We start from the raw sequence: 144,179 nt of genomic DNA, 5'->3' as shown, positions 1-144,179 counted from the left end.
GGTTTGCACAGATGTACGTAATTAAGAACAAAACCACGTAAAGGAGGCAGGGTGGACAGAATGAGTCAGCAATGATACTAAGAATCAAGGCGAGATTTGGGCTAGAGGAAACTGACATTGCTGGAGAGTCACACAAACTGGTGGCCCTATGGGCTGAATTCAGTTTGTAGAGATATAGTTTCTTGGGCTTTCATAGCATTTAAATCTTCATTTAATTAGTTGCTCACATTCACACATCAGGAGATGTCATCAAAAATCTGGAAAATACCTGAATTTCCAGGTACGTTTTTCTTAAAGTCAGAAGAACTGGGCCCAGATTCCCACCCAGCACCAACCCACAGACTGAATAACAGCTGCTCCTTTAGATTTGATTCATTCATTCATTCAGTCCTTCAAATTCCAAATACGATTTTATATGTAAGTCAGTCCACTGAAAAGCCTCATAAACAGCCTCTTAGACACTACACTCCTATTGCACTGGATTGCCTATCGCCTGCACACTTCACTCAGTAGCATTACCTGCCTGGCCCCTTCAGGCACCTGAGTTTGTCTCCCCTGCTCTAGGTGCTGGTCTGACAGGGTCGCTCTGGAGGGCTCTGGTCCCAGTGAATTTTGACCCTACCTGGTAGGAACCCCAGTGGGCTCAGAAGTCACCCCTGGTCTAATGACCTGGGGCTGAGGAGTGCTGGCCAGCATTCTTCTGGTGGCAGCCAGAGACTGGATGACCTTCCCCAGCTTGTAGGCTGGGCCCTGCAAGCCTCCTGCCGGGGGAACCCAGCCGAGACTCGCCCTTTATGAACCCTGCAGGGTCCTCACCTGCAGGTTGTCCAGGTAAGCAGCCACGTTGTTCTTCAGCTCAGTCACACACAGCGACACCCACTGGAACCTCTCTTCTAAATCATCAAATTCCTTGTCTTCTGTCTGAAAGTAATGTGTGTGAGGGCTGAGAATATCCACAAGGGGGCAGTGTACACCGGCTCCAGTGTCCCAAGTCCTCCCTGGAACAACCTTTCCACAGGCTCTCCCACCAGCGCAGGTTCTCACAGCCCCGAAGCTCAGTGGATAGTGTAGCTCAGGGGTTTTGCATTCAGAGCATGGAATCGGATACAGAAGCATGAGCTCCAGTTCATTGGCTTCCTAGTTGTGTGACCCCAGACACGTGTTTCACCCTGTCTGAGCTTCTGTTTTCTCATCTTCAAAATGGGGATAATGGGAACACCTATTTCACTGAGTGAGCGTGCTTGGTTCAGAGCAGGCACTCCGCCAACCTGAGCTGCTGGAAGTAGCTCTTTGGGGCTGGTTCTTTGCCCAGACTCAGAGACCAGCTCTCCTATCTGTGTAAAGAGGCCCCAGAGAGAGTGGCCCAAAACACTGGAGAAAGCCCTCCACTGGCTCTTCAGAATCAAGTGGGGTGTCACCTCTGCCTCTTCCCAGCACCTCACTCTCTCGGCCTCTGTTGCCTCAGTTCTGAAAGGAGCCTAAGCCCCCTGTCTACCCCGTGCACAGGGCCTGGCCTCAGGGGTGGCTGGATGGGACTCTTCCTCCCAGGCCCATGCTCACCCTGGGGATCAGCCCTGCCTCCTGCTTCAGCAGTTGGCTCAGCCGGGTGGTCTTCTTGGAGAGGGTGTGTGTGTTGATGCGGGCCAGCCGCTCCCGGAGGGTCAGCTGCTCTACCTTGGTGTACTTGGAGGCTGCACCGACAGAGAAGAGGGGAAGCACAGTGATCAAAGCCGACCCAGGAAAGCAAGCGTCACGGACATGCCTAGCTGGGCACCTGCTTGGGCCCTCTGCTCCAACAGGGTCACATTCATCAGGTTGGTGAGTCACACGGGAAAAGCACAGGGTCCTCTGTCCAAGGTGTGCACCCTGGCTGAAGAGCTTCCTGCCTGCTTGACTTTGGCAAGTCACCACTCCTTGGGGCCTCAGTTTCCTCATCTGTAAAATGGGAACAGCCACATCGCAGGATTGCCGGGAGAGTCACCTAAGACAGAGGGTCTGAATGGACTTCCTAAAGAACCCAGGGAGAAGAGATTTGCCTGGGGTCCTTCAGCCAGTTTGAGCCAGGCCAGCTGGGAGCCACACTTCCCGCTCCTGACTCAGTGCTTCCTACTGACCTGTCATCTCTTGGCCTGGATGGAGAAGCAGGTGGGAAGGAAATCCAAAGCTGTTAAATATAGGATAGCATGGTGATGAAAACTCCAGGCCTGAGTTTGAAACCTGGTTCTCAGCCAGGTGCGGTGGCTCACGCTTATAATCCCAGCACTTTGGGAGGCCGAGGCAGGTGGATCACGAGGTCAGGAGTTCGAGACCAACCTGGCCAATATGGTGAAACCTTGTCTCTACTAAAAAAAATACAAAAATTAGCTGGATATGGTGGCATGCGCCTGTAGTCCCAGCTACTTGGGAAGCTGAGGCAGGAGAACTGCTGGAACCTGGGAGGTGAAGGCTGCAGCGAGCTGAGATAGGGCCACTGTACTCCAGCCTGGGCAACTGTGTGTATCTCTGTCAGACAGACAGAGAGACAGAGAGAGGGAAGGAAGGAAGGAAGGAAGGAAGAAAGGAAGGAAGGAAGGAAGGAGAAAGAAAAGAAGGAAAGAAAGAAAGAAAGAAACCTGGCTCTGTCCCTTATCAGTTCTGTGAGAGGAAGCAAGTGATGTATTCTCTCATTTCACTCGACTGTGAAATGGGGCTAACGGGGCCAACCTCAGAGGGTTAGTGCAAAGATCAAATATGACGATAAAGGAAAAAGCACGGCACAGTTAGTTCTTACTAACATTAGCTGAATTGCCATTTTTGTATTGTCTCGGCCATGTAATTGAGTTTCTCTTAACTTAGGACACTGCTTCACTTTCCAAACCTATCTGTTTTAACAACCCCAGTATTGGTTTCTCCTCCACAGTGTGGCAGTCATGTGGTTTGGATGAGATTGATCTCACTTTAGCTCAAAGGGTGGGTTGCTGACTGATACAAGCCAATCCATAGAATTCCAACCCCCTGGCAACAGTGATTGATTCAAAGAAGGGCGCATAACCCAGGCCTAAGGCAATCAGTTAATGGCACCCTAATTATGGTGATTAGTTCAGGGTAAGCACATGACCCAGGAGGGTCCTATCAAAGAGAAGATTCAATTTAATTTTTGTGGCTAAGGGGGAAAAAACCTTGCCTTACCCTTGGAAGTGTAGTGTGCAGCTGTGAGTCTTAGAACAGTCATAACTTGCTATTATGAGGCAAGCCAGCCTGAAGATGAAGCTGATACAGAGTAAAGAGCAGAGACATGGGAGTTACAGGGAAATGGAGCCAGCACCCTGATCAAACCCTGCCTAAAACTTTCTCATTACCTCTGGATTTATAGTTACATAAGCTACTACATTCTCTTTACTGGTGAAACTGATTTTAAATAAATTTTCTGTAACTGGAAGCATTCCCACAAATGTATCCTCTTAAATGCCCAAGTCCTTACCCACTTCCTTGCGCATCTTGTACTCATTGATATTGGTGTTCACGTCCTGGAGGGCAGAGACAGCCCTCTGAAGGACCGGGTAGGCACTGGCATCAGGGAGTGTGTTCTCCAGGATTTTCTGCAGCAGCAATGGGTACCTGGTGATCCTCTGCAGAGGAATTACCAGCAAGAAACTGAGGCCTGAAGATCCAGCTTGCGGCCTGAGGGAGAAGGTTGGTGTTAGGCAGGTAAAGTCTGCCCTTTGGAGGACCAGGGGCCTGGGCTGTAGCCCTCACTCTACCATTTAGCTCGTTGTATGATCGCAGGCAAGTCGCCCTCCCTTGATGGTCCTCCGATTCCTCCTCATCTGTAGCTTGTGAGTACTAAATGTTAGAACTAACAGTTCTGGGTCTTGACTTCTCATCTGTCCTAAATCCAACGTTCAGCTCTCTGCCCTCAGCTTGCTCGGCCTCTCCACAGCAAACACAACTGACTACACCCTTGCCCGTGAAACACTTTCTTCTTTTGGCCCCAGAGACACCCTCTGTCCTGCTTCTCCTCACACTCTGCAGGCAGCTCTCTCAGCCTCCTCTGCTGGTGTCTCTCCAAGGCTAGAGTGTCCTGGGGTGTCCTCTCCTCCCTCTCTCTCTGCGTTCCCTTAGTGACCTCATTTGAGCCTATGGCTTTAAACACATCCCAAGCCCAGATCTCCACCTCCAACTTCTGCTCGAGAGCTCCAGACTGGCACGTTCAACTGTATCCTTGACATCTCTGCTCAGATCTGTCCCGAGCACAACTCAACTCTCTGTGTTGGGTATCCACATGATACCTCATTTAATAGAATGGTCTGCTGCCTTTTAAAAAGTTCTTAAAACCACAGGAACTCAGTGGGGCGCCATGGCTCACGCTTATAATCCCAGAACTTTGGGAGCCGAGATGGGCAGATCACAAGGTTAAGAGATCGAGACCATCCTGGCCAAGTTGGCAAAATCCCGTCTCTACTAAAAATACAAAAATTAGCCAGGTGTGGTGGCGGGCGCCTGTAATCCCAGCTACTCAGGAGGTTGAGGCAGGAGAATCACCTGAACTAAGGAGGCAAAGGTTGCAGTGAGCCATGATTGTACCACTGCACTCCAGTCTGGGCAACAGAGTGGGACTCAGTCTCAAAATAAATAAATAAATAAAAGAATACTAAAAAAAAAAAAAAAAAAAAAAAAAAAAAACCACAAGAACTTAATTTGTAGAGATGTATTTAAAGTATTTAGGGGTAAAAAGTCATAATATCTACACTTTCCTTCAAATCGTTTAGAATAAAAATAGATGAAGCAAACAGCAAGATGTTAACATTTGTTAATTTTAGGTGGTGGGTATGTGAGTATCTATTACATTTTACTATTTTTCTATAGGTTCAAAATTTTTTATGAAAAAAGGTCTTTTAAAAAAATGATTGCTTGAGGCCAGGAGTTCAAGACCAGCCTGGGCAACATAACATGACTTCTGTCTCAATAAAAAAAGTAAATTAACCAGGCATGGTGGCTACTCAGGAGGCTAAGGCAGGAGGACTGCTTGAGCCCAGGAGTCCGAGGATACACAGAACTATGATCATGCCACTGTACTCCAGCCTAGGCAACAAAGCAAGACCTCATCCTTAAAAAAAAAAATAGTGAAAACAAAACTCAGGAGCTGACGGTGCCAAGGTCCTGTCCAGATGCACCATTGATGCATGGATGACTAGTTACAGTCTCCTTCTAAGGATATCTGGAATTTCCTCAAGAGTCCCCAAGTCAATGGCATCTGGGAAGGGGCTCCACAGTCTTTTCTTGATTATGACCAGTACCCCCTAGACACAGCTTGGAGAAACCCATGAAGGTCAAATCTCAGCCATCTAAATGTGCCTTCTCCTTGAAGACTTAACCAGTGCTACTCAGAACCTTTCTCTGGGCCCTCCCTGAGGATGCTCTTGCCTCTGGCTCTCCTTCCTTGGAAAAATCTCCAGACCAAATGTCCAGGAAAGATCAGCCATGAAGCTAAGAATAGGCAGAACAGGTGGGAGCCCCTCAGAAGCTACAGGGGGCGGGATTACCCACCAGGAGATGCCTACACTGGCCATCTGCTCTCACCAAGGGTGTCATGGGGCTTGGCTGACTGTGGGCAGGGGAGGTGGAAACCATTGCCAGGTATTTGCAAAACTCCATCCTCTGGGCTTACTTTCCATGGGAAAGAGCCAACTGTCTCACAGGGACAACTGTCACCTCACAAATTAGAGAGCAAGGGGTCCTGAAAGAGATGATCGCTTGCTTTCCTCACAATCATAAAGAGGTTACCAAAGAATAGGGGCATCCACTCACATTTACAGCCTTTCTAAGGTAATTTGGACAATACTTTTTATGCAACTTTTCAGATAGGTAACAGAAATTGAAAGATGATACACAGAGCTTCGCACATTCTGTTGGTGGGAGTATCAACTGGCAAGATCTTGGGAGAGACAGAGCAGTTTGGCAATTTGTAAAGGGTACAAACCCTTTCCTCCATCAATCCCACCCTAGAAATCTACCCACAGAAATCCAGACTCAAGTGAACAAACATAAAGGTACAAGTTGTTCAGCGACTCTAAGTCAGTAAATGATTGGAAACAACCCAAATATCCTTCAGCAGAGGAATGGTCAAATAAACCATAGTCTAAGAGCAGTCCAGGAAAGAAATTCTGCAGCCATTAAAAAAACACTATGCTGTGTGCAGTGGCTCATGCCTGTAATCCTTGCACTTTGGGAAGCCAAGGTGGGCGGATCACTTGAGTCCGGGAGTTCGAGACCAACCTGGGCAACATAGTGAAACTCTGTCTCTACAAAAATATAAAAAATGAGCCAGGCGTGGTGGCACATACCCGTAGTACCAACTACTCAGGAGGCTGAGGTAGGAGGATCACCTGAGCCTGGGAGGTTGAGGCTGTAGTGAGCTGAGATCATGCCACTGCACTCCAGCCTGGGTGACAGAGTGAGACCCTGTCTCAACAAAAAAATAAAATAAAACAAAACACTGTAGAAATATTCATACTGTCCTGAAAAGATATTCATGGCTATGGTTAAGCATAAATGCAAGTTCGAGAACAGCATGTATAGACAAAGCCCCATAAAAATTCTATCTATCAGCTGGGTGCAGTGGCTCACACTTGTAATCCCAGCACTTTGGGTGGCTGAGGCAGGTGGATCATGAGGTCAAGAGATTGAGACTACCCTGGCCAACATGGTGAAACACCATTTCTACTAAAAATACAAAAATTCTCCGGGCGTGGTGGCGCACGCCTGTAGTCCCAGCTACTCAGGAGGCTGAAGCAGGAGAATCTCTTGAACCCAGGAGGCGGAGGTTGCAGTGAGCCAAGATTGCACCACTGCACTCCAACCTGGTGACAGAGCGAGATGCCGTCTCAAAAAATAAATAAATAAATAAATAAATAAAAATAAAAAATAAAAAATTCGAGTTGTCTATATAATAATCCTCTGCCTGTCTGTTTATCTTTCTGTCTCTCTATCTATAAATATACAGAAGAAAATTTGGATGGAAAACATTACTAGGGGAATGGACTTTTCCTTTTTACTTTACACACTTGTGTGTTGTTGGAACATTCCTTTTTTTCAATAAGCATATGTTTGTTACTTTTATATTTAAAACAAACACACTTAGCTGATAAATGAAAACAAGGAAGGTTATTGCCTTCTCCAAACTCTGCTGCCTCAGCCATTGTTCTGGAATTGCGGTGCATTGTGCTGGACAGACCCACCTCTGCAAGGCCGCCTTCTCCACCCTGATGGCTTCTCCACCATTAGGACAGTCCTACCCAGGGCACAGCTGCCTGCCCACTGCAAAGGCGAGATTTTTATTCCCTTGACTCTCAGATGGGAAGAGCTGCCTTAAAAGACAGAATGAAGAGCCAGGTGTGGTGACTCACACCTGTAATCACAGCACTTTGGGAGACCGAGGTGGGCAGATCATCTGAGGTCGGGAGTTCGAGACCAGCCTGACCAACAGGAGAAACCCTGTCTCTACTAAAAATGCAAAAGTAGCCAGTCATGGTGGTGCATGACTGTAATCCCAGCTACTCAGGTGGCTGAGACAGGAGAATTGCTTGAACCTGGGAGGCAGAGGTTGCAGTGAGCCAATATCAGACCATTGAATTCCAGCCTGGGCAACAAGAGCAAAAACTCTTCCTCAAAAAAAAAAGAATGAACATCCCACCCAAATAAAGGGTGGAGCAGCATGCATTTTGGAATCCCAAGGAATCTAATAAGCTGGTGCCATCTATCCTAGCAGACTGAGAAAGAACTAGTTATGGTTGCTGTGATTCTTCTTGGCCAGGCTCTGGAAAGTAATGCCACAGGCATTTAATGGGCACGGACCAGGTACACTGGATGCCTTGCAAGGACAGTCCTGAAATACAGAGAATTGTTCCATGTCTCATATGCTCCCCTGAACATTCAGAGACTGAATAAAGGCCATGAAATGTGCTGTACTTCTAAGAACCTAAATATGTTTGTCACACTTGGACTCTATGGGAATTACCATGACACTACCTTTTATAAATCCCCTTTTCAATGGTGTTGTCTCCTTCTTTCTCTTATCATAAACAAAGAAGTCAGGTTTATTTTCTAGGGTACACATACTCTCTGCTCTTTCATTCTTTCATTTTTCTGTACTTTTTGTACAGAACAGCTTCAGATATCTCTTTTCTTAAATCCAAACATTTATTATAAATAGATGCAAGCATCTGATGGATTTCATTATATCTTTTAGTGGTGGTGTCCAAGCATATGCACATTGAAATATATAGCATTTTATTAGAAATGGTTTTCCTGGCCAGGCGCAGTGGCTCATGCTTGTAATCCAGCATTTTGGGAGGCTGAGGCGGGTGGATCACCTGAGGTCAGGAGTTTGAGACCAGCCTGACCAACATAGTGAAACCCCGTCTCTACTAAAAATACAAATATTAGCCAAGAGTGGTGGCACACGCCTGTAGTTCCAGCTACTCAGGAGGCTGAGGCAGGAAAATCACTTGAACCCGGGAGACAGAGGCTGCAGTGAGCTGAGATTGCGCCATTACACTCCAGCCTGGGTGACAGAGCGAGACTCCACTCCTCCACGCAAAAAAAAGAAAAAAAGAAAAAAAAATTGCAAATCAACAGAAAGTTAAAAAAGAAATGACTTTCCTTTTATTTCTCCTTTATAGTTAAGCTATTATATAGATTTTTTTCAGTTACAAATATAGGTAGGAGACAATATATTTATTTACGCATATATTTCAGGATGTCTCAGGATAATAAATTCATGTAATATTTGATATAACAAGGGAGCATGGCACTGATAAGATTGAGCACTACAATGTGGTCTCAGAGAAAATAGAATCCCTGCCTAGCCGAGATAACTATAATACCTGGATTCACTGACTGTCACTTGTGTGCAATGAATCAATGCCCCACATGGGGCTGTTATTCCTCCCACAGTACACATGAGGAAACTAGGTCCTGAGACATAAAATGGCTCTCTCATGGCCAGGGGCCAAGCCACACCCACCAACATGTAGCCTGGCTCCAGAGCCCCTGAGCAAAGTCCAGCTGGCCTGGCTAGGAAAGACCAAAGTGCAGAGGATGTAATAAACAGCAGCCTCTGAGCCAACTAGGACTCCCACACACAGTGTTTATTAAATGTCTGAGCTAGATGCCAGCACTGAACTCTTGGGAGATGTTACATCTAAGTTTCTGGCTTCTCTTAAAAAATCAGAGGCTCTAGCCACAGTGGATCTTCATTCTTACATGGCAGCTGAGGTAGAAGTTTTGCAAAAAAAATCACTGCAATTATTCCTCACCTAACCTCTACAAGCCTTTGTTACTTTTAAGCTCCTGCCACCAAGAAATGGAGTTTATTTCCCCATCCCTTGAGCATGGTCTGGTCTTAGGACTTAATTTGAATGACAATGTGCCAGTTCCCAGCTAAGACCTCTAGAAGCCCAGCCCTCCCCACTGTCCTTAGAACCTTGAGACCACGATGTGAATAAGCTAGATTGCAGGAATGAGAGAGACCATGGGGCCACGGGTGAGTCAGCTCATGTGTCCTAGATAATATGAAAAAACCCAGCCAGGATCAGCAAAGCTGACCTGTGGGTGACTGGAGATATTTGAGGGTGCTAAAGATTCCAGGAGAATCATTTACTGAGTACAGCTAAATTGCTAATATGCAGAAGTTTGAGCTAAATAAATATTTGTTTTAAGCCACTACATTTTGGGGACGTTTGTCATCTAGCAAAGGCCACTTGATGTAGCAACAGTCAGCTAAGGTCGTGCTGCAGCTGCACGCCACACAGGGCCTGTTGTCTCCAGTTTGCGCAGCCTCCACTTCCTTTTGTCTCGTGTCTGGCACCTTGCTTCCCTTATATCTGTAAACTATAGAAACATATCTAGTGATCCTTGCAGAAGCCTGTTGGTAAGACCCATGAAGGGATGAATAAAGGGGGAAAATGAGTGAAAGGGGCTAGGACATGGGTTCTTGAAAGGAGACTTAGGGGAAAGAGGGGATTAAAGAGTGAGAAAAACCTGAGGAAGAGGAGGAGGGGAGGTAGCAGGGGACTCCACATGGGATATCTCGCCTTCACAGACCTCAGTCCACACTGTCTCTTGGATATAAAAGGGATGTCTGAGTAGATAAATTAATCATGATGATAAGAATGATGACTTCTGCTCTTCCCATACTATTCAGATTTCCAGAAAATGACCTTCATCTATCTTCCTTTGGTGAGCTTGTCCTGGGGAAGATATAACCTTTTTTTAAAACAAAAGGGCTGGGCAAGATGGCTCACACCTGTCACGCTTGTAAGCCCAGCACTTTGGAAGGCTGAGGCGGGCAGATCATGAGTTCAGGAGTTCAAGACCAGCCTGGCCAATATGGTGAAACCCTGTCTCTATTAAAAAATACAAAAATTAGACAGGCGTGGTGGCATGCGCCTATAGTCCCAGCTACTTGGGAGGCTGAGACAGGAGAATCACGGAGGTTGCAGTGAGCCAAGATCGTGCCACTGCACTCCAGCCTGGGCAATAGAGCGATACTTTGTCTCAAAGAAAAGAAGCAAAACAATTCACAGGAAAGGATATCCAAATGACTCTTAAATAAATAAAAAGATATCTTTAATCATTTATCTGATGATGATTGGGTATCTTTAATAATAAGATAAATGCAAAATGAAACCATATAGAGACAACACTTTTAATCCACAGCAGGAGCAAATATTCTGAAGTCTGATAACACTCTGTAGTGAGGCTGTGGGGAAACACACGGGCTCACATATTGTTGATGGAAATGTGAACTGACGTAGCCTTTATGGAGGGAAATCTGATGAAGTTTACCCAAATTATCAATACATATTTCCTTTGACCCAGCGATTCCGCTTCCGGAAATCTACCTTACAGATATACGTCACTCAACACATGGTCATGAATAAACACTGCAGCACTGTCTGTAATATGAAAAGAATAAAAACAAACCAAATTCCCATCGATACAGACCAGCTAAATAAACTGTGGAACGGCCACCTAGTGGAAGAGTATGTGGCCTGCCATTCAAATAATTACAAATGCTAGTGTTGAAATGCAAAGACCTCCAAGATGTGTGTCTGTGTGTGTATATATATGTGTATATATATATATACATAAATAAAATTAAAAAGATACTACTTTCAGCCTGGGCGCAGTGGCTCATGCCTATAATCTCAACACTTTGGGAGGCTGAGGCAGGCAGATCACTTGAGCCCAGAAGTTCAAGACCAGCCTGGGCAATATGGTAAAAAAAAAAACCCATCTCTACCAAAAATACAAAAAAAAAAAAAAAGAAAAAGAAAAATTAGCCGGGCGCGGTGACTCAAGCCTGTAATCCCAGCACTTTGGGAGTCCGAGGCGGGTGGATCACGAGGTCAAGAGATTGAGACCATCCTGGTCAACATGGTGAAACCACGTCTCTACTAATACAAAAAATTAGCTGGGCATGGTGGCGCGTGCCTGTAATCCCAGCTACTCAGGAGGCTGAGGCAGGAGAATTGCCTGAACCCAGGAGGCGGAGGTTGCGGTGAGCCGAGATCGCGCCATTGCACTCCAGCCTGGGTAACAAGAGCGAAACTCCGTCTCAAAAAAAAAAAAAAGAAAGAAAAGAAAAATTAGCCAGGCGTGGTGACGCAAGCCTATAGTCCCAGCTACTAGGGAGGCTGAGGTGGGAAAATCACTTGAACCCAGGAGGTGGAGGTTGCAGTGAGCCGATATCATACCACTGTACTCCAGCCTGGGTGACAGAGTAAGGCCCTGTCTCAAAAAAAAAATAAAAAAATAAAAATTAATTCTTTCATTTAAAAGGCATTAAAACAAGAGTGTATATATATGAAGCTTTTGGGTTTTTTTTTAAACAAGGTCTGGCTGTCACCCAGGCTGGAGTACAGTGGCACAATCTCGGCTCACTGCATTCTCTGCCTTCTGGGCTTAAGCCAAATTCCCACCTCAGCCTCCCAAGTAGCTGGGACTAAAGGTGCATGCCACCACACCAGGCTAATTTTTTTATTTTTTGTAGAGTTGGGTTTTCACCATTTTGCCCAGACTGGTCTCAAATTCCTGAGCTGAAGCAATCTGCCTGCCTTGGCCCCCTCAAAGTGCTGAGATTACAGGTGTGAGCCACTGCACCTGGCCAAGAATATATATTTATCATTGCTTGCATATGCAAAAAGAAACTCTGCAAAGATATACATAAGAAATTTAGAAGCGGTTACCTTAACTTTGGAAGCAGTAATTGGGTGGATGAAGGGACAGCACTGGGAAGATTGTTTTTATTGTAAAAATTTGATGTTTTAAAGTTTTTGAATCATATAATCTATTGATAACCTATTCAAAAATCTAAATTTAAAGACATATTCTTTACATTTTTCTATCTGGGGCTTCTACCCATTGGTGCTACTTCTAGGCTATGAGTCCACCAGGGACTGGTGATACTGTCCCTTTTCCATGTGGCAGGACTTCAGCCACCAGTAGAGAGGGATCCTCAGGTGATACACACCTGCTTCCCATCACTATGGGAACACACGGGTCCCCTCATCTCACTGCCCCTTCCTGTGCTAGTCATGAGCACTGTTCCCAAATGTTTCTGCTTCTCCAACCCTGGACATGTGGCATGCCCTGCCTCCTAGTTGTTGAAGGAAGTTATGAGTAGTTTTGGTCAATGAATTATGAGAAGTGATGAATATTATTTCTAAACCAGAGCCTTCAATTGCCAGCGTTAGATTCTCCAGAGCTCTTTTTTCTTAAGCCGCAGTGACTGGCAATATTCCAGACAGTGACTGCTGTGAGTTTGGGTCCCAGAGTGAGGATGACACGGAGCAGAGCCCCAGGTCAGACTGCAGTGGAGCCTAAGGAAGACATAAGCCTTTGTTGTCTGAAACCACTGAGATGTGGGAGCTGTTTGTCTCTGCAGCACAGCCTGCCCTATCCTGACTGACACAGGCGCTGATCGAGGTACACTCCTGAAGCAGCATGAACGGCATGAAGTCAGGGGGAGACTGTAGCTGCCCCTGACCCGGGTCAGTGGGGCAGGAGCGAGCGCTTACTGGCTGTTCTACTCACACCACTGCTTTAATGATGCCCTGGATGTGCTGCTGCAGCTCCGGCTCCTTCCGGTACGTCTCCACCAATAGCAAGGCCTGGTCGTAGCTGGCACAGTAGATCTTATAGACTTGCTCCAACTCCTCTTGGAATTCCAGAAATAAGTTACCTGTGGGTGAACATGCAACAGGGAGTCATCAAGGGCATGTCTGTGCATCCCCTAGCTTGGAACAGGGAGGCAGTAAGTAAACCCCTCCAGCTCTCCAGTGAGACTGCTGGGCTTACCAGCATGTCACCATGGGCAAATGACCTCATCTTCCTGACTTTCTGTTTTTTTCCATCTTTCCACAAGGTTGTTCTGAGGATTAAGTGACAGAATGATATATAGCTTAGGCTGGGACACTGTGAGCACTTACTAAATGGTAGCTATAGTCATACCAGGAATATTAATAATGCTCACATTTGGACAGTGCTTCATAGTACACAAAACACACTCATGACCTTTAGCTCATTTTATCTTTACAATTAAAGACAAAATGTGTGGCAAGCACAACGACAAATCCCCAATTGACAAAGACATGCTGCGGCATAGCACAGGTGGTTACGGTGTGGGCTCGCATTCGAGGGAACTAGGGCCAGATCTCCAGCGACCCTTCCTCAGTTGTGTAACCTGGGCCAAGTGTTTCTATTTTCTCATCTATAGAATGCAAATAAAAACAGTACTTACCTCCAAGGGTTTTTGGTAATGATTAAATAAAATAATGCATGTAAAGCACCTGACATAGGCACTGATAGAGATACACTCCTGAAGCAGCAAATATTCACCAGATATTCATCAACTGCTTATTTATTGTCTATGTACCAGGCACTCTGCTAAGCTCTGTCAACAAAAGAAAGCTCCTGCCCATAAGGTTTATATTCTGGGGTGAGGAAGACAGATAATAAATAAATATATTACATATGTCAGGAATAATAAGTGCCATGAATTAAAATGAAGCCAAATAAAGAGTTAGAGAATGGTAGGGGATCTACTTGGAGAAGATCTCTCAGAAGATGTGAATGTCTACCAGAGACCAGAGGTAACCAGCCTTGGGAACAAGTAGGGGAAGAGCAGCACCCAGTATTAAGGAAGGACACCTGCAGAGGCCCTGAGGCAGGAAAGTGCTGGCTACAAGGGCATCAGCAAGAAGGTAAATGTGGCTGGTTGCAGTGGTTCAAGACTTAATCCCAGCACTTTGTAAGGCCAAGGCAGATGAATCACTTGAGGTCAGGAGTTTGAGACCAGCCTGGCCAACATGGTGAAACTCCATCTCTACTAAAAATACAAAAATTAGCTGGGCATGGCAGTGCATGCCTATAGTCCCAGCTGCTTGGGAGGCTGAGACAGGAGAATGACTTGACTCTGGGAGGTAGAGGTTGCAGTGAGCCAAGATTGCGCCATTGCACTCCAGCCTGGGCAACAGAATGAGACTCCATCTCAAAAAAAAAAAAAAACAAGAAGGCAAGTGCAGCTGGAGCAGGTGAACAAGGGCATAAAGTAGAGGAAATAAATCTCCAGATGGATAGCGTCAAAAAATAAAATAGGTTGGGTGCTGTGGCTCATACCTGGAATCCCAGCATTCTGAAAGGCCAAGGCGGGTGGATCATCACTTGAGGCCAGGAGTTTGAGACCAGCCTGGCCAACATAGCAAAACCTCATCTCTACTAAAGCAATACAAAAATTAGCCGGGCGTGGTAGCATGCACCTGTAATCCCAGCTACTCAGGAGGCTGAGGCAGGAGAATCGCTTGAACCCGGGAGGCAGAGGTTGTAGTGAGCTGAGACCCTGTACACCAGCCTGGTCAACAGAGCGAGACTCTGTCTCAAAAAACAAATTAATTAATTACATAAAAATAAAGTAGAGGAAATAAGCAGGAAACAGAAGCCAGATCATGTAGGGTCTCAAAATAAGTTAAGTGAAGTAAAGGATTCAGGTTTTATTCTAACAGTGGCAGGAAGCAACTGGAAGGTTTTGAGGAACGGTGACATGACCTGATTTCTGCTTAAAAGGATCATGCTGGTGCTCAATTTCAGCATCACATATACCAAGGTTGAAACAACATAGAGATTAGCATGGCACCTCTGCAAAAATGACATGCAAATTTGCAAAGTGTTTCATATTTTCAAATCAGAAACTAATGAGATTAGTTACCTATAGAGGGTGGACGGACTTGAGAGGAAGTGGTGAAGATGAAGAAAAACAAATGAACCACAAGAGGGCGGGTGGGGAACCAGGGACCACAGGAAGCCCAGCTGACCCTACTGCCTGCCAAAGCCATGTGCTGGACCTGTCATCTAGATCAGGTCCGTGTTGGGACACATCAGTTGGTGGCCAGAGGTGCATGGTCCAGCTCTCAGCAAAGATCCCCAGGGCCTACCCTTTCCCAGTGTCGGTTCAGCTGATGCCTAGCAAGGACTCCCAGGTGAAGCCCCTGGAGCCAGGCCGAACATGACCACCCCAAAACTGCAGCCAGGAAGAAGCTGTGTGAGAGGGAGATTAGCCAACTGCAGAGATGGCCACGCTAGGAGATAGTGTGGCATGACCGTGAGACCTAGGGCGGTTCCCACACTCTCCTCAACATGGGCAAGTCCTCAGGAATGAGTCAGACATGCCAAGGAAACTGTGTCATACCAGTGTGGCCAGAGGCAAGGGTGTTTCAGTAACTAAAGGATGGAGGAAAGTGAACTCCCAGAGAGCAGAGGGGTCCAAAGAGGCAAGAATGCCCATCACACCAAAGGAAATGTTTCCTCCCTGCTTGTCCTTCAACAGTCACAGATTAGCAAACAATTGATTCCTAGCATCAAAGGGACAGTTTAGCTGAGATTAGTCAGAAAGGAAGAAGGGGAGGCAGGATGGTCAAGACCTAGCTCTAGAATAGCTGGGTTCAAATACTAACTCTGCCTGGTCAAGCTGTGTGACCTCGGGAAAGTTACTTAGCCTCTCTGAGCCTCAGAGATGTCTTAGGTAAAATGGAGGTTATTAATAATAATCAACAAGTAATGATGTTATGAGAATTCAAAGAGCTACTTAATATTAAGTATGCTGCATCATTGTTGGCACAGAGATGGATACTATTTTCACACTCATTTTAAGGTGGCAGTAACTGGGACTCAGAAAGGAAAGAGGTTGTGGGTGGCAGGGCCTTGTTAGATTCCAAAACTCCTGCTGTAGCCACTAGCACTGCAGTGCTCAAACACAGTAGTCACCAGCCACATGTGGCTACTGGGCACTTGAAATACGGTAAACCCCAAATAAGACGTGCTGTCAGTATAAAAGATACTGTATTGCAAAAAGACTTCATACGAAACAAAAGTAACAAATGGCGAATGTTTATACTGATTACATGTTGCAATATTATTTTGGACATATTGAGTTAAATAAAAGAGATCATTGAAATTAATTTCAGTTGCTTCTTTTTCTTAATGTAGCTACTTGAAAATTTTAAATATTTGTAGCTCATGTCATATTTCCTTTTTTTTTTTTTTTTTTTTTGAGACAGAGTCTCACTCTGTTGCCCAGATTGGAGTGCAGTGGCATAGTCTCAGCTCTCTTCAACCTCCACCTCCTGGGTTCAAGCAATTTTCCTGCCACAGCCTCCCAAGTAGCTAGGACTAGAGATGTCCAATGCCATGCCCGACTAATTTGTGTAGTTTTAGTAGAGACGGGTTTCACTGTGTTGGCCAGTCTGGTCTCAAATTCCTGACCTCGTGATCCACCCGCCTTGGCCTCCCAAAGTGTTGGGATTACAGGCATGAGCCACCGTGCCCAGCCTCCCAAAAGTCTTTCAAAATGCTATTGCTAAGTCAAGAATTTGCAATCAGCCTGGCCAACATGGTGAAACCCAGTTGTGAATTGAAATACACAATTAGCCGGGTGTGCTAGCATACACCTGTAATCCCAGCTACCTGGGAGGCTGAGATATGAGAATCTCTTGAACCCATGAGGCGGAGGTTGCAGTAAGCCGAGATCACACCACTGTACTCCAGTCTGGGTGACAGAGGAAGACTGTCTCAAAACAAACAAAAAATTCTGTTGCTGTCCTACTGGGAAAAGGGCTCTCCTTGCATAGTAAGGCCTAGGGCCTAGAAGGGGAACAGAGAGTGAGCGAGCAGGGGCCAGAGCAGCCTAACCTAGCACACAGTTGCACTGAGGAGAAGGAAAGCCATGTGGATTATTTGGGCCTCTTTTTGGTAACCACAAGAGACAAAGGATGAGGAGGGGATTTTCTGAAGACTCTGTAAAGGCCAGGGAACAGGACTGCCAAATTTGCAGGGGAGAGAGGAGTACAGGATGCTCTGTTAAATTTGAATTTTAGATAAACAATGAATAATTTTTTAACATAAGCATTATCCCATGCAACATTTGGGACATACTTATACTAAAATTTAACTGAGCATCCTATATTTTATCTGGAAACTTTACAGAGAAGCAGTGAGGGCAGTCCCTGGAGACATCACCAGGTGTGATCAGGAGACAAAGTAGCATTTTGGCTCTGTGGGTCCAGCAGGAAGGCAGACTGAGAAGTGAGGACCTTTACAAGAAACCACATCGAATCCCAAACACGCAGCTGTGGAAGAGCCTGAGCTCCAAGTCCTCAGACCCTTAGAATGTTTTCAGCCTGAGGCTATATCAGTTTCCACTCAAGTAAGTGTTAATTATTAACAGAAATAATGATCAAATGATAAAAGAGAAACTACTTGTGAGAACATTTACAGACATTTTTTTTATTTTTGAGGCAGAGTCACTCTGTCACCCAGGCTGGAGTGCAGTGGCATGATCTCAGCTCACTGCAACCTCTGCCTCCTGGGTTCAAGAGATTCTCATGCCTCAGCCTCCCAAGTAGTTGGGATTACAAGTGTGTGCCACCATGCCTGGCTAATTTTTGTATTTTTAGTAGAGACGGACAGGGTTTCACCATGTTACCCAGGGTGTCTTGAACTCCTGACCTCAAGTGATCTGCCCACCTCAGATCCCTCCCAAAGTGCAGGGATTACAGGCGTGAGCCACCGTGCCTGACCTACAGGTACTTTTAAAAATCTTATTCTTTAATTTTTCATTCCTTTATCATTTACAGGGAATAGTAACTCACTCACATTGCTATTTTAATAAAGAACTATATTTTCAAAGGAATGATAAACACACAATACACACAGGCTTTATTCTCACCTTCTACCATGCAGAAGCAATTCAGTGTAGCAGTTGAGAGCCTTGACTCTCAAGGCCAACCACCTGCACTCAAATCCTGGCTCTGCCCCTAGCTGCGTGATTTGAAGCAGGTTCTTGCCTCTCTGTGCCAGATTCCTCAACTGTAAAATGAGATAATGGTATCTACCTTTCAGAGTTATTTTGAGATGAAGTAAATTAATATATGTGCATAAGAACAGTGGTTAGCATTTTGTAAACACTCAGAAAGTAGGTTTTTAAGATTTGTTTGTATATTTAGGCCAGGCATAGTGGCTCACACTTGTAATCCCAGCATTTTGGGAGGCCGAGGCAGGAGGATCACCTGAGGTCAGGAGTTCAAGACTAGCATGGCCAACATGGTGAAACCCTATCTCTACTAAAAATACAAAAATTAACCGGGCATGGTGGCAGGCACCTGTAATCCCAGCTACTCAGGAGGCAGGAGAATCGCTTGAACCCAGGAGGCAGAGGTTGCAGTGAGCTGAGATAGTGCCATTGCATTCTAGCCTGGGTGACAGAGTGAGACTCCATCTCAAAAAAATATGTATATATATTTGTTTGCATAATTGTTATTTTTAATCCCCATCCTCATTATTCATGTCCAGGATAGGGTAGAAGAGTGGTGGTGTAAAAGCCTGGGGGACTTGGGTGGCCACAGCAGTGGGTACCTTCTTCTCCTCCTCCCTGCCACTGTAGTGAATCTGGTACCCACCCATTCACCTTTATCTCCTGACTCCACTAGGAAACCCCACACCATGAGAATCCTGGCAGCAGATGGGATGAGACAGAAGGAGACAGGCATGAGGTTTGCACCCACTCCTCCCTTCTTTCTGCTCTGGTCATCCTCACCATTTCAGAATGAGGAGACTATCCTTCTTGGGAGGCTGAGGCAGGAGGATCCTTGAGGCTGGAAGGTAGAGGCTGCAGTGAGCCATGATTTTTCCATTGTACTCTAGCCTGGGCAACAGATTGAGATCCCATCTCAAAAAAAAAAAAATTGAAAGGAGACTCTCCTCGTTTCTCATCTGGGCCACAGTAAAGCCCCCAGCTAGTGTCGCTGCTTCCATTCTTACCACCCCCTCAAAGTCCGCTGTCCACAATAGCCAAAGAGATCTTTGAAAAACATAAATCAAACCATGTCACTTCCTCACTCAAAACTGTCCAAGGCTCCTTATCACAGTTAGAATAACTCCAAACTCCTTGCCATGACCTATAAAGCTGTGCATGATCTGGTCTTTGTGTGCCTCTTCTGTCTTATCCCCTAACAGTCTCCCCTCACTAATTTCCCTGGAGCCACATCAACCTTCTGTCTGTCCTTTAAACATTCTCAACTCATTCTTGCCTCAGGGCCTTTGCACAACTATGCTCTCTAGTCTCCCTCCGGATATTCTCAAGGCTAACTCCTTCCTGACACTCAGATCTCAGCTCATATGCTCCCTCCTCCAGAGGCCCTCCCTCACACCCAGAAGTTACCACAGCTATTTATTTCCTTCAAATTACAAATTATTACCTACAATTCTGTTGTCTATCTTCTGTCTCTCTCACTAACTTGTCAATCCCATGAGAATAGAAGCTCAGGCTCTCTTGTTGACCCTGTGACTGCACACTGCAATTGCTCAGTAAATAACTACTGGATGAATGAATGTGAAAGAGACACAGACTAAAGATTTAGCCGCATCATTAGCAATTATGTGACTGTGAGGATGTTCCTCTCTGTCTCTGGGGCTCAGTCTCTGTCTGTAAAGCAATAGGACTGGACTAGATGTTATTTGAGGGCCCTGCTGGCTCTGTTATGTTGTGTTTTGGAGATCCCCAAAACAGACTGCCATCGAGCTGCATTTCCCTGAAACTCTGGAGACAGTTAAACAGGGACCAATCACTGAGAACAATTCTAAGGCTGACAATTCTTCAAGTTTTTTTGCTTACCAACTAGCTGCACTTGTTCCTCTTTCTTGGAGGCTATCTCCTGCAGATCATGAAGGAATCTGCTGTTCACCTTGATGATATCATCAATGTTTGAGAACAGGACATCCAGATCTCCCTGCGGCAACTGGAAGGAACAAAGAAGCCATGGGTGGTCGTTGGGAGTTCCATAGAGTATATTTGCAGGCTTTCAAGAGTAGAACAGAACACTCACACCATTCCCATCACTCTGGAGAAGACTGGCTGCCCCAGTGGAATTTTGCCAGGATTTTGAAATGTTACAAATTAGATATTTTCATTACTCTACAAGAAGAGAGGAAGAGATGGAGTACTCAGTGCGAAAGGAAGCTGAACCGGAGTTTTAGCCTAGGTCTGCTGCCAGCTATCTTCTCTCAGTTTCCCCATCTGTCATCTGAGGGTGAGAAGTTAGACTTCTTTCCAGCGCTGACATACTTGGCACCAACCACCATGACCTCAAGATGCACTCTCCGGCTCCTATTAACCAGACTATATACCTGGTATATACCACTGTTTAAAAAGATGCAGGACATCTATATAAATGCACAAGCATGGAAGGATGGGCTGGACACACAAGTGGGAAAGCTAACTGCAGAACAATATCTAGAGTATGCTCTTGTTTTTGTTAAAATAAATAACAACATATACAGTCATGTACTGCATAATAACATTTTGATCAATGATGGACTGCATATACCAGGGTGATCTCATAGGATTATATCATATTTTCACTCTACCTTTTCTGTGTTTAGATACACAAATACTACTGTGTTGCAGTTGCCTTAGCATTCAGGGCAGTGACATGCTGTACAGATTTATAGCCTAGGAGCAATGGGCCATGCCATCCAGCCTGGGAGTGTCGTTGGCTATACCATCTAGGTTTGTGTAAGTGACCTTTGCACGTGATGAAATTGCCTAACTACGCATTTCTCAAAACATATCCCTGGTGTTATGTGACATATGACTGTATTTGTTTGTTTAATGCCTATGGAGAAAAATTCTAATTTCTGGAGGGTAAAATAAAACAAATACTTCACTTTCTGCATTAACTACTTTGGTATTTCATTCATTGAAGAAAGACTAATTTTAAGTCCATTATTTATTTGTCATGACTGGGATATACTGAACTAAACAGAATCTTTGCCCTAATGGAGCTCAAATGCGAGGAGATGCTTGAAACGTAGCAAGCAAGAGCCTGCATGATTTCTGAAACCAGAAGAAGGAAATGTACAAAGTGACCACTATAATAGAAACCCTCATAGTGATAATTTCTTCATGTCATCACCCTGCAAATAAGACAATTAGAATGCAGGTCATGGCTGGGTGTGGTGGCACGTGCTTGTAATCCTAGCTAATCAGGAGTCTGCCTTGGGAGGCTGAGATGGGAGGATCACTTGAGCCTGGTAGTTTGAGACCAGACTGGGCAATGCAGTGAGACCTTGTCTCTTAAAAAAAAAAAAAAAAAAAAAAAAAGTCTGCCTCCAGCTTTCCTGGGTAATTAGAGCCTCTCCCTGGCCTTTTGGGCTCCCCTGCCTGAATGCAGGGGCTGTGGTTGGAGACCCGAAGAGGGGACAGAGCCCAGCCCCTCTCCTGTGGCTGAACAGGCCTCTGTGTCCATGACACCTATCTTCTGGGCCTGGGGGCTGTAGGCATATGTCCTCCCTGCTGGCTCCTCCAGCCACTGCTTCTTGACACTCTTGAAACTCTTCCCTAAGGAGTCAGTCCCCCAGAGGCCTAGCAGGGAATCCTGTTGTATCTGCACTTTGGGTTTTAGTTTCAAGGCTCCATTAGGTACAGCTTGCATTTCAGGATGTGTGGAAAGCTTGAGTGAGGGCTGCCCTGGTTTGTCATAGCTCCACCTTCTTTAGAGGGTGAGGGCTGTTGGAGACTCCCCCATCCACATCAGCTGCCTACATCAGCTCAGCACTACACATCTCTAGATGATCCCCAAGACAGCTAGTGCCTCCTGGCCTTCCTGCACCAGGCCAAAGGGCACCCCAGAGGACGCTGGATCCCTTTCCTCTTCTGGGTTGAAGGATCTCTCTATATATGTATGTCTATAAATATTGTTTATATATATATATATGTGTGTGTGTGTGTGTGTGTATATATATATAATAGAGATTTTTGTTTTTGAAATTCTGGTAGAAAAGTTAAAAAAAAAAAAAAAGCAAATGCTATTGATTTATTTCAGGGTGCCCAAAGAGGCTGGAGTCAATTTTTGGTACTAGGAGAGTCACCAAATGCATTTCCTGACTTTTAAGCATTTCCTTGTTGGAAGCCACAGAGAGCCAGGCCAAGTTGCTGACAGTGACTTTGCAGATTGAATAAAGAGACCCTTGAAGGGGAAGCAGGAAAAAGAAGGAGGAGGAGGAGAATAATAATATAGGTCAGTTTAAGCAATCTATTCCAAACTTGAAACAGGCTTGTTCATTAGCTCACATAGTTCTCCCAGGTGATTATTCCTCTCCCCAGTTAGCCGAGGAATATACTAAGACTCTAAGCCATGGAAGGCCTTGCTGGAGGTTGCATGGCCAATGAATGGAAGCACTGGAGTTTTACATCCAGGTCTGTCAGACTTCACAAACACCATGCTTCCTTTCTATCAAGCTTGCCCCAGGAATGGATGGGAAGTCTCAGAAGCTGAGACCCACATTTGCCCCTATAAAGACAGGCTGTGTGTGACCCCACCCAAGTACCTGCTGGAGGCGGCTCCTGATGTCAGAGGCACAGAGATGGAGCAAGTGCAAGTAGGAGACCTCGGTGTTGATGAGCTCCTGGACAGCCAGCCTCTGATGAAGCAGCAATCTGTCCTCAGAGGCCCTGTCTTCCCCGTCCGGACTCCCTGACCTGGAGGATGGCTCGTCGGCTCCATGCTTGGCCATGTCAGCAGGTTCTAGGAAAAGCAAAACCATCCTACTCACTGAATATTTGTTGGGACATGCTGTCTCTAATTCAATGACAATTACTCATCAAGAGACCTAAAAATATCGTGATCTGCAAACAGAGTCAAATGAACTGTTTATTAGCATTTGTAGGCAAGAGCTGAACAATATTAAAAGGTAGGTAACAGCTCTGATAATTCTTGACATTTTAGGTGGTGGCTCACACCTGTAATCCCAGCACTTTGAGAGGTCAAGGTGGGTGGATCACCTGAGGTCCAGAGTTCAAGACCAGCCTGGCCAACATGATGAAATCCCATCTCTACTAAAAATACAAAAATGGCTGGGCGCGGTGGCTCACACCTATAATCCCAGCACTTTGGGAGGCCGAGGTGGGCGGATCACGAGGTCAAGAGATCAAGACCATCCTGGCCAACATGGTGAAATCCCGTCTCTACTGAAAAATACAAAAATTAGCTGGGAGTGGTAGCATGAGAGGCTGAGGCAGGAGAATTGCTTGAACCTTGGAGCCAGAGGTTGCAGTGAGCCAAGATTATGCCACTGCACTCCAGCCTCCGCAACAGAGCGAGACTGTGTTTAAAAAAAAAAAAGAAAAAAATTAAAAGAATAAATAATTCTTAATCCAAGCACTTTGGAGGCCAAGGCAGGCAGATCACCTGAGGTCAGGAGTTCAAGACCAGCCTGACCAACATGGTGAAACCCCATCTTAAAAAAAAAAAAAAAAAAGAAAGAAAGAAAAAAATAATAATGCTTGACATTTTAAATTCATTTCCCAGGACTCAGACAATGTGCTTGCCTGGCTTTTCTTCTATTTCCAATTCAGCTCTTGACCTAGATTTCTTTATCTGGTGCAGCTGAATCTCTTTCACCCTCTCCCAGTGGTCCCCCTACACCCCACCCCACCAGCTACCCCTTTCAGGCCTTACTACCCATCACCTGGACTATTTCCACAGCCTCCAGAGCCATCCTTCCAAATCCACACTCCTCTCCCGCCACCCCCACACCCGTTCTTCCTGGACACGCTTCCAGTTTAAACTCCCTGAAACAAAGCTTGTGATCATGGAATGCGTTGTAAGACTTTAGTAGCTTCCTGCTGCTCAATGATCTGATTCCAACCTCATTTCCCCTTCACAGACTGTACTCCAGGCTCCAACTTCATTTCCCCTTCACAGGTTGTACTGCAGCGGAGAGTTGAGGGCTCTTGTCCATACCTGCATTGGCATTTCCTGCTTTTGTACCTGCTGTGCCCCTTCCTGTGTTCCTATCCCCTAACAGTCACTTTTTTTTTTAACAGTCACTTTTTTTTTTTAAACAGTCACTTATTTAAGGCCGCTCTTGATCCTCCCCTCATTTCCTCACTCCCACCAGCTCCACTCTTCTTCTCTGAAACTCCTACAATCCTTTATCTCTAACTTTTAAAGTATCAACAGGCCGGGAGTGGTGGCTCATGCCTGTAATATCATCATTTTGGGAGGCCAAGGTGGGTGGATCACCTGAGGTCAGGAGTTCAAGACCAGCGTGGCACCACATCTCTACTAAAAATACAAAAATTAGCTGATCGTGGTGGCACACACCTGTAATCCCAGCTACTTGGGAGGCTGAGGCAGGAGAATCACTTGAACCCAGGAGATGGAGGTTGCAATGAGCTGAGATCATGCCACTGCACTCCATCCTGGGGGACAGAGCAAGACTTCATCTCAAAAAAGTAGTAATAATAATAAAGTATCAAGGGCAATACCATGGACAAGATTATCTGAAAAACTTTCCTACCACAAAACACAGGAATGCTAGATCAGCTATAATAAACTCCTTTTAATTGCATGTCAGAGCTTGTAAGAAAGGAAAAGAAATTACTAGGGCCCTCAAACAGGGATTTGAAAACTAGGGTGGGGAGCAGCTGAGCTGATGCAGCGGTGGCCCAAAGTAGAGGCGTGTGCAGGGAAGAGAGCATTTGAAGCTCAGTGAACCAGAGACTTGGGCATTAGTGCCCAGGTAGGAACAGGAGACAAGCTCCTTCACAGAACTGTCCCCTCCCCCAACAAGGACTTCAGTGAAATGGTGGATCAGGAAAAAAAACATGCAGCCATCCACACAGAAGATGACAAAGACAATTCATCCTGTCTTGGGTTCTGGGTGAGAAAAAAAGATCTCCTTCATAACACAAATTCATAACAACAGACCTGCCTTCACTGGGTTTAGGTTCAAATCGACGCTACGCATGTGGTCCAAGTGGCCCAAAGCTGAGAAATTTACACAAAAAGAAATCTTGGATTCTAAGTGACCATAACAAAATGAAATGTTTCCAGAAAGACATGTCTTTAACCTAGGCAACAGAGAACCATGTCCTGAAGATAAGTTTGGAACCAAAAATTATAAGAATGCCCCTGTGAGGCCAGGCACGGTGGCTCACGCCTGTAATCCCAGCACTTTGGGAGGCCGAGGCGGGTGGATCACGAGGTCAAGAGATCGAGACCATCCTGGTCAACATGGTGAAACCCCGTCTCTACTAAAAACACAAAAAATTAGCTGGGTATGGTGGTGCGTGCCTGTAATCCCAGCTACTCAGGAGGCTGAGGCAGGAGAATTGCTTGAACCTAGGAGGCGGAGGTTGCAGTGAGCCGAGATCGCGCCATTGCACTCCAGCCTGGCTAACAAGAGCGAAACTCCATCTCAAAAAAAAAAAAAAAGAATGCCCCTGTGAGTACCAGCAGAAATAACAAGAGCAGGAGTAAACCCCAAGAGTGTCAGATAACCAATCAGTCAGATACAGGCCAAAACAGAAATGCGGAAGGAGGAAAGACATAGAACAAAAAATAGAGACCTGTATAATGTTTTACAAGTATCAGATAGGGCTGGGCATAGTGGCGCATGTCTGTAATCGCAAAATTTTGGGAGGCCAAGGCAGGAGGCTTGCTTGAGTCCAGGAGTTCAAGACCAGCCTAGGCAACATAGTGAGACTTCATCTCTACAAAAAAAATTTTTGTTTGTTTTTTGAAATGGAGTTTCACTTTTGTTGCCCAGGTTGGAGTGCAATGGCACGATCTCGGCTCACCGCAACCTTCGCTTCCTAGGTTCAAGCAATTCTTCTGCCTCAGCCTCCGGAGTAGCTGGGATTACAGGGGTGAGCCACCATGCCTGGCTAATTTTGTATTTTTAGTAGAGACAGGGTTTTTCCATGTTGGTCAGGCTGATCTCGAACTCCCGACCTCAGGTGATCCACCCACCTCGGCCTCTCAAAGTGCTGGGATTACAGTCGAGAGCCACGGCGCCCGGCCAGAAAAAAAACTTTTTTTTAATTAGTCAGGCATGGCGGCACACGCCTATGGTCCCAGCTACTCAGGAGGCTGAAGTGGGTGGATCACTTGAGCCCAGGAGGTGGAAGTTGCAGTTAGCCAAGGTTGCACCACTGCACTTGGGTGACAGAGTGAGACCCTGTCTCAAAAAAAAAAAAAAGTACCAAAATAGAATTCACAGAAATTAAAAATTTGGTCTTTGAAATTAAAAACTGAATAGATTAAACAAATGTTTAGGAAAGAGAACTAGTAAAGGGGCAGATAGAGCTGAAGAAATTATTCAGACTCCTAAACATAGAAAAGCATGGAAAATATGAGAGAGAATTTAAGGGATACGAATATTGAAAGAAAAAGGTCCATGTAACAAACAAGAGTTCTGATGGCAAGAATGGAAAGAGTGAGGAGAGGCAATATTTGAAGAGATGAAATTAAGAATTATTCAGAATTTAAATATATGTGTATACACACACACACACACACATATATATAAAAGACATGAATACTTAGATCCAGGAAGTGAAAGTCTCAATAGGATAACTTTTTTAAAAATTCCACATCTGGCCGGGCGCGGTGGCTCACGTCTATAATCCCAGCACTTTGGGAGGCCGAGGCGGGTGGATCACGAGGTCAAGAGATTGAGACCATCCTGGTCAACAAGGTGAAACTCTGTCTCTACTAAAAATACAAAAATTAGCTGGGCATGGTGGCGCACGCCTGTAGTCCCAGCTACTCGGGAGGCTGAGGCAGGAGAATTGCCTGAACCCAGGAGGCGGAGGTTGCGGTGAGCCGAGATCGCGCCATTGCACTCCAGCCTGGGTAACAAGAGCGAAACTCCGTCTCAAAAAAAAAAAAAAAAAAAATTCCACATCTAAATAAGTTGAGGAAAAACTGTAGAACCTTGAAGGCCTCGAGAATTTACATCTTATGGTCCCATTCTCAGAAAACTACTTGAGAATGTGCTTCACTAAAAAAAGAAATAAATCAAGAAAGAGAAAGACATAGGATCACTTCAGACATTCTGCTTCTAAAAAAAAAAAAAAAGACATGGAAAACTGTCAATCCCACACTGGAGAAAGGCAAGGAAATCCCCAGGATAGGTGAAAAGAAATCCTAGGGTTGACTGCTGACTCCAGGCAGAGGGTAAACAGTCTGAACTAGAGCACTCGAGAAGATTCTAGAATATCTTGAGAGCAGATTTATTGAATTGGTATAGAATTCAGTGTTTAATTAGGTATAACTATACAGGTAATATGTAGAAAATGAAGAAACAAACCAACAAACAGAACAATTATTATAATAACTTTTAAATTTAAAACATTGTGCAAAAAAACAAAGTGTTTCTATTTTGCTAACTGGTAAAAGGATGGTCCATGGGATAATGGAAAATTGGTTTCCCATATAGAAAAATAAGTAAGTACAATCCCACATCATGCCCAAAATAATTTCCAGATGGTTTAAATACCTAAATGTTAAATGTGAAACTCTTATTTTTAGAAGAAAGCATAGGAAAATATGTTTATGTTCTTCAGATGGGAAGGATTTTTTAAACAAAACACAGAGTGTACAAACCCCAACAGAAAAGATTGTAGCCAGGTGCGGTGGCTCATGCCTGTAATCCCAGCACTTTGGGAGGCCGAGGCGGGTGGATCACCTGATGTCAGGAATTTGAGACCAGCCTGGCCAACATGGTGAAACCCCGTATCTAGTAAAAATAAAAAAAATTAACTAGGCATGGTAGTGGGCACCTGTAATCCCAGCTACTTGGGAGACTGAGGCAAGAGAATCGCTTGAACCCAGGATACAGTGGTTATGGTGACCTGAGATCTCGCCACTGCTCTCCAGCCTGAGTGACAGAGCAAGACTCTGAAGCAAGAAATAAAAAAAAAATTGGATAGAGTAAGATACACAGTTGTACCACAACATCCCTCATGTTGCCTTTTCACCTCATTCGCTCCAGTCCCCCATCCCAGCCTAACCCTTGGCAACCACAAATCTGTTCTCCATTTCTATGATGATGTCTTTTCCAGAAATTCATGTAAATGGAATCTTTTAGGATTGGCTTCGTTCAATCAGCATTAATTCCCTGGAGATTCATGTAAATTGTGGGTATCAATAGTTGTAGTTCCTTCCCTTTCATTGCTGAGTAACTGAGATGCTTTGTTTAAAAAAGTACAAAGGAAACATGGCAAAAATGTTAAAGCTAGGAGGTAAGTACGTGGGTATTTGTTGTTTTATGCTTTGTTATTTTTTGGATGGCTAAAATACTTCATAATATTTAAAATGGCATGGATTCTATGTAACCTTGTGCTCAGGGTACTCATTTTCCTGGCTAGACACTAAGCTCTTGGAGGCAAGATTCATCTTGTATCATCTTGTATCCTCTTCTGTACCTCACAATGCCGATGATTATACTATTTGTTACATAAATGGTTCTTGTGGATGTATCAGTAGCTGTTGAATTTTCTGTCTTAGGCTGAAAGCACTGATCTGAGAGCACATAAATGGGTGTTTGGGGAGGGCAGGGCTGAACAGAGGGCAAAGGGCCCAGAAAGATCCTGGAACAAATCTGTCTGAGGCACAGCTCTGTTCTAGCTCCTGAACACACCCCGTGGTCTGCTGATTTGTCCCTGGCCTGAATTGCAACATTCACTACCTGTGCACAGCTTCTCTAGAAAGATCCCCAGAGAATTTCAGGAAAGCTATTCAGGTTCCACAACTCAAAGCTATTGCTAAACACATAAAATCATGAGAATTGCTGGGTGGGGTAAAAAAGAAAAAAAGAGAGAGAGAAATACTTTACAGAGAACTACTAAAGACTTAAAATAGCATTAATTTTCACTTGGGTTAATTGCAATCTAGAAAGCAGGCCTGGCAAAACCTCTCTGTAGCAGCATATGTTATCCCTTAAATTATAGCCTGTGTAATGGAAAAAAATCACATTGTTATTTGTTTAAAAACATCATACCCGGCCAGTGCAGTGGCTCACGCCTGTAATCCCAGCACTTTGGGAGGCCGAGGTAGGTGGATCACCTGAGGTCAGGAGTTCAAGACCAGCCTGGGCAACATGGTGAGACCCCATCTCTATAAAACAAAACAAAACAAAACAAAACAAATTTTAAAAAATCAATCAATCAAACAAACAAACAAAAAAAAAAACAAAAGAAAAAAATCATACCCTTACTTGATCATTACACATTGTATTATAGGTATCAAAATATCACATATACTCCCCCAAAATGTACAACTATTATATATCCATCTAAAATGGCATGAAAAATAAACTAATAATTGTTTAAAGGAAAAATATGTTAATCAGTAATAAAAAGAAATGATGTATAATTGACCTTTGAACAACATGGATTTGAACTGCATGGTTCCACTTATACACAGGATTTCTTCTGTCTCTGCCACCCCTGAGACAGCAAGACCAACCCCTCCTCTTCCTCAGCCTACTCAATATAAAGACCACAGGGTGAAGACCTTTACAATGTTCCACTTCCACTTAATGAATAGTAAACACATTTTCTCTTCTCCATGATTTTTAAAATAATGTTATTTTCTCTAGCTTACTTAAAGAATATAGTATATAATACATATAACATACTGTGTTAATCAACTGTTTATGTTATCAGTAAGGCTTCCAGTGAACAGTGGGCTATTAGCAGTTAAGTTTTTGGTGAGTCAGAAGTTATAAGTGGATTTTCCACTATACAGGTTGATGCCCCCAAACCCATGTTCAAGGACCAACTGTATTGGTATGTCCTACAACATAAACGAATTTTTTGGTTGTTTGTTTTTTGAGATGGAGTCTCTCGCTCTGTCGCCCAGGCTGGAGTGTAGTGGTGTGATCTCTTCTCTCTGCGACCTCCACCTCCCAGGTTCAGGCAATTCTCCTACCTCAGTCTCCTGAGTAGCTCGGATTACAGGCATGCACCACCACACCCAGCTAATTTTTGTATTTTCAGTAGAGACAGGTTTTCACCATGTTAGGCTGGTCTCAAAATCCTAACCTCGTGATCTGCCTGCCTCATCCTCCCAAAGTGCTGGGATTACAGGCATGAGCCACCCCGCCTGGCCACATAAGTGAATCTTAAAAACATGCTTAGTGAAAAAAGGCAATCACAAAAGACCACATATTTTATTATTGCATTTATATGAAATGACCAGAATAGGCAAATGTATAGAAACAGAAAGACTGGCAATTGCCTTAGGCTGAGGGAATGGAAAATTAGAGATTGGAGCTAAAGGGTGAAAGGTTTTCTGGGAGGATGATGAAAATGTTCTAAACTCATTGTGGTGATAGATGCACACAAGTCTGTGAATATACTAGAAACCATTGATTTGTACACTTTAAATGGGCAAACCATATGATATGAATTATATCTCAATAAAGCTGTTACCAGACAGATCCAAGATGGCCAAATAGGAGCAGCTCAGGATTGCAGCTCCCAGCAAAACAGCAGAAGGACTGCAGGGAAGTTCACACGGGAGCTGGGTGGAGGCTACAGCAGCTCAGCAAAGCCTTTGCAGGCAGACTGTGACTAGACTGCCTCCTTGTTGGGCAGGGCAGCCCTAAAAAAAGGCAGCAGCATGACAGAAACTTATAAATAAAGCCCTAACTCTCTGGGACAGAGCACCTGGGAAAAAAGGCAGTTATGAGTTCCACTATAGCAGACTTAAACTTACATGCCCAGCAGCTCTGAATGAACAATGGAGCTCACAGCTCAGCACTTGAGCTCCTATAAAGGACAGACTGTCTCCTCAAGCAGCTCCCTGATCCCCATATATCCAGAGAGTCACCTCATAAAGGAGAGCTCAGACTGACATCTAGAGGGTATCCTTCTGGGACAAAGATAGCAGAAGAAGAAACTGGCAGCAACCCTTACTGTCCTGCAGCTGCTGCAGGTGACCCCAGGCAAGCAGGGCCTGGAGTGGACCTCAGCAGTCCTACAGCAGAGGGGCCTGACTGTTAGAAGAAAAAGTAAGAAACTGAAAGATACAACTTCATCATCAACAAACTGGACGTCCACTCAGAGACCCCATCTGAAAGTCAACAACTACAAAGACGACAGGTAGATAAATCCACAAAGATGGGAAGAAACCAGCGCAAAAAGGATGAAAACACCCGAAACCAGAACACCTCTCCTCCTACAAGGGATCACAACTCCTCACCAGCTAGGGAACAAGGCTGGATGAAGAATGAGTGTGATGAATTGACAGAAACAGGCTTCAGAAGGTGAGTAATAAGAAACTTCTATGAACTAAAAGAACACGTTCTAACCCAATGCAAAGAAACTAAGAACTTTGAAAAAAGATTTGACGAAATGCCAACAAGAATAAACAGCACAGAGAGGAATATAAGTGAATTGATGGAGCTGAAAAACACAACACAAGAACTTCGCGAAGCATACACAAGTTTCAACAGCCAAATTGACCAAGCAGAAGAAAGGATATCAGAGGTCGAAGATCAACTCAATGAAATAAAATGAGAAGGTAAGATTAGAGAAAAAAGGGTAAAAAGGAATGAACAAAGTCTCCAAGAACTATGGGACTATGTGAAAAGACCTAATCTACGTTTGATAGGTGTACCTGAATGTGACGGAGAGAATGAATCCAAACTGGAAAATACTCTTCAGGATATTATCCAGGAAAACTTCCCTAACTTAACAAGGCAGGCCAATATTCAAGTCCAGGAAATACAGAGAACACCACAAAGATATTCCTCAAGAAGAGCAACCCCAAGGCACATAATCATCAGATTCACCAGGGTTGAAATGAAGAAGAAAATGCTAAGGGCTGCCAGAGAGAAAGGTCGGGTTACCCACAAAGGGAAGCCCATCAGACTCAAAGCAGATCTCTCAGCAGAAACTCTACAAGCCAGAAGAGAGTGGGGGCCAATATTCAACATCCTTAAAGAAAAGAACTTTCAACCCAGAATTTCATATCCAGTCAAACTAAGCTTCATAAGCGAAGGAGAAATAAAATCCTTTGCGAACAGGCAAGTACTCAGAGATTTCATCACCACCAGGCCTGCTTTACAAGAGCTCCTGAAAGAAGCACTAAACATAGAAAAGAACAACCAGACCAGCCACTCCAAAAACATACCAAATGGTAAAGAGCATTGACACAATGAAGAAACTGCATCAACTAATGGGCAAAACAGCCAGCTAGCATCAAAATGGCAGGATCAAATTCACACATAACAATATTAACCCTAAATGTAAATGGGCTAAATGCCCCAATCAAAAGACACAGACTGGCAAATTGGATAAAAAGTCAAAACCCATCAGTGTGCTGTATCCAGGAAACCCATCTCACATGCAAGGATACGCAAAGTCTCAAAATAAAGGGATGGAGGGAGACTTACCAAGCAAATGGAGAGCAAAAAAAAAGCAGGAGTTGCAATTCTTGTCTCTGATAAAATAGACTTTAAAGCAACAAAGATCAAAAGAGACAAAGAAGGACATTACATAATGGTAAAAGGATCAATACAACAAGAAGAGCTAACGATCCTAAATATATACGCACCCAATACAGGAGCACCCAGATACATAAAGCAAGTTCTTAATGACTTACAAAGAGACTTAGACTCCCACACAGTAATAGTGGGAGGCTTTAACACCCTATTGTCAATATTAGACAGATCAACGAGACAGAAAATTAACAAGGATATCCAGGACTTGAACTCAGACCTAGACCAAGCAAACCTAATAGACATTTACAGAACTCTCCACCCCAAATCCACGGAATATATATTCTTCTCAGCACCCATCACATCTACTCTAAAATTGACCACATAATTGGAAGTAAATCACTCCTCAGCAAATGCAAAAGAACGGAAATCATAACAAACAGTCTCTCAGACCACAGTGCAATCAGGTTAGAACTCAGAATTCAGAAACTAACTCAGAACCGCACAGCTTCATGGAAACTGAACAACTGGCTCTTGAAGGTTGACTGGATAAACAATGAAATGAAGACAGAAATAAAGATGTTCTTTGAAACCAACGAGAACAAAGACACAACATACCAGAATTTCTGGGACACATTTAAAGCAGTGTCTAGAGGAAAATATATAGCAATAAATGCCCACATGAGAAGCAAGGAAAGATCTAAAATTGACACCCTATCATCAAAATTGAAAGAGCTAGAGGAGCAAGATCAAAAAAACTCAAAACCTACCAGAAGACAAGAAATAACTAAGATTAGAGCAGAACTGAAGGAGATAGAGACACAAAAAAATCCCTTCAAAAAATCAATAAATCCAGGAGCTGGTTTTTTGAAAGATAAACAAAATAGACAGACCACTAGACAGATTAACAAAAAAGAAAAGAGAGAATAATCAAATAGATGCAATAAAAAATGAAAAAGCGGATATCACCACAGATTCCACAGAAATACAAACCATCATCAGAGATTATTACAAACAACTCTATGCACATAAACTAGTAAACCTGGAAGAAATGGATAAATTCCTGGACACTTGCATCCTCCCAAGCCTAAACCAGGAAGAAGTCAAAACCCTGAATAGACCAATAACAAGGGCAGAAGTTGAAGTGGCAATTAAGAGCCTACCACCCAAAAAAGCCCAGGTCCAGATGAGTTCACAGCCGAATTTTACCAGACATACAAGTAGGAGCTGGTACCATTCCTTCTGAAATGATCCCAAACAATCCAAAAAGAGGGAATCCTTCCCAAATCATTTTATGAGACCAACATCATCCCGATGCCAAAACCCGGCAGAGACTCAGCAAGAAAAGAAAACTTCAGGCCAATATCCATGATGAACATAGATGCAAAAATCTTCAATAAAATACTGGCAAACCGATTGCAACAGCACATCAAAAAGCTTATCCACCATGATCAAGTAGGATTCATCCCGGGGATGCAAGGCTGGTTCAACATACACGAGTCTATAAATGTAATTCACCACATAAACAGAACCAAAGACAAAAACCACATGATTATCTCAATTGATGCAGAGAAGGCCTTTGACAAAATTCAATAGCCCTTTATGCTAAAAACCCTCAATAAACTAGGTATTGATGGAACGTATCTCAAAATAATAAAAGCTATTTACAACGAACCAACAACCAGTATCATACTGAATGGGCAAAAACTGGAAGCATTCCCTTTGAAATGTGGCACTAGACAAGGATGCCCTCTCTCACCACTCCTATTCAATATAGTACTGGAAGTTCTAGCAAGAGCAATCAGGCAAGAAAAAGAAATAAAGGGTATTCAAATAGGAAAGGAGGAAGTCAAATTGTCTCTATTTGCAGATGACATGATTGTATATTTAGAAGACCCCATCGTCTCAGCCCAAAATCTCCTAAAACTGATAAGCAACTTCAGCAAAGTCTCAGGATACGAAATCAATGTGCAAAAATCACAAGCATTCCTATATACCAATAACAGACTTAAAGAGAGCCAAATCAAGAACAAACTGCCATTCACAATTGCTACAAAGAGAATAAAATACCTAGGAATACAACTAACAAGGAACATAAAGGACCTCTTCAAGGAGTACTACAAACCACTGCTCAACAAAATAAGAGAGGACACAAACAGATGGAGAAACATTCCATGCTCATGGTTAGGAAGAATCAATATCGTGAAAATGGCCATACTGCCCAAAGTAATGTACAGATTCAACACTATCCCCATCAAGCTACCAATAACCTTCTTCACAGAACTGGAAAAAAAAACACCTTAAACTTCATATGGAACCAAAAGAGAGCCTGCATAGCCAAGTCAATTCTAAGCAGAAAGAACAAATCTGGAGGCATTACACTACCAGACTTCAAACTATACTACAAGGCTACAGTAATCAAAACAGCATGGTACTGGTACCAAAACAGAGATATAGACCAATGGAACAGAACAGAGGCCTTGGAGGCAACACCACACATCTACAACCATCTGATCTTTGACAAACCTGACAAAAACAAGCAATGGGGAAAGCATTCCCTGTTTAATAAATAGTGTTGGGAAAACTGGCTAGCCATGTGCAGAAAGCAGAAACTGGACCTTTTCCTGACACCTTACACTAAAATTAACTCCAGCTGGATTAAAGACTTAAACATAAGACCTAACACCATAAAGACCCTAGAAGAAAATATAGGCGAAACCATTCAGGACATAGGCATAGGCAAGCACTTCATGACCAAAACACCAAAAGCATTGGCAACAAAAGCCAAAACAGACAAATGGGACCTAATCAAACTCCACAGCTTCTGCACAGCAAAAGAAACAGTCATTAGAGTGAATCAGCAACCAACAGAATGGGAAAAAAATTTTTGCAATCTACCCATCTGACAAAGGGCTGATATCCAGAATCTACAAAGAACTAAAACAGATTTACAAGAAAAAAACAAACAAACCCATTCAAAAGTGGGCGAAGGATATGAACAGACACTCTACAAAAGAAGACATACATGAAGCCAACAAACATATGAAAAAATGCTCATCATCACTGATCATTAGAGAAATGCAAGTCAAAACTACATTGAGATAGCATCTCACGCCAGTTAGAATGGCGATCATTAAAAAATCTGGAGACAACAGATGCTGGAGAGGATGTGGAGAAATAGGAACACTTTTACATTGTTGGTGAGAGTGTAAATTTGTTCAATCATTTTGGAAGACAGTGTGGCGATTTCTCAAGGACCTAGAAATAGAAATTCCATTTGACCCAGCAATCCCATTACTGGGTATATATCCAAAGGATTATAAATCGTTCTACTAGAAGGACACATGCACATGAATGTTCACTGCAGCACTGTTTACAATAGCAAAGACCTGGAACCAACCCAAATGCCCATCAATGACAGATTGGACAGGGAAAATGTGGCACATATACACCATGGAATACTATGCAGCCATAAAAAATGATGAGTTCATGTCCTTTGTAGGGACATGGATGAACCTGGAAACCATCATTCTCAGCAAACTGACACAAGAACAGAAAATCAAACACCACATGTTCTCACTCATAGGCAGGTGTTGAACAATGAGAACACATGGACACAGGGAGGGGAGCATCACACACTGGGGTCTATCAGGGGGAAATAGGGGAGGGACAGTGGGGGATGGGGAGTTGGGGAGAGATAGCATGGGGAGAAATGCCAGATATAGGTGATGGGGAGGAAGGCAGCAAATCACAATGCCATATGTGTACTTATGCAATAATCTTGCATGTTCTTCACATGTACCCCAAAACCTAAAATGCAATAAAAAAATTTTAAAAAATCAAAAAATCAAAAAAAAAAAGCTGTTACCAAAACAATATCATAGAATATCAAATGCTGGTAAGAATGTGGAGAAACTGGATCTCTCATACACTGCTGGTGAAAATGTAAAATGCCTGAGTGCAGTGGCTCATGCCTGTAAACCCAGCACTTTGGGAGGCTGGGGAGGGCAGATCACCTGAGGTCAAGAGTTCAAGACCAGCCTGACCAACATGGCAAAACCCCATCTCTACTAAAAATATAAAAATTAGCCCGGCATAGTGGTGGGTGCTGGTAATCCCAGCTACTCAGGAGGCTGAGGCAGGAGAATCACTTGAACCTTAGAGGAGGAGGTTCCGGTGAGATTGTGCCATTACACTCCTGCCTGGGTGACAGAGGGAGATGCCACCTCAAAAAAAAAAAAAAAATGTAAAATGGTACAACCACCCTGGAAAATAGTTTGTCAGTTTCTTCAAAAATAAAACATACACTTTCTGTACAACTCACCAATTGCACATCTGAACATTTAACTCACAGTAAAAGAACTTATGTATAAAACCTGTACATAAGTGTTCATAGAAGCTTTACTTGTAATATTCAAAAACTGGAAACAGGTCAGGCGCTGTGGCTCATGCCTGTAACCCCCGCACTTTGGGAGGCCGAGGCAGGCAGATCACAAGGTCAAGAGATCGAGACCATCCTGGCCAACATCACGAAACTCCATCTCTACTAAAAGTACAAAAAATTAGCTGGGCGTGGTAGTGCGCACCTGTAGTCCCGGCTACTTGGGAGGCTGAGGCAGGAGAATTGCTTGAACCTGGGAGGGAGAGGTTGCATGAGCCGAGATCGTGCCACTGAACTCCAGCCTGACAACAGAGCAGTACTCCATCTCAAAAAGAAAAAGAAAACTGGAAACAACCAAAATTTCCTTTAATAGATGAATGCTTAAACACACAGTGGTACATCCATACCACTGAATACTCAGAAATAAAAAGGTATGAACTACTGATACAGCAAACAACTTGGATGGTTCCCCAGGACATGATGCTGTGTGAAAAAAAGCCAATCTTTTAAGTTCACATACTGTGTGATTCCATTTAATAACAAAGAAAACTGTAGAAAGAGAGACCAGATTAGTGGCTATGTGGTTAGAGATGGGGATGGACAGCAGGTGGGTGTGACTTATAAAAGAATAACAACAAAGAGAACTTTGTGGTGACAGAAAATTCTATAATTTAATTGAGGTGGTGGCTACACAAATCTGCACGTGATAAAATGGAACAGAACAATCAAACACAAACACACATATTATACCAATGCCCATTTCCTGGTTTGATGTTGTGCTATATTTAAGAAAGATGCAACGACAGGCAAAACATGGGTGAACAGTACAGAGGACCTCCCTGTGCTATTGATGCAACCTCACCTTGATCTATAATTATTTCAAAATAAAAACTTCAAAATATTATACAGATGCTCTTTGACTTACAATGAGGTTATGTCCTGATAAACCCATTATAAGTTGAAAACTGTATAAGTAAAAAATGCATGTTATATACCTGACGCCTAGTGAACATCACAGCTTAGATAACTTTAAACGTGCTTAGAACACTTACATTAGCCTACAGTTGCCCAAAATCATCTAATACAAAATCTGTTTTATAACAAAGTGTGGAATCTCTCAACTAATTTATTGTAAGTGAAAAATAGAATGGTTATATGGGAACTCAAAGTACAGTGTCTACTGAATGTGTATCACTTTTGCACCATCATACAGTCAAAAATTAAGTTGAACCATCGTAAGTTGGGGACTGTCTGTATAGCTTAAGTTATCGACTATCTTTGCAATAATCTCAGGACAAACGCAGCTTAAAAGCCTGGGAGAAGTCAGGCAAATGGTCTCACACCTATTGTCCCAGCTACTCAGGAAGCTGAAGAGCGGGGATCACTTGAGTCCAGGAGTTCAAGGCTGCAGTGAGCTATAAGGGCACTACTGTACTCCAGCCTGGGCAATAGACAGAGATCCTATCTCTTAAAAAAAGACAAAAGCCACAGCTGGGCACGGTGGCTCATGCCTGTAATCCCAGCACTTTGGGAGGCTGAGGTGGATCGATCACCTAAAGTCAGGAGTTTGAAACCAGCCCGACCAACATAGTGAAACCCCATCTCTACTAAAAATACAAAAAAATTAGCCAGCTGTGGTAGCATGCACCTGTAATCCCAGCTACTCAGGAGGCTGTGGTAGGAGAATTGCTTGAACCCAGGAGGCGAAGGTTGTGGTGAGCCGAGATCGCACCATTGTACTCCAGCCTGGGCAACAAGAGCTAAACTCTGTCTCAAAAAAAAAAAAAAAGACAAAAGCCTAGCAGAGCAAGCTAGGTACCTTCTTCTGTTTTCCGTCCTTTCCCATCCTGATAAGGAGGCTTGTCTCAGAAAACACACTTAGGAAAACATACCTTTCCTTAAGGCAAGTCAGGTCACTGGACAGCACTAGAAAAAGAATCTGCACAGTCCAGTGCATGGTCAATCCTGAGATATCCTTGATGCCTGTGATAGGCAATAAAGAACCAAAATAAGACCTGGTACAGTGGCTCATCCCTGTAATCCCAGCACTTTGGGAGGCCAAGGTAGGAGTATTACTTGAGGCAAGAGGTTCATGACCAGCTTCGGCAATGTAGCAAAACCCCAATCTCTACAAAAAAAAAAAAAAAAAAAAGAGCCAGGTATGGTGGCGCATGTCTGTGATTACAGGCATGAGCCATCATGTCCAGCCTGTAGTCCTAGCTCCTCAGGAGGCTGAGGCAGGAGGATTGTTTTAAGCCCAGGAGGCTGAGGCCACAGAGAGCCGTGCACTGTATGGCCATGATTGTGCCACTGCAGTCTGGGCATCAGAAAAAAACATTGCCTCAAAAAAAATAAATAAATAAAATCAGGCTGGCACATACATGGTGCTAAAAAAACAAAATATATTGAGAAGCCAGGAGCGGTGGCTCATGCCTATAATCCCAGAACTTTGGGAGGACGAGGCGGGAGGATCACTTTAGCTCAGAAGTTCGAGACAACATGGGGCAACATGATGAAACCCTGACTCTACAAAAAATTAAAAATTTACCTGGGTGTGGTGGTACACATCTGTAGTCCCAGCCACCCTGGAGTCTGAGGTTAGAGCCATTCTCCATCTGGGAGGTGGAGGTTGCAGTGAGCCAAGATCACACGACTGCACTCCAGCCTTGGCAACAGAGCAAGACCCTATCTCAAAAAAAAAAATTAAAAGTTGAATGTTCTGCAGTTAATACTTCTGCAGCAAGCTACTGCTTCTGACTCTAGAATAGAATAAAACTGAGTTAATTATCTTCTCTCTCTTCTCTTCTGTTCACACTGGCACAGAGGGATTTGGGCACTCACACATTCATTCAACAAGTATTTGGAACAGCTATTACATGCCAAGTATTTTGCAGGATTCTGGAAATATGAAGATGAGGAAAACGCGAGTCTACAATTAGGATAAAGTATTTAAAATATCTGGTTATTTGTTCCAGGTTTCGTTTCACTCCACTAAAAGTAGAGGAACTATTTAAATTAAAACACGATGTAGGTTGGGCACAATGGATCACACCTGTAATCCCAACACTTTGTGAGGCTAAGTTGGGAGGATTGCTTGAGGTCTGGAGTTGGAGATCAGCCTGGGAAATGCAGTGAGACCCCATCTCTATTAAAAATCATTTTTTAAATTAGCCAGGCAGCTGGGCTTGGTGGCTCACACCTATAATCCCAGCACTTTGGGAGGCCAAGGCAGGAGGATCACCTGAGATCAGGAGTTTGAGACCAGCCTGGTCAACATGGTGAAACCCTGTTTCTACTAAAAATACAAAAATTAGTTGGGTGTGGTGGCAGGCGCCTGTAATCCCAGCTACTCTGGAGGCTGAGGCAGGAGAATTGCTCAAACCTGGGAGGTGGAGGTTGCAGTGAGCCAAGGTCATGCCACTGCACTCCAGCCCAAGCAACAAGAGTGAAACTGTCTCAAAAAAAAAAAAAAACGAGCCAGGCATGGTGGTGCATGCCTGTAGTCTCAGCTACTTGGGAGGCTGAGGTAAGAGGATTGCTTGAGCTCAGAAAGTTGAGGCTACAGTGAACAGTAATCATGCCACTGCACTCTGGCCTGGACAACAGAGTGAGACCCTGTCTTACTAATTAATTAATCAATTAAACATTATGTGTCAATTAAAAACACAATACTACTTTTAAAAAATGATACAGACATCCTGGTTATTTAATCCTTTTCAAGAGAGAAGAAGTAGCAAAAGGAAACGATACTCCAAACCTAATTTTTTTATTTCTTTTTTTAAGAGACAGGATCTCACTCTGTCACCCAGGGCTGGAGTATAGTGATATACTCCTAGGCTCAACAATCCTCTCATGTAGCTGGAACTACAGACATGTCCCACTATGCCCAGCTAATTTTCTAATTTTTTGTAGACACAGAGTCTCACTTGTTGCCCAGGCTGATCTCTAAATCCTGGCCTCAAGTGATCCCTCATCTTGGCCTCCCAGTGCACTGGGATTACAGGGAAAAGCCATAGAGCCCGGCCTAGTTTTGACCAATTAAGGGAACTGAATGGAGAAATGGATCTAAGCAGATCCCTGGGGAAAGTGAAACTATCAAGTGAAAGTTCTTTCAGAAGATTAAAATGCCAGGGAAGGGAAAGTTGAGCATCCATCAGCTGCCCACCCAAGGCTTTAAAGGGGAGCCATTTTATATATTTTTTAAATCTTTTTGTTTGTTTGTTTTGCTTTCCCTTTCTTATTCCAGGGAGAAGCCAATTTAAACATTTAAGGAAGAGGAGAAAAGGAAAACCATCTGGTCTCAGACTCTAGGAATGGTTCATAGAAAGCTGTTAAAAGTCAAGTTCAGACACCATGAGAGCAAAGGACCCTATTGAAGAATAAAGGGGCCGGGTGTGGTGGCTTATGCTCATAATCCCAGCACTTTGGAAGGTCAGGCAGGCGGATTATTTGAAGAATTCAAGACCAGCCTGGCCAACATAGCGAAACCGTGTCTCTACTAAAAAATATAAAACTTAGCCAGGTGTGGTGGCACACACTTGTAATCCCATCTTCTTGGGTAGCTGAGACCCAAGAATTGCTGGAACCTTAGAGGCAGAGGTTGCTGTGAGCTGAGATCATGCCGTTGCACTCCAGCCTGGGTGACAGAGCAAGACTCCGTCTCAAAAAAACAAACAAACAAAAAAAGAATAAAAGGAGGGAACACCTACAGAAATAAGAATGTGCACATAGGGACTCTGGCTACTGAGCCTTGTTTATAGACACCATAGTCAGAAGGGAGCATCCTGTACAGAGCTTCCAGAACTCTAAACCCCTAAAAGAGCTGGAATCAACAAAATTATAAGGATAACTTCCAAAGTCCCATCCCTACTATCACTATGACGCATATTTTAAGACAGATGTTCAGAAAAAGTAAGAGAGAGGCACACTATTTGGTGGCAGGGCTTTCCTCTTCTTAGTTCTAAAGATTGATAGTGAGAAGCATGGGGAAGGTTAGGAGCCCAGGGCCTGGAGCCAGAACAACCTCATTTCAAATGCTGATTCTGCAATCCATTAGCTGGCTTTCCTAGGATATTTATGTAACCTTTCTCACAAGGTTGTTATAAGATTTCTTAAGATAATCCAAGTAAAATATTAATAGAGTTCCTGGTATATGGTAAACTCTCAATAAGAGTAGCCATGGTTTTCTGTTTCTATTATGGTTAATTTGGAAAGGGTAGCATTACCATTGATCAGATGTATGAAGTTGCCTAAAGACACATGGCTAATCTAGATGCATCATATTATAGCAGGTGCCATGAACAGCTTGTCATGATAATAAGAACTATATACCAGAGCCTTACTGAGAATAAGGCTAATACCATAGAAATAGAACTGAGAGACTGAAATGATGGCATGATTCATTTCAACCATGATAGAGACTGATTCCCTTTCTTACATGAGCAAATATATTTTTTTCTTTTTTTTATTTTTTATTATATTTTCAGCTGAAAGCAAATACATTTTTATTCCTCACCCCTCTTTTGCCTAAGCCACTCTGAGCTAGGTTTCTGCCACTTGATTAAAACAAATGGTTTGTTATCCCTTAAGAAGGGAAACAGAGATCACTTGGACAGCATAGGTTAATTTAATAAAAACCGGTCAAGCCGGGCACAGTGGCTCACACCTGTAATCCCAGCACTCTGGGAGGCTGAGGCAGGTGGATCACGAGGTCAGGAGTTTGAGACCATCCTGGCCAATATAGTGAAACTACATCTCTACTAAAAAAAAAAACAAAAATTAACCAGGTGTGGTGGTGCTTGCCTGTAATGCCAGCTACTCAGGAGGCTGAGGTAGGAGAATCTCTTGAACCGGGGAGGCAGAGGTTTCAGTGAGCCAAGATCATGCCATTGCACTCCAGCCTGGATGACAGAGAGAGACTCCGTCTCAAAAAAAAAAAAAAAAATGGTCATGCCAGACTTTCCTCATTCTTTTTCTGACAGTCAACTAGATCGGTAGATCAAAGGAATACTGTAGTCCAGTGTATCTAGACCAGGAAGGTGTTGTCAGTCTCTTGTGACATACTTACACATGGAATAAGAGGCAGTGGTGGAGGCTGGCATAGAGAGCAGTGATAGGACATGAATAAGGACTACAAACTGATAAAACTACTAACTTCAAAGAGTGTTGATCAGTGTCCACCTTTGGGCTCTGTTTTATTTTATTAAAGATATCCATTAATTTGTGCTTTCCATCTCTAAGACCTTCTAGGTCTAAACCTCCACCATCTTTCTCCTGGACTGGTACAACAGCTTCCTGACTGGATCCACAGCATCAGAGTGGAGTGATCTTTCAAAGACATAAAATTGGGCTGGGCTTGGTGGATCATATCTGTAATCCCAGCAATTTGGGAGGCCGAGACAGACGAATCACCTGAGGTCAGGGGTTTTGAGACCAGCCTGGCCAACATGACAGAACCCCATCTCTACTAAAAATAAAAATAAAAATAAAATAGCCAGGCATGTTGGTGCATGACTGTAGTCCCAGTTTGGGAGACTGAGGCAGGAGAATCGCTTGAACCTGGGAGGCGGAAGTTGCAGTGAGCTGAGGCTCCATCTCAAAAGAAAAAAGAAAAATAGAAACATGTGAAGAGTTCATAGTCAAATTACAAAAAACATTCTAATATTTTAGAAACTACTGTGAAACAAAATAGAGCCACAGAGCCAAGAAAGGAAGGAATTTTCCAAGTCACTCTGCTTACAGAAAAGGACTTCTCTGGGTTGACAAATAAATGATTAGAAAGGAGGTGGAAAGACAGCAATGGACATCCCCTCGCCCCATACACATACAGACATACACATTCTGTCTCTCTTTTCTGGAGGAAAAACTCCCTTTTATAAATACATGGAGAGGAATGTAACCCACCAGACAGGTGGTATGTGCCTTAACGCAAATCACATAGCAGCTATTTGCCCTTAGCCATATTTCCCCAGCTCTATTTGGAAGGAGACAACACAGTATTTGTTGTTTGTTTATTTGTTTGTTGTTTTTTTGTTTTTGAGACAGAATCTCACTCTGTTGCCCAGGCTGGAGTGCAGTGGCACGATCTCGGCTCACTGCAACCTTTGCCTCCCGGGTTCAAGCAATTCTCCTGCCTCAGCCTCCTGAGCAGCTGGGATTACAGGCGCGCGCCACCACGCCTGGCTAACTTTTGTATTTTTAGTAGAGATGGGGTTTCACCAAGTTGGCCAGGCTGGTCTTAAACTCCTGACCTCATGACCCACCTGCCTCAGCCTCCCGAAGTGGCTGGGATTACAGGTGTGAGCCACCAAGCCTGGCTCTACACAGTATTTTATTTAAAAGCAGTTATTTGTATAGCTGCATGGGCCTGCCGAGGCTCTGTCCTCACAAGTTTGGATCCATAGATTTAAAGTTCTTAAGCTTTCCAGAATTAGGGAATTAAGAAAATAATAACAGCCGGGCGCGGTGCTCACGCCTGTAATCCCAGCACTTTGAGAGGCCGAGGCAGGTGGATCACAAGGTCAAGAGATCGAGACCATCCTGGTCAACATGGTGAAACCCCGTCTGTACTAAAAATACAAAAAATTAGTTGGGCATGGTGGTGCGTGCCTGTAATCCCAGCTACTCAGGAGGCTGAGGCAGGAGAATTGCCTGAACCCAGGAGGCGGAGGTTGCGGTGAGCCGAGATCGCGCCATTGCACTCCAGCCTGGGTAACAAGAGTGAAACTCCGTCTCAAAAAAAAAAAAAGGAAATAATAACAATAATTAGAATTATAAAATCCACTGGGCACAGTGGCTCATGCCTGTAACCCCAGCACACTGGCAGGCTGAGGTGGGAGGATCACTGGCATCCAGGAGTTCATGACCAGCCTGGGCAACATAGCAAGACCCCGTCTCTACAAAAAGCAAAAAAAATAGCCAGGTGTGGTGGCATATGCCTGTAGTCCCAGCTACTCAAAAGGCTGAGGCAGGAGGATTGCTTGAACCTGGGTGGTCGATTTCACCACTGCACTCAGCCTGAGCAGCAGAGTGACGAGACCCTGTCTCTAAACAAACAAACAAATAAATAAATTCTTAAGCCTGTCAATAAACAAGCAATAGGCTTTGGACAGTCAAGCTCTACAAATGCCATTTTGCTTCTGTTATAGCACATGAAAACACACTCCCTACTTCATTAGTTAAATAAAAAGCCATTTATTTGATCTAGGGTAGAATCAGCCAAGTCACTGTTTACCACAGTAATCTGCTGATCCAAGAGGGATGTAAGCCAACTGCCAGCAACTCCTGTTCCCTGGCAGAAATTCAGCTGAAGCTCTATTGCTGGGGAAGAGGGGGTGCTGCCCAGGTCCCAGTTTATGTCCTCTTTCCTCTCATTTAAAAACAAACTCTATACGTGCTGATTCTGTTTGAGAGAGGCAAGTGAAAGCCAATAAACAGTCCTTGTTACAGTATCTGGTAGTTTCTACTTTCAGCTTTGGACTTGGAATCAAATATTGAGGGTAGTGCCTTGCTGCACCCTTATTTAGGATACCATCACAAAGGTATGCGGTGTGGTTTAGAAATCATAATAGGGCTGACTTTATTTTTTCATGTTTGTAATTTTTTAAATTGTGTTTTATTCAGATACAGCCCAATTTCTTCCAAGTCATCACCCTTTCCTAACTAGCACAGCTTTGATTCACTGGGTTTTGTGTGTCATCACTTTTTTTAAATTAATGCATAATAGATGTACATAGTTTCAGGGTACACGTGATAATTTAATATATTTATAAAGATCAAATCCATGTACCTGGGATAGCTATCGCTTTAAATATTTGTCTTTTCTTTTTTTTTTTGAGACGGAGTTTCGCTCTTGTTACCCAGGCTGGAGTGCAATTGCACGATCTTGGCTCACCGCAGCCTCCGCCTCCTGGGTTCAGGCAATTCTCCTGCCTCAGCCTCCTGAGTAGCTGGGATTACAGGCACGTGCCACCATGCCCAGCTGATTTTTTTTTTTTTTTTTTTTTTTTGTATTTTTAGTAGAGACAGGGTTTCACCATGTTGACCAGGATGGTCTCGATCTCTTGACCTCGTTATCCACCCGCCTCAGCCTCCCAAAGTGCTGGGATTACAGGCGTGAGCCACTGTGCCCGGCCTGTCTTTTCTTTATGCTAGAACCATTCAAATTATCCTCTTCTAGCTATTTTGAAATATACAATAGATTACTGTAAACTATAGTCACCCTATAATCATCAGCACTTTTATTGAGCATCTATTATGTCAGGCACTGGCCTTTACGCTCATTCTTAAGTCTGACAACAATCTGGAGGATGAAACAGACACTTATCTCCAGTCAACACATAAAACTGGGCCTTTAAGAGGTTAAACTATGCTTCGTGGATCACACAGCTAGCTGTCCGGACGCACAGCAGGTACTCCTCCATCAGCTGCCTCCCTTCAAAAAACCAAAGAAAGTGCTCTGAAACCACCCTGCCTGAGTGCCGGCCTGCAGGCATTCCTTACAGCAGGAATTCATGTCAAATCTCAAACTGCGCACAAGGCTTTGTGTAAACCCTTCTACAGGGAGTGGACACAGATCTCTAAGGGGTCAGGGATCCCTAGCAGGTTAAGAACCAGTGCCTTTACAGAAACAGGAAAAAAAAAAAAAAGAAAAGAAAAAAGAACCAGTGCCTTGGCAGACTGTCTGCTTCCCCACTCCCCCCTGTAAGTTTCTGGCGTTCAGGAGCCCGCTGTTCTGACTTCTAGTCCCAGCTTTGGCACCACTTTTCTGAGGGCCCTTAGCCAAGTCACCTCACCTATGGATCACGGATTTCTGTTCTCTTTTTTCCCGGCCTTGACTGTCTATTCATAATTATATTTTTCTTGGCAAGGATTCTTAACCATTGTTGGTATTATTCCATTGTTACAATGTATGGATTCTTACTAAAAGCTGTCTCAAATCCTACATGGAAGAAGGCAGACAGAAACAGGAATAGAGAATAATAATTTTTTTCCAAGCCAGCTTACCTCCCTGGGCCTCAGTTTCCCACCTGTAAAACGACTAGGTCAGGCCACATGGATCAGGTAGCTTACATTCCCATAAGGCTCAAGACACAAAGCTAGCTACCAACCAAGTTGGGACCCGGGAGGTCGCCGCATCCTGCCTTTCCCTGCTCCACCTACCTTTTCTGATCCTCCCAGCAGCTGTTTCCTGCACCCCTCCCGGGCCCCATCCTGCCTGACCAGGCCCCAATCGCCAGGCGGACTCACCCGCGCGCGCAAGGTGCCTGCGGGCGCTCAAGCACGGAGCCGGTCGCCACGCTCCCCGCACCCGCGCCGCTCCGGGCGGCTATGCCCACCGAGGGCACGGGCGGGCGCGGCTGTGCCCACGCTGCTGTTTGCGTGCGTGCGTGCGTGCGCAGAGAGGGGGTGGCTGGTCTCCAGCCTTTGTTAATTGTCTCTGGAGCCAGGTTGTTTTCAGTTCGCCGCTCCCGGAGTCAGCCCCGGCCGGCTTGGAACCTTGCCCTGGCTGGCAGCCAACCCGAAGCATTGCGGGCGGGGTTTAGCGAAGTGCCGGCACCCACCTTCCCGCGGCCTCTCATTAAGCCAACTTCTCCCCGGGCTCGTCACCCCGAAAACAGGAGCCGGCACTTAGGCCACGCGGTGGGAATGCTGACCCCGGTAGCACTGGATACCTGTGTTCCTGTCCGAATCACTAAACTTTAGGGCTGGGCCTCGATTTAATTCTGAGTGCTGGCTGCCGAGGAGCCCTTGGTTCTTGTCCCAGCTCTCCTGGGAGCCCTGCGCAACGTTAGCCAAATCGGCCAATCTCTTCCATGACATAACAGCGTTGGTCCATTCTTTCACTCCAATGGGAACAAGACACTCTTCTGGGCACTGAGAACTCAACAGTTAACACGATAGACAAGATCCTGGCCTTCTTGAGCTCCTGTCCTAGACATTAAATCCACCAGTGAAAGTGATAATTGCTATGAAACGCATGGAAAGTTTCCTATCAGGGCAACCAAACCTTGTTTGTAGCTCCTGAAATGGATTAGATTAGCTTTTCTCATCTGCCAGTTCCTTTATTCTTATTTTCATTTTTAGGGCTTATGATTACTACAGGTAGTAGCCCTATTGCTTACTAAGGGCCAGGCACTACGCTAAATGTTTTACTTATACTGTCTCAATTATCTCATTCACAATTTCTCTATGAAATAGGTATCATTATTGTTATCCTCATTTTCAAGAGAGAGAAACTCAAGCTACAGAGGTGAAAACAACTTGTCTATGGTCACACAACTACTAAGTGACAGGGCCAGTATTCAAATTCAGACCATCTGAGCATTCAGGGTGCTTAACCACCACTCTACACCCATAAAAACATGAAGACCAGAATAGTGTCTTCTCTTGAATGTGCCAGATGAGGACAACTGAAGGGGAGAGGAGTGGTTTAGTGTGGAGAAGAGAAAAGCAAGGGAATTTGAGGACTTTTCAAAAAAGTTGTCCTAGCCGGATGTGGTGGCTCATGCCTCTAATCCCAGCACTTTGGGAGGCCAAGGCAGGTGGATCACGAGGTCAGGAGTTTGAGACCAGCCTGACCAACATTGTGAAGCCCTGTCTCTACTAAAAATACAAAAATTAGCCAGGCATGGTGGCAGGAGCCGGAGCCTATAATCCCAGCTACGCAGGAGGCTAAGGCAGGAGAATCGCTTGAACCCGGGAGGCAGAAGTCGCAGTGAGCTGAGATCGTGCCACTGCACTCTAGCCTGGGTGACAGAGTCAGACTCTGTCCCAATAATAATAATAATAATATCAGTTTCCTGGAGAGAGTATCCTGTCACTAAAAGAAAGCATTCAAACAGAGAAGCATATTAGAGATACTTCAAAGAAAAGTCAGGTACAAGTTGAAAACTGATTGAGGTGATCTCTAAGGTTCCCTTCAATTCTGATATTTTGTCTGTTCTAAACTACTGATAAAGAAACTGAGTCCTGGCTGGGTGCGGTGGCTCATGCCTGTAATCCCAGCACTTTGAGAGACCGAGGTAGGTGATCACCTAAGGTCAGGAGTTTGAGACCAACCTGACCAACATGGTGAAACCCCGTCTCTACTAAAAATACAAAATTAGTCGAGCCGAGCATGGTGGCGCATGTCTGTAAGCCCACCTACTCTGGAGGCTGAGGCAGGAGAATCGCTTGAACCCGGGAGGCAGAGCCTACAGTGAGCTGAGATCACATCATTGCATTCCAGCCTGGGCAACAAGAGCAAAATTCAGTCTCAATAAAAAGAAAGAAATTGAGAAAATTGAGTCCTAGAGTGGCTAAGTGGCTTGTCCAAAGTCAACGAGGAAGTGAAGCGCTGACCCCAAATCTGAGTGTGATTCCTAGATCAGACTTCCTGATTGTTTCCAGATGAGGGTCTTGTGAGTGCTCAACACCTCAGTTCATGCTCCTATAAAGTGTGTATGTGCCTGTCCAGTTTTTCCTGAGTGTGTGAGATCATCTGCTTTACAATTTTACTTTACACTTTTTTTTTTCAGAAGTATGTGATGGAAGGGCTGGGCGTGGTGGCTCACGCCTGTAATCCTAGCACTTTGGGAGGCCGAGGGGGGTGGATCACCTGAGGTCAGGAGTTCAAGACCAACCTGGCCATCATGGAGAAACCCCATCTTTAAAAAAAATAAAAATAAAAAAGAAGTATGTGATGGAATATTTTGTGCTTCTGATGTGTGCCCATCTTCCTTGCTTGTGTTGAGTATTCTGTGGCTTTAGATGTAAGTGTCAACAGTCCCCGCGGCAATTGCTGTATTATAGGATACCAAGTATTTATTTGGCAATTTAAGGAGAACAAAATAAGCTGGATATTTTTCATTTGAAACTGATGTTTCATCTAGTTATAGGCCTAGGAGCAAAGAGGAAAAAAAAAGAAAAAAAAAGAAACTGATGTTTCAGCCGGGCACGGTGGCTCTCGCCTGTAATCCCAGCACTTTGGGAGGCCGAGATGGGTGGATCACGAGGTCAAAAGATCGAGACCATCCTGGCCAACATGGTGAAACCCCGTCTCTACTAAAAATACAAAAATTAGCTGGGTGTGATGGCGCATGCCTGTAGTCCCAGCTACTCGGGAGGCTGAGGAAGGAGAATCGCTTGAACCGGGGAGGCAGAGGTTGCAGTGAGCCAAGGTAGCACCACTGTACTCCAGCCTGGCGCCTGGTGACAGAACAAGACTCTGTCTCAAAAAAAAAAAAAAAAAGAAAGAAAGAAACTGATGTTTCCTTGATTCTGTTTTAGGAGTCAGTTTATTTTGAGTGAAATTTCTAATGCATAGGCAATAATTCCACTATCTCTCATCCTCATCACATGGATTTTGATAAGCAGCAATCTACTTGTTGACTTTAGAAGAGGCATTATTTTCTCAATCTCTAAAGAGCTATTTGCTTTTGACTGGAAACCTCTAACAAAGGAATCCATTTGATTTCTAGAACTTTTACAATAAAATGGACATCACCTTGCCCCCAGTGACACTAACCCAAAGATAAAAGGGTTCCCTTTCACTTCTACCTTCAACAGAAGGATCCATTTTTAAATTTTATCTATTTCAAAAAGAAATTATATTTGTCAGTTCAGAATTAAAAAGTATACTGTCAGGGTTAGCTTATTGATCTTTGGATTCCTTATTGCCTGGCATAATGCCTTGTGCATAGTAAGTGCTGAATAAGTGTTTGTTGAATGGGTGGAAGAGTGAATGTGAAAAAGTTGTGGGAGGCAAAGAAAGGTGGATTAGGGTGGGGCAGCAGATACTTGAGAGTCAAGAGACAACAGCTCCTTTCCCCTGTATTTCTTCTTTTGCCTGAGGTGTATGGGCCTTAAAGGGAGCCCAGACAGAACTCCCAGACCAGTTGCAAATTTAAACATGACTTTATTAAGAGATCTTTACTAAAATAAGCAGATTGGACTCTTTCAGGCTGCACATTACCTAAAGACTATGTGCTAGCCAGAGTCCTTGGTTGCAAGCAACAAAAGCTGATTCTGGTCAACCAAAGCAGAAAAGGAATGTCTTGAAAGAGTATTGGGGAGCTCAAAGAATCAGTAGAAAGGATAGAGAACTGGGCCAGGAATACAGACAGGCACCATAGGAGGCCATGTGGCCATATCCACAGAGGAGACCACACCAGAGGAAGGATGCTTCTACTGGACACTGGCAATGCCACTGGCCCTGCCATTCAGGTTCTGGCCCTGGGGACTGGATACCATAGATGACCTACCTGCCATTACTGTCACCAGATACTGAATGCCACCACTGCTGAAATTCACTAAAATTTACTGAATAAACTTTACACATTGCCTGCTGCTCTTCACTCTTTTTTCCAGAATTATAATCAGAGAAAACTGATATCAAGGCCTTTTGGCTTCTATGAATGAGATCCAGGGCCCTGCTTTACACAATGTCCTGTTTCCCAAATGCGTAATGGTAACATGGAGGCTGGGCAACCAGGAAAATGACAAATGTCCACACAGCAGTCATCTTCTAATAATTTGTACGCCCCAGACTAAAAGAATTGAAGAATATAATCTGTATAAAGTACTTAGTACAGCAACTGAGTTGAACTCTCAAAACCTGGAGAGGTGGGTGTTATCAACATTTTACAATTTTAGGTAATCAGATAACTTCTTTTTTAGCTTCACTCTTGATGCGCAGACTGGAGTACAATGGTGCAATCTCGGCTCACCACAACCTCTGCCTCCTGAGTTCAAGCAATTCTCCTGCCTCAGCCTACCGAGTAGATGGGATTACAGGCATGTGCTGCCATGCCCGGCTAATTTTGTATTTTAAGTAGAGACGGAGTTTCACCATGTTGGTCAGACTGGTCTCAAACTCTCGACCTCAGGTGATCTGCCCACCTGGCCTCCCAAAGTGCTGGGATTACAGGTGTGAGCCACTGCACCTGGCCTCAGAGAACTTCTTTATATCACTAATACTTTCCTCCCATATATTTTCTTTTCTTTTCTTTATTATTAGAATCACTTGCAGTTACAGAGATAAGCAAAGGAAGGCTAAGAAGAAAAAGGTAAGTTGTGCCAAATGTGTACTTAGCACCACAATATGGGCAATGCTATGGGTCAAGTAAATCTATTTTTCTGATAAATTTTTTTCCCCCAAGTATGCCCTACCTATTTGCATTCTGATAAATTTTTTGAAAGTTGCTTACCTCTTTAAGAGTCTCAGTCTTGGGATCATGTCTAATTTTTTATTCTACTTTGTGAAATCTACCACTCTTTCCATAAAAATAATGAAAATAGGTGCTATTTATTGAGTGCCTAATACATGTCAGTAATGTTCCATAGATTATTTCTAATCCTGACAATCATCCTATATGATAGATAGTATTGGCATTTTACAGATTACAAAAGATTACAGAAAGATTAAGTAGCCAGGCGAGGGCGAGGTGGCTCATGCCTGTAATCCTAGCACTTTGGGTGGCCGAGGCACCTGATTTCTCCCACCTGAGGTCGGGAGTTCAAGACCAGCCTGACCAAAATGGAGGAACCCTAGCTTTACTAAAAATACAAAATCAGACAGGCATGGTGGTGCATGCCTGTAATCCCAGCTACTTGGGAAGGCTGAGGCAGGAGAATTGCTTGAACCCGGGAGGCAGAGTTTGAGATGAGCTGAGATTGCGCCATTGCACTCCAGCTTGGGCAACAAGAGCAAAACTCTGTCTCCAAAAAAAAAAAAAAAAAAAAAGATTAAGTAACTTGTCCAAGATTACATAGCTCATAAGTGACTGAAATTTGAAGTCAAGTCTACTACTGTACCACAGTGTCTCTCGTGTGCTTGCTTTCTGCAAAGATCCCTATAACCACGTAAAAAATACATTCTACTGGCTGGGCGCGGTGGCTCACGCCTATAATCCCAGCACTTTGGGAGGCCGAGGCGGGTGGATCACGAGGTCAAGAGATCGAGAACATCCTGGTCAACAAAGTGAAACCCTGTCTATACTAAAAATACAAAAATTAGCTGGGCGTGGTGGCGCGTGCCTGTAGTCCGAACTACTCGGGAGGCTGAGGCAGGAGAATTGCCTGAACCCAGGAGGCGGAGGTTGCGGTGAGCTGAGATCGCGCCATTGCACTCCAGCCTGGGTAACAAGAGCGAAACTCTGTCTCAGGAAAAAAAAAAAAAATACATTCTACTAAGTCTAGAACATAAGTTTTGAGAATTATTTCTTCTGAGATATCTTTTTTTTTTTTTTTTGAGATGGAGTCTCTCACTCCATTGCCCAGGCTGGAGTGCAGTGGCTCAATCTCAGCTCATTCCAATCTCCACCTCCCGGATTCAAGCAATGCTCCTGCCTTGGCCTCCCTAGTAGCTGAGATTACAGGCGTGCAACACCACACCTGGCTAATTTTAATATTTTTAGGAGAGACGGGTTTTCACCATGTTGGCCAGGCTGGTCTCAAACTCCTGACCTCAGGTGATCCATCTGCCTCGGCCTCCCAAAGTGCTGGGATTACAGGCATGAGCCACCATGCCTGGCCCTGAGATATCAATTTGTAAGAAAGGCAAGTCAAGAAATTGGTTTCTATGTCTTTAGCATAATTAAACATTTATTACATAACAGACTAATAGTCTCATTACTAATGTATAATAATTTTTATAACAAGAGTGTCTGCCTTATGGAGCCTATATTATAAGCTAGGCATTTTGCTAGATGATCTTTTTTTAAAAAAAAAAAAAAGACGGGGTTTCACCATGTTGGTCAGGCTGGTCTTGAACTCCCAACCTCGGGTGATCCATCCGCCTTGGTCTCCAAAGGGCTTGGATTACAGGCGTGAGCCACCACACCCGGCCGCTAGATGATCTTAAAAGATAAGCATTACCATCTTATTTTTACAAATGAGAAATCTGAAATTTTGAGAGATTCAGAAACTCACACAGGCCTCACTGCTAGGAAGTGGCCGAACTGGGACTGGAACCTCAGCAGTATGACTTCAAAGCCTGCATTTCTTCAAGCATGTCATACTCTCTCTGGGCCTGTTTTACAATTTGATTGTTTGTTTGCTTTTGAGATGGAGTCTCTCTCTGTCACCCAGGCTGGAATGCAGTGGCATGATGTTGGCTCACTCAACTTCTGCCTCCTGGGCTTAGGCTCAGGTGATTCTCATGCCTCAGCCTCCAGAGTAGCTGGGATTACAAGCATGCACCACCATGCCCAGCTAATTTTGTATTTTCAGTAGAGACACTGTCTCACCATGTTGACCAGGCTGGTCTCGAGCTCCTGACTTCAGGTGATCTGCCCACCTCAGCCTCTCAAAGTGCTGGGATTACAGGCATGAGTCACCATGCCCAGCTCTGTTTTACAGTTTGTATTGGAAACCACCACTTAGCCAGGCACCAACATGCCCAGCTAATTTTTTTTTTTTTGTGGGGGTTCACCTTGTTACCTTGTTGCCCAGGCTAGTCTCAGACTCTCTGAGTTCAAGTGATCTGCCTAACTACTTAGGAGGCTGAGGCAGGAGGATCGCTTGAGCTCAGGGTGGAGGCAAACACTGCAGTGAGCCGAGATTGTGCCACTGCACTCCAGTCTGTGCAACAGAGCAAGACCCTCTCTCAAAAAAAAATCCTTTTGTTGCAGTGACAGAAATCCAACTCATCCAAAAACTACAATGTCCAATTAGAAGAAAAGACCACCTCTACCTTTGTGTCTCTTCAAGAGAGGAAGCCCCTTAAAGAAGCTCTCCAGCAGATCTTTCCTCATGTCTCATTGCTTAGAATAGTATCCCCTGTGCATTACCTAAACCAGTCACCAGCCTAGATGGATGAAGACCTAACATTGGGTCAGTCCCCTGAACACAGAAACATGTAGCCTTAACAAAACTGGGGTCTTGTTGGGAAAGAGGAAAGAAAAAGAGGAATGCTCTTAGGTAGGCAGCCAACAGTGTCTGCTACAAGAGGGAGTTGGCAATTCTACAGGGAAGTTGGGGGCCAAAGATAAGGTGACCTTTCCTACTGAGTCTGTAAAGAAACAATTCTTACCAGGAAAATGAAAAATTATACCAGACAGAAAGTACAGACAAGGCATAACAATATGAAACTATCTTGTGTCTTCCAGAAACTGCAGGAACTTCATTATAAGTGGATTGAATGATCTGCATGGATTATTCAGTGACAGACAAGACTAGAGGTGGGCCGGGTGCAGTGGCTCGCGCCTGTAATCCTAGCACTTTGGGAGGCCGAGGTGGGTGGATCACCTGAGGTCAGGAGTTCAAGACCAGCCTGACCATCATGGTGAAACCCCATCTATTAAAAAAAAAAAAAAAAAAAGACTAGAGGCATAAGCAGGCACCAGATCATGGAGGGCATGGGTGCCATGCTAAAGAATTTAAATGTAATCTATAGGTAATGGGGGAGCCATTGAAGAATGAGGACAGCATAATATTTAATTCTAGAAAGATCAACTGTCTAGAGAGTGGAAAATGGATCCCAGAAGACAGAAGCCTGAGGTGAGAAATCATTTAGGAAGTTGTAGTATTCAGCCAAGGGAGAGACAAGGCCTCAGATTAAAGCTGCAGTAATAGTGAGGTAGAAGAGGAGAAAGTAACAGTGAAACTTTGGTGGAGTATCTGTAGAATTTGGTTACTTATGGGAGGTAAGGGGATGAGTACCTGGGCTGACTTCGGGATTTCTGTCTTGGATAGTCAGGTGGATGATGGATGAGATAAATTTTGGGCTAGCTGATACCTGTGCTATGTAAGTGAAGGTGTCAATGAGAAGATGAATGTAAGGTTCTGAGAGAGGGAAGTTTGGATTGGCAATATAGTCTAGTAGGCCACTGGCATATCCATTGTACATGAAGCCATAAAATGAATGAGATTACTCTAGGGAAGCAGTAAATGCATGAAAAGAAGAGGGCTTGGCCGGGCGTGGTGGCTCACACCTATAATCCCAGCACTTTGGGAGGCCGAAGCAGGTGGATTACGAGGTCAGGAGATCGAGACCATCCTGGTCAACATGGTGAAAACCCGTCTCTACTAAAAATACAAAAATTAGCTGGGCATAGTGGCACATGCCTGTAGTCCCAGCTACTCTAGAGGCTGAGGCAGGAGAATTGCTTGAACCAAGGAGGCCAACATTGCAGTAAGCCGAGATTGCACCATTGCACTCCAGCCTGGGCAAGAAGAGTGAAACTCTGTCTCAAAAAAAAAGAAAAGAAAAGAAAATAGGAGGGCTAAGGTCAAAGAACTGGTGAACACAACCAAAGAGCAGGCAAAGAAAGGAGAGCCAGCAAATAATAAGATGGAGCAGGCACATAGACCTGCGAGGAGACACAGCCTTTGAGTAAATTTCCTGATAGACAATACCCTCTAACTTCTGTGTTTCCGTCTGGTCCCATACCACCAAATAAAACTATAGCTTAAATTCTGGGTCAATATCCTCTCAAGTATTGTCTGAATAATTGTAATATTTTATTTCTATTCATTGGTTTCTAGATGAAAGTCTTCTCTGTTAGTGCATTTCTGCTAGAAACTGCATGAGAAAAAAAGTATAGTGAAAAGGAAACTCCCCTTCCTGAAATGTGCATTCAATTCCTTGGAATAGAGTCTCAAGGTCATGTTGCTACAGATTTAATGATCTGCCATTGTGTGGGCAAGGGTATAAATAATTTGTAAGAGTGCAAGTTAATACAACCATTTTGACTCAGATATTTCATCTCTATTAATTTATCCTATCACACAAAGTGTACAAAGATATTTGCATGTGGATATTTATTGTGACTTAAAAAACATCCAAGTGAGCCAGGTGCAGTGGCTCACGCCTGTAATCCCAGCACTTTGGGAGACCGAGGTGGGCAGATCATGAGGTCAAGAGATCAAGACCATCCTGGCCAAAAATGGTGAAACCTTTTATCTGAAAAAAAAAAAAAAAAACCCAAGTGAAAAGTTAAAAATAGCCCACATAGGCCAGGCGCGGGGTCTCACGCCTGTAATCCTAGCACTTTGGGAGGCCGAGATGGGTGGATCATCTGAGGTCAGGAGTTCAAGACCAGCCTGGCCATCATGGAGAAACCCTATCTTTGTAAATAAATTTTAAAAAAAGAAAAAAAAAATAGCCCACATAACTATCTACAGGAGACTGGTTAAGAAATCCCAGTATGTTCATTCACACAATAGAATACTGTACAGCCAATAAGAACAAGGTTAATCTGTGAGTACTGACATGAAAGGATATCCATGCTGTAGGGATGATATATTGTTAAATTTAAAAAGTAGGTTGTAGGCCATATATTTATATATATATATGTAAATATATATGGTGCATATATAATCCACTGAATCATTGAACAGATATTATTGAAGCAGGCACTATTCTGGGGATACATTAGTAAACAGGACAGAAAAAGTTCCTGTCTAATTGAGCTAATGTTCTAGTGGAGGTAAAATCAATAAAAGAGTAAACACACACACACATACACACACACACACGCACACAATTTTAGATACTAATACATGCCATGAAGGAAAATAAATCAAGGTAAGAAGCTGAAGAATAACTGGGTATTAAGAGTGGTTATGGGTAAGAGGATATTTTAAATAATTTGGTCAAGAAAAGGGTTCCTGGCTGGGTGTAGTGGCTCACGCCTGTAATCCTAGCACTCTGGGAGGCCAAGGTGGGCGGATCATGAGGTCAGGAGATCAAGACCATCCTGGCTAAGATGGTGAAGCCCAGTCTCTACTAAAAATATGAAAAAATGAGCTGGACATGGTGGCATGTGCCTGTAGTCCCAGCTAATTGGGAGTCTGAGGCAGGAGAATCGCTTGAACCCAGGAGGCAGAGGTTGCAGTGAGCCAAGATCCTGCCACTCCAACCTGGGTGACAGAGAGACACTCTGTCTCAAAAAAAAAAAAAGAAAGAAAAAAGTGTTTCTATGGAGAGAACATTTTAGCAGTGACCTGAATGAAATAAGGGAACATCTTAAGAGTTCTCCAGAGAAAAAAACTAACAGGGTGTGTATACATACACACACATAGAGATTGATTTCGGGGAATTGGCTAATGTGATTATGAGACTTAGAATGCTATGGTTTGGATATGGTTTATTTGTCCCTACCGAAACTCATGTTGAAATTTAATCCCAGCCAGGCACGGTGGCTCATGCCTGTAATCTCAACAGTTTGGGAGACCAAGGTGGGTGGATCACCTGAGGTCAGGAGTTCGAGACCAGCCTGACCAACCTGGAGAAATCCTGTCTCTACTGAAAATACAAAATTAGCTAGGCATGGTGGTACATGTCTGTAATCCCAGCTACTCGGGAAGCTGAGGCAGGGTAATCGCTTGAACCTGGGAGATGGAGGTTACAATGAGCTGAGTTAGCGCTATTGAACTCCCCCTGGGCAACAAGAGCGAAACTCTGTCTCAAAAAAAGAAAAGAAAAGAAAAGAAAAAAAGGGCCGGGCGTGGTGGCTCACGCCTGTAATCCAAGCACTTTGGAGGCCAAGGCGGGCGAATCACCTGAGGTCGGGAGTTCAAGACCAGCCTGACCAATATGGTGAAACCCCATCTTAAAAAAAAAAAAAGAAAGAAAGAAAGAAATTTGATCCTCCATGTGGTGGTGTTGGGAGGTGCCTAATGAGACATGTGTGGGATATGGAGGCTTTACCCTCATGGGTGTCTTGGTGCCATCCTCAAGGTAGTGAGTAAACTCTCACTCTGGTGAGACTGGATTAGTTCTTGCAGGAATAGATTCCTGAGAGAGTAAGTTGTTAATAAAGCCAGGATGCCCGTTGGGTTTTCTCTCTTTGCATACTTCCCCTTTGACCTTCTCTGCCAGATTATGATGCAGCACAGAAGCCCTTGCCAGAACCCAGAGCCATGACTTCGAACTTCCAAACCTGCAAAATTGTAGCTAAATAAATCTTTTTTTGTTTTGTTATGTTTTTTTGAGATGGAGTTTCACTCTTGTTGCCCAGGCTGGAGTGCAATGGTGTGATCTCAGCTCACTGCAACCTCCGCCTCCTAGGTTCAAGCAATTCTCCTGCCTCAGCCTCCCAAGTAGCTGGGACTACAGGCATGTACCACCATGCCCAGCTAATTTTTGTATTTTTAGTAGAGACGGGGTTTCACCATGTTGACCAGAATGGTCTTGATCTCTTGACCTAGTGATCCAACTGCCTCAGCCTCCCAAAGTGCTGGGATTATAGGCGTGAGCCACTGCGCCCGGCCGGTTTTGTTCTGTTTTAATAAATTACCTAGTCTCAACTGGGTGCAATGGTTCACACCTGTAATCCCAGCACTTTGGGAGGCCGAGGTGGGAGTATCACCTGAGGTTGGGAGTTAAAGACAAACCTGACCAACGTGGAGAAACCCTGTCTCTACTGAAAATACAAAAAAATTAGCCAGATGTGGTGGCACATGCCTGTTATCCCAGCTACTCAGGAGGCTGAGGCAAGAGGATCACTTGAACCCGGGAGGCAGAGGTTGCAGTGAGCTGAGATCGTGCCATCGCACTGTAGCCTAGGCAACAAGAGCGAAACTCTGTCTCAAAATAATAATAATAATAAATACATACATCCATAAACAAATAAATAAATAAATGACAAATTACCTAGTTTCAGGTACTCTTTTACAGCAACACATGGTAAGTGGACTAAGACACTTGGTAAGTCCAAAATCTGCAGTGTAGACCAGTAGGCTGGAGATTCAGGGAAGAGTTGTAGTTTCAGTCCAAACACAATCAGTTTGGCAGAATTCCTTTTTCCTTGGAAGAGGTCAGTCTTTGTTCTCTTAAGGCCTTTAACTAATTGAATGAGGGCTACCCACATTATGGAGGGTAATCTGCTTTACTCAAAGTCCACTAATGTAAATGTTAATCTCATCCAAAAACCCTTTCACAGAAACATCCAGAATAATGTTTGACCAAATATCTGTACACTGTGGCCCAGCCAAGTTTATATGTTAACCCTCACAGGTCCATCACTTGTCAGCTTGGTACCCACATGCATCTCCTTAAACCATACTTAACTTCCAAATAAAGACAATAACAAGTTTATACTTCCACCTGATATTACACAACTATTTCACATACAACTGAAAATGCGTCAACCCTTTCCCCAGAAGAGAATGCAAAGTCCTTTGGTAATATTTACTTGTCTCCTTGACAGCCTGTAATTTAAATAGTACCATGTAAAGTTAACAATATTTGCACAGTATGATATTGTCAATACATCCTATGTTACATAAGAGGATAAGAGAAAGAAGAAAACAAACTACATATTATCTGGATATAAATAACCAGTTTTTCCAGCATCACTGGTTGAAAAGACTTTCTTTTCCTCCATTGAATTGCATCGATACTTTGGTTGTAAATCAATTGACCATATAAGGGTGGTTCTGTTTCTGGACTCTCTATTCAGTTCAATGTATCAATTTATCTATTCTTATCCCAGTATTACACTATCTTGATTACAGTAGTTTTGTATAATAGGAAGTCTTGAAGTCAGGTATTGTGAGACCTCCAAGTTTGTTCTTATTTTTCAAGGTCATTTGGCTATTTTAGATCTTTTGCACTTTCATATAATTTTAAAAATCAGCTTGTCAACTTCTCTTTTTTTTTTTTTCCTTTTGAGACAGGGTCTCACTCTGTCACCCAGGCTGAGTGCAGTGGAGAGATCACAGCTCACTGCAGCCTTGACCTCTTGGGCTCAAGCAATCCTCCCTCCTCAGCCTCCTAAGTAGCTGGGACTTCAGGCACGCACCACCATACTCAGCTAACTTTTTTTGTAAAGACAGGGTCTTGCTATGTTGCCCAAGCTGGCCTCAAACTCCTGGGCTCAAGTAGTGCTCCTGTCTCAGTCTCCCAAAGTGTTAGGATTACAGGCCTGTACCTGGCGCAGGTTGTCAATGTCTATTTTTAAATAGCCTGTTGTGATTTTGATTAGGATTGAATTTAATCTGTGGGTCTATGGCCATACCACCCTGAACATGCTCAATCTTGTCTGAATTTAATCTGTGGATCAATTTGATGTTAAGTGACACCTTAACATTTTTTTGAGTCTTCCAATACATAAATGTGAACTGTGCCCCATTTATATAGGTCTTCTTTCTTTCTTTTTCTTTTCTTTTTTTTTTTTTTTGAGGCAGAGTCTCGCTCTCTCGCCAGGCTGGAGTACAGCAGCCCAATCTCGGCTCACTACAACCTCTACCTCCCAGGTTCAAGGGATTCTCCCGCCTCAGCCTCCCAAGTAGCTGGGACTACAAGGCATGAGCCACCACACCTGGCTATTTTTTGTATTTGTAGTAAAGATGGGATTTCACCATGTTGGCCAACTGGTCTCCATTTCTTGACCTTGTGATCCGCCTGCCTCCACCTCCCAAAGTGATGGGATTACAGGCATGAACCGCCACGCCTGGCCAGGTCTTCTTTAATTTCTCTCAGCAAAGTTTTGTAGTTTAAAGTGTAGATATCATACTCAACTTTTGTTGATACCCTAAAATTTTATTTTTGTCTGTAATCCCAGCTACTCAGGAGGCTGAGGCATGAGAATTGCTTGACCTTAGGAGGTAGAGGTTGCAGTGAGCTGAGGTTGTGCCACTGCACGGCAGCCTGGGTGACAGAGAGAGACTGTCTCAAAACAAAACAAAATTTGGCCCAGGGCTGTGGCTCACAGCTATAAATCCAGCAGTTCAGGAGGCTGAGGTGGGTGGATTACCTGAGATCAGGAGTTCAAGACCAGCCTTGCAAACATGGTGAAACGCTGCCTCCACTAAAAATACAAATATTAGGCTAGGCATAGTGGCTCACACCTGTAATCTCAGCATTTTGGGAGGCCGAGGGGAGTGGATCACCTGAGGTCAGCAGTTTGAGAGCAGCCTGGTCAACATGGTGAAATCCCGTCTCTTAAAAAAAAAAAATAGAGTTTCTGACATTATAAAGCTAAGACCAGATCTTGGAATTGGATGTCCTCACCAAGTCATGATGACCATGAAAGGCCCTGTCTGATCAGTAATATAGTCTAGATCTAGGCTGTAAACCTCATAACACCCGGGGCTATCTCTTTTTTGTTCTTCATTGCAGTACTGGCACTTAGCAGAGTGACTGGTCCAAAGTGGTATTTAATAAATAAGCCCAGTGCTTACAGCCTCAGAGACATGCCTCGTGGCTACCATTGCTGTGGCCACCTAAAAGGCTACGAATATTTCAGTGTCTCTTGGTAGCCAGTATGCTTTTGTCATTCATAAATATATATTGTATGGTCTATAGTAGCACTCACCTGGGAATCTGGAAAACTGGCTCTGCCATGATTTTGACTTTGTCCTCTGCTGTCTATGCCTATCATTCATTATGCCACAAAATATTTACTAAATACTTATTACCCAGTGTGCTAATGCTGAGGACACAATGCAGATATAACAGGACTTATTCTCTGCTGTCATGGCTCACTGGTCCACTGGGAGAAACCAGTTTACAGCAATTATAATACAGTGAGATGGCACTATACTAGAAGGAAGAATAGGATGCTTTGGGAGTACATAAAAGGCCCTGTTCTTATCCTGTGTACATGATTTGATGTGCCCCAATATGGTTCTTTCGTTTACCTTGTTCTGAAAGCACCACAGGTTTGCTCAATCCCTAACAGTTGCCTAGCTCTTCAAATGTTATTTTGGCCTCCTTGACTGCACCCACTTCCTGGGTATTTAACATTTGACTGTCCAGATTAAGCTTTCTGGCTGTGCATGATGCTAGGCCAAGGAAGGCCGGCTAGAGTAACAATTACTGATCATATCCTCAAGATGGCAGCATTGTATATTCATTAAGATCATGATGCGTCATGGGTCCATGAACATACCTTGCTGTGCCATACTATGGGATCTATTAAGAGGACATCTGGCTTTTTTGTTTTTTGTTTTTGAGATGAAGTTTCGCTCTTGTTCCCCAGGCTGGAGTGCAATCTTGGCTCATTGCAACCTCCACCTCCCAGGTTCAAGCAATTCTCCTGCCTCAGCCTCCCGAGTAGCTGGGATTACAGGCGTGTGCCACCACTCCTGGCTAATTTTGTATTTTTAATACAGACGGGGTTTCTCCATGTTGGTCAGGCTGGTCTCGAACTCCCGACCTCAGGTGATCCACCCCCCTCGGCCTCCCAAAGTGTTGGGATTACAGGTGTAAGCCACCGCACCCAGCGGGGGAGGATGTCTGTTTTTTCATCCTCCCTTAATCTTGAAGAGACAAGCAGTTTCCTTCCCAGGGTATTTTGCAGTCCTGAGATGCATGGACTGCAGAAATGAAAAAGCAGGTTCTTTGGAGTAAGAAAAATTTGAGTTCAAGTACAGATGCACCGCTGACTCATTTAGTGCATTTGGGCAAGTTAAGTAAGATCTCTGGACTTAAGTTGCCCTATCTAAAATTTAAAACAATGCAATTATTTTCCCAATAAATTTTTTTATGACGTAAGTTAACATAGGTAAGACTAATATTGTATAAAGCACTGTATAAATATTAAAGCAGTTTTAATATTTATAATATTTAATATTTGGGAGGCTGAGGCAGGTGGATTGCTTGAGTCCAGGGGTTTGAGACCAGCCTGGTCAACACGGTGAAACCCTGTCTGTCTCTACTAGAAATACAAAAATTAGCCAGGCGTGTTAGTGCATGCCTGTAATTCCAGCTACGCAGGAGGTTGAGGCATGAAAATTGCTTGAATCCAGGAGGCGGAGGCTGCAGTGAGCCAAGATCGCATCACTGCACTCCAGCTTAGCTGACAGAGTGAGACTCTGTCTCAAAACAAAACAAAAAAAAACTTTAAAGTAATTATTACCTATGCATGGGAAAAATCAGTCAGGGTAGATGAAAACTCAAACTCAATATCTTCATGTTGATTAAAAGAAAGATTCTAAAACCTTTACAATAGTCTAGAATTTTTGATTTCTGTTTCCTATGACACATCTGAAAGTCTACAGTGACAACCTTGTCAGAAGAAATCTTCTACACGAAGATATCAGAAGTGGTAGTGTCATAGTTGTTACACTTTATTTTTGGCTTTGGACAATAATTGTGAAGTTTCTATTTCAGCTGAAAGCTTGTCTCCCTCCCCCAGGAAGGTTAGAGAAAGTCACCTTTGGCTTGAATTGCCTAATAATAACAGCAGCAGGGTATATTTCTAAGAGGTTTATGGCCTAAACAAAGTGCTCTCCCATATCCTACATCAACTAGGGCAGAAGCTATAGCAATCAATGATACAGTGTAGGACAAAAAAAAAAAAAAAAACAGGCTAAGAAGGATGATGGAATTTGAAATTCTAATCATCAAAAGATGGCTTCCACACAGGTTAGAGGGGGCTAGAAGGTAAGTAGAATGTCTTATCATTTGCCTGGCCTACAGAACACACACAAAGAAGCAAGATTTAGGATCTCAGACCAGGTTCGGAGTCTGACAGGAAGCAAGAAGGGTGTAGAAAGGCTGGTCGGTAGCTAAGGTTTAAATAGGTCAGTTAGCTTTAGAATCTGATCAGGAAAGGCAGAAGAAATAAGAACTGATGAGGAGGAATAAGCAGCATTGTCTAGGAAGGATGGCTGGTGGGGACAGGAAGACAGAGGTGAGTAACTGGGATTACTGGACCAAGGAACCAGAGAGCACACCAGGAACAACTAGATTTGAGATTCAGACACGATGAAGATGGGTTCTGGCTCTCAAAACTGTGGGAGTTCAGGCACAGCTGGAAATCAGACCGTGAAGGAACACCAAGAGGTGAATTGAGATTCATTGAGCTGCAGATAAACTGGGTAAACGAGCTAAGTGGGGAGGGGGATGATTTAAGTCAAATGTAGGCCTACTTAGGTAGTCCCTGCTACTTTACTCCCCATTCAGATCTAGAACAGGCAATAAGCTCTGGACAGGACATATTCCCTGTAAAAGTTAACAGGCATACATCGTAGAACAGTAGTGTGGAATGTAAGGAATTCTTCTCAAAACCTGCTGTTCTTGGGTAAGCGTCAGCTTCCTCACATATACGATGGATGCAGCAATAGCTGCTATTACCTAACTCTTATACTGGCCAGGAAAAGCGCAAGTTAGTGCATCACAAAATACTCAATGAACTATACAGGGCCACATAAATACAAATTGACTTTTTATGCTTTGTGGATTAGGGCCCTAAAACCCAGAGTTCTTTTTTTGCCCAAAGTTCTTATTTTGCCTACTCAGGGCTCTGGCTTTGTTCACTGCAGAAAGTCTTTTTGCAGTGGTGTTGGGCTTAGCCAGGATGAAATGGAGCAGTTAGTTCATTTTCTGAGATAAGTATCAGTGCTTCCTGGAATTAGCATGGAGAGTTAAGAGTTAACAGGATGTGTTCTTAGGACCAGCTCTCCTCAGGAATGGCAACTCAAGCATCTTCCAAATTTAGTCTCACAAAGGAGAGTTAGATTACTATAGTGAGTAATAATGAGTCACGAGGAGCACAGTTTCATGTCCTTGCTAATGAACAATGCAGAGGAAGAGAACAGGGGCTGAGAAAAGAAAGGGACATAGAAATTGCAGAAACTCCAAAATACTGTAAAATCCTTCCAAGTAAAATAGCTAACACAAATATTCCAAAATGCCACATATGACAGCACATTTCCAGGAATTAATGGTTGTTGTGATTAAAATAGAAAATTTAAAATACAATTTGATTATCTAAATATTGCCAGGACAGACTGATTAGAATAAGATAATGGGAGTGGGATAGGAAACGCAGGTGAAATGCAGCATTTAGTCTTTTTTTGTGCCTCAAGTCTTGGCCTTATCAGTAACATTTTCAATGAGTAGCTGGAACATTGATGACTTGAATTTCCTCCCTGTCAGGACATATCTCTGGCATTGTATATATTACACTGCAAAGTGTTCATTGCAGACAAATGAGTTAAAGCCTCAGGCATTATTTCACAGTAACTTCTTGCCAAGAATAAGACTATGTTGAAGAGTAAAAGTCATTTTGTGTTTTCCCTTTATGAAAATCTATGCAAGGACTTTTCAGACTAAAAGATTTACAGAGGTCATGTAAGTAATGCCCCTCCCCCACCCTCAGTGAAAGCTATACTGAAAACTAAGGTATAATTATTGCCTTTCTTAAATATTTTAGAAAGAAAGCTACTTCCCAATCTCTTCTTCTTCTTCTTCTTCTTCTTCTTCTTCTTCCTTTTTAATAGATACGGGATCTCACTAAGTAGTCCAGGTCCATCTCGAACTCCTGAGCTCTAGCAATCCTCCTACCTTGGCCTCCCAAAGTGCTAGGATTACAGGCCTGAGCCACCTTGCCCAGCCTCTAATCTCTTCTAATTTGGGAGTGTCTTCTAATTTCTTTCTTTCTTTCTTTTTTTTTTAAATAGAAATAGAGACGAGGTTTCACCGTGTTGGCCAAGCAGATCTCGAACTCCTGACCTCAAGTGATCCACCTGCCTCAGCCTCCCAAAGTGCTGGGATTACAGGCATGAGCCACTGCACCCGGCCTCTTTTTTTTTTTTTTTTGAGACGGAGTCTCACTCTGTTGCTCAGGCTGGAGTGCACTGGTGCAATCTTGGCTTACTGCAACCTCTACCTCCCAGGTTCAAGCAATTCTCCTGCCTTAGTCACCCAAGTAGCTGGGATTAGAGGTGCGCACCACCACCCCAGCTAATTTCTACATTTTTAGTAGAGACAGGGTTTCACCATATTGGCCAGGCTGGTCTGGAATTCCTGACCTCATGATCCACCTGCCCCGGCCTCCCAAAGTGCTGGGATTACAGGCATGAACCACCGTGCCCGGCCTGAGTATCTTCTAATTTCTAACTACCTATCAATTGCTATATTTCACGGTTAGAGAATCTAATTTTCCTAACACTTTTAAGTATTAAGGAGTACAGGTCAAGATCTGCCTGTGAGAATTTTACATTTTATCTGAATTGTAAGAAGCTGTAAAAGAAAAAGAGTATGTTAGTTTCTTCCTTCTACTTCAAAATATAGGAGTCATCTTCAGTAAACAGCACAGTTTTATTTTTATTTTTATTTTCTTTGAAAGTACAGATAGGGTTTTACAATACTGCCCAGGCTGGTCTCAAACTACTGAGCTCAAGTCATCCACCTGCCTCAGCCGCCCAAAGTGTTGGGATTACAGACATGAGCCACCGCATCCAGCCAATAGCACATTATTTTCAAAGCAATCTTAAAATCTGACTTCTTTTTTAAAAAATTACAACATTGAAGGCCAGGAAAATATTTAAGGTAGAGTGACAATTAAATTTAGATTTTCTGACTAAGGTCAGGATAACATTTTCTTTTTTTTGTTTTTTAGAGATGGGGTTTCACTATGTTGGCCAGGCTGGTCTCAAACTCCTGACCTCAGGTGATCCGCCCACCTCAGCCTCCCAAAGTGCTGGGATTACAGGCATGAGCCACCACGCCCAGCCCAGGATAACATTTTCTTACATCATTTAACCTGTCCCTTAAATATGCAACTAAAAGGAAAATTTGGTTTCTCTCTCTTTTTTTTTTTTTTTTTGAGATGGAGCCTCACTCTGTTTCCCAGGCTGGAATACAGTGGTGTGATCTCGACTCACAACCTCTGCTTCCCAAGTTCAAGCTATTCTCCTGCCCAGCCTCCTGAGTAGCTGGGACTACAGGCATGCACCACCATGCCAGGCTAATTTTTGTATTTTCAGTAGAGACAGGGTTTCACTATGTTGGCCAGGCTGGTCTCGAACTCCTGACCTTGTGATCTGCCTGCCTTGGCCTCTCAAAGAGCTGGGATTACAGGTATGAGCCACTGTGCCTGGCCCCAATTTGGTTTCTCTTCTTCCACTCCAAACTAGTTTTTTTTCTTTTTCTTTTTTCCATTTTTTAAAGGAAGTCCACCTGTAGTTCTTTTTTTTCTTTTTCTTTTTTTCTTTTCCAAACTCGTTTTTTTTCTTTTTTGAGACAGAGTTTCACTTTTGTTACCCAGCCTGGAGTGCAATGGTGCGATCTCAGCTCACTGCAACCTCCGCTTCCTGGGTTCAGGCAATTCTCCTGCCTCAGCCTCCTGAGTAGCTGGGATTACAGGCACGCGCCACCATGCCCAGCTAATTTTTTTGTATTTTTAGTAGAGATGAGGTTTCACCATGTTGACCAGGAGGGTCTTGATTTCTTGACCTTTTGATCCACTCGCCTCGGCCTCCCAAAGTGCTGGGATTACAGGCGTGAGCCACTGCGCCCAGCATGTGTCTTGTTAGCTATGTCATAAAACAGACATTGTCGGGGGGTAGGGGAAGCCAAAAAAAAAAAAAAAAAACAGACATTTTCAATAGCATAAACACATCCTTGCAAACAACATACTTGCAAAATTCTTGAGATTTTGAAATTCAAGGGAGAGAGAGAATAGGGGAATTGCACAATTAAATTTATTGAGTTTTAGGGCAATATACTGGTTAGAAAAAAAACCTAACAATCTCTTTAAGTCTATAAAGATAAGTTTAAGGGAAAAGATTGATAGTCCACGAATATGTGTTTAATCACACAAACCATATCAAAACACAACTGGAAATTGTTGTTTATGATACAAGGAATTTTAAGAAGAGTAGCCATTTGTAGAAATATATCCTAATCAATTAATTTTAAATGCCAGCAAAGATTTAGCTACAGGAATATTCATTATAGCATGTTTGTTTATATTAGCAAAAGTTTCGAAACAACCAGAATACTCAACTAGAATTGGTTAGCTGTTGTTCCATCAACATAATTTATATTTAACATATGGACACTAAAAATGATATTTTAGAAAATTATATGGAAAAAGGTCTCCAACAAACCATCACATAAAAAACAGATCTCAAAACAAAACATGCACCATGACCAGTTTTTCCAAATTTTAAGAAACAAAAAATAAAATACATACATACATTTTTTAGAACAGGGTCTTGCTCTGTCACCCAGGCTAGAGTGCAGTGAGGTGATATGCAGATATACTAATACACATACACATATACACATATGCACAGAAAAACAAAACCCTGGACATTTATACAGCAAAATGTTAACATTTGGTGATTATCTCTGAGATTTTTGTTTGTTTCCGATTTAACTAAATTTTCTAAATGTTTCATATATGTCACATTTATAAGAAAAAAGTAAATATTTTATGCATATATAAATATTTTTTGCCCACCTGCAACTATCTTGATTGAGATATATATATATATTTTGTTTGTTTGTTTGTTTTAAAGATCACTGGGTAATCAGGTTGGGCCCAATGGCTCACGCCTGTAATCCCAGCACTTTGGGAGGCCAAGGCAGGTGGATCACCTGAGGTCAGGAGTTCAAGACCAGCCTGGCCAACATGGCAAAACCCCATCTCTACTAAAAACATAATAATTAGCCAGATGTGGTGGCAGGCACCTGCAATCCTAGCTACTCAGGGGCTGAGGCAGGAGAACCCAGGAGGCAGAGGTTGCAGTGAGCCAAGATTGCGCCACTGTACACCAGCCTGGGCGACAAGAGCAAGACTCCATCTCCAATAAATAAATAAATAAAATAAAACAAAACAAAATCAAATAAAAATCAGCCAGACGCGGTGGCTCACTCCTGTAATCCCCGCACTTTGGGAAGCCAAGGTGGGCGGATCACGAGGTCAGGAATTCGAGACCAGCCTGGCCAACATAGTGAAACACTGTCTCTACTAAAAATACAAAAATTAGCTGGGTATGGTGGTACACACCTGTAGTCCCAGCTACTCGGGAGGTGAGGCAGGAAAATCGCTTGAACACGGGAGGCAGAAGTTGGAGTGAGTGGAGATTGTGCCACTGCACTCCAGCCTGGGCAATGGAGCAAGGCTTCGTTTAAAAAAAAAAAACATCATTGGGTAGTAATCATATAGAACTTACCAATCTTTAGAATCTAGAAGCTATATGAATCAAAAGAATAAATTTATTCAAAGAATAACATTAATTGAAATAAATTTATGGTTAATGAGGTCATAAAAAGTAAGAAATATATGCAGAATGTCTCAAATGTGTTTGAAGTTGCTAACTGCTGAAGCTAAAGCAACTCCTCCTAGATAAGAGGCTAAAGCAACTCCATCTTAGGCCAGGTGCACTGGCACATGCCTGTGGTCCCATCTACTTAGGAGGCTGAGGTTGAGGCTTGCTTGAGTTTGGGAGGTCAAGGCTGCAGTGAGCCATGATCAGCCCACAGCACTCAGCATGGGCGTCAGAGTGAGACCATGTCCCAGATAAATAAATAAATAAATAAATAAAGCAACTCCATCTTAGAAACTAAGCCACCATTTTGGTTTAATTAATTAACTGCAGTTCCAGGAAAGCCTTGAAAATTCCTAGTTTATCTCTTGTTACTCGTGTAACAGCAGTATAAATACTACCCTTAGGTCAAACCACCTTGATGTTATCCGCTTCAATTGCCCTACAGGTCATATCTGAACCACTCCTTTTCCTGTGGTATATAAGCCCTGGGTCTAGGGAGTATATGGCATGGGGATCCACCATCTTGTCTTCTGTTCATTGAATTCAATGACTTCTGTTCCTAAGTCCCTATTAAAGGTTTCTTTCTAATCTTAAGCATCTCAACTTCCTCAGACTTTGGGGTATGTTTGCACAGACCTGGCCAGCGCAAAACACTATCGTAGATGCAGTGATCCACTTTCACAAAACCCCATGGACAATGCAGAGGAAGAGAACAGGGACTGAGAAAAGAAAGGGATAGAAATGGCATCACTAGGCTGGGTGTGGTGGCTCACGCCTGTAATCCTAGCACTTTGGGAGGCCGAGGTGGGTGGATCACCTGAGGTCAAGAGTTCAAGACCAGCCTGGCCATCATGGTGAAACCCCATCTTTAAGAAAAAAAAGAAAAGAAAAGAAATGGCATCACTATCCATGACTGAAAAACAGGCTGAATGGATTATCACTCTGACCCAACTGCACCTTTTGTTTTTTTTTTTAAGATGGGGTTTCACCATGTTGACCAGGCTGGTCTCGAACTCCTGACCTCAAGTGATCCACCCACCTCAGCCTCCCAAAGTGCTGGGATTAGAGGTGTGAGCCACCATGCCCGGTCCGACTGCACATTTCTAATGTCTTCATGTTTTCAATCACTCCATGGACTCCCTTATCGGATATTGATTATGCACAGGACTGTGTAAGAGTTAAACAACACCTGAGGCTGGTGGCTTTTGCCTGTAATCCCAGCATTTTGGGAGGCTGAGGCAGGCAGATCATCTGAGGTCAGGAGTTTGAGACCAGCCTGGCCCACATGGAAAAACCCTATCTCTACTAAAAATATAAAAATTATGGCTTATGCCTGTAATCCCAGCACTTTGGGAGGCCGAGACAGGTGGATCACCTGAGGTCAGGGGTTCGAAACCAGACTGGCCAAAGTGGCAAAACCCTGTCTCTACTAAACTTAGAAAATTAGCTGGGCATGGTGGTGCATGCCTATAATACCAGCTACTCAGGACGCTGAGGCAGGAGAATCATTTGAACCTGGGAGGCAGAGGTTGCAGTAAGCTAAGATCATGCCACTGCACTCCAGCCATGGTGATAAAGACTACATCTCATAATAAATAAATAAATAAAAATAAACAACACCAGAGACACTGACGTCTTATAAGGCATTCCATTTTTCTACTTACTTGCACCAAACAATTCTAGAGATTAGCAGGTTACCCTTCTTTTTTTTTTTTTTTTTTGAGACGAAGTCTCACTCTGTTGCCCAGGCTGGAGTGCAGTGGCATGATCTTGGCTCACTACAACCTCCTGTCTCCCTGGTTCAAGTGATTCTCCTGCCTCAGCCTCCTGAGTAGCTGGGATTACAGGTGCCCACTACCACGCATGGCCAATTTCTATATTTTTAGTAGAGACAGGGTTTCACCATGTTGGCCAGGCTGGTCTCGAACTCCTGACCTCAGGCAACCTACCCACCTCAGCCTCCCAAAGTGCTGGGATTACAGGCACAAGCCACTGTGCCTGGCCCCTACCCTTCTGTTGTTAACATCCATCTAGACTTCTTGTGCTTGTCTCTATCATTTTACTCAAAGCAAGCTCTGGCTACCAGTGATCCTTCCTTGAGTAAACATTATGGCTTAGACTGGGTGCAGTGGCTCAAACCTGTACTCCCAGCACTTTGGGAGGTTGAGGTGGGCGGATTGCTTGAGGTCAGGAGTTTGAGACCAGCCTGGCTAACATGGTGAAACCCCGTTTCTACTAAAAACACCAAAAAATTAGCCAGGCGTGATGGTGCGCACCTGTAGTCCCAGCTACTTGGGAGGCTGAGGCAGAAGAATTGCTTCAACCCAGGAGGCAGAGGTTTCAATGAGCCAAGATCGCGTCATTGCACTTCAGCATGGGTGACAGAGCGAGACTCAGTCTCAAAAACAACAACAAAACACTGTGGCTTAAAAAAAATGGTTTTTGTTTTTATTATTTACAAACATTTTTGTAGAGATGGGGGTCTCACTGTTGCCCAGGCTGGTCTTGAACTCCTGGCCTCAAGCAATCCTCCTGTCTCAGCCTCCCAGAGTGCTGGGATTATTGGCATGAGCCAACACACCCAGCAAAAAAAAAAATTCATCTTGAGTTCTCTATGAACACGGAAGTAATCCCTGGGATATGACTGTCCTAACTTGTGTTCTACTCTTTCCTTTTTATCTTTCTTTTGGTAGTAGTTGTGGCTCTAGTCCTGTCTTTGCCACTAAGATCTCTACGATCTTGGGCAAGCCACTTTGTCTTACTGGCACACAACTAATATGTATGAAAGTACTCTATGGCGGGCGTGGTGGCTCACGCCTGTAATCTCAGCACTTTGGGAGGCTGAGGTGGGTGGATCACCTGAGGAGTTCAAGACCAGCCTGGTCAACACGGTGAAACCCTGTCTTTAAAAAAAAAAAAAAAAAGTACTCTAAATTGCAGGCTGGGCATAGTGGTTCATGCCTGTAATCCTAGCGGTTTGGGAGGATGAGGCATGAGGATCACTTGAGTCCAGGAGTTCAAGACCAACCTGGCCAACAAGGCAAGATGCCATTTCTACAAAAACTTAAAAAAAAAAAAAAAGCCGGGTGCAGTGCCTCATGTCCATAATCCCAGCACTTTGAGAGGCCGAGGCTGGGGGACAACCTGAGGTCAGGAGTTCAACTCCATATGGTGAAACCCCATCTCTACTAAAAATACAAAAATTAGCCCGCGTGGTGGCAGGCGCCTGTAATCCCAGCTACTCTGGAGGCTAAGGCAGGAGAATCACTTGAACCCAGGATGTGGAGATTGCAGTGACCTGAGATTGAGCCATTGCACTCTAGCCTGGTGGACAAGAGCAAGACTGAGTCTTAAAAAAAAAAAATTAGCCAGTCACAGTGGTGCCTGTGTATAGTCCTAGCTACTGGGGAAGCTTGAGGCAGGGGGATTGCTTGAGCCCAGGAGGTCCAGACTATAGTGAGCTATGGTGGTGCCATTGTACTCTAGCCTGGGTGACAGAGTGAGATTTTGACTCTAAAAAACAAAAATAAAAATAAAAATAATAAATTGCAAAGCATTAAAAAATACAATTATTATTATTGAACTAGGTGATCTCTATATTTCACTCAAGGTCTAAAATTTTTATTCTACACTTTTGATATTTTTAGTGAATTCATCTGATCTAGGAGCCAGAAATTGCTATTTCATACATTATTTTTATTTATTATTATTTTTGAGATGGAGTCTTACATTGTCACCCAGGCTGGAGTGCAGTGGCATGATCTCAACTCATGCAACCTCTGCCTCCCAGGTTGAAGCCATTCTGCTTCAGCCTCCCAGGCAGCTGGACTACAGGTGCGTGTCACCACACCCAGCTAATTTTTGTATTTTTTTAAATAATTTTTTTCTTTTTTTAAAGAGACGGGGTCTCACTATGTTGTCCAGGCTGGAGTGCAGTGGCTAGTCACAGGCGCGATCCCACTACTGATCAGCACGGGAGTTTTGACCTGCTCCGTTTCCGACCTGGGCCGGTTCACCCCTTCTTAGGCAACCTGGTGGTTCCCCGCTCCTGGGAGGTCACCATATTGATGCCGAAATTAGTGTGGACACCCCATCGGCATAGTGCACTACAGCCCAGAACTCCTAAGCTCAAGCGATCCTCCCACCTCAGCCTCCCGAGTAGCTAGGACTACAGACACACGCCACCTCGCCTGGCTAAATTTTGTATTTTTAGTAGAGAGGGGGTTTCAGCATGTTGGCCAGGATAGTCTCGATCTCTTGACCTCAGGTGATGTGCCCACCTAGGCCTCCCAAAGTACTGGGATTACAGGCATGATCCACTGCCCCCGGCCCTATTTGGTACATTTAAAAGACTCCTTTCATTATACCAAAGCTGCTGCTGATTCAGTAAGTACAGAGTGATTTGTGACTTTAATAGCAACACCAAAAACAGGTATTCTTCAGTCTCTTAGGATGAAAGTTAGTGCAAATGATACATGACTTTAAGGAGAAGGCTGAGTCATAGCTAACACCTGAGGACTTTATTTTCTATGTTAAAAATTTTTTTTTTGCTGTTCTTAAATCCAATAAATTTAAATCTTAAGAAACTGAAATCATATTTGAAAAGGCTATAGCCGGCTGGGCATGGTGGCTCATGCCTGTAATCCCAGCACTTTGGGACGCCGAAGTGGGCAGATCACCTGAAGTCAGGAGTTCAAGACCAGCCTGGGTAACATGGTGAAGCCCCATCTCTACTAAAAATACAAAAATTAGCGCAGCGTGGTGGCAGGCACCTCTATTCCAGCTACTCAGGAGGCTGAGGCAGGAGAACTGCTTGAACCCAGGAGGCGGAGGTTGCAGTGAGCTGAGGTCATGCCATCGCACTCCAGCCTGGGCAACAAGAGGAAAACTGGTCTCAAAAGAAAAAAATGAAGAAAAAAAAAGAAAAGAAAAGGCTATAGCCACTCACATTTCATTTTTGAACATTTTGCTGGACACTGTTAGTGCTGGAACAGTGACTATAGCTAGAAGGCAGGAAACAAAGGAGGATTCATACCTTATATAAAAAATTATAGACTTTCTGGGTTAAAGGGTTTCTAAAAGTCATTTAGACCAGTACAATTTCATGGGCTTACAGAAGTTCTGAAAAAAACAAAAAGGCGAGGAAGATCAAACATACAAGTATCATTCATTCATTCATTTATTGAGACAAGGTTTCGCTCTGTTGCTCAGACTGGAATGCCATGGTTTGATCATAGCGCACAGCAGCCTGGAACTCCTGGCCTCAAGCGATCCTCCTGCCTTGGCCTCCAAAGTGTTGGGATTACATGCTTGAACCACCGTATGCAGCTTTTTATTTTTTTTGAGACAAAGTCTTGCTCTCTCATCCAGGCTGGAGTGCAATGGCACAATCTCGGCTCACTGCAACCTCTGCCTCCCAGGTTTTTTTTTTTTTTTTTTTTAAAGACGGGGTTTCACCCTGTTGGTCAGACTGGTCTTGAACTCCTGACCTCAGGTGATCCGCCCGCCTTGGCCTCCAAAGTGCTTGGATTACAGTCGTGAGCCACCACGCCCGGCCTGCCTCCCAGGTTTAAGTGATTCTTCTGCCTCAGCCTCCCAGGTAGCTGGGATTACAGGCACACGTCACCATACTCAACTAATTTTTTGTATTTTTAGTAGAGACAGGGTTTTACCATGTTGGCCAGGCTGGTCTCGAACTCATTACCTCAGGTGATCTACTTGCCTTGGCCTCCCAAAGTGCTGGGATTTCAGGCATGACCCACTGACCTGGCTTCAATTTTTAACCAAGCAAGAAAACATAAAAAAAAAAAAAAATCATCTACCATCAGCATCATTTTATAAAATAGCATTTTTTGCTGGGCGCGGTGGCTCACACCTGTAATCCCAGCACTTTGGGAGGCCGAGGTGGGTGGATCACAGGTCAAGAGATCGAGACCATCCTGGTCAACATGGTGAAACCCCGTCTCTACTAAAAATACAAAAAATTAGCTGGGCATGGTGGAGCGTGCCTGTAATCCCAGCTACTCAGGAGGCTGAGGCAGGAGAATTGCCTGAACCCAGGAGGCGGAGGTTGCGGTGAGCCGAGATCGCACCATTGCACTCCAGCCTGGGTAACAAGAGCGAAACTCCGTCTCAAAAAAAAAAAAAATATAGCATTTTTTTTTTTGAGATGGAATTTTGTTCTTGTTGCCCAGGCTGGATTGCAATGGCGCGATCTCGGCTCACTGCAACCTCTGCTTCCCGGCTTCAAGTGATTCTCCTGCCTCAGCCTCCCGAGTAGCTGTGATTGCAGGTGCCTACCACTATGCCTGGCTAATTTTTTTGTATTTTTAGTAGAGGCAGGGTTTCACCATGTTGGCCAGGCTGGTCTTGAACTACTGGCCTCAAGCAATCCGCCCGCCTCGGCCTCCCAAAGTGCTGGGATTACAAGTGTGAGCTGCTTCACTAGGCAAAAGAGCATTTTAACGACACATATGTGAGAAGACTAAATCTCAGAAAAAAATACAATGTGAAATCAGATTAAATGAGAGAGGTATTGCTTACTTTTCTCACGTCCGCAAGGAAAACTTTGTTAGTCACTTGCACACAGACCTTTGGGAATCACTAATTGAGACCACTCCATGCCCACCCTTGCCCTGCCCTCCCTTCATTGAGCATTTTTATCACTACACCAAAATATCGATCTAAATGTATACCTCATTCCCTTGTGGAGAATTCCTGAAGCTGAGGAATCCATTGAACTTTGGATGACTGTGATAGAAAATTAGCAGAATAGTGGCGATCTCTGGAAAACTCAAGATGCTTAAACTGGGCTTTTTTTTTTTTGAGATGAGTTTTGCTTTTGTTGCCCAGGGACCAGGCTGGAGTATAATGGTGTGATCTCGGCTCACCACAACCTTTGCTTCTCAGGTTCAAGCGATTCTCCTGCCTTAGCCCCCTGAGTAGCTGGGATTACAGGCATGTGCCACCACACTCAGCTAATTTTGTATTTTTAGTAGAGACAGTTTCTACATGTTGGTCAGGCTAGTCCTGAACTCCTGACCTCAGGTGATCCACCTGCTTAGGCTTCCCAAAGTGCTGGGATTACAGGTGTGAGCCACCACACCTGGCCATATTTGACTTTTTTTTTTTTTTAATTTTAGATCAGAGTTTAACAGCAGATTTTAACTTAGTCAAAACATGCTTTCGAGTCACCAAAGGTGAATGATGTCCAATAGTACTAATTTGGGAGTTGGGTACCCCAGGTGTTGGTTGTGCTTTAAAACTTCATGCTAAACCTTAGGGGAAGTCTCTTCCACTCTCTTCAATTACGATCTCTTCCAAGATGAACCCTATTACTAATTACCTGATTAGCTTTCAAAGTTGCAGTTAAAATACTTCACATTTTTTTCCATTTCTATTTAATAATATTTTTTTTGAGACAGGGTCTCTCTGTTGCCCAGGTTGAAAGTGCAGTGGCATGATCGACGCTCACCACAACCTCTGTCTCCCGGGTTCAAGCGATTCTCAGCCTCCCGAGAAGCTGGGTTTACAAGTGTGTGCCACCACACATGGCTGATTTTTGTATTTTTAGTAGAGATGGGGTTTCACCATGTTGTCCAGCTAGTCTTGAACTCTGACCTCAGGTGATCCATCCACCTTGGCCTCCCAAAGTGCTGGAATTACAGGCGTGAGCCACCACGCCTGGCCATCAAATTTTGTAAAACAATATGTGGTCAAGATTTCACTCTCTGATCGATTTTTAGTAAAAAACAAAAAAATTACCGTGTAGTTTGTTTTGTTTTTGAGACGCAGTCTTACTCTGTCGCCCAGGCTGGAGTGCAGAGGAGTGATCTTGGCTCACTGCAACCTCCACCTCCCAAATTCAAGCGATTCTCCTCTTTCAACCTCCCGAGTAGCTAGGACTACAGGCGCCTGCCAACACGCCCAGCTAATTTTTGTGTGTGTATATATATTTGAGACGGAGTTTCGCTCTTGTTACCCAGGCTGGAGTGCAATGGCGCGATCTCGGTTCACCGCAACCTCCGCCTCCTGGGTTCAGGCAATTCTCTTGCCTCAGCCTCCCGAGTAGCTGGGATTACAGGCACGCGCCACCATGCCCAGCTAATTTTTTGTATTTTTAGTAGAGACGGGGTTTCACCATGTTGGCCAGGATAGTCTTGATCTCTTGACCTCGTGATACCCCCGCCTCGGCTTCCCAAAGTGTTGGGATTACAGGCGTGAGCCACCGTTCCCCTGGCTACCGTGTGGTTTTAAATGTTGTAAATTATGTTTTGTAATAGTTACCTCTGCTGTGTGTTCAGGTTAATATTGAGGTTTGCGATATGACCAACATGATTCTTTTTTTTTTTTTTTTTTTTTTTTTTGTGGGATTGGGAGGAGGGCTAGGACAGTTTTTTCACTCTTGTTAATTTTCTGTTGATTCCACCTATCACTAATCTTCATTATGGCAAGATACCCGGTTTTCTTATGAAGATCAAATGTGGTAGTGGGGCAATAATGCAAAGACATAGGACGGCAGGAGGATTCCGGCTTCTTTTTTCCCCTCCTGAGGAAAGAGGGTTTCTAACACTCCGTAGTAGAGAAGACAATTCTATTTATGAAGGGTAATTGGCTCTGCTACAACCGAGAGCCCTGAACGATTCCATCAGCCCGATATGCGGGCTGCTTTTCTCTTCTTCTCCACCAGAGGCGATAGCCTCTTTCCAAACAGAAACTTGGTTGCAATAAGCTGGTCGGGGGAGCGGCCAGAAAAAAGATCAAAGGTTAAAAACCGCCTGAAACAGGCCGGGCGCGGTGGCTCACGCCTATAATCCCACCACTTTGGGAGGCCGAGGCGGGTGGATCACGAGATCAAGAGATCGAGACCATCCTGGTCAAAACGGTGAAATCCTGTCTCTATGTAGTCCCAGCTACTCGGGAGGCTGAGGCAGGAGAATTGCTTGAACCCAGGAGGCGGAGGTTGCGGTGAGCTGAGATCGCGCTATTGCACTCCAGCCTGGGTAACAAGAGTGAAACTACGTCTCAAAAAAAAAAACAACCCTCCTGAAACAAAGAGCAAAGGTCTATACCCAACTCCTAAGGAGGCCTGAAGCTTTCATCTATTACGAAACGGGAAGGTGACTCCTCCCTGATATCGGCTTCCAGAGACCGGGCGGGACCGCGGTGAGTAACAGGCATCACCGGCTGAGCCGCCGCCGACAGGAAGTGGAAGAGAGCCTGGGGCTGGGTGAGTACCGGCCGCAGCACGCCTGCGCAGTCAGCAGGAGTTACAGTGCTCATGCGCAGCTGGGCGGTGACGGGGTGACGCTTGGAGCGTGGGCCGCGACTCTCACGGATCCGGTTCCGCCCTCCGTCTGGCTGCAGATCCTCCGGAGCGAGCGCCCGAGATCCCTTTCCCAGAGTGCTCTGCGCCGTGAAGAAGCGACTCCCGGGGACTGGGGGCATTTTGTGTTGGCTGGAGCTGGAGTAACAAGATGGCGTCGTCGGCGGAGTGACAGGGGTCCCTCCGGGCCGGAGCCAGCGGCAGTGCTGGCAGTGGTATCGCCGCCCTAGCTCACCGCGCCCCTTTTCCTGCCCGCGACGTCGCCGCTCAAGCGAGGCATCGGCAGCCGCCGAGAAACAAGTGGCCCAGCCTGGTAGCCGCGAGAAGTCCTTCACAAACTGTGGCCTGGCAAAAAGAAACCTGATTGAGCGGCGGTGATCAGGTTCTCCTCGGCTGATTCTGGGCCCCGAACGCCGGTAAAGGCCTCTGTGTTCCGTTTCCTGCCGCCTTCCTCCGTAGCCTTGCCCGGTGGAGGAGCTCGAGAGGTCTCCGTCTTCCCCTCAGAGGTGTCGGGGCTTGGCCCCAGCCTCCATCTTCGTCTCTCAGGATGGCGAGCAGCAGCGGCTCCAAGGCCGAATTCATTGTCGGAGGGAAATACAAACTGGTACGGAAGATCGGGTCTGGCTCCTTCGGGGACATCTATCTGGCGATCAACATCACCAACGGCGAGGTAATCACCTGGGGTAGGGTTCACGATAACGCTGGGCATTTCCTCATCCCCCGCCCCCACCACCGCGCACCCCTAAAGTGCTCGGGCCTCTCCCCACCGCACGCACTCGTCAGGGAGTCCAAAGAGCTAGTTTTCCTGGCTTTTGAATCTCCCCCGCTCTCTTTCCCTAAAAGGATCGAGAACCCGATAGAAAGGTTGGGGAAGGTTCCCAGCTTGTTAAACACGTCCCATAAATGTCCCTTAGTCGAACTTTTTTTTAACCGTTTTTTAAGGTGGAAACGGCAAAATCCTATTTCTGTGATTTCCATGCTTTTATTTTATTTTATTTTTAATTCTACTGGCCTCTTATTCCAATTAGAGCAGTTTCCGATCGCCTAGTTCCTTAAAAACCTCTCATTACGTTCAGAGGTTGCCTCTTTTTTTCTGGATGAATCATTTTCCTGCACTTTAGAGGAGGTACGGATTTCGTCACTACCCCCTGAAGAGAGGCCTTTGAGGCTGGTTGCCTCGTTTTATAATTACAGAGAGCTTTCTCTTTCCAGTCTTTCGCTTTTTCCCTGTAGTCGCAACTTGGAGTTTTGCTAATGTCTCTCCCTCCTTTCCTAAGTGACATTGAATCCGTAGGGATGTTGATGCCATCATCCCTCTTTCCCCTGCAGGAAGTGGCAGTGAAGCTAGAATCTCAGAAGGCCAGGCATCCCCAGTTGCTGTACGAGAGCAAGCTGTATAAGATTCTTCAAGGTGGGGTTGGCATCCCCCACATACGGTAAGAACCCTGTGCATACAGGCGATCCGCTGAGGGAAGCACGGAATGGGGAAGTGGGTAGAGGCCGGTCAGGAGACCAACTGAATCCAGGTCTTGGTGTTTCGGTTACCTGGGTTCCCTACAGCTAGTGGCTTCCTGTAATCAGTCATCGCAATCACCGAGTAAATTTCAGTTTGCCAACTTAGTTTAAAATTTCATTGTATTACACTGTGCCCCATTTCGCTTCCGTCATTTCTCCCTCTTCCCGAGGCTTTCATTTGCAGTAAAGCGTGCAGGTCATCTTTGATCCCTACGCGGAAGGTTTGGCTGCTGCCTTTTTTACGGCGGCACGTCTGATGTTCTTAGGTTTGTCCAGTGAAGTGGATTTGAAGGTGTCGAAGCGACACGGCAGTGTCATTTCGAGTTGCTATTGGAGCTGGCTTGGGAAATGGCTGCTCTTTTGTTGTGTTTTTGTTCCAACATGTCTTCCTCCTCCGCTTAGAAAATGGCGGAACGACGTGACTCAACCCCATATTCCTGCCCTTTTCTCAGCTTGGGTTCACAAATTATGCTTCCTTGATACCTCCTTTAGCAGCCCCAGGTCGATTAAACCTTTGAAAAAGTCAAGAATAAAGCTGCAGGAGGCAGTGGGGTTCGAGGAAGGACATGGCATAGTGACAATGTTTGTGATCTCTGCAGCAGATATGATACGAAATTGTTGAATTATACTATGTAAAATCCTTTGTAGTTCTTTTTAAAGTGTTACTCTTTCCTTTAGTGAATGGTCATGTTTGTCACATTTCAGTCGGAACTAAATTTGTATAGGTAGTGGCAAAGGCAGTTTGAGCACCACCAACTATGTTAAAATTTACTCAAATCAGTTGTATTAAAAGAAAGCTTAATCACTTAGCCACATTTTGATAAGTAATTTTAACCTGTTGAGTTTATCAGTAAATCTTTACATCAGAGAAATTGTAGCCTTTTTTGGTGTGGAATATTGGTGAGTACAAATAGTGGTAATGAGGATACAAGGTGACGAGATAGAAACACATTGTTTCAACTCTGGAGGGTTTTAGAGTAATGTTTTGACTTTGGAGATTAAAGAGCCTCCTCATGGAATAAGAGAGTAAAATATAGTTTAAAACCCAGCTGTTTTCCAGCAATAATAAAAAAAAATTTGCAAAAATTTTCAGAATAGTTGAGAATGGTATTTACTGTTTACTGGAGCCTCTTTTTTTGTTTTGTTGTTTTTTTTTTCTGTCGTTGTTTTGAGATGGAGTTTTCGCTCTTGCCACCTAGGTTGGAGTGGAATCACACCATCTCTGCTCACTGCAACCTGCCCCTCCCGGGTTCAAGCGATTCTTGTGCCTCAGCCTCCTGAGTAGCTGGGACTACAGGCTCGTGCCACTACGCCCAGCTAATTTTTTGTATTTTTAGTAGAGACAGGGTTTCACCATCTTAGCCAGATGGTCTCCATCTCCTGACCTCGTGATCCGCCCTCTCGGCCTCCCAAAGTGCTAGGGTTACAGGTGTGAGCCACCGCGCCCGGCCTAATTTTTGTATTTTTAGTAGAAAAAGGGTTTCACCACGTTGGCCAGGCTGGTCTGGAACTCCTGACCTCAGGTCATTCTCCCACCTCAGCCTCCGAAAATGCTGGGATTATGGGTGCGAGCCACCAATACTGCCTTTTTTTCTTTCGAGACGGAGTCTTACTCTGTTGCCTAGGCTGGAGTGCAGTGGCACCATCTCGGCTCACGGCAGCCTTCGCCTCCCAGGTTCAAGCGATCCTTCTGCCTCAGCCTCCTAAGTATCTGGAATTACAGACCTGCGCCACCACGCCCAGCTAATTTTTGTATGTTTAGTAGAGACGAGGTTTCACCATGTTGGCCAGGGTGGTCTTGAACTCCTGACCTCAGGTCTACTGGCGCGGACTCCCAAAGTGCTGGGATTAGCACTGTGCCAGGCTTGTAGCCCCCTTTTCTATTTCAGGTTTTTTTGTTTTTTCCGGATCTTGAATTAAGGACTGGATTGCATAGTCATTACATGGAAACAACACAAATAAAACTATCCTTAAAAAAAGTCCCAAAGCTGTTAGTTTTTCTTTTCTTTCTTTTTTTTTTTTTTTAAGGGATAGGGTTTCACCATATTGGTCAGGCTGGTCTTGAACTCCTGACCTCAGGTGATCCATCCACCTCGGCCTCCCAAAGTGCTGGGATTACAGACGTGAGCCACGATGCCGGGCCAGCTGTTAGTTTTAATGGAGAAATGAATGATAAAATTTGCTATTGGTTGTAAATGGGCAGGTAAATCATTTGGAAGGAAATTCCAAATTTATCTTTTGAGGTAAAGATTAATGTGAAATCGAAGATGATACAGATTTGAGGTTTTTATTTTTTTTATTTTTATTTATTTGTTTATTTTAAAGATGGGGTTTCACCCTGATGGCCAGGCTGGTCTTGAACTCCTGACCTTAGGTGATCCACCCACCTCAGCCTCCCAAAGTGCTAGGATTACAGGCGTGAGCCACTGCGCCCGGCCTGATTTGAGGTTTTTAAATGGTTCTTGTCTTAAAAAAAAATTCTGTGTGGGAAAATAAGGCCCCTTACACCCACTGATTGCTTTGTGTCCCTAGTTTTTCCTAGAATTTCTTACAGATGGAATCATATGGTATGAGGTCATTTGTGTCTGGCACTTTTCACTTAGCATAATGTTTTTGAGATTATCTATGTTGGGAGATTTTATAAATTTCGCAAATCAGATTAAATTTAATATATTTGAAATCATTTTCAGAAAGCATTAAGCATTGCCATTTTCAGTGCTAAACCCAAGTTAAGTATATGTCCTTTTATCTGGTAGCTTTTATTTAAGACCTGATACAGACTCATAAGGTCAATGAGTAATGTACTGAATAAGCACATGAATGAATTAACTTCTGAGCTGAATAATAATAACAGGAGCCTATTATAAGATGGTGAGTGCGAGAGAGTTATGGTAGTTTTAAGCTCTCTGTGGGTGGGGCTAAACAGATTAACCTGGCTTTCAAATGAAGGCTTCCTGAGAGAGGAGATGGGATTTCAGGATCTGGCTCTGAGGAAGAAAGCTTGGTGAACTGGTTTGGGAAGGCATCCAAGAATAGAGTGTGGCTTCTGGGTGTAGTCTCTAAGGAGAATACAGTAATTGGATGAGGGTGTGGAAAGGGTAAATTTGCTTTAGGAGTGGTAGGGTCAGGTACATGGAAACAAAAGTGGTTTGTTGGTTTTGAAGTGAAATGTGAAGAAAAAGCAAAAACCTGTGTTTCCATTGAAGCAAAAACGATCAAGATTTATATAAACATTCTTTATTTGGATAACATCTTCCCATCCCCTTCAGTTTGTTTGCCACTATTTCTGTATCACCCATACGTGGTACATACTTAATAAATATTTACTTGGTAAGTATCGAATTAAGTTGACTGTTTACTTTTAGCTAGATAAAAGTTATGTATTATCCATTGTTTTAGAAGTATTGTCACTAATTTAAAATTTAGATTTTGCTGCCTTTACCCTTCATATACAAATTTGTTCAATCCCTTCCCTATGTTTTCTGTTACAAAACTCCCTGTAGTATTTGCTTTGCTTTTTTTATTTTTTATTTTTTTTGAGACAGAGTTTCACTCTTGTTACCCAGGCTAGAGTGCAATGGTGCGATCTCAGCTCACCGCAACCTTCTGCCTCCTGGGTTCAAGTGATTCTCCTGCCTCAGCCCCCCAAGTAGCTGGAATTACAGACATGTGCCACCACGTCTGGCTAATTTTGTATTTTTTTAGTAGGGACGGGGTTTCTCCATGTTGGTCAGGCTGGTCTCAAACTCCCAGCCTCAGGTGATCCTCCCGTCTCGGCCTCCCAAAGTGCTGGGATTACAGGCATGAGCCACTGTGCCCGGCCGATTTGCTTTGCTTTTAAGATACTTTGGTATGTCTTACAACAGAGACTAGAAATTACCTGGGCTGCAATGATGACCTGCTTAATCAGGTCCTTCCTGTGTAATTTGAGAGACCTATTGTTAAGAAGCATAGCATCCCGAGTAAAGAGCCAGGATAAGCCAGACGCAGTGGCTCACGCCTGTAATCCTAGCATTTTGGGAGGCAGAGGTGGGCGGATTGCCTGAGCTCAGGATTGTTCTGAGACCAGCCTGGGCAACACGTTGAAACCCCTTCTCTACTAAAATACAAAAAAAAAAAAAAAAAATTAGCCATGCATGGCTATGTGCCTCTGTCGTCCCAGCTACTTAGGAGGCTGAGGCAGGAGAATTGCTTGAATCCAGGAGGTGGTGGTTGCAGTGAGCCAAGATTGCGCCACTGCACTCCAGCCTGGGTGACAGAACAAGACTCCATCTCAAAAAAAAAAAAAAAAAAAAAGAGTAAGGATGAGAGAATGACATCTAGTGCTTACTAATTCTAGACACTTCGGGAGCTGTGGCTTCAGGTGCCAACATGGCCAAGTCCAAGAACCACACCACACACAACCAGTCCTGAAAATGGCACAGAAGTGGTGAACCCAAGTTCCTGAGGAACATACACTTTGCCAAAGAAGCACAACAAGAAGGGCCTAAAGAAGATACAGGGCAACAATTCCAAGGCCATGATTGCACGTGCTCAGGCTTTTAAGGCCTTTGTAAAGCCCAAGGAGGTTAAGCCCAAAGGGTGTCGGCCACAAGCTCGATCCACTTGCCTACGTTGCCCACCCTAAGCTTGGGAAGCATACTCGTGCCCGCATTGCCAAGGGGCTCAGGCTGTGCCAGCCAAAGGCCAAGGATCAAACCAAGGCCCAGGCTGCAGCTCCAGCTTCAATTCCAGCTCAGGCTCTAAAAGGTGCCCAGCGCCTTCCCCGTAAAGGCAACAGAGTAGATATCTCTGTCTACCAGTGTGAGGACAGAAGGACTGGTGGGACCCCTCTGGGCTGCTGCCTGCATGGGGCTGGGGTTTTCTTGTGCTGTTTATACAAATAAACCTGAGGCAGGAGAAAAAAAGAAATCCTTAGACCTTGTGAGTTGATACGTGAAAGCTCACTTAAAATAACCATTGACCCTTGAACAATGCTGGGGTTAGGGGCACTGAACCCTAACCCACCCACATTGTGCCCCACAGTCAGGAATTCAACTATAATTTTTTTTGAGATGCATTCTTGCTCTTGTTGCCCAGACTGGAGTGCAATGGCCTGATCTTGGCTCACTGCAACCTCCACCTCCCAGATTGAAGCGATTCTTCTGCCTCAGCCTCCTGAGTAGCTGGGATTATAGGCATGCCACCATGCCCAGCTAATTTTTGTATTTTTAGTAGAGACAGGGTTTCACCATGATGGCCAGGCTGGTCTCGAACTCCTGACCTCAAGTAAGCCCCCTGCCTCGGCCTCCCAAAGTGCTGGGATTATAGGCATGGATCACTGTGCCCAGCTCCAATTATAACTTGACTCCCCAAAAACTAACTAATAATCTACTGTTCACTGGAAGCTTTACCAATAACATGAGTGGTCAATAGCGCGCACACGCGTGTGTGTGTATGTGTAAAGCTCTTCATCCTCGTCATCCTCCCTTTGGGCTGAGGAAGAAGAAGAGCGATTGGTCTTGTTTGGGTAGCAGGGGCAGAACAAAACCTTTGTATAAGGGGACCTGTGCATCTCAAGCCCCTCTTGTTCAAGGGTCAGCTGTATTGGGTTTCTGTTAAAACCTTTTTTTGTATGTTCCATTATAAATTGAATTAATATGTTCTCCAAAGGAAAAATTTTAAAAATTTATTATTATTCTTACAGAGATGGGCTCTTGCTGTATTGTCCAGGCTGGTCTTGCTCTCCTGAGCTCAAGTGATCCTCCCGCCTCAGCTTCCCAAAGCTCTGGAATTATAGGCATCAGCAACGACCCAAGAAACAATTATGATATGCCAAAAAGTTCTTAACTAGCTAGGTGTTGGAGGTTTGAGCTCTAGGTCTGCTATGTGGTATTGACTGGGTGATCTACAATCAGTCAGTTCCTTAATCTCTGTGAGCCCATCTGTTTGCTCATTTAGAAAATAAAAGGGTTGTTTGGAAAGGAGAGTGCTGAACAGAAAGATTTAGGACTGCCTACCCTTCTTTTGCCAGCTAACTACTCATTTCCATTTGCTTTTGCATACTGAGATTTTGGGTAGGATTTTGTTTCAGCAAGGGTTCTCTATTTAAAAGTGTCACTGGCCTCATTGATGCTAAGGCCTTTTAGTTCTGGAATTTTAAGACCTGTTTTCAGAGGATAGTAGCTAGAAAGAAAGCATTCCAGCAATTTGATATTGTGTCTACTACTTGCCTTCCTTTCTTTTTCCTGTTTTTCTTTCATCTTTTATTATTTTTATTTATTTGTTTATTTATTTATTTTTAGCGGCAGGGTCTTGCTCTGTCACCCAGGCTAGAGTGCAGTGGCTATTCAGAAGCATGATAATAGCATATTACCGCCTCAAACTACTGGACTCAAATGATCCTCCTGCCTCAGCCTCCTGAGGAGCTGGGACTGCAGATGAGTGCCATCTCTCCCAGCTGCCTAGTGTTTTTTAATCACTATTTTTGCCCTCTGTGACTGAAAGTCAAATGTTCTGGAACATACTTAGAAAGCACTAGTTAATCCTTACTCTTCACTTTTAAATGCAGCTTAGTCTTACCTTTGCACTGAGCATATATCCTGTAAATAATATAATGGCTATTATCAGAGAATGAAGTTGACACTGCATTGTATATGTCTTCATCAAGATACATTACAGTGTCCATGCTTACCTTGCACTTAAAAAAAAAAACAGAAAAAGATGTATCACAGATGATGAGAAGTGAGCTTTTTAACTCGAAGTAAAACTGAATTCGGTATACTACAGCTGCTTTATACTTGCTTGTGAGATAACGTAATAATGCTAGGTAGCATTTTAAGCTGGACAAAATGTAAGAGATGTATATAGCTCTACTCCTACTAATACAAATTAGACTGTTGAATGTCAGGGGAGTTACTAGACTCTCTTAACTTCCAACTCTCTTGAGAATCATTATCACCCTTATGTCAAGGTCAAATCATGTGTGCTTACACACTCCACATTGTTCTATTTGATGCCGGAAAGCCATCCTGTGCTTCTTCATTTATTGGCATTTCACCTCATAGAGAAGCTGAAGAGCTCTTATAGAAATACAGGTAACCTATTTGTATTGAATTAGATGCTTATAATTCAGGGTGTTCTTATTCTTCCTTTTGCATCTGTGGATTGCAGGATAAAAACTTGTTAGAAATGATTAATTTGTGGCTGGGAGCGGTGGCTCATACCTGTAATCCCAGCACTTTGAGAGGCCGACGTGGGTGGACCACGAGGTCAGGAGTTCGAGACCAGCCTGGCCAAGATGGTGAAACCCCATCTCTACTAAAAATACAAAAATTAGCAGGGCGTGGTGGCGTGCATCTGTAGTCCTGGCTATTTGGGAGGCTGAGGCAGTAAAATTGCTTGGGCCTTGGAGGTGGAGGTTGCAGTGAGCTGAGATGATGGCAGTGCACTCCAGCCTGGGCAACAGGGCGAGACTCTTGTCTCCACAAAAAGAAAAAGAAAAAAAGAAATTATCAATTGGTATCTTAATTTGGAGTAAATACTTGAACCCACGTGAAATATGTGGGTTATTTTTTGGCTTTAGTCAGCGGTCCTCAGCCATTTTGGCACTAGGGAGAGGTTTTATGGAAGACAATTTTTCCATAGACTGGAGCTAGTAGGGGGTGTGGTGGGGGCGGGAATGGTTTTGAGATGATTCAAGTGCATTTATTGTGTACTTTATTTCTATTGTTATTACATTGTGACATAATGAAATAATTATACAACTCACCTTAATGTAGAATCAGTGGGAGCCCTTGGCTTGCTTTCCTGCAACTAGATGGTTCCATCTGGGGGTCATGGGAAACAGTAACAGGCATTAGATTCTCAGGCATTAGATTCTCACAGGGAATGCACAACCTAGATCCCTCTGTGCACGCAGTTCACAACAGAGTTTGTGCTCCTGTGAGAATCTCATTCTGCTGCTGCTCTGACAGGAGGCTGAGCTCAGGTGGTAATGCCAGCGTTGGGGAGTGGCTGTAAATATAGACCAAGCTTCACTTAGCTTCCATAGTGGATACCGGTCAGTGGCCCAGGGATCAGGGACCCTTGGTCATTTCTGGAGCTAGATCTTTTTTTTTTTTTGAGACAGAGACCAAAACAAAAACTGGTTGACCAGTATTAACATAGCATGAACTAATGCATGTTTTAGTGGGATTTTTTTTTCTTTTTTTTTGAGACAGTCTTGCTCTGCCACACAGGCCAGAGTGTGATCTCAGTTTGACAAATGCATATGTTGGTGTAACCTACATCCCTATAGGACTATTTGATTTTTTTCTTTGTACACATACATTGCTACTTCTTGGTAAGTTCTTTGTGTGACAGCGTTAGTTTTATTTATTTACTTATTTTTAAGTCTGTCTTTTGGATGCAGCTAAGCATTATTTTTCTCCCCAGCCCCCAATTAAACATTATTTTGATTTTGTTTCATATACAAGACTATAGGTTAATAGTAGGATTTATCTGACAAAATTACCAGATGGTGGTTGTCTTGGGGGTGATGCTAGTGAATATGGTATTCAGTGGCAATTGATATCTTTACCTTATTGTCCTCCTTTGAAGAACTAGAATAGTGCCTTTTTCTTGTATGTGTGTGATCAGTGGAGTGTGTTATGGCTCTTTTAATGGGGATTTTGGAAGTTCTATACAAAAAGGTTTAGCTGAAGATAGTACATTCCTATCCTCAACATAAAGGGAAATGGAAAGAGCATTATATTATGAGTCAGGGTTCTGTGATGCTGTCTAGATTTGAACCTATTAATAGAACGAATTCTATAATTTGTAAAGTCAGTTTTTACTTACAAAAGGGCTTTCGAAAGCCCAACTAGGGCTTAAAACTTTTAATGCATAGTATAAATTGATGGAATAATCAATAGGACAAAAGATGCCTCTTGTTCTCTGATGTAATGATTTGTTCTAACTTTAAGGTATAATTGCCTTTTATTTATTTGTAATGTTGATAAGTACTTTTGAAATAAGGGAATAACTGGTTGAATTCAGTGTGGCTAAACATTCATTCTTTTTTCCCCTCTGGATGCAAGAAAAAGAGGCCAATATTATCCAGGCATTGCATATGGTCTCATTTAGTCATTACAACAATCCTGTAAGTTGGTGTTTTATATCAAGTATGTGAGTCAAAGTGGTTAATTTGTCTAGAGTCACACAACTAATGTGTGATTTGTACAAGTCCTACTTCATCTTTCGGCTCTACCAGTGGTTCTCAAATTTTGCTGCAGATTGGAGTCAAATGGAGAACTTAAAAAAGTCACCTAATCCCTACCCTTAAGTATTTTGATTTAATTAAGTTGGCATGTAACCTAGGTATCATGATTTTTAAAAGCTCCCCAGGTGATTCTGTTATGTAGCAAAGTTCAGGAACCACTGTATTATACTATATTTTGGGGCTTAATAATTGTTTCTTTGCTACTTGCCCCCATCAACCCCCATCTTTTACTAGAACTACAACCTAATCAGGCTGTATTCTTTTTTTTCTTTCGTTTTTTTTTTTTTTGAGAAGGAGATTTCCTCTTCTTGCCCAGGCTGGAGTGCAATGGTGTCATCTTGGCTCACTGCAAACTCCACCTCCTGAGTTAAAGCTGATTCTCCTGTCTCTCCTGAGTAGCTGGGATTACAGGCATGCGACACCACACCTGGCTAATTTTTGTATTTTTAGTAGAAACGAGGTTTCTCCATGTTGGTCAGGCTGGTCTTGAACTCCTGACCTTGGGTGATCTGCCCGCCTTGGCCTCCCAATGTGCTGAGATTGCAAGCGTGGGCCACTGTGTGTTCAGCCTCTTTCTTTTTTTTTTTTTTTTTAAAGAGTCGGGTGCTTGCCTGGCCACCTAGGCCTGGAGTACAGCATGTCAATCATAGCTTACTGCAGCCTTGAACTCCTGGGCTCCAGTGATTCCCCCATCTTAGCCTCCTAAGTAGCTTAGACTATAGGCATGGACCACCACACTTGGCTAATTTTTATTTTATTTATTTAATTAATTTTCTTCTTTTTTTTTAATCTTGAGTGTAACTGATTTGTTTTTGATATATTTTTATTTTTTATTTTCTTCTCTTTTTCTTTTTGTTTTTTAGAGATAGAGTCTCACTGTGTTGCCCAGGCTGTAAGACTGTATCCATCCTCCCTCCTTCCCATCCTCTTTCTCTTCCTCCTTCCTTCCTTCACTTCCGTCGGTCCATGCATCCTGCTCTGTCACCAGGCTGGAGTGCGGTGGCACGATCTCCACTCACTGCAACCTCTGCCTTCTGGGTTCAAGTGATTCTCCTGCCTCAGCCTCCTGAGTAGCTGGGACTACAGGCGTGCGCCACCACACGCAGCTAATTTTTGTATTTTTTAGTAGAGACGCCGTTTCATTCTGTTGGCCAAGATGGTCTCAATCTTTGACCTTGTGATCTGCCTGCCTTGGTCTCCCAAAGTGCTGGGATTACAGGCATGAGCCACCACACTCAGCCTTGTATATTCTTTTTTTTCCCTCCCTCACCTTTTCTGTATTCTTAATTTATATATTTCTTCCTAGGATTAGGAGGATCATTCAGGAAATCCTATAATAGGCATCATGGTACTAGAAAGTGCACTATAATCCCATATAATCAAATGCTTTGATTTCTGGGAAGTATCTAAAATCAATATGTGAAACCATTTACCTCTTCACATGTTTCAGATGCATTCCTACAAGAATGCATTCTAGAAACTCCTTGAGGGAGAGAACTGTCTTACTCATAGAAGTATCTTTTGTGTTTCTTATTGTGCTGAGTGTAATAATGAAATTCTGCTTTTATTACATATTTATATACACTCACTTTTCTTTTTTTGAGATGGAGTCTTCACTCCGTCACCCAAGCTGGAGTGCAGTGGTACAATTTCAACTCAATGAATGCAACCTCCGCCTCCTGGGCTCAAGCAATTCTCTTGCCTCAGCTTCCTGAGTACATGCACCACCACACCCAGCTAATTTTTGTATTTTTAGTAGAGACGGGGTTTCACCACATTGGTCAGGCTGGTCTCGAACTCCCGACCTGGTGATCCGCCTGCCCTGGCCTCCCGAAGTTCTGGGATTACAGGCGTGTGCCACCACACTGGCCTATTTACTTTTCTGTTTGTTTGTTTGTTTTTGAGACAGGAGTTTTGCTCTTGTTGCCCAGGCTGGAATATCATGGTGTGATCTTGACTCACTGCAACCTCTGCTTCTTGGATTCAAGAGAATCTCCTGCCGAAGCCTCCCAAATAGCTGGGATTACAGACATGTGCCACCACGCCTGGCTAATTTTGTATTTTTAGTAGAGATAGGGTTTCTCCATCTTGGGTCAGGCTGATCTCGAACTCCTGACCTCAGGTGATCTGCCTGCCTGGGCCTCCTAAAATACTGGGATTATAGGTGTGAGCTACCACCCCCGCCCTACATTTACTTTTAAAATGGAACTCTGTCATTTTGAGAATTAGATTCTCAAAGATTGTCAAAGATAATGGCTACTCCTCATTTTTATTGAATTTTTGAAGTACCTAATGCATATATAGCTCCTTTCCTCAGTTTGCAGTTGGTAAATATTGGGAATATTTACCAATTCCGTGGTACTTAAACTGTTTTTTTTTTTTTGAGACGGAGTTTCTCTCTTATTACCCAGGCTGGAGTGCAATGGCGCGATCTCGGTTCACCGCAACCTCCTCCTCCTGGGTTCAGGCAATTCTCCTGCCTCAGCCTCCTGAGTAGCTGGGATTACAGGCGCGCGCCACCATGCCCAGCTAATTTTTGTATTTTTTTAGTAGAGACGGGGTTTCACCATGTTGACCAGGATGGTCTCGATCTCTTGACCTCGTAATCCACCCGCCTCGGTCTCCCAAAGTGCTGGGATTATAGGCGTGAGCCACCGCGCCCGGCCTTAAACTGTTTCTTAAATATTCCACTGAACCCATTAGCTGACTGCCAGTTTACAAATGGAAACGTGACTGTACTAGCTTTGAGTGCTGGTGTAAAGATGCTACTCTGTCATTAAAAGCTAATGTTCGCCGCATGCGGTCATTCACGCCTGTAATCCAGCACTGGGAGCCGAGGTGAGCGGATCACCTGAAATCAGGAATTCCAGACCAGCCCTACCAACATGGAGAAACCTCATCTCTACTAAAAATACAAAATTAGCCAGGCGTGGTGGTACATGCCTATAATCCCAGCTACTCGGGGAGGCTGAGGCTGGAGAATCGCTTGAACCCGGGAGGTGGAGGTTGTGGTGAGCTGAGATGGCACCATTGCACTCCAGCCTGGGCAACAAGAGTGACATTCCGTCTCAAAATAAGTAAATAAATAAAGCTAATGTGCATTAACGTCACAGTAAATATGTATTAATACTATGGTGGATGTTCAGCAACTTAAGTATCTGTTAGCATCTATCAGTGATGTCAATCATTTGGATTTTCTTTTTGTTCTAGTTCAGCAACATTAGGAAGTTGCTTCTTTTTTTTTTTTTTTTTTTTTTTTTTGAGACGGAGTTTCGCTCTCGTTACCCAGGCTGGAGTGCAATGGCGCGATCTCGGCTCACCGCAACCTCCGCCTCCTGGGTTCAGGCAATTCTCCTGCCTCAGCCTCCTGAGTAGCTGGGATTACAGGCACGCGCCACCATGCCCAGCTAATTTGCTTCTTTTTTTTTTTTAAGATGGGGTTTCACCACGATGGCCAGGCTGGTTTTGAACTCCTGACCTCAGGTGATCCACCCATCTCAGCTTCCCAAAGTGCTAGGATTATAGGCGTGAGCCATCGCGCCCAGCCAGGAAGTTGCTTCTTACATAGCAACTTTTATACTGAAGAAATATTTTTTTTTCTTTTTCTTTTTCTTTTCTTTCTTTTTTTTTTTTTGAGACAGAATTGCGCTCCTGTTGCCCAGGCTAGAGTGCAATGGCAAGATCTTGGCTCGCTGCAACTTCTACCTCCGAAGTTCAAGCGATTCTCCTGCCTCAGCCTCCTGAGTAGCTGGGATAATAGGTATGCACCACCACACCTGGCTAATTTTTTTTGTATTTTTAGTAGAGATGGGGTTTCTCCATGTTGGTCAGGCTGGTCTTGAACTCCTGACCTCAGGTGATCTGCCCACTTTGGCCTCCGGAAGTGCTGGGATTACAGGCGTAAGCCACCGCACCTGGCCTGAAGAAAGATTTTTTTTTTAAGGGAGAAAAGATGGTGACAGTGGCTGAATCATACATAGTATACATCATCCATGTTTCATTTGTGCCATCACTAAGTGTAGCACAGAGGTTTGCGTATGAACCTTCTGAAATTGAGATTGTCCTGTATTTTGCCTCACCTGGAAGCTGCTCTAAGTACTGCACTTAGCTGTTACATTTCCCTATACTGCCAAATCATTCTGTCCTAATGGTGGCTTTTGTGGAAAGGGGAGTGAAATTTTTGTATATTTTAAGGTCTACATTTTTGTAAGTCTTGTTACATTAGGGATGTCTAATACATCGTCCTTGGTAACAATGGAAATAATGATTTTTTTTTCTTTTTTCTTTTTTTGAGATGGAGTTTTGCTCTGTTGCCAGGCTGTAGGGCAGTGCCCCAATCTAGGCTCACTGCAACCTTTACCTCCTGGGTTCAAGCAATTCTCTTGCCTCAGCCTCCCGAGTAGCTGGGACTACAGGCGTGCGTCACCATGCCCAGCTCATTTTTGTATTTTTTATTAGAGACAGGGTTTCACCATGTTGGCCAGGATGGTCTCAATATCTTGACCTTGTGGTCCGCCTGCCTTGGTCTCACAAAGTGCTGAGATTTTATGCCTGGCCATGAAATTCTTCCAATTACAGTGGAGATCATATTTTAATGGAATATTATTATTCCCCTTTTCCATTTCTTTACTTTGCTCTTCACTGGCGGTTTTTGTTGTTATTGGTGGTGGTATTTGTTTGTTTTTTTGAGATAGAGCCTCACTATCACCCAGGCTGGAGTGAAGTGGCATGATCTTGACTAACTGCAACCTCTGCTTGATTCTCGTGCCTCAGCCTCCTGAGTAGCTGGGACTACAGGGGTGCGCCACCACGTCTGACATTTTTGTGTTTTTGGTAGACATGGGATTTCACCATGTTGGCCAGGCTGGTTTTGAACTCCTGGTCTCAAGTGATCCACCCGGCTCGGCCTCTCAAAGTGCTGGGATTACAGGTGTGAGCCATTGTGCCCAGCTGTTCTTCACTGTTTATTTAGGCTGGGTTTGGTTTTGTGTTTGGCTGTTTGCCCTTTATTGAAATTATAAGCAGCAAGTTCTTCTTACAGAAATCCTAGTGTACCCAGTTTTGAACCTCTATAATATTATATATTTTATATTCCTCTTAGAGAAATGAGTGTTGTTAGCTTCTACTCTGCAAGTGAAAGCTCTGATAGTTTGAGACTGTCTTGGTGAACTTAATGTACAACACCTCGTGCAGTACTTTGTGGAGAAAAACAAGCGTTTCTTTTATTCAGTTGACATTTACATGAGGGTACCTACCCGTTGCCAGACATAGTTTAAAAAACTGGGGACAGTTTATTTATCAATGATTTTGTGAGGCTTGCATTTTTTTTTTTTTTTTTTGAGCATCTGCTGTGAGCCTGGCATATAATTATGAATTTGTCTTCTGCTGAAAATTAGGAGGAAAGATGTCTAAATGTCAAACTATGTGAGGACATGAATGTTTACTTAGGGTAGTATATTGAGCATGAGCCCCAAACAGTACACCCAAAACATTTAGAGATTGCCTTGGTTAGTTGCAACAGTAGGACCCCGTTAAGGCTATTCATGTGAATCCTGCTAAGTCAGCATTTTACCAATCTCCACTGTGTGTAATTACCACCTATAGAGTTTGTTAAAAATGCCAGGTTACCCTTCCCTACCAACAGGTTTTTGTTTGACCAGTTCTAGAATTGGACCCAAGAGGTTTTTTGTTAGTTTTAACAATTACCACAAGGAATTTCTTCTAAAGATGAGAGAACTACACTGAGAAATTCGTGCTGAGATTTTAGCCCTCCATTGTGTCAAGCTGTTGATAGTTGAATTTTGCTGAGTGCTGTGGCTATTGTAGAAATTGTATTGTCTTGGTTGTTGGCATTTTATAATTGTTGGGCAACTGCTTTTTTTCATTTCCTTGAGACAGAGTCTTGCTCTGTTGTTCAGGCTGGAATGCAGTGGCACGATCTAGGCTCACTGCAGCCTCTGCCTCCTGGGTTCAAGCAATTCTTCTGCCTCAGCTCCCTGAGTAGCTGCGATGACAGGCACGTACTACCATGCCCAGCTAATTTTTGTATTTTTAGTAGAGATGGGGTTTCACCATGTTTGCCAGGATGGTCTCGATCTCCCCACCTCCTGATCCTCCCACCTCAGCCTCTCAAAGTGCTGGGATTACAGGTGTGAGCCACTGTGCCTGGCCCTGCTTTCTGTGGTAAGAGTAACAATCCCTTATTTATGTAATGCTTTGTAATTTATCAAGTGCTTTTACATAAACTATCTCATAATTACCATGTCTTTTGATAAGTATATATGGTTATATTAAGAATCTTTGACCAGTGAGCAGAAACCACTTACACAGAGTCTCAGAGCAAGAAAATGACAAGCCAGGACTAGAACCTATGTTTCTGGCTGCTAATCCAGTATTCCTGGTACTGTGTTACTTATATTGTCAACTTAGCCAGTGTCCCATTTTTTTTTTTTTTTTTGAGATGGAGTCTAACTTTGTTGCCCAGGCTGAAGTGCAATGGCCGCAATCTTGGCTCATTGCAATCTCTACCTCCCAGATTCAAGCTATTCTTCTTCCTCAGCCTCCCAAGTAGCTGGGACTACAGGCTTGTGCCACCACGCCCAGCTAATTTTTGTATTTTTAGTAGAGATGGGATTTCACCATATTGAGCAAGCTGGTCTCGAACTCCTGACCTCGTGATGTACCTGCCTTGGCCTCCCAAAGTGCTGGGATTACAGGTGTAAGCCACCGGGCCTGGCTTCAGCCTCCCATTCTTAAGTGTAACTGCGGATTTACTGGACTACTTTTTAATAGTCTGGTCACTGAAGGACTTTTATGAATATTACTTAGTTCTGTATTATTAGTTCAGGTTTGCACAGACTTGATAGCTATTCATGTATTTGAATAGCTATCTTTTCTTTCTTTCAGATTGTATCAGATTGTATCCTTTCTGGTAGCTCATGTTGCTTAGATTGTATCATTCCTTTCTGTTAGCATATGTTGCTTCTTCCGTTTTCATTTTCCCCTTTGCTGTATGTTATGTTTTCCATCCCAGACCTTGTTCTTTATTCTGTACTTGTTACTTAAAACAAAAATAATAATAATAATAATTATTATTATTATTATTTAAGACAGAGTCTCACTCTGTCGCCAGGCGCCAGGCTGGAGTGCAGTGGCACAATCTCGGCTCACTGCAACCTCTGCCTCCCAGGTTCAAGCAATTTTCCTGCCTCAGCCTCCCAAGTAGCTGGGACTACAGGTGCATGCCACCACGCCCAGCTAATTTTTGTATTTTCAGTAGAGACGGGGTTTCACCATGTTGGCCAGGATGATCTCGATCTCTTGACCTCGTGATCCGCCCGCCTCGGCCTCCCAAAGTGCTGGGATTGCAGGCTTGAGCCACTGCGCCCAGCCAAAACAAAAATTATATCAAACTTTGGAATGTTGTTTTCTTTTTGTATTCATTTTCTCCACTAATGTAGAAAATTTTTTTTTTTTTGGTGCCGTGACTTGAATATGAACCTAATGTAGAAATTTAATTTTGCCTTTCTGTATACTTTTTGTCTACTGTTTTTTATCTAGAATACTTAGTTCTATCCATTTAAAGAGGATTTGCTAATCAAATTAATTAATGTAAAGTAGGGTGAAGTGTTCCCTTCATTCAGTTATTTGTTTTCTTAGTATCTTCATACAGAAAAGACTATCTGTAATACAAGTAATAATTTACAGTGCAAAAATTACCCTAAAGAAAGCCACTTGTGGCCAAGCACGGTGGCTCATTCCTGTAATCGAATCCTATAATCGCAGCACTTTGGGAGGCTGAGGCTGGCGTATCATCTGAGGTTGGGGGTTTGAGACCAGCCTGACCGACATGGAGAAACCTCTCTACTAAATACAAAAAAATTAGCCGGGCATGGTGGCGCATACCTATAATCCCAGCTACTTGGGAGACTGAGACAGGAGAATTGCTTGAACCAGGGAGGTGGAGGTTGTGGTGAGCCGAGATCATGCCACTGCACTCCAGCCTAGGCAACAAGAGTGCAACTCTGTCTCAAAAAAAAAAAAAAAAAAACCATTTGGTGGCTGGGCGTGGTGGCACAGCCCTGTAGTCCCACCACTTGGAAGGCTGAGGTGGGTGGATCACTTGAGATCGGGAGTTCAAGACCAGCCTGGCCAACATGGTGAAACCCTGTCTCTACTAAAAACAACAAAAAAAATTAGCTGGCATGGCAGCATGCATCTGTAATTCCAGCTACTCAGGAGGCTGAGGCGGGAGAATTGCTTGAACTTGGGAGGCAGAGGTTTCATTGAGCCAAGATTATGCCAGTGTATTCCCAGTCTGGGCAACAGAGTGAGACTCCATCTCAAAACAAAAACAAACAAAAAAAGCCATTTGGTCTCTTAGTAGTGTATTAGGGGATATTTTATAGGGAGTGTGTTCAATTTCTTTTTTTTCTTTCTGAAACTTTTTAATGTACATGTTTTCCCTTTTCGAGGAGTAGAAGTAAGTCACTTGAGCCTGAAGAATTTGAAGTTTGAATTAGGGAGTTAGAAAGGGGGTCTAATTTTAATATTTTAGAAGTATGGTGGATGATGATGGCTTTGGACCTGTTGAAATTAAGGTGCATTATTAGTCTTGTGTAGCAGCAAGTACAGAACTGAGCCTAGGCCAGGGAATTGGGACGGGGGTTAGATCTGAGCAAGATCAGCATATAAGTGATAGTAGATAAAGTAAATTGAGAGGTGAGGTCTCATCCGATTGGTGGAAATTTGGAATTAATAAAGCAGGAGCAGAGTCAGGATAATGGGCTGTTGAAGTTAAAGAAAGTCAGTTTTTAGGTAGAGTTAATGTGTATCCATGAGGTAGGAAAGAAATGAGACCTAAAGGCTTTGGTGTTTGGCTGTGTTAGAGCTCAGTACACAGTAGATGCTCAGTAAAGTAACTTGACTCAGTGATAGGGTCTGAGGACAATCTGAAGAGTGAGTAAGTATATAGAATTGAAAGGATAAGCAGAGGCCAGATTTAGGATTTTTTTTTTTTTAATTTTTAGTAGAGACAGGATTTCACAATATTGGCCAGGATGGTCTTGATCTCCTGACCGCATGATCTGCCTGTCTCAGCCTCCCAAAGTGCTGGGATTACAGGCGTGAGCCACCTGGCCCTGCCTAATTTTTTATTTTTTATAGGGAGACTGAGGTCTGTCTTTGTTGGCCTAAGCTAATCTCAAACCACCTGAGCTTAAATGATCCTCCCACCTTGACCTTCCCAAAGTGTTGGGATTACAGGTGTGAGCTATATTCTCCTAGTTCCAGTTACCCCTCAGGTTTTATTGTGATAAATGGCACGTTAAAACCATAGCAGGGTAACTGGAACTAGGAGAATATTTAAGAAGCTAATACTATAATCCAGGGATCTTTCAAAATTTAGCTGAGGTGCTAACATTTCTAGGAAGCCTTATTTTTTATCTTCTAAATAAATGACCCCCTCCTGTATTTTGTATTTACTTTATGGTTGTCTTTGTATTTACCTATTCTTCAACAGCTTTATTGATATAATTTACCCACATAAAGCTTAATCTGTTTAAAGTGTACAGTTTGTTTCTTAGGATATGTACAAAGTTGTATAACCATTACCATAATTCAAATTTAGAATATTTTCCTTATCCCAAAAGTAAATCTTGAACCTGTTGGCAGTCACTCCATTTCCCATCAACCCTAGGCAACTATTCATCTACTTTTATATATTTGCCTATTAGAAAACATTTGATCAAGCTTTTGTAATTTGTATTATGAAGTATATTTTTCACTTCCCAATGAAAGAGTGTATTTTAACATTTGTATCTCCTGGACCTGCCAGTTCTCTACATGCTGTCCCTCAATACCACCACTACCAATGTTGGAGCAGTGATGATGAGCTGATAAAAGTTAGGTCGTCTGATTTTTTTTTTTGCTACTGCATCCCAGCTCAATATTTGTGATATTTGAAATAACATTTTGGGTGGTATGGGGAAAATGATAACTATGTTACCAGGAACCAAGAAAAAAATGAGAGTAAGATGCAAATATAAACCAGGTTTTCAGAAAATTAACTAAAGAAGAAAATAGGGTGATCTTACACACTATACCAACCTATGCTGTCAGTTTCTGGTGAGCACCAGTCTTCAGCCTGATGCCACCTCACCTTTTTACCTGTCCCTCTTCTATCTATCTTAAAAATCAACCTTGCTGCTGCTGAACATTCTAGGGAGAAAGACAGAAAAAAAAAAAAAAGAAAAAATCTACCTTGCTTCCTCAGAGAAACTTTTCTGATGCCTCCCTTAAAAAAAATAGATTGGATCTCCATAATATGTGTTCCCTAAACAGTACTCTTCTCTCCTTCATCATGATATTTATCCCCCTTTCCACTATAAGCCACAAAAGCAGCAATTATTTGATTTTTGTCTTGTTAGCTACTCTAAATATTGAATGGATAAATGAATAGTAGCTTTGATAGTGAATATTGATAAAGTTTTTTGTTTTGTGTTTTTATAATTTTTGGAGTTAAAGAACATCTACATATCTTTGAAGGCAATGGGCAAGGAACAAAGATGGAGAATATGAAAATGTACCATAATTCAAGGATCTTGGGGGTAATGTTGTAAGCAAAGGATCAGTAGTAACAAGGCGGCAAGAAGAGGGAAAACAAATCATCCTAGTTGACTGCATTATTGTTGAGCAAAACATACATATGATTTTCAAATATTAGATCTTATTCTACAGTTTATTTATCTCAAAAGTTGGTTTGGAGTAGGGGCTCTTAACCTAGTTCTTAACCACATCCACCCCTCATGAGATCTATGTATTTAGACAGATAAGGAAAATTGCATTTTTATTTTTATGAGCTTCTCACTAAAATCTAGTGTTTATTGATTTTAAGTTTAAGAAACCTTTTGAGTTTTAGCTGAACTTTTGACTTTTCACCAATAGAAATCACAGATTTTTTTTTTTTAGATGGAGTTTTGCTCTTATGGCCCAGGCTGGAGTGCAATGGCATGATCTCGGCTTGCTGCAACTTCTGCCTTCTGGGTTCAAGCGTTTCTCCTGCCCTAGCCTCCGGAGTAGCTGACATTACAGGCATCCACTACCACACCTGGCTGATATTTGCATTTTTAGTAGAGATGGGGTTTCACCATGTTGGCCAGGCTGGTCTCAAACACCTGACCTCAGGTGATCCATCTGCCTCGACCTCCCAAAGTGCTGGGATTACAGGCGTGAGCCCCTTCACTTGGCTAGAAATCAGTTTTTTTGTTTGTTTGTTTTGTTTTTGAGACGAAATCTCACTCTTGCCCAGGCTGGAGTACAGTGGTTCCATCTCGGCTCACTGCAACCTCTGCCTTCTGGGTTCAAGCAATTCTACTGCCTCAGCCTCCCCAGGAGCTGGGGTTACAGGTGCCCAGCACTACGCCTGGCTAATTCTTGTATTTTTAGTAGAGATGGGGTTTCACCCTGTTGACCAGGCTGGTCTCGAACTCTTTTTTTTTTTTTTAAGACGGGGTTTCACCATGTTGGTCAGGCTGGTCTTGAACTCCCAACCTCAGGTGATCCACCCACCTTGGCCTCCAAAGTGCTTGGATTACAGGCATGAGCCTCCACGCCCGGCCTGGTCTCGAACTCTTTAGGTGTTCCTCCCACCTCGGCCTCCCAAAGTGCTCAACTTACAGGGTTGAGCCACTGTGTCTGGCCCAAAATTGAATCTTTAAAAGCAATTTTGTGGTAGCTCAGCTTCACTGCAATTGATTTTCTTCATAATGCCATTTATTTTATTTTATGCATTTAAAACATTCTGAGAAGAGATCTATGGGGAGAAGTGGTATCTATGGTTTTGAGAATATATCTCTGTGTCATGAATGGCAAATAGCTGTTAAGAATGGCATACACAAATATGAGTGTATAGGAAAATTAAAAGAAATTGAGAGAAAAGAGAACAGAATAACTGTAACTTTTTTGAGGGGAGGTGGTTTGTTTTTCCTTTCTTTCTTTTTTTTTTTTTTGAGATGGAGTTTCACTCTGTCACCAGGCTAGAGTGCAGTGGCATTATCTCTGTTCACTGCAACTTCCGCCTCCCAGGTTCAAATGATTCTCCTGCCTCAGCCTCCCGAGTAGCTGAGGCTACAGGCGTGCACCACTACGCCCAGCTAATTTTTGTATTTTTAGCAGAGACGGAGCTTCACCATGTTGGTCAGGATGGTCTCGATTTCCTGACCTCGTGATCCGCCTGTGTTGGCCTCCCAAAGTGCTGGGATTACAGGCATGAGCCACCATGCCCGGCTGACTGTTAACAGCTTCTAATATGGCTTTTCATTATTTTACTTAGCAAATGTTTTGAACATTTCTTGTGTATGCTGGGAATACAGGATTGTGAACAAGACAAACATAATGGCTGTTAAATTGGTAGTCTGAAGGGGAAGATCTACATTAAACAAATTTTTTTTTACTGCTATTTTTGTCCTAGTCATAGTGATGGAACTGAAATATTTTTGAGTACTTTAAATTGCATATTACAATAATTACACTGATTTATTCTGGAATATTCTAGGTCTCGTAGCAATACTTAAATTTTTTTTTGAGATAGAGTTTCGCTCTTGTTGCCCAGGCAGGAGTGCAGTGGCGCCATCTCGGCTCACCGCAACCTCCACCTCCCAGGTTCAAGCGATTCTCCTATCTCAGCCTCCCGAGTAACTGGGATTACAGGCATGTGCCACCATGCCTGGCTAATTTTGTATTTTTAGTAGAGACAGGGTTTCTCCATGTTGGTCAGGCTGGTCTCAAACTCCTGACCTCAGGTGATCTGGCCGAGGTGATCCACTCACCTTGGCCTCCCCAAGTGCTGGGATTATAGGCATGAGCCACCATGCCTGGCCAATACGTAAATATTTTTATATGAAAAAATATGTATTTTTTTCCTCAGGTACTCCCAATTTCATGAAGAGATTTTTCAGAAAAAAGAAAACCCCTAACTTGAAATCTACAGTTAAAGTGTGACACTTCCTTTTTCTTTTCTTTTCTTTTCTTTTTTTTTCTTTTTTGACACTTCCTAATTGGTAACCATGTCATGGTAATTCTTTCCCATACTCCTCCATTTCCATATTGTATACTGATGCCAAGGCTAATAAATATTGATTTTAATTATGTCTCAACCACAAACTGTAGTAATACTTCCCCCAGTTATTTACAGCATGTAAAACTCACTAGCCTTGCACTGAATAATCTATACTACAGCTTCAATCTATCTACTACCTTGACTCTTCCTTTTATGACAGCCCATGCTCCAAAATGATTTGCCCTTGCCTGGTAAGCCCTTTTCTACTGTTCTTATCAAAATACTGTTCATCCTTCAGGATCTGACTGGCAGCAGACTGTTTTCCTACAATACCTCTTTAGACAGATTTAGTTCTCATCGATCTTTTGTCTGAATTGTGTTAGTATTTTTCGTCAGCCTCATTGACTTTTGCATGTATTGTCTTACGTTTGTGCTTTTTTGTATATCTTAATTTTTAAATTGGATTTAAATTGGATATGCATTTAGAGGAAAGGACATAACAGCAGAGAGAGAGATGGAACTTGCCTTCTCTTGGCATCATCTTCAGACCTTAGATACTTTTTTTATGCTGTAAGTAATGATGGTTGTATAAATTGTGAATTTATTCTTCAGCCTACTTTTAGGTAACACTGAAGTCTAAAGATATAGATTTGAAACAAATGGAAAATGAGATCCCTGAACATTTTGTCTTTATTTTTATTTTTTTACTTTCACCCATTAAATTACTTGAATTTTTTTTTTTTTTTTGGATATTTCGTAACCATTAGGAAGAATAAGGTCCAAATCAACTGGAGTACTTTTTTTAGTCTCGTAAATACCTGAGTACCTGAAATATGCACGTTACTTTACCACAGTACACTTAGTAGCAACACATCTTGTACTTAAAACCTGTGTTTCAGCTGGGCGCGGTGGGTCACGCTTGTAATCCCAGCACTTTGGGAGGCTGAGGCGGGCGGATCACAAGGTCAGGAGTTCGAGACCAGCCTGTCCAATATGGTGAAACCTCGTTTCTATTAAAACAACAACAACAACAAAACCTGTGTTTCTAGTTTGAAGTCCTAGAAAGTAGAGAATAAGAGTGAGGTTTTTGTGTTGGTGTTTCAGACTATAATCTTAAATGGCCTCAGAGAATTGGGTTAGTGCTTGTTCATTACTCAGGTCCTGTGAAGACTATTTAAATAAAAATAAAGCTATAACCTCTGTCCTACCAGATATAGAAACAAATACCCAAGTAACAGTAGGTGAATTTTGTATTGTCAAGGGGTTAAGACTGTGGATACAAGCAATAGTTAATGGCTTTGGGAATTCTAGGAAATGGGAGACCAATGTGGGATAGGTGACATAAGGAAGGTTTCTTTGGCATCTGGGTTTTAAAGTTGGAATTGAAGGTAGAGAAAAGCTCTCAGCATAGAAGTGGGAAGCATGGAGGTGAAGGTAGAAACTAAGAATAAGTAAGATTGGTATAAGCAGAAGACCATTCCTGGTTCTGAATCTGTGATAATGTCTGAATGAGTTAGTCCAGATGGAAAAGCACAGATGGAGGGTGTGACGTGTTAGCTTTACAGAATTAAGCTATATATTTCTTGAGACCAAAGGAAGTGTGAAAGATGGAAACACCTGTTTCTTAGGTTTAAGGAGTTAATAGCACCAATCCATAGAGATGAAAGTCCTAGTTATTTTAGAACTACATGGTTGCTCCACAAGGAAAAATGCCTTTAAAATGCTTTTTTTTTTTTTGCTATTTTCAATGAAGTATTTAATCCTCCTGACTTTGAGAGTAGTGAATATGTCTTGTGTTCATAAATTTAAGCAAGGATTAAGACTGTCCAATAATGTGTGTGGTGTTTAAAGTATGCTTCTCAATTCACCTTATTCTTTCCAGTTTCTTTTTTTTTTATTTTTTTTTTATTTTGAGACAGAGTCTTGCTCCATCGCCAGGCACCAGGCTGGAGTGCAGTGGCGCAATCTCAGCTCACTACAACCTCTGCCTCCCGGGTTAAAGCAATTCTCCTGCCTCAGCCTCTGGAGTAGCTGGGACTACAGGCGCGTGCCACCACACCCAGCCAATTTTTGTATTTTTAGTAGAAACGGGGTTTCACCATGTTGGCCAGGATTGTCTCATCTCTTGACCTTGTGATCCTCCCGCCTCGGCCTCCCAAAGTGCTGGGATTACAGCATGAGCCATCGCGCCCAGCCCATTCTTTCCAGTTTCTAATTATTAAGGGAGTTAGAGGCTTATATACAGGTGATTTTGTTAGAGGCTTACTTTGCAGATGATTTCTTTAAAAAGTGCTTTATGAAATCACATTAATTGCATGAAAATATAAAGTCAGAATTTGTGCCTTTTACATTACAGGTTTGTGTTTGGGCTTAGATGGGTGGTTATAACATTTGCTCGTTTTTTAGTTTTATATCTGAGTCGTCAGTGGAAACCTGTCTAGAACTGGGATGTAGTCTTACAAATGAGTTGATTTATGCCTTCCCTTTTGCCTGTTTGAGTTTTTTTGCCTTCTTATTTCCTTAGCTCTTTCTGGATTTGGTGTTCTTGTTCTCTTAAAAGCCTCGGTAAATTAGATTTATATTAAACACCTACTAGAACTCTTATTAGTGTTGAAAATTTATAATGGCAGGTTTGTGACAGCTCTCTAGCCCAGATTTGCCTGTCACAGACAAAGGAGGAGGAAAAAAATAACAGAAGAAAATAGAACAAGAAAAAGGGAAAGGAGAAAGCAGCTTATTTGCTTTATCAGTTACCTTTTAATACTGTTATTTATGTATTACCCAAAGCATCACTGTGAGCTTCTTTCAAGTAAATATTATCAGTGAATGTGAAAGGTGTTGAATTCCCATAGGGAGAATAAAAAGTGGAAGAGGGAAAATAACAGCAGCTTTAGTAGGCTGTTTTAGGTTCAATACAGACAAAACTGGCTGTTTTGGCTGGGTGCGGTGGCTCACGCCTGTAATCCCAGCACTTTGAGAGGCCAAGGCAGGAGGATCACCTGCGGTCAGGAGTTTGAGATTAGCCTGGCCAACATGGCAAAATCTGGTCTCTACTAAAAATACAAAAATTAGCCGGGTATGGTGACAGAGGCCTATAATCTAGCTACTTGGGAGGCTGAGGCATGAGAATTGCTTGAACCCAGTAGGCAAAGGTTGCAGTGACTGAAGATGGCATCACTGCACTCCAACCTGGGGGACAGAGTGAGAGGCTCTGTCTCAAAACAAACAAACAAAAAAAAAAAAACTGGCTCTTCTGCTGTCATGTTGACACATTTGATTTTTAGCTGGTGGGGAAGACCTCTAGAAGGTTAAGCAGACACTCTTTCCTTACTAGGTTATCTTTTTTTGCAAAGAGAATGTAGAAATGGATTTGATTTTGTGTGCTTGGCAGTAATCCATTTGTCAGGTTTGGGAAGTAATTCTCAAGGACAACTGAACCAAAAGCCGTAGGAAGGAACTGAACTTTTTGAGCTTATAATCCTCTTAGGATCTGTTACTCTCAACGTAAGATTCTAGAGAGCATATTTATTGTACCTGACTACGGGACCTAGCTGAATAGGTCTGAAATTAAAGCGAACTGATATGAGGCTTTTTCCCCCCCTTTCTTAGGTACTGTGCCTGTCATTTCTGCAGTTTTGGTAGATGCCATAAAGAGTTAATGGGTGCCCAGGACCACTAGTTAGAATAGACTATTTTCTTAAAGAAGAGACAGAGTAGCACATCTATATAGTTATCTTTGCATTTTCTAGAAAAATATAATTATTAAAAGATTAAATCCTCATACTTTGGTTGTAATACTGATTTTAACATTTGCCTTAAATAATACCTGGTCAGAGAAGGAAAACTATCTTATTCTTAGGGTTGATGATTTTTTGAAACTTGGTGATATTAAGTGATAGCTTTTTGTAATACTCTTTCTTCTTTTGTTTTGTTAGGTGGTATGGTCAGGAAAAAGACTACAATGTACTAGTCATGGATCTTCTGGGACCTAGCCTCGAAGACCTCTTCAATTTCTGTTCAAGAAGATTCACAATGAAAACTGTACTTATGTTAGCTGACCAGGTATGTGAAATTTTGATTAAAATGTAAACTGAGAATAGTACTGTTGACTGGAATTTCGTCATTCATAAATCAGAGTATTAAAATCCTATGCATCACTATTTAGACTTAGCATAGGCAAAGATAATAATATGATTTGTAGATATTTTCCTATGGGTATAAAACAAAAACTGGAATTATTTTGCTTTCTTACTCATCTGTAGACTAGTAGTTTGTTTTTTCAATCCACTCCTTCAGATAAAGTTTTAGTGTCAAATATAGCATGTTATTCTTGTAAGATTTTGTTTGGAGAAAGAGTTCAGAGTATATGTATGCATATATTTGTAGATAAATGTATATTGATATTTTGGTTCAATTAAGCAAATTGAATATTATGTATTATGTGTGGGACTCTTAGAAAAGCTGTATTTTTGAGAATAAAAAGGTCCTGAAGTAATTTAAGGAAGAATTTTTTTTGGCCAAGTAGATGCTACCTGGAGTAGTGGATTCTCAGCCATTTCTTAAGACCCAGGAAATTTTGGAGATGTCATAAATTAGATTGATGCATTGGCTGTAGGTTAGATTAAATGGTTTTTACAGCCAAAGTTTGGATATTTGATCTTAAGAAATGGAAAAGATAGAGTAAGGAACAAACCTTAAGGGAAAAGATAATACATTAAGATAATAATTGGTAAATATCAAGAAATTTATAATTTTTGATCAATATTTATTACCTTTAAGGGCAGGAAAATGTTGGAAATGCTTCAGGTTAAATTCAATGTGCTTATAAAAATATTGTTAAGAGAATGACATTTAAAAATACAGATTCGATGTCATAAAATAAGATAAATAGAATTGGTATTTGAGGTGGAATTTTAGTAAGTTTGTAAATTCGGAGGGATGAAGAGAAATACGTTATTGGGCACAAAAATACAGTAAGGAAGAATAAGTTCTAGTATTCCATAGTATGGTAGGGAAATTATAGTTAACAATAGCTTATCGTTTATTTCAAAATAGCTAGAAGAGTAGACTTGCAATGTTCCCCAACACAAAATATAAATCTTTGAAGTAATGGATATCCCAGTCACCCTGATTTGATCATTACACATTGTATATATATATTAAAATATCAGACATACCCCATAAATATATAAACAACTATTATAGATCAATGAAAAAACTTTGTAATTCAGAGGATTAAAAAGTAGTGCTCATTTTCTGTAATCAGCACCTGATAGTTCCCAAGCTTCTTAACCTAAGAAGTACTAAGTGGCTCAAGCAAATGTGAGCAAATTGTCATCAATTTGTGGCACAAAACAAACTCAAGCGTTAAAAGGTTAAAAGTGGCCTGGCACACTGGCTCATACCTGTAATCCTGGCACTTTGGGAGGCTGAGACAGGAGGATCTCTTGAGTCCAGTAGTTCAGGCTACAGTGAGCTATAATAATGCCACTGCACACCAGCCTGAGCAATGGAGCAAGACCCGTCTCCTTTAAGTTAACAGCCTTTAATATGGGCCGGGCTTGGTGGCTCATGCCTGTAGTCTCACTCAGCACTTTGAGAGGCCAAGGTGGGGGGATCACCTGAGGTAGTAGTTTGAGACCAGCCTGGCCAATATGGTAAAACCCTATGTCTACTAAAAATACAAAAATTAGCTGGGTGTGATGACTCAACGCTGGTAATCCCAGCTACTCGGGAGGCTGAGGCATGAGAATCGCTTGAACCCAGGAGGTAGAGGTTGCAGTGAGTTGGGATTGCACCACTGCACTCCAACCTGGGGGATAGAGCCAGACTCTGTTCAAAAAGAAAAAAGCCTTTAATGTGTTTCAACTAATATATATGAGTGAATCCTAATAAAAGAATTATGGCTTATATTTTGTATGTTCAGTAACATGTAAGTATGTATACATTGAACATGTATTGAGGGCCTACCATTGGATTTAGCGTTGGGGGTTGGGGTGGCAAAAAGTAAGAATTAGTCTCTTCCCTCTAGAAAGAAACTTAGAGTCTAGTAGAGAAAGATGGAAAAATAAGATGTTCCGTCTTTGTTGTAGAGTTGTAGAAGTCTCTGTTGGGTACACAGGTAACAAATGTGAAAAAACGTAATTCGAGATACCAGAAAGCTTTCAGTTAAGGTGGTTAACACCTAAATCTTGCTCTGTAGATGATAGGTAACAGGTGTAAGTCGATTAAGGCAGAGATTACTGGTTTGGCTTCAGAAGACATTTGTCAAGGTAGAAGAGTACAATTTAGAATCTGTGATTCATGATAATAAAAGCTCTGGGGGAAATAGGGACAAATAAAAAATAGAATCCTAACACATACTACTGAGAAGAGCAAGAACATATGGATAGAAAGATAATATTGGCAGTCTTTGTATATGGAATATATTTAAAAATACAACTTCTAAGTAAGTGTCTTACAGAAAAGATAGAGGCTGAGTGTGGTGGTTCACGCCATAATCCAAGCACTTTGGGAGGCCGAATCGGAAGGATCACTTGAGCCTGGGAGTTCAAGACCAGCCTAGGCAACATAACAGTACCCTCCTCTCCACAAAATATAGAAAAATTAGCCAGGCACATCTCTAGCCCCAGCTTCTTAGGGGGCTGAGCTGGGAGGATCACTTGAGCCCCAGAGGTTGAGGCTGCCGTGAGCTGTGATTTCACCACTGCGCTCCAGCCTGGATGACAAAGTGAGACCCTGTCTCAAAACAAAAACAAAAACTTCTGTTGTATACAAGATATGCCATAAACAGTCAAAATAAAAAATATTTAAATATATTTACATAATGATAAAAGGTTGTTTGTTGTCTGATGAGAACTCCTAAAAGTTAACAAGAAGACAACAAGCCGAAAGAAAAATAGGCAGAGTGTAGCTTGCCAGTACATGGAAGAGTAAATCCTCATAGAACGACCGGGTGCAGAGGCTCACACCTGAAATCCCAGCATTTTGGGAGGCCAAGGTGGGTGGATTACTTTAGGCCAGGAGTTTGAGACCAGCCTGACCAACATGGTAAAACTCCATCTCTACTAAAAATACAAAAAAATTACCTAGGCATGGTGGCGGACACCTGTAGTCCCAAGTACTCGGGAGTCTGAGGCAGGAGAATCGCTTGAACCCAGGAGACAGAGGTTGTAGTGAGCCAAGATAGCCTGGACAGCAGAGTAAGACTCTGTCTCAAAACAAAAACAAAAACAAAAAAACAATCTACTCCTAAATCCAGACCAGGCATGGTGGCTCACACCTATAATCCTACCACTTTGGAAGTTTGAGGCAGGAAGATCACAGGAGTTCAAGAGAAGCTGGGCAACATAACAACACCTTGTCTCTACCAAAAATTAAAAATTAACTGACGCAAAAAATTAGGTTGAGTGTGATGGCATGCACCTAGTTTCAGTTACTCCAGAGGGTGAAATGGGAGGATCTCTGAAGTCTGGAAGGTTGAGGCAGCCGTGAATCATGGTCCCTTGACTGCACTCCAGCCTAGGTGACAGAGCGAGACCCTTTCTCAAAAAAAGAAGAGTAAATCCAAATTATTACAGTCTATTATGAAAGGCAGTGTGATATTATCTACCAAAATGAAAAATATACCTTTCAACCCAGCAACTCCCTATAATTGTAGGGGATTTGAAGCCCATAGAAATAAAAGCACTAGTAGGTAAAGATATATGTCTGTTAATAGCATTATTTGTAATAGGAAAAAATGAAAAATAGTGTGAGATACTGTGAGTTGGGGAAGACTTAACATCTCTACCATAGACTATCTGTAGCCATTAAAAAGAAATACTTGAGCTATAGCATTTGACTTTGCATAATTTCCAAGAAATTCATTAAGGAAAGCTTTTTAGAATGGCTTGTTTGATATTTAACTTTCAAATGGGATTATATAAGAATTGTAACAACTGCTTATAGCTTTACCTGCCAGTCTGTCAACATCCCTCACTCCCAAGTATTTGTGTGTCTCTGTGTGTATGTATAACTTGTAGCATGGAAATACCAGGTCATTTTAACAGGTTACTTTAGAAGGCCTAGGATTGAGTATGGAAAGCTTTCTTAATTTCCTTTATTGTAGCAACTGATACAATTCCAAAGGTATTCCTTTTATTATTTGAAAATCACAAACACCAAGTCTTCCTGTGGGGTTAGACCCTGTCATGGTTTTAATCGTTAATACTAGAAGGTAAAGCCAAAGGACACAGCAGGTATATGCTTAGATATCCATTAACGTAGAAATAAATGGAGATCTTAGTTGTCCTTTCCATTTCATTTTTTCTAACACTGTCTTTGTGAACTCTAAATAATTGAGATGCTGAAATACTTAAGAAATAATATGTTGATTTTCATTTACTACTTAACTCAATTATCTCTCCCTTCCTTTTTTTCAGATGATCAGTAGAATTGAATATGTGCATACAAAGAATTTTATACACAGAGACATTAAACCAGATAACTTCCTAATGGGTATTGGTCGTCACTGTAATAAGGTTAGTCAAATGCTCTTTGCATGAAAGAACAAAGAGTAAAGTTTTGACAAGAATTGCTTTGGTACATTTTTCAGTCTTTAAAAAGCCATAGTAAGTTGAATTTGCTGTTGACAGTTGCTTTAAAAGATTATGCTATAAATATAATCAGCTAACTCCATTAACTTAGTAACTTGAAATAAATTCTCTTCAACTTACCCAACCGAAGTTAGTTACCTATATGGAAATGTAAAATTCTAAGGGCTGTATAATGAACTGTAGTTGTCCAAGTTATTTAACTATTGAACAGTTGCATTTATTTTTCATTCACAAAAATAGCAAAAAAAAACCCATATTCTTTTCTTCCTGAATGCTAAAAACCAGATTTTAACCTTTGGCTCTGAAGTGTGGGTTTTTAAAATATATGTGCTTGTGCCAGTGTGGGAACATTGACTTATCTGTTACCATGGTGTTAACAGTTGCTGACTGAGCATGGTTGATAATGAGAATTCTTCAGTCCTTGAATTTGTGTATTTAAAAGGATAACTTTTGGGCCTGCTTCAAAAGTCATTGACAGTTTTTTACTTGGGTGCCAAGTTGGGTGAGTTCTTCACTCCTTCTTCTCCCTTTAAAAGGAAAATATAGACAAGTGAAATGAACATTCATACAACAAAACTAGTGTTCATTTGGGGTCTCTGAGAGTGGCTCAACTTATGGGGTGATTGGGTTTTAGCTAGTGACGCATGATTGCAGTTAGAAACTAATTGTGTTGACCTTTTTTTCTGTAATGATTAGTCTTATTGAGTGAATTGCTTTCTTTTATCGATTCTATGTTGAGCTCGGGCAGACAGGCAGCATTGGCAATGCACTAAGCATGTTGTGATCTGATGATCTATCTGATAGAAATTGTCAACTTCAGGACAACTTGGGGGCTTTTTTGTTTTTGGTGGTTTTTGTTTTGTTTTTGGAAGGAAGGTGCCCATTTGTTTTACTAAACTATTAGGGAATGTTTGGTGTTTTTAGGTCTAGCTATAAATGTTTACCTTTGTTTGCCTGTATGAATGCCAACTGGGAGCCATTACCATTAGAATTGGTGTTATTTGTTAATGTGAGATACTGATGGTGGTCTGACCAGGTTTTAGGAAATTAATTTTTTTTTTGTTGGGCTTTAAATAATGAAAGGTGTTTAAATATACACATAACTTGTCATTCCCAAATTACATTAAAAAATATTTTATAGCTTTTCTCTCAAGTATCCAGGTTTTTAACTGTTATTGTAAAGCCTGGTAATTCAATTGAAAAAAAAATATTACTGATCTTGTTTTGTCCGTTTGACTCCAATCCTCTTGGCCATTTCCCAGCTCTCTCCTTCCCGTTTTCTTACCCCTAAAAACCCATTATCACCTTGTGATTTCTGTTCTGCATCATTGATATTGCAGTACATGGTTTTTGCCTTAAATTTAAATGATGACGTGGATATCACTTTGCCTTCCCCCCCTACAACCGCCTTTAGAATAGCTTGTTAATCACATAGTTGTCTTAAGGAAGCCTAAGTTTCCTAGTGGTAAAAACCTTTTTAGGAGGTTTAGGTCTCCTTTTCTCCTTGCAGATATTAAAAGAATTTTGTGGAGATGTTTGCTGTTTAACACCATTTTAGAGAGGCCCTGGGGTAGAACCAAAGTGTTTTACTCAACTAAGATTCAAAAACTAAATGTTGCTCTTGAACATTTTTAGATTAGTTTTTGTTTATGTAGTTGATTTTTAGTGTTTTCTGTATTGTAGTTTGAAAAATGCCAGTTGTATCAGACTGGATTCTTTGGTCAGCTTGTTCCAGTAGTTTTCTATTCACGGGGAAAAAAAGGTTTTGGGGGGCTTTTGAGGACAATTTTTAAAGTTGAATTTCTTATTTGAAAAATTGTTCTGAATTTGATATTTAGGAGTGGCCACTCCAATCTTAGTGAATTTGCTCATCTCTTCCTGTAATCAGCCCTGCATGCTTACAAAAATAAATTTTAAGGTGACTAAATGCCTTCTACCTCTTCCTTACTGAAGATTTTTTTCCCCCGTACAATCTTTTTTTTGGGGGGAAGGGCAGATTGTGGTACCAAAGATTACAGATCTAAATTCCCCATTTTTGATTAAAAAAATTAAAGAGCCAAATGTCACCATCGCTATCCCTGTTTCAGGCAGTGACACAAAAAAGTGGCATTAAAAACCTGAGTAATTTCCAGAATTCAAATGTTCTTGAGTATGTGATTCTTATTTGGAAAACTGAGAAGCTACAGTGCTTGGTGGAAGAAGGATGGCATTTGGCTACCCTGTTCTTTCTCTAATGCCTCGGTGTTGCCTGTCTGCGCCGGCCATTGTTGCAATGTAAGCAATACTGTTTGATGCACTGCCACCCTCTATTGTCTGTTTAGTGTTTAGAATCTCCAGTGGGGAAGAGGAAAAGAAGCATGACTGTTAGTACTTCTCAGGACCCATCTTTCTCAGGATTAAACCAGGTCTGAAACTGTCTCCTATTCCAACCTCAATCCCAAATTCATGTGCTTTTCTTTTTTATTGTTTTATTTTGATGATTTTTGTTTTGTTTTAATTCTGGAGAATGTAGATCTTGCTCAAGCACCTCTTACGTTGGCATTATTCAGACATACTTGGCAAACATAACATTACTAAGATATTTCTTTGTGGCTTTTGCTTAAAACTTGTAAAGTTTAGAAAAAGCTAAATGAAAATAGGATATATTTAGATCTCTAACATACATATGAGGAAATGATGTTGGTCTAGTATTGAAATTGTTTACTTAATAGTGAACTTGAGATAGATTGTTAGATCTTAAAAATGTATTTGGAGTTACACAACTTAATGCACGAAATATATTTAAATTCAGTTCATCAGTGCTATATAATGAATATATTCTACCTCACTTCTCTTCCCCTTCCCTAAGGAACTTCAGGTAAGTGTAGATCAGATTTCAGATCTAGTGTTTCTAGAACTTACTTCCTCAGTCTATATTCTCAACTTCTAGCAAATGGATATTTACAGAGCATTATATGCTCTGGAACTAGAAGATACTGCATTCCTAACAATATAACAGTAACATAGCTTAAGCACTTATCAAGCTATATGGTAGATTACCATTAGTAATACATTGAAATAAATTAAATTTAGTTTTTGGCAGGCTGGATAAACACCCTACTAATTTTCTAAATGTGCAAGAACTCTTCATATTTTCTTATGCTTTTGTTGAAGTTAAATAGCTTTTTTATCACAAAATTTAGGTATATAAATTTTCATGCTCCTGAGCAAATGAATCTTAATCATTCAGTTTAGTATACACTAAAAAGGAGGTATTGGCATGAGTAATCAAAAAACGTACTTTGTAATACCTTAATTATCCACATGTATCATCTGAATAATCATTTAATCCTTTTCCATACTGCCCAGCTTTATTCCAGAAACCACCTCAAGCTATAACAAAAGATTTCAGAAATTCAAAGTTATTTTTATTCAGGCAAAGAAGTACCAAGTATTGTGACTAGTTAGATAAGGGTAGGGAAGAAGACAGTAGATGGTGGATAATTAGGTATATTATAAGAATATAATTTTCAAAACTCTAGTTTTATAGTGCCTCATTTTTACTTACCCATTCACATATTTTGCTTACATTTTGTAGCATCATTTAATAATTTACATAGAAAGTTATATTAAATTGTTTAGATTTTATACATACGGGTTAGCTATGTTTTTAGTGAAGTGACCTTGTGAATATTTTGGAAGGGCAAGGGGAATTAGGACCCCTGGTTAGGAAAAAAAATGCTGCAAGCACTCAACACTAAAATTAGCAACAGTGATTTTGAAGAAAATGTGCCTCTATTTAATGGAATTATCCCCCTTCTCCCACCTTTTTTTTTTTTTTTTTTGAGACGGAGTTTTGCTCTTGTTACCCAGGCTGGAGTACAATGGCACGATCTCAGCTCACCGCAACCTCCGCCTCCTGGGTTCAGGCAATTCTCCTGCCTCAGCCTCCTGAGTAGCTGGGATTACAGGCACGCTCCACCATGCCCAGCTAATTTTTTGTATTTTTTTTAGTAGAAACGGGGTTTCACCATGTTGACCATGATGGTCTTGATCTCTTGACCTCGTTATCCACCCGCCTCCACCTCCCAAAGTGCTGGGATTACAGGTGTGAGCCACCGCGCCTGGCCCCCCACCTTTTTTTTTTTTTTGAGAAGGAGTTTCACTCTGTCGCCCAGGCTGGAGTGCACCATGCAATGGCGAGATCTCGGCGCACTGCAACTTCCACCTTCCAGGTTCAGGCAGTTCTGACTCAGCCTCCTGAGTAGCTGGGATTACAGGCATGCACCACCATGCCCAGCTAATTTTTATATTTTTAGTGGAGACGGGATTTCACCATGTTGGCTAGGTTGGTGTTGAACTCCTGACCTCAAGTGATCCACTCGCCTTGGACTCCCAAAGTACTGGGATTACAGGCGTGAGCCACCGTGCCGGCCAAATTATCCCCCATTTATCAACTCATTTCCATGTGCCTTTGAAGAATAGGCTGCGTTATTTAAAATGGGCACAAGTTTTACTCATAACATGTAATTAGTAAAAAGCCACAGAAAAGGAGCTTGACCCACTGAAGAAGTACCTGTGTCTTTGCACATAAAAGCCTATTGTAAAAATACATTATCTTATGCTTATTTGATACTGACTTTTCCTCATTTGATTCTGCCTTTACATATTTATAGCTTTTTGGTTGTATCCTTGGCATGATGTGGTTTCATGTAAACACTTCCATTATATGTTTATATTTATTAGTTTTTTATTTTATTTTTGAGACGGAGTCTTGCTCTGTCACCCAAGCTGGACTGCAGTGGTGCCATCTCAGCTCACTGCAACCTCCACCTCCTGGGTTCAAGTGATTCTCCTGCCTCAGCCTCCTGAGTAGCTGGGATTACAGGCTTGCACCACCCTGACCAGCTAATTTTTTTGTATTTTTAGTAGAGATGGGGTATTTGGCCAGGCTGGTCTTGAACGTCTGACCTCGTGATCCGCCCGACTAGGCCTCCCAGAGAGCTGGGATTATAGGCGTGAGCCCCTCACCCAGCCTATATTTATTAGTTTTAAATTGCAAAGCATACAGAGAGCTACTAAAGAAGCTTGATAGGTACCCAAAGGTAATGAACTACCAAGAGTTTTATTTCCTTTTTTAATTTTAAGTAGTTTCCTATTCAGTTGTTTGCTGAGAATAGGTTATCTTTGTCCAGTAGTAAAATTTTTTTCCTGACATATTTTCAGTTTTTGTAAAAGGAGAACATTTAAAATTATTTGCTTTTTAAATTTTTGTTTTTATTATTATTATTATTTATTTATTTATTTATTTTGAGACAGAGTTTCGCTCGTTACCCAGGCTGGAGTGCAATGGCGCGATCTCTGCTCACCGCAACCTCCGCCTCCTGGGTTCAGGCAATTCTCCTGCCTCAGCCTCCTGAGTAGCTGGGATTACAGGCACGCGCCACCATGCCCAGCTAATTTTTTGTATTTTTAGTAGAGACGGGGTTTCACCATGTTAACCAGGATGGTCTCGATCTCTTGACCTCATGATCCACCCGCCTCAGCCTCCCAAAGTGCTGGGATTACAGGCGTGAGCCACCGCGCCTGGCCCCCAAATTTTTGTTTTTATATTAAAGATTGAGTTGTTTAAGAAGATAGTGTTTATATATTTATAGTTTCTTGATAAACAAGGTTTCCTCCTTTAGCGTTGTGGGAGGAAAGAACTCTCCAGCGAACACTGAAGTTTTATAAAGCAGTCTTTTGGTAGTGAGAAAGTATCTAGTTATTGAGTCACAAATGAAGCTATTGAATGTAGATTTAGACATGAATGAAACTGTTAGACATACTTATGTCAGAGCTCTTCCCTTTTGTCCTTCATTTAAAAGTACCAAAGGAAGCAATCCTAGAAAATGTGCACTAGAGGAAATTCTATGTACTAATCACTCTTCATTCAAAGTCTATATATTTCTTAGAGATATTTTTAAAATATCATGAAGCTGAATGTCCTTTTGTGTTTATTTTCCCATGTTTTGTTTTCACTATGAATCTGCGGAACTTAATCATCATTTTTGTTTTGCTTCATAAATGTATTTTGCTCATTTTAATATTTGTGTATTGAGCTGGTTTTCATATCAAGAGAAACTTAAAGTATGAACTTTCTTAGTGTTTTACAACACTAATTTTCCTATAATTATTTGATTGCTTAGCAAAGGAGTTTAATCTTATTACTTGGAGAGTTTTCATCATCTAGTAACATTTACTAATAATTTAGTCTTCATTCTTTTATTGTAAACAAAGTAAAAATAAGTATCTCGTCGACATGGTGACTGAAGCTCAAATGTCAGTGTCTTATTGTTCAGAGTATAATTGAGAATAGGTTATAATGCTTGGCTGAAATAGATGTTACTCATGCTCCTAAGAGAGGTACTTGGTCAGATCTTTATAACCTAAATCAGTAACTTGCTTTATTTATTTATTTATTGACATGAAAACTGCAGGTTAGGTGATTGAGTTTTCCTGCACATCACAAATTATAAACTGGCAAAAGGGACCCAATAGCCTAAAGGAGAGAAGAACTACAAAATGCAGGAATAACTAGAGAACAATAGACTAGGTCTATATAGTTTAAGGGAACATACACCTGCCCAGCTTAATAATATTTGTAGATTAACTATTATTAAAATATAGCATAATAGGTGACTTTATGACAAAAGCCAAAATGTTAAGTAAAGATTATCTCTTTTCATATGATAGATAAAACGGATGTGTTTTGGAGGTTTTTTTTCCCCCTCATAAAAATAGTTATTTACTTATAAAAGTCTTAAGTTCTGGAGTGTAAACTTGAATTATATAGAACAATTAGCTACATTATAAATGAATACCCTTTATTCAGGTTTTTGTGCTGCAAAAAGAAAAAAAAAGATGAATACCTTATTCCCCGAGTACCATATAGACAAGATAACACTAAACGTTATTTTGTTCTAAACACTAGTTTTGTTTTTAGTTAGCTCACTTAAAGTACTAATTGTAAGCCACCTTGATTTTAATGTTAAGTGCTTTTTGGGGGGATTTTTATATCAGCTTGTTAAATTTTCTGGAAGTTTAGCCTGACACATGTGTATAGTGTCAGTGCTAAGTAGTATTTTTTATTAATAAAAAGTCTTGGTTTCACTGGCAATATTAGACTTTTAGGGTAGATAACAAGCATTCTGTTGGCCTTTGTAGGAGGGAGGAGTTGAGATAGCGTATATCTGTGTTTTTGGTTTTTTTTTTTTTTTTTTTTTTTTTTTTTTTTTGAGATGGAGTTTTCGCTCTGTCTCCCAGGCTGGAGTGCAATGGCGCAGTCTTGGCTTACTGTAACCTCTGCCTCCCGGGTTCAAGCAATTCTCCTACCTCAGCCTCCTGAGTAGCTAGGACTACAGGTGCCTGCCACTACCGCTGGCTATTTTTGTAATTTTAGTAGAGATGGGATTTTGCCATATTGGCCAGGATGGTCTTGAACTCCTGACCTCAAGTGATCTGCCCGCCTCAGCATCCCAAAGCGCTGGGATTATAGGCATGAGCCATCGCTCTTGGCCCTTATATCTAGATTTTGAAACCTCATGTTTGTTTACCGATAGTAACAGACTATCAGGTGTCATTATGACAAGTAGCACACTTGTCGCTTCTGCTGTCAGGCATGTATACATTTCTCTACTTACTTTATAAAGACAGGCTCCTGTGTATGTAATGAAATGGGCCTGTGAGATTTGCAAACGACAAGAATAAACTACTAGACTTTTTAAAAATTTGATTTAATAATGAAAACTAGTAAAAGCTTATGGGAGGTGGTGTTAAGTCTGTTCATTATCGGTTCTAGTAATACTTGGGATACTTTATGTTGATATATTTGAATGCATAGTATAGATTCCATTTAATGAATAAGAAGCGGTTTAATTGAACAAGGTTGGAAACCTAATGTTTCTGTATTTCTCTTTTAAAGTTATTCCTTATTGATTTTGGTTTGGCCAAAAAGTACAGAGACAACAGGACAAGGCAACACATACCATACAGAGAAGATAAAAACCTCACTGGCACTGCCCGATATGCTAGCATCAATGCACATCTTGGTATTGAGCAGAGGTAAGTTAGAAGATGGAATGTGCTTATCATAGCCATAGCAGAAGCCATCAAGGGGTTCCTGAAATATTTTAATTAGTTTCTTACAATGTCTAAGAATGTTTCTTGGCTGAGGATTTGAAGGATGCTTATTAATCATTTTACCTGCTGCTTTAGCCAGTGTTGAGAGGCCAGTTAAATGAGGTATTTTTGTTTTTTGTTGTTGTCGAAGGTTGTTTCTTGAGGGGAAAATATTGCTTGATTGAAAGTTAGAAGGCTAAGTGCAATGTTGACATTTCTTTTTGCAGCTGAAAATATGTTATTAGTGTCCTAATAAACCAAAAGGGGGTTAATGGAAATCTCCTGTTATACTTCACTCAAATATGTCAATTAATAGGATCTAGTTTAAAGTAAGAAAATTTCACAGTCTCTGCTCTCTTTCTGTTTCTTCATATGAGTTCTAGAGTTTCAAGTTCATCTTTTTTTTTGGGGGGGACGGAGTTTCGCTCTTGTTACCCAGGCTGGAGCGCAATAACGCGATCTCGGCTCACCGCAACCTCCGCCTCCTGGGTTCAGGCAATTCTCCTGCCTCAGCCTCCCGGGTAGCTGGGATTACAGGCACACGCCACCATGCCCAGCTAATTTTTTTGTATTTTTAGTAGAGACGGGGTTTCACCATGTTGACCAGGATGGTCTCGATCTCTTGACCTCATGATCCACCCGCCTCGGCCTCCCAAAATGCTGGGATTACATGCATGAGCCACCGCGCCCGGCTCAAGTTCATCTTTTACAATCAATTTTCATTCCTTAAACATAGAAGTAATTGGTAAAAACAATGATATGCGTCCAGGTTTAAGAACTTCATACAAATGATTTCAAGCTTAAGATATCCATGAATATCTGAATACCCTAGGTTAAACTGTAATGTCACTTTTCCTATATGCTGAAGAATTACCTATCCATAAACCTATCTATCTATGTATTTGTATGTATGTGTATATAGATATATATGTGTGAATACATTGATATAGATGTTCAGATATTCCATTAGTTTTAAGTTGTAAACTCCTTTTCAGCACTTTTTTTTATTTTTTATTTTTTTTGAGTTGGTGTTTTGCTCTTGTTGCCCAGGCTGGAGTGCTATGGCAAGACCTTGGCTCACCACAGCCTCCACCTCCCGGGTTCAAGCGATTCTCCTGCCTCAGTCTCCTGAGTAGCTGGGATTACAGACATTTGCTACCATGCCTGGCTAGTTTCATATTTTTTTTTTTTTAGTAGAGATGGGGTTTCTCCATGTTGGTCAAGCTGGTTTTGAATTTCTGACCTGCGGTGATCTACCCGCCTCAGCCTCCCAAAGTGCTGGGATTACAGGCGTGAGCCACCGAGCACAGCCTCCCAAGTTATCTTAGTGACTTTCTGCAAAATTTAGAAATGTTGTCCTGCTTGGTTCATTAAGCTCATTTCTCTAGAGAATTGTTTAGCTAAATCCTTTTTGTTCTTTTAAAATTAAATTGTTATCTTCAAGTTATTTTGTGTGTGTGTGAAGAGTAAAAAAAAGAAATAAATAGAAAAGAAAAAATAAAAACAAAAAAACAAAAAAAAAGAAAGAAATTAAATTGTAAGACAGTTGTTTGTCTCATTTTGGATTACGTGAGAAAAGTTTTGTTTAGAGGTAACACATGAACTTTAAAAAATCACCTTAAATAAGTAGCTTCTTGCATAAGACACCAAATAGTGTTCCCTCCACATTTGGGAACATGTCTTCTGGGTGCTTGGCTTTCTTTCATATGTTTTTTGTAATAACAGTTCCAGTTCATAAAATTACGTTCTCTTTTCTAGTCGCCGAGATGACATGGAATCATTAGGATATGTTTTGATGTATTTTAATAGAACCAGCCTGCCATGGCAAGGGCTAAAGGTAAATCAGACTCACATTGTCAGATTTTTCTCTTTCTTTTTTAGAATAAAAATATGTATTGGAGAAGATAAGATTTATGTTCCTTTTTAAATCTGAGATTTTTTTGAGATAATAATTAACCTTAATTTGCTTTCATTTGGGAAGATGAAACCAGATCATTTTAGTAAGAACTTAGTTCAGCTGAAGAACAATATCCTCTGAGAGAACAGTAAGCTGGTACCCACTGGTAGCCATTAGCTCTGTCTACAGACGATGGAAGTGGGCATGGACTAAGAAAGGTGGAGACTTTCTCATTTTGATGTGTTGCCATTATGTTCAAAATGTATGTTTTTATGTACAGCAAAATCTGTTTCTCCAGCAATACTAGTCATTTATGCAATACGTATAGTAACATTTTGTTTCTATTAGCTAGGAGTTTCACCATTGCTTTTGTGAGTGTGTGTTAATAATCACCGTGTTCTAATTTTTGGGTTGGGGGGATGGGGGAACGGTCTCTGTTGTACAGGTTGGAGTGCAGTGACACAGTTGTGGCTCACTGCAGCCTCAACCTCCTGGGCTCAAGCAGTCCTCCCACCTCAGTCTCCCAAGTAGCTGGGACTACAGGAACATGCCACCATGCCCAGCTAAGTTAAAAAATTTTTTTTGTAGAGGTGGTGCTTCACTGTGTTTCCCAAACTGGTCTCCAACTCTTGGGCTCAAGTGATTCTCCCACCTCAGCATCCCAAAGTACTGGGATAACAGATATGAGCCACCGCTGCTGGTGTGTCCTAAATTTAATGGTTATTTTGATACCTTACCAGTTCTTTAAAGGAAGACCTGTATTTATTGAGTGGCTGTGAGCTAGTTACAGTGCTTGGTCCTTGGCTAGGTAGCTTTATCCAATAAGAGTATTTTTACTTTAGACAAACATTGTGATTTATACAATTAACTCCATGTATTAATGTCCCTAAATGATTAACAAATTATTTATATTAATCTGATGACTTTGCTGTTTTTGTTGAACATGGGTTAAGAACATGCTTTTCAGGCTGAGCATATTGGCTCATGCCTATAATCTTCAACACTTTGGGAGGCCCAGGTGGGCGGATCACTTGAGTCCAGGAGTTCAAGATCAGCCTGGTCGATATGGCAAGACTCCCCTCTACTTAAACAAACAAACAAAAAAACTCGGCAGGGTGTAGTGTCACATGCCTGTTGTCCCAGCTACTCAGGAGGCTGAGCCAGGAGGATCACTTTGAGCCTAGGAGTTAGAGGCTATAGCAAGCTATAATTGAGCCACTGCACTGCAGCCTGGGCAACAGAGGGAGATCTTATCTCAAAAAAAGAAAGAAAATGCTTTTCAGCTGGGTATGACGATGCACACCTGTAGTCCCAACTACTTGAGAGGCTGAGTCAGGAGGATTGCTTGAGGCCAGGATTTGGAGGCCACAGGAAATTACTGCTGAGCCTATGAATGGCTACTGCACTCCAACCTGGGCAACATAGTGAGACCTCATCTCCTTTAAAAAAAAAATTATATATATATATATATATGTATATGTATATATGTGTGTATATATATATATATGTATATGTATATATGTATATATATAGAGAGAGAGAAAATGCTTTTCAATTATGGCCCCAGCAATTTTTACTTAAATCTGAGATACTCATATGAATGTATGATATTCGTCTATTCCTATTAGACTCACCCTTTCCCTGTAGCTAAAATTATGTTGTTTCTTTATTTTTTTTTAAGATGCAGTGGTCGAGGCTACTGGATGGTTGCCAGTCGGTGACCAGTCCTGAGGCTGGCCAGGTGACTCTGCCGCTGCTAGTGCATCAGCGGCCTTGGCCCTGCCCCCTAAAATTATGTTCTTAAAGAAGAAACTTACATCAGAAGTTAACAGTTTGGGAACAACTTTTTTTAGATGTATTGTACTTTGATTTTTTAAATTCTGGGTTAAAATTTCTCTTGAGTCTCACAGGTATATGTTTACATGTCTTGTGCATTAAACTACTAAGGTTCTTCTCAGTAGCACTGAGTATATCTTTTTGATTCTTTTCCACAGGCTGCAACAAAGAAACAAAAATATGAAAAGATTAGTGAAAAGAAGATGTCCACTCCTGTTGAAGTTTTATGTAAGGTAAATATGCATGATGAATATTTTAAAAAACATAAATGAAGCCAGGTACAATGAAGCCTGTAATCCCAGCACTTTGGGAGGCCAAGGCAGTAGGGTCACTTCAGCCCAGGAGTTCAAGACCAGCCTGGGCAACATAGGGAGACCCCTTTTCTACCTTAATTTCCTGTCTGGGCACAGTGGCTCATGCCTGCAATCCCAGCACTTTAGGAGACCAAGGTGGACGGATTGCTTGAGCCCAGAAGTTCAAGTCTAGCCTGGGCAACATGGTGAAATCCCTTATATACCAAAAATCCAAAAGTTAGCTGGGTGTAGTGATGCACGTCTGTGGTCCCAGCTACTCAGGAGGCTGAGGCAGGATCACTTGAGCCCAGGAGGTGCCAATTGCAGTGATGCAATCTCGGCTTTCTTGCAATGATCTGAAATTGCGCTGCTGCACTCCAGCCTGGCTGACAGAGTAAGACTCTGTCTCATATGAGTGAATAAATGAATGAATGATCCAAGAAGAAAAAGGAAAATTTTATTGGCTAGTCCTGGAACTTGTAGCATCCAGTTAGGTAGCTATTCGCCATTTTAAATTTACCATAGGGGTCTTTTTAAATAAGTATTTTTGCTGGGCACACTGGCTTACACCTGTAGTCCAGTTTGATAGACCAAGGCGGGTGGATCGCTTGAGCCCAGGAGTTTGAGACCAGTCTAGGCAAGATGATAAAACCCAATCACTACAAAAAATACAAAAATTAGCCTGATATGGTGACGCATGCCTATAATCCCAGCTTCTTGGGGGTGCTGGGACAGGAGGATAGCTTGAGCCCAGGAGGTCGAGGCTGCAGTGAGCCAAGATTGCACCACTGCAATCCAACTTGGGTGACAGAGTAAAGACCCTGTCTCAACAAATGGTTTAAGTAGATTAAGTGTTTTATGTTTCTGGTTTGTTAGGGCTCTCTAATCTGTTGAAAATTGGGGAAAATAAACAGGGCAGGTAAACATTTTCAATACAACCTCATTAATCTATAAAGAAAAAGGATGAAATATTCTTCTTACCCTAAACTAGTGCTGGAAAGGAAAGGTTATCAATGATTAGTACATTAAGGAACAGGGAAACATACAGACAGATTGGAGCAATCCAAAATAGCAATTGTCCAACAATACAGAAATACAGAAGACAGTTTGAATCACACTCATTTTTTCCTGAAATTTTCAACTTCATAGAAAGGCAATTGAGTTTAAGAATAGAGAGGGATGGCCAGATGCAGTGGCTCACACCTGTAATCCCAGCACTTTGGGAAGCCAAGGCCGGTGGAACACAAGGTAGAAAGATTGAGACCATCCTGGATAACATGGTGAAACCTCATCTCTACTAAAAATACAAAAAATTAGCCAAGCATGGTGGTGCGCACCTGTAGTCCCAGCTACTTGGGAGGCTGAGGCAGGAGAATTGCTTGAACCCAGCAGGTGGAGGTGGCAGTAGGCCGAGATCACACCACTAAATTCCAGCCTGGCAACAGAGCAAGGCTCCATCTTGGGAAAAAAAAAAAAGAAAAAAGAAAGATATTTGTGTTATGATGAATAACCATGATCTCTTCCATAAAAATAAGGTATATCAGATAAGAAAAGAATTGTATACCTGAAATTAAGTACAAAGCAGTATACAAAAAAATAGTTGAGGGAAGAAATCAGTGAGAGTTAAAATAGTAATTTTAAAGTTGTGAGATTCTTTTCAGTTTCATTGTCATGCTGTTTCCCATTAACACAGACCATAAATGTATGTAAATGTTAAGTTTTAGATGTATAATACGTATTATTGTACACCTTTTAACATATACATGTTTCAAGTGGTCACCAATTTATATCAGTGCAATCAATAAAAAATGTTGCAAGTATTTCTGTTCTATCCTGCCTAACTCCAGGAAGTGAGAAATTATTCAAAATCATAAGGTTGTAGGAATAGACTGCCTCCTTTAACTTTACCAGTCTCCACACTGGCATTTACTCTAGGAGAGGAGATAGAGAGGTTTGTGCTGTTCTCATATTTTGTATTTCCACATTGCTGATTGGGGAAATCCTTTTGGTGACTAATATCTAGAGCCTTAAAAATGTTTATACATTGTTGAGAATCTTTCCTAAGAAACTAAATTGAAAAGGTCTATGCCTACAGATATACTTAGCAGTATTATTAATAATAGAGAAAAATTAGAATACATATAAATGTTCAATTATAAGGAGCAAGTTAATGATGTGTATATTAGGTAGAATATCATGCAACCAACCATTCAGAAGCTTCTGAAGGCTGGGCATGGTGGCTCACGCCTGTAATCCCAGCACTGTGGGAGACAGGAGGCCAAAGTGGGCAGATCACTTGAGCTTGGGAATTTGAGACCATCCTTGGCAACATGACAAAACCCTGTCTCTACCAAAAAATATTAAAAATTAGCTGGGCGTGGTGGCTTGTGCCTGTAGTCCCAGCTACTCAGGAAGCTGAGATTGGAGGATCGGTTGAAGCCTGGGAGGCGGAGGTTGGAGTGAGCTGAGATTATACCAGTGCACTCCAGCCTGGGAGACAGATGGAGACCCTGTCTTTAAAAAAATGTGGGGGGGTGGGACTGATAAAATGACAAATTTTAACAAGTGGGCTATGTAAGTTATTTAAGAACATAGTACTGTGTAGGAAGAGCACTGTATGGGAAAAGCACATGTATTTTTTCTACCAATATTGTACATAATAGGGTGGGTGGGGTCGTGAAATTTTAAATTTATGAGGTTATCAATGATTAGTACATTATTATTTTAGCTCTCATAGCTTCCTATGAAGTGGTAAAATATCCCACCCAGAAACATCTTTTTGCTTGTACTTAAATGTGTTTTTTTTGTATCTTGAAATGTTTGTTTTTAACTTTGTTTTAACCCTTGAACCTATAGGGGTTTCCTGCAGAATTTGCCATGTACTTAAACTATTGTCGTGGGCTACGCTTTGAGGAAGCCCCAGATTACATGTATCTGAGGCAGCTATTCCGCATTCTTTTCAGGTCAGTTTTTAAGGTATTTTTAAGATTTTAAACTCTGTGAGGGAAATTGTTTAAATCTACCTAACATTCATTCTAATAAATACTAAAGTGAAGCAGATCTAACTAATATGAATAAAAGGTTTAAGAAACTGATTTATTTGGGACTAATTTGGCATTTTTCTATTTGTAGTATAAATATTCAAATGATTTTAGTTTGGAGTGGATAGAGAGTTGAATCAGACTCAAAGTAGAATTTAACTTTTCTAGAATAGTTATAATTCACATTAGATATAAGTGACTATTAGTGCCCTCTGGAACTCTCCAACTTTGGTACAGTACCAAATAGAAAAGCATTTAAAATATCACATAGTCATGGAATCTGATCAAGTGGTGACAGTCCTAAACTAGGGTAGTATTCCTTAGGCATAACCCAGAATTGGTCTTGAACAAGGTGCTGGGCGGTAGGGGGCAGGGGGTTGGCATAGAATATGTTACATGTGGCTCAGACTCTAAGTTGGAAGAGAATAAGAATTGAGGTAATCTGGCCAGGCACAGTGGCTCACACCTGTAAACACCCAGCACTTTGGGAGGCTGAGGCAGGCAGATCACTTGAGGCCAGGCATTCGAGACCAGCCTGGCCAACATGGTGAAACCCCATCTCTACTAAAAAATACAAAAATTAACCAGGTATGGTGACAGGCGCCTGTAATCCCAGCTACTTGGGAGGTTGAGGCAGGAGAACTGCTTGAACCTGGGAGGCTGCAGTGAGCCAAGATCACACCACTGCACTCCAGCCTGGATGACAAGAGCGAAACTTTGTCTCAAAAAAAAAAGGCAGGTAACCCTTTAACACTGGAAAAGTGTCTTTCCAAGGTACCAGTCAGATATCTTATTCCTAAACTTCCAGTTGAATATTTATTCTTACTTGTTTTTAGGAAGTACCTCCTCTTATAAGTATTCTCCTAGATAATTGACAGCTTGACTCGGTGTTTCAGTTTTCATGCTGTTTCAGTTTTCATGCTGCCTTTTTCATCTATAATAAGAGGTATTTTAGAAGCTGCCACACTTGAGGAAATATTCGTTGTGTAAAGAAGTGCCCTCACTGTCTTAAAACATTAGTAGGTTATATAACTGGACTCTATTATTGAAGGGTTAACATAAAATATTTTACCTTTTCCAGGACCCTGAACCATCAATATGACTACACATTTGATTGGACAATGTTAAAGCAGAAAGCAGCACAGCAGGCAGCCTCTTCCAGTGGGCAGGGTCAGCAGGCCCAAACCCCCACAGGCAAGCAAACTGACAAAACCAAGAGTAACATGAAAGGTTAGTAGCCAAGAACCAAGTGACGTTACAGGGAAAAAATTGAATACAAAATTGGGTAATTCATTCATTTCTAACAGTGTTAGATCAAGGAGGTGGTTTTAAAATACATAAAAAATTTGGCTCTGTGTTAAAAAAAAAAAAAGACGTCCTTGGAAAATTTGACTACTAACTTTAAACCCAAATGTCCTTGTTCATATATATGTATATGCATTTGTATATACATATATGTGTGTATATTATATCATTTCTCTTGGGATTTTGGGTCATTTTTTAACAACTGCATCTTTTTTACTCATTCATTAACCCCCTTTCCAAAAATTTGGTGTTGGGAATATAATATAATAAAATCAATCAATCCAAAATCCTAGACCTAACACTTGTTGATTTCTAATAATGAATTTAGTTAGCCATATTTCGACTTTATTTCAGACTAACAATGTTAAGATTTTTTATTTTGCATGTTAATGCTTTAGCATTTAAAATGGAAAATTGTGAACATGATCTAATATCAAGAGGTGAGTCTGGCATTACCCCCAAAGTGTCCATCTTCTCGGTTGCAGAGCATCTCATTTACTCTCTTAAATGCTCGCATAACTGCAAAACTCAGCACATCTTTTCTAGTCACAAAAATAATTCTCTTACTTGCAGTTTAACTACATATGATCTTAATTTCAAAATAATTTCTTTGGTTTTGGCTTTATTTTTACAATGTTGCAAATATCAGGCTCTCAGGATTTAATGTGCAATTGAAGTCTACAGTCAGGCCTTGCAAATTGAAGATGACTGGGGCAAATGCCACTGAAACTGCTGGTCTATTTCCTTTCTACCTTTCTCTGGCACTCTTACTGCCTGTAAGGAGTAGAACTGTTAGGGCACACTGTTGTCATACAGTTTGACTCCCATTTTCATGTTTTATTTTTCTTTTCCCGTTTCTGGGGCTTACTTCCTGATAACTGCCTACTTTCTGGAAGTAGTGGGCAAGTAAGATTTGGCTTTTGGTTTCTAATTTTTAAATTTCTGAATGCTGCTCTAGTCTGAACTTGGCCTTTATAGATTAATATTTGCTTCACATTTTTAGTGTTGTATTTAAACTATTTTATAATTTAAAAGTAGATTCTAATCTGAAGATACTTTTCGAGAAATATTATTAACTAACGTCATCCTCATCCCAGGAGCTCATCTGTTAGGAATGAAGTTGAGATGCTTCTCTTACATGTTTCTGTATTTGGGAAGGATTCAAAGTTGGTGGTTTATTGTCATTGGGATATTCAGATGGTGACATTTAAACTCAGGATAGCAAACACTAATGTTCGCACAGTGCTCTGCCTCTGCATCTCAGTTGGTCCTTAATTGCCCCTTTTGAGTGTTTTAATCATTGTATAACTAATCATAGTGCCAAGAAGTTCATAATGTGTTATGTAGCTAGTGTCACTGAAAAACAGTCCTACCATTTAAGTAAGAGGCTCTAATCCAAGGACTTGCTACACCTGACACCTAGTAGTGTATTTGCTTTTTCTCACAAAATGAGACCAATTCTGCCTAAAGCTAGCTGGGATAATAGGATCATCACAAGTTGCAGTTTCTGTAACTATAATTAGATTGAAATCTCATTTGACCTAGAACATTTTACTTCAGGCATTCAGCAGACTTCAGAAAGAATTAATTTTATTTTGAGTTAGTTCCTTTGTTAGTTTACTGTGTGTCTCTTATTCAATAAACGAGTAGAATTTTTGTCCTGCTTTATCCAGGTCGTAAAGATGAGAAGTTGGATCTACTCAGTTGGGATGTTTCCTTGGCGGGGTGGGGCGGGGGGCGGGAACTGTAATTAAACTTGTTTAATCCTTGTTTTGTATTGTAGGTATTTTTCACAAAAGCAACTTAAAATCTTATACAAATTTTATAGCACCGTTAGACACAGTGGTCATATAAATTACCACATAAACATGGACTTGAAAAATTAGACTTTTCATAAAACACATCATAGGTCATTGACTGCTTTTCATAGATACACTTCCAAGGCGATACATCTGTATTGCTACCAAAAAGTGCCACTTCACCTAACACAGACTTCTTTTTGCTCTTTGACATCTTGAAAACACCCGTTTTTTAATACAAAACTTAGTGCTCAAGACAAATCTTACATGAAACCTTCATAAACCATGAAAATATGGATAGTCTTAGGGTCTTAGGCATGAAATAAGCATTAGGAACATATTCTCCTAATTTCTACCCCCAGCCCAGCATGTTATTCTTTAAGAAATCTCCTAGGAGTTCTGGAATTAGAAAACAATTGCCCTGGTTTATGTCTGCTTCCAGTCTCTAAGTAACAAGGGCGTTTGAAAGTATCATCTCTTCAGGTCCACTGTAGTGGTTTTTTATTTAAGAAATAACTCAACTGGGCGTGGTGGCTTATGCCTGTGATCTCAGAACTTTGGGAGGCTGAGGCCAACAGATCACTTGAGGCCAGGAGTTTCGAGAGCCTGGCCAACATGGTGAAAACCTATCCCTACAAAAATTAGCCAGGGGTGGTGGTGTGCACCTGTGGTCCCAGCTACTTGGGAGCCTGAGGCATGAGAATCGCTTGAACCTGGGAGGCAGAGGTTATAGTGAGCCAAGATTGAGCCACTGCACTCCAGCCTGGTTGATTGAGTGATACTGTCTCAAAAAAAAAAAAGAACTCATACAGCTCAATGATTCATTGATCCCAATAAATCCTTTTAATAATGATGAAAACATCCTACTAGGTTTTTCTAGTTAAAAACTTTAAGACCGGTGCAGTGGCTTGTGCCTATAATCCCAACACATTTGGGAGGCCGAGGTGGGAGGATATAGGAGGATTGCGTGACTCCAGGAGTTCTATACTTGCCTGGGCCACATAGTAAGACCCTGTCCGGCCCCGCCAAAAAAAGCCAGGCATGGTGGTACATGCCTGGGATCCCAGCTACTTTGGGAGGCTGAGGTTGGAGTATCACCTGAGCCCTGGAGGTTGAGGCTGCAGTGAGCTGTAATCATGCCACTGCACTCCAGCTGGGCAACAGACGAGACCCTGTGTCACAAAAAAGAATTTTTAAAAGGTGCTTTTTAAATGCATTTTATCATTTGCTCTTGACAGAGTTAAATTTTCAGAGGCTTTACTATTATTGAATTAAGTGTCATGAGTGTACTTTAAGCAAGTAAATCTCTAATGTAGGAAAATCCCTCAAATGGTAACATTTACTAATGTTTTATATGGTTATTTTTGAAAAATATATAATATTTTTCTAGTAAAAATGGTGTTGTTTTAGTAACTTACTAGGAATGTTTAAAGATTCTTTAAGTCTGGCTTATGTAGCTAATGTGGGCCTATTAAATAATAGACAGACTTTTGTCTTTGTTATATTCTTTAGGGCTTTTCAAATACTCCATTCCAAAGCCCATCAAAAGATCAAGAAACAAGGCCTTTCCCTTTATGCCAATTATTATCTGTACTAGTTTTTAAGGTTCAATTACCACAAGATTATAATTAATGTTTTTATTCATGTTCAGAAGAAAAATACATACGTTTCACACCAACACACTTCGAAATCCATTTCTCTCCCTTTGACTATGTGTGATTATCAAAAAAGTATTTTTCAAGACATTAAAAATAAGTAAAGGAAAAGGAAATATTTTTAGAACATTGAAAATCCAGTGAAGTTCAGTGTTTCTTTAGTTGAGGGCAGAGGTGGAGGAGAATTTCAGAAGGTGGTAGTGAACCCAAAGGTGGATTCTTACATAATTCTACTATTCTGTTCTCTAACCCATCTGTTTACTACCCTAACCATACTTACCAAGTAGAGTTTTATCGTTAATATAGATAGCTATCAAAGTGTTGACATTCAAAGGAGATTACAAATAATTATTTTTCTATCATATTGACTGACCATGTCCGCAGTCTTCCTTGAACTACCTTCCAGTTTTCTTGGGCTGCATCTACCATTTATGTCTAGTTTAACTTTTTCTGACTTCGCCAGTTGCTACTAGGAATGTGCTGATCATTCAGCCGCACAAACCAAATCACAGGGGAAGATCTTGAAATACCTGGACGAACTGATCGGTCTGAATACACTGCCCTGAATACACTCAATTCAAAGAAGTACCAGGGAACTACATCTTCTTGCTGAAGCCTTGAATTTTTGTCAGATTTTTTTTTTACTGTGGACAGTAAAGCTGGAAAGAAAAGATCTAAATAACCCCGCTGGAAATGCAGATGAAAGTGCAAGAGTTGGTTTGTGGTCATCTGGAGTCCACGTCTCCAAGGCTGCTGGAACTTCAAATTTTGCAACTTGTTAGATCTTCTGGATGATAGCACAACTGTTAGAAGACCTAGAAGAATAGTGTTGCTGGGACTCAAGTGGTGTTTAATGCAGACCATCTACCAGCTGGGGAAAGAATTAATTATAACAGGTATTTTAAAACTCCATAACATCAGAAATGTGTAGCAGAATAAATTGTGTTATAAGGAAGACAGAAAAATTCAGTCTGTTTTTTAATGCTGTTTAGGAATGATGTATACTTCCTATACCTAAAAATTGTCATTTATCTCATTTGTAGTGTTAAAAACATACTTCCTTTAGTTTCTGTAGGGAAAGAAGAATTATAGGGTTTTGTTTTTTTTAATTTTTCTTTAACTTTAGATACTGCCAATTTGATTAAAAATTCTCCAAGCTTAATTATGTGCAACTAAAAGAACCATACAAGTGGCCGGGGACTGTGGCTCACTCTTACAATCCCAGCATTTTCGAGGTGAGATGGGAAGATCACTTGAGCTCAGGAGTTTGAGAACCACATGGGCAACATAGGGAGACCTCGTCTCTATTTTAAATAATTAAAACACATACACACAACCATGTTATAGGAAAAGTTAGTATAAATGACATAGCATAATGAATATTATATTCAAAATAACTTTTAAAAAGTTGTCTTGTAAAAATGTGGGATCCTAATTTGAGAAGCCCCATCACAAACTTACAAGCCTTAGTACTACATAAATATCCCTTTGAACTAGTTTCTGGTTCTAATTTAAAAATCAGAAACATCTGAAGTTAATTTACAAATAAGAACAGATACACACTGTATGGGGAGGCTGAGGTGGTAGGATCTCTTGAGCCCAGGAATTATATAAGTCTAGCCCATCAAAAAAAAACAAGGCATACCTTTTATTTATTTTTTTTACATACAAGGTCTCACTGTGTTGCCCTGGTTTTGGTTTATTTATATATATATACACACACACACACACATATATATATATATATGTGTGTATATATATATATGTTATACCCAGAATATATATACCCAGGAATTCCTGGCTTTAGGCGATCTTCCTTCTTCAGCCTCCCAAAGTGTTAGGATTACAAATATGAGCCACCTCTCTGGGCCAGAACGTACATTTTAGATTTCAGACTGGGAAGTGAGCAGGGATAAATATAAAAATATATATTTTTTTATTTTTGCAGATTTAAAAAGTAATTTAGCTGTTAATTTCTTAATCATCTAGCTCTTTTTTAACTCCTCCTCCCCCCCCTTTTTTTTTTTTAGGAACAAAGGGATTCATTCCTCATTTTAACTGATATTACAGTGAAGATGGGTTCTTGAACTTTTGGAAGCCTGGATAAGCCACCTAATCTGCAAGATAAAAAACCAAAAACTAATGCATATTGGAGAAAATGATGCTTAGTACTTGAAGACTGAATGTTGAATACCTATCGAATATTCCTATCGACGTTTTTTCTTTTTTCCTAAACATACTTCAGAAACATCTTAGGACAGTTGACCGGAGAAATGTTGAACCCTGGATGGAATATCATACCATTGACCCATCTGAAGAGTTAAAGCTGGATTTGACTGCTCTATTCTACCAGAATATTGTTAGGCTAGCCTTTTACCAGTTTCTAAACAATTGTAATCATTTATTGACTCAGCAGTTCCTCAGACAACAGGCTAAAAGATGTGCAGATACATTTCAATTTGAGTTTCCCTGTTATTAAAGGCATAAGAGTTTCTTAGTATTTTGACTGACAATGTAACATGTTTCCATTTTAGTTTGTTAGTGATGGTGGTTTTCCCTTTGAAAGCCATTTGGTATATTCACCATAACAATTAGTTTAATACTATTACATAAGAAAACTATGATAAAACCCAGCAATTTTAGTAGTTGTGAAAACATGTTTTTTAAATTGTGTTTAAGAATAATTGCAGGACTTAAAACCAAATTCTGATGAGGGAGGGGCCATTTCTGTTTAATCCTTAGATTCTTAACCTGCATCGCTTATCCTGTATTGTAATTTTTTTTCTTAACTCCCAAACAAGAAGCTTGAAACTTATCCTGTATTTTAAAATTGAAATTAGGTCACAGGGTATAGTCAGATTTTTTTTTTTATTAAGGGTTTGGTTTGACAGCCTTTAAAAGAAAGCTTTGCCTCGCTAATACTTCTTAATAATGTGCATCAAATAATATTCCCTGTGGTGAAATATTTTGTCAAAGTTTTGTTATCTTTCATTTTTGGCATTTGATTCTTATGGACTTAGTACCGAGGCAACAAAGATCTATTATGCACCTACTCTGTTGTATGTTTACTATTCTTTCCCTCCAAACAGGCATATATGCATAATAAGAAATAAACATGAGAATTATTTTATTTCTCCCACAAAGCCCATGGGAGGTGGCCCAACAAATGTTTAAAAAGTAAAAGAGGCCAGGCACAGTGACTCATGCCTGTAACCCCAGCACTTTGGGAGGCCATGGTGGGTGGATCACGAGGTCAGGAGTTTGAGACCAGCTTGGCCAACACAGTGAAACCCCGTCTCTACTAAAAATACAAAAGTTAGCCCGGAGTGTTGGCAGGCACCTGTAGTCCCAAATACTCAGGAGGCTGAGGCAGGAGAATCGCTTGAACCTGGGACACGAGATTGTAGTGAGCTGAGATTGTGCCACTGCACTCCACCCTGGATTACGGAGTGAGACTCTATCTCAAAAGGCAAAAAAAAAAAAAAGAAGTAAAAGAAAAGGAGCAGTTTGTGATTGAGGAAAACTTGACCTAGGTTAAAGAAGTAAGGAGAGATTGGAGTGGGCTAGAAGGAGCTATAGTTTCTAGCTCATATGTAAGGAGGTGGACAGAGGGGCATTGGTGCCTCAGAATGGGTGTCTGGTGAAAGGGAAAAAAGTACTTAACAGATTTTCAGGCTATAGCTGAAAATTTTCTCTCGTTGGCTTTAGATGTAGATAAACTGTGCAATTATGACCTGAAGCTTCTTGTATTCAAACTTGGCCTAGGGCTTATGTAGAGGCCCTAGGGTCTACTTGTGGAGGAGGGAAGTATGTGCAGAATATGTAGGCTTGAGAAGAAAATAAAGCCAGAAAAGCATCACTTGCTTATCACAAAACCATCTTTCTAATGCAGCTGGTAAAGAAGTTTCAAAGGTCTATCTAAGGTTTCTCTACAGAAATTACATGCTTCTCTGATCTTTGATTAGTAAAATAATAGAGATAATTATGCCTTGAATGCATTTATTATTGAACTTACCATTTTAATTTGTGTCAGAAATAATGTGCAGAAAATTTTCGCTCATGGTAGGATTAAAATTGTGTTCTTTAAAGTGAAGCAATCTGCTTTTTGTTGATTTGATAAATATTTGAGTGTATAATATGTTATAGGTTCTAAAAATACAGAAGTGAATAGCAACATGCTCATTTGAATTACTGATAATTATTTTAGTATGCTGAGAGACTTTGAATTCATTGTACCACTCCTTCCTAGAGTAATTCAAAACAGAAAAACTAGTTTTAATTATAGATTTCATGTTTTTCTCTTTAAAAAGGTTGAGTTAATGCTTTTCACAAGAGACAAAATAGCATGAGCCACTATAAAGTAATTATTGGCTCAGTTCTACCCAATTTTCATATTTTGGGTGTAATTTAAAATTTTTAACTTGGAATTTTAACATTTGTTTTTTGTTTTGATTTTTTTTACCAGGTTTCTAAGCATGAACTGAGGAACAGAAGAAGCAGAGCAGATGATCGGAGCAGCATTTGTTTCTCCCCAAATCTAGAAATTTTAGTTCATATGTACACTAGCCAGTGGTTGTGGACAACCATTTACTTGGTGTAAAGAACTTAATTTCAGTATAAACTGACTCTGGGCAGCATTGGTGATGCTGTATCCTGAGTTGTAGCCGCTGTAATTGTGAATATTAACTGAGATAGTGAAACATGGTGTCCGGTTTTCTATTGCATTTTTTCAAGTGGAAAAGTTAACTAAATGGTTGACACACAAATTGGTGGAGAAATTGTGCATATGCCAATTTTTTTGTTAAAACCTTTTGTTTTGAACTATACTGCTTTGAGATCTCATTTCAGAAGAACGGCATGAACAGTCTTCAGCCACAGTTGTGATGGTTGTAAATGCTCACAATTGTGCATTCTTAGGGTTTTTCCATCCCTGGGGTTTGCAAGTTGTTCACTTAAAACATTCTTAAAATGGTTGGCTTCTTGTCTGCAAGCCAGCTGATATGGTAGCAACCAAAGATTCCAGTGTTTGAGCATATGAAAGACTCTGCCTGCTTAATTGTGCTAGAAATAACAGCATCTAAAGTGAAGACTTAAGAAAAACTTAGTGACTACTAGATTATCCTTAGGACTCTGCATTAACTCTATAATGTTCTTGGTATTAAAAAAAAACAAAGCATATTTGTCACAGAAATTTAGTTAACATCTTACAACTGAACATGTATGTATGTTGCTTAGATAAATGTAATCACTGTAAACATCTATATGATCTGGGATTTTGTTTTTATTTTGAAATGGGAGCTTTTTTGTTTACAAGTTCATTAAAAACTAAAAACTGTTTCTGTAAGGAAATGAGATTTTTTTTAAACAAAAAAAATGCCTTGCTGACTCACTATAAAATAAAAATCTCCCCAATTTTTTGATAGACTACTTTAAGCCATTTGTTACATGGTATTCCTTTGCAAGTCAATTTAGGTTTCGTGTTAACTTTTCCTTTAAAAAAAAAAATCTAATTCTTTTGTCTGCCGGGGAAAGGCATTCTTTCATTTTTGTTTTTTTATGACTTGCAGGCACAATATCTAGTACTGCAACTGCCAGAACTTGGTATTGTAGCTGCTGCCCGCTGACTAGCAGCTAGACTGATTTTGAATAAAGATGAAAGCATTAAAGGGTTTTCCTATAAAACATTTTTCTTTAAAATACTTGTGAAATGGCTATAAGCAGTTGACTTTAACCCTTGGAGAGCATCACACTGTGTGAGGTTCACTGATCGTTGACCCTCCCCAGCCCCTCCTTCTTTATCTGTCTTTATCTGTGTGCGTGCGCTTCCTCTCAGTTTTCTTTGCACGCTCATTTCTTTTTCTCTGACCCAAGAGAAAGGAAAACTTACTGATGATAATTTTAAAGTAGTGTAATTTATTCATTTATAGCATGTCAGGATAAATTAAAAGAACATTTGTCTGGAAATGCTGCCAGGAGCCTATTGTGTAAATGTAGGTATTTTGTAAAATAGCATTGAAATTGTAAGTTGACACGTGTTTGGTCAGATTGTGTCAAGTTTAATTTGTTTTGTTTTCTTTTTTCTTTTTTTTTATTTGAAAACTACTTTAGCAATAATTAATTCCATGATTATCACATTCTGCCATTAAGGGAGATAGTACCGTAATACTGAAGAAATCTTATTAAGTCCGAACTTTTGGGGTAGGCAGCTTTTTTGTTTCTTTTCTATCCACCCTTGTCGGTTGAGGTATTTGTTTCTTGACTAATAAACCCTTTGATACTTTTAGCCAGAAATTGGTCTCATAAAGCTATTTTTGAGTATAGTTTGTGTAAAATAAAACTGTTTAGCTTTGGTAATAACTTTTCCAAGCTGAACTCCCTCTAGCAAGATATTTTTCAGTGCTTTTATTTACTATGCACTTAGACTATGCACTTTTTCTGAAATATTTTTGTAACACTTTTTTGTATTTTTGCCATTTGAAAAGGTTGTGGTGTAGTTGGTCTGTAATTAAGTTGCAGATTTAAAACTGCTGTTAGCTTTGTAAATCAAAATATAGATGTTTTTTGTCCTGGTATATCATCATTCCATCTGCAGCTGGAGCTGGAATCCCATTGATCTTCTAGCTACCATTCATTTTCTTCACAGTTCACAAAAGAAGAATGTGAAATTCAGTGAATGCTGTTACTAATCCTGTCGCGAGATGAATCTCATTTCACCAAAATTAAATTATATTTTTCCGCTAAAATGATGATACAAGTTGAAGACACATCACTCTGAAATTGGAAGACCTCACCACTTAAGGCTCCGCAGTGGCTTACTCAGCTGAACTCTAGGTTACTACTCTTTACTTTGTTCACCCATTGGGGGGTGCAGTTTTTTTAAAATGTTGGGAGATGGCCATTCTAACTACTGTTGAATGTCTCTGTTTTGGGAAGGTATAACAAGAAATAAAAAAGAATATATATGAAGGGAGAGACTGGTTATCTCCTCCCATATGGTTGTGCTTACGCTCTTAAAGCTTACAAATGGATATTTCGAGGTTTGCTTTCACAATGATTTCCTATCAACAAATATTTTTATTACGATTTTTCCTGTTTCTACTAGTCCTTGCAGTACTCATAAATGTTTTAAGCCGAGCATACTGTAATAATCATAAGTTTAATTTCACTATAATAAAAATATCAAACAAAAGGATTTTAGAACCCAAGACAATGAGCTAGTTTTCCCTAAAGTTTGCTGAACTATTAAGGAATATGTTTTTATGACGTGACTAGAATGAGCCATGGACATTTTTAGCTCAGCTGAAAAATCCAGCAGCATTTAATGCAGGTAAATTCCTGGGTTCTTTTCCAACTAGTCTGGAACAGTTTTGCTTTGACTCAAACTGGTATAAAGCATTATTTTAGGTCTTCTCTTTGCCAGTTTTTAAGCAATTATAACCATGTAATCAGGATGTGAAGACATCTATGTGAAGTATAGTAAAGAAGTGTTGTAAGCAGATAAATATGTGTATCCCAGGTATGCTGCTCTGTTTGAAGTGAGACTTTGTGAGACTATACTTTTAAATGCATTACCATTGCCTACATTTGGGGAGGATGTTTTTCCTCCTCAAAACTTCCACTTCTATTGTAACATTCTTAATGACAGTCTTCTTTTTTAGCAGTGTATGTTTGAAACAGCCAGAGATTGCAATGGACTGAGTGTAAATTGATGTAAGCAGGCCATGTAGTTTGTGTTGACTCATCAAACAGTATATTGTTCAAGTGAAATAATTTGTTTTCTGAAATGACTTAGGCCAGTTTTGAGGACATACTCAAAAGTAGACTAATAATGGCTCCTGGGATGGAGAAATATGAGATGAACCTGGAACATTCTATTATAGTGCCAAACAAGAAATCTGAAAAAAAAATGGTGGATGGCCAGGTGCTGTGCTTCATGCCTGTAATTCCAACACTTTGGGAGGACAAGGCGGGCATGAGTACAATACCAGCCTGGCCAATATGGTAAGCCCCATCACTACTAAAAATACAAAAGTTAGCTGGGCTCGGGGTGCTGAGGCAGAATAATCGCTTGAACCTGGGAGGCGGGAGTTGCAGTGAACCGAGGTCGTGCCATTGTACTCCAGCCTGGGTGTTGCAGTGAGATTGCATCTCAAAAAAGGGGGAAAAAATGAGATACCTGTCAAAAGGACACAGAAGCCACTTGAAGGGTTTATACTTGCCAAATCTGTGTCAATCATCAAAGTAAACTGGTAGCAACATTACAAGTTACTAAGATACCATGATTCCATATTGATATTGAAATGGAGAGAAGGGAAAGCTCTAACTTGAAGTCGAATGTCAGCTAATTTAAGGTGAAAGGATTTATGTGTTAGAAAAATCACCATTTTGCAAACTATAGTTTTCAGAATCCTTAATGTATGTCATCTCTTTTATTCCTCAGAACACTAATAAGGAACAGTTATTGTTACTCCCTTAAGGGTTAAAGAACTGTTTCAGAAAAGTGGGACTGCCCAAGGCAAGGCATCTTGGTAATTGGTAGGCTTTGGAGAGCCAGGACCTAAACCTGATTTTCTTTGCTTTCATGCAGTTAAGCCATGGAGCTCCTCTGTTATATCACCCTTTTAAACCCAGAGATTGATAAATTAGCCATCATTTACTGAGTGCCATACACTATTCTAAGTGCTTTACATGTATTTGCCTAATCGTCAGCATCCTGTGAAGTACATCCTGTCTCCATTTTACATACGAGGATACCAAAGCACAGAGTTGGAGGGGAGATAGTTTTATCCATGTATTTATTTATTGAGAGAGGGTCTTGCTATCTATTGATTGAGGGGAGATAGTTATATCCATTTATTTATTGGGAAAGGGTCTTGCTATCTATTGATTGATTGAGGGGAGATGGTTATATCCATTTATTTATTGGGACAGGGTCTTGGTATCCCTTTATTGGTTGATTAATTGATTGAGACAGGGTCTTGCACTGTCGCCCAGGCTGGAGTGCAGTGGCATAATCACGACTCATGCAGCCTTGACCTCCCAGGTTCAAGCAATCCACCCACCTCAGCCTATCAAAGTGCTAGGATTACAGGCCTGAGCCACCAAGCATGGCCAGATTCTTAACTAAGACCTTAACTTTACCCTTTCAAAGTAGTTTACAGTGTCTAACTACCTTACATCAACGTATATATCAAGTAGGATGGCAGCCTGGAAAGGTTTAACATCTAGAATGACTGGGAGGTTGGGCAAGTAAGATTTCTTAAATTGCAGCTGTTTTCACCTTAGACATGTTGCATAATCTTTTCAGTATCAAAATTAAATTGACTAGAAGTGGAGTCTGCTGAATTCAGATATAAAAATTTTGGAGTTAGAAAATTGTGCTTGGCCGAGTGCTGTGGCTCACGCCAATAATCCCTGCACTTTGGGAGGCCAAGGTGAGCGGATCACATGAGGTCAGGCGTTCCAGAACAGCCTGGTCAACATGGTGAAACCCTGTCTCTACTAAAAATGTAAAAATCAGCTGGGTGTGGTAGTGCATGCCTGTAGTCCCAGCTACTCGGGAGGCTGAGTCAGGAGAATCACTTGAACCCAGGAGGCAGAGGCTGCAGTGAGCCAATAAGCCACTGCACTCCCACATGGGCAACAGAGCAAGACTTCATCTGAAAATTGTGTGCTTATATTGCCTCCCTTACCCCTCACACTTGGGCAGGGCAAAGCCCATCTGTAATAAGCAAATGGATAGTTTCTGCCTCTATCCTCAACTTTACACAAACTGAAATATTTTTATTCTTGGAGCATTTTTGAACTAAGATCCAGGCACTTTAAAAGACAAAAGCAATGAGTAGCTTCCCTGTATCCACACCCAGTAAGTTAAAAAGGAATCATACCGAGGCTTAAGTAAAATGTTTGGGGTAACTTGGTTACTTCTTTGTAGCATTTTCTAATTTACTGTTTGATATATATCTGATTAGAAAATATAGATAATTGTTTAGGGTGTTAGAGAAAATAGGAGTGACAAAACAATAAAACAAGATGTTCACTGGGATAACAGTGAGTTAAGGATATCTTTGAAGTACTTAGACATATGTTAATCTCAGTATATTACAGAGTTGTTTTTTTTTTTTAGTATTTTTTAGTTTACATGAAAATCTGGGAAATTTTAATAGTAATTTTCCAGTCTAGTGAATTTTTCATTACATCCACCAGATGGGAACTGATTCTGCCATATGCAAAAGGCTGCTATGTGATAGTGTTGGGGATTGGGGTGGGGGAATGTGAACAGGCAGAATGGAGTAAGGGCCTTTAGTGAAAGTATGAGGGAATGACTTTAAGAGGCAGGACAGTACTTTGTGTATGATTTGAACATAATTGTGGACCAGGCGTGGTTGGTCACGCCTGTAATCCCAGCACTTTGAGAGGCTGAGGCAGGCGGGCCACAAGGTCAGTAGTTTGAGACCAGCCTGACCAATGTGGTGAAACCCTGTCTTTACTAAAAACACAAACATTAGCCAGTCATGGTGGCACACACCTGTAATCCCAGCTATTCAGGAGACTGAGGCAGGAGAATCTCTTGAACTTGGGAGGCAGAGATTGCAGTGAGCAGAGATCACACCACTGAACTCCAGCCTGAGCGACAGAGCAAGACTCCATCTTTAGAAAAACAGTAATTGTGTATGTTCTACGTGCTGTGCTGGATCTTGGTCCTTTGGCCTTCAAACAGCAAAAGTTTGCCATTCCTTAGGTAGGAGTCTTTAAACTCCCTTCACCCCTCATCTATATATCTATTCACTAAAATATAGAAGCACTCCACAAAATGCAGGTCCAGGAGAGAAAGAGGCAAATTATCAGGCTTTTAACTAATTTACCCACTGACATGGTTGGTCATTTTGTGGTTCAGTAGTGGAATCCGTATTTAGAAGCAAATGCTAGAGCTCATTTTAGTTTCTTAGAGACCAGTTAACAAATATGAAGGCCAAAAATATGTGTAGGTGTGGTCAAGCTCCCCAAACAAGACTAGAACCCAGGCCAAATAGTACTATTCACATTTAAAGGTAATATATATTTTCTAGGGGCACATTTAAGCCAAGGCAGTTTTTTAATGCATTTATTAGCCAACCTTTACCTAGTTATCAATACTTCATATATGTGGTGATTATAGCAAAAAGAATATGTCAGCCAGTTTTATTGCTTCATGGTCTTATTAAAAATTGATTTTTTTCTAAAAGTCACCTTAAAATGACTAAAGTTGTTAGTATTTGGACTTAAGATACATTATTCATATCTACAAGAGTGGAATGCATTAATTAGGTTTGCAGTCTGCTACATAAAACCAAACTTGACCAAGTTATTTTTGCTTGTAGTTTCGAATTATTTTTTCACTTTTAGAGCATTTCCATGCCCCTAGGTTTATATAGATTGTTCTAATATACCAGTGTATTCACAGACAGGGTGTTCTTTCTCATAGTTCTGTAGTACTTTTATATGTCATTTATGGAGCACAATGTCTTAGGTAAAAAATGTAGCCTTTTCTCAACATTACCATATTAAGTCTGCAATGCTGCTAATTCAGAGAAGCAAAATAGTTTGAGTAACTGTTGGAAACAATTTCTGTGGATTTCAGGCAGCCTGCCATTGGTTCTGTATGCCAATGGACAGGCACAAAGCTTGATGATAAAGTGCTGCATTAGATATTTAGGATCAGAAGAAATGGTGGAGGTGGATATTTTTAGAAATTGCTTTGAACAGTTGCTAAGTAAATATTTTTCATTAATTGCAAAACTGGTTTGCACTGTGCTAACGTATGTAACTCCATTAAGAACATAATGTTTTAGTCTACATTTAGACAGTGAAATTGATAAAATAGCTTCTAGTGCTTTTTGTGCCACCAAACAAAGGGAAACTAAATACTCGAGACAATTTTTTAAATCATTGACCATCCTGCACCCTGCAAAATTGGGAAGCGTACCTACCTTACTGAGTTTAATATAATGGCATGTGTGATTTTTTTTTTAGCTTATGACAAAATGCAGTACCTACACAAACAATAGGGACTGAGTTTTTAAATGCCAGACATTGTGCTAGTTCCTGGAAATGCAGGGGTGACAATTCGAACAGGCCTATGTACAATATAGGGTGTTACGGATACAGTACTCATGGGGCAGATGAAGACCAGAGAAAATAATCTATGAATTGCATCTGAAAGGATGAGTAGGCCAGAATGGTGGCTCACACCTGTAATCCCAGCACTTTGGGAGGCCAAGGCGGGTGGATCACCTGAGGTCAGGAGTTCAAGACCAGCCTGACCAACATGGTGAAACCCCGTCTCTACTAAA

At 41.8% G+C, this 144,179-nt stretch overlaps 2 protein-coding genes, 1 long non-coding RNA gene and 1 other non-coding gene across 7 annotated transcripts in view; 3 read left to right on the top strand and 1 right to left on the bottom strand.

Annotated features, from left to right (window-relative positions):
• The window catches only part of ARHGEF37 (Rho guanine nucleotide exchange factor 37), a 64,948-nt gene extending 16,857 nt beyond the window's left edge, over positions 1–48,091 (bottom strand). Inside the window, exons 1-7 of the mRNA XM_012453185.3 lie at positions 47,884–48,091; positions 22,921–23,117; positions 20,207–20,330; positions 13,078–13,225; positions 3,461–3,660; positions 1,561–1,691; positions 817–921 (exon numbers count right to left, since the gene is read on the bottom strand). Of these exons, the coding sequence (XP_012308608.2) occupies positions 817–921; positions 1,561–1,691; positions 3,461–3,660; positions 13,078–13,225; positions 20,207–20,330; positions 22,921–23,117; positions 47,884–48,031 (1,053 nt within the window). The 5' untranslated portion in view covers positions 48,032–48,091. The remainder of the gene's footprint in view (positions 1–816; positions 922–1,560; positions 1,692–3,460; positions 3,661–13,077; positions 13,226–20,206; positions 20,331–22,920; positions 23,118–47,883) is intronic.
• LOC135270718 (U6 spliceosomal RNA) lies at positions 15,116–15,220 on the top strand. Its single transcript, XR_010338847.1, has one exon. It is a non-coding gene; the product is annotated as a U6 spliceosomal RNA (small nuclear RNA).
• A 31,488-nt stretch (positions 48,092–79,579) lies between the features above and the next one.
• CSNK1A1 (casein kinase 1 alpha 1) lies at positions 79,580–138,819 on the top strand. Of its 4 annotated transcripts, none has more exons than XM_012453428.3 (11): positions 79,580–80,142; positions 80,802–80,908; positions 107,221–107,347; positions 111,709–111,807; positions 114,204–114,287; positions 119,825–119,964; positions 121,780–121,858; positions 123,913–123,987; positions 126,904–127,010; positions 128,170–128,282; positions 136,313–138,819. In XM_012453428.3, the coding sequence occupies exons 1-11, from the start codon at positions 80,020–80,022 to the stop codon at positions 136,318–136,320; spliced, it is 1,062 nt and encodes a 353-aa protein (XP_012308851.1). In that variant the 5' UTR covers positions 79,580–80,019; the 3' UTR covers positions 136,321–138,819. The 4 variants fall into 4 exon arrangements, with proteins under 4 accessions (XP_012308851.1, XP_064222573.1, XP_012308785.1 ...); XM_012453362.3 differs by having other exon boundaries at positions 79,581–80,142; positions 128,170–128,318; XM_064366503.1 differs by lacking the exon at positions 136,313–138,819 and having other exon boundaries at positions 128,170–128,323.
• On the top strand, positions 128,327–135,940 carry LOC105718094 (uncharacterized). Its single transcript, XR_001107677.3, has 2 exons — positions 128,327–132,743; positions 133,878–135,940. It is a non-coding gene; the product is annotated as an uncharacterized LOC105718094 (long non-coding RNA).
• Positions 138,820–144,179: the final 5,360 nt, after the last annotated feature.

The sequence above is a fragment of the Aotus nancymaae genome, unplaced genomic scaffold (genome assembly GCF_030222135.1).
Source record: "Aotus nancymaae isolate 86718 unplaced genomic scaffold, 86718_ANA_hifiasm-v0.15.2.pri h1tg000064l_1, whole genome shotgun sequence".
Taxonomy (NCBI): Eukaryota; Metazoa; Chordata; class Mammalia; order Primates; family Aotidae; genus Aotus; species Aotus nancymaae.
The sequence above is the reverse complement of the archived record's forward strand: the minus strand, read 5'-3'. Positions and strand labels throughout refer to the sequence as shown.

Excerpts from the sequence above, each read along its gene's own strand:
- CSNK1A1 (XM_012453362.3), top strand. The coding sequence starts at position 80,020 with ATGGCGAGCAGCAGCGGCTCCAAGGCCGAATTCATTGTCGGAGGGAAA. Across the intron at positions 114,288-119,824 it reads CTTTCTCAGGATTAAACCAG|TTATTCCTTATTGATTTTGG; the intron begins GTCTGAAACTGT and ends TCTCTTTTAAAG. Across the intron at positions 121,859-123,912 it reads TGCCATGGCAAGGGCTAAAG|GCTGCAACAAAGAAACAAAA; the intron begins GTAAATCAGACT and ends TCTTTTCCACAG.